Source organism: Crocodylus siamensis, chromosome 4 (assembly GCF_052110815.1).
Source record: "Crocodylus siamensis isolate JL-2025a chromosome 4, ASM5211081v1, whole genome shotgun sequence".
NCBI lineage: Eukaryota > Metazoa > Chordata > Crocodylia > Crocodylidae > Crocodylus > Crocodylus siamensis.
The window spans coordinates 3,252,390-3,373,724 of record NC_143398.1 but is presented as its reverse complement, the minus strand read 5'-3'; the positions used below and the strand labels follow the sequence as shown (position 1 = coordinate 3,373,724).

At 57.0% G+C, this 121,335-nt stretch overlaps 2 protein-coding genes and 2 non-coding genes across 4 annotated transcripts; 2 read left to right on the top strand and 2 right to left on the bottom strand.

Annotated features, from left to right (window-relative positions):
• Positions 1-313: 313 nt before the first annotated feature.
• SMO (smoothened, frizzled class receptor) lies at positions 314-26,641 on the bottom strand. The gene is made up of 12 exons (XM_090041474.1): positions 26,093-26,641; positions 12,278-12,483; positions 10,863-11,072; positions 10,228-10,400; positions 9,370-9,589; positions 8,525-8,648; positions 7,944-8,036; positions 7,426-7,534; positions 6,247-6,432; positions 5,706-5,854; positions 4,123-4,257; positions 314-3,192 (listed from the first exon to the last, which is right to left on the bottom strand). Exons 1-12 carry the CDS (start codon positions 26,325-26,327, stop codon positions 2,624-2,626), a joined length of 2,409 nt encoding a protein of 802 aa, XP_089897600.1. The 5' UTR covers positions 26,328-26,641; the 3' UTR covers positions 314-2,623.
• Positions 16,287-16,358, top strand: TRNAP-CGG (transfer RNA proline (anticodon CGG)). Its single transcript has one exon. It is a non-coding gene; the product is annotated as a tRNA-Pro (tRNA).
• Positions 26,642-39,728: 13,087 nt separating the features above from the next.
• On the bottom strand, positions 39,729-77,590 carry TSPAN33 (tetraspanin 33). The gene is made up of 8 exons (XM_090041472.1): positions 77,455-77,590; positions 50,255-50,312; positions 49,432-49,559; positions 47,243-47,317; positions 46,102-46,197; positions 44,971-45,099; positions 43,485-43,646; positions 39,729-42,891 (listed from the first exon to the last, which is right to left on the bottom strand). Exons 1-8 carry the CDS (start codon positions 77,563-77,565, stop codon positions 42,790-42,792), a joined length of 861 nt encoding a protein of 286 aa, XP_089897598.1. The 5' UTR covers positions 77,566-77,590; the 3' UTR covers positions 39,729-42,789.
• Positions 54,109-54,180, top strand: TRNAP-CGG (transfer RNA proline (anticodon CGG)). Its single transcript has one exon. It is a non-coding gene; the product is annotated as a tRNA-Pro (tRNA).
• Positions 77,591-121,335: the final 43,745 nt, after the last annotated feature.

The following is a 121,335-nucleotide window of genomic DNA, read 5'->3' as shown; positions in this document are numbered from 1 at the left end:
ACAAAGATCATGTCTATGGCTGCTGGGGTTAGCAAAGATGCACGTTGCACCATTTAAACCATCAGACTGAAAACAAGAGGCACTTCACAGAGTGGGGTTTGAATTGCACCTCTGAGCTTTGAACCCGCTTGGTCTCCTGTAAGACGAACGCTACAAAGCTTTCCTCCCGGAGCAGGTTCCGGCCTCTCTCTCATTTTAAAGGAGGGCAGCTCATGACACTGAAATACTGGTAAAACGATTCCCCCCTGCCCTTGCGCGCAGCAAATCGGACTCAGCAGGACCCCACTGAAGCCAGGAGCGGTGCGCAGTTCGATACAAGACTAGACATTTATAAGCATAAAGAACACAGATACAAATCGGGTTAGCAAGGATGCCGACCCTGCTCCACGAAGGCTCGGGTGACCGAACGCTGAGGGGAGCTTCGGAAGCACCTTCCACCCGAGGGCCCGTTACTGCACAAGGGACCGCTTGGGGGAGGACTGCCTCTTCTCCCCCAAAACATCTGATACTGGCCATGGTCAGAGAGGTGATGCTGAGCGAGAGGGGCCGGTGCTGGTACCGGTCCAGTTCAGCACGCCTCTGTGTCCTGGTGCAATTCCAGCTCCAGGCAGCAGCATGTTTCCCTGCGTGTGATATTATTTGGAAGCACACGTTGGCATTTGTACATGCACAGAGGCTATGCTGAGACCCCCGGGGCCAAGTGAATGACAGACACCCGGAGGGGGTGGTCTCCATGCCCCCGAGCTGCAGAACCAGCTCCAACCATCCCAGGACCCTGGGAGCACTCAGATCTGGATAGAAAGGGGCTTGGTTGGGCCGTCCCTGGAGACAAGATCCCGCTCCCTGACACTAGCAGACTGAAGCTCTGGGGCCCCCTTCACCCTTTTGCAGCAGGAACAGAGCCTGCCTGTGGGGTTAAGGGCACTGCCAGCCCGCGCTGGAGCCGGGGGGTGCGTGGCTTCAACCCCTTGGGACTGTCGGGTTCTGGGGAAAAAGCTGGAGCTGGTTCTCTGAGCCACCGAGTCGAGGGGACGCTCCCAGGAGATCAACCCAAGATGCAGCTCCTCCCACTGAGAGGCCCCAGCGAGGCCCCGCCCCTGCCCAAAGTCCAAGCCCCTCCTACCAACTCCAGACGGACCAGCGGGGGCGGGGCTCTTCTGCGACAGACGTCACATTTACCCCACCACTCCCGAGTCAACGGCGACTGCAAGAAGCCGGGTGAGCTTCTCCGGCCAGAGTTCAGAAACGGAGAGCCGGTTTTGCCCGCGGGGTCTACGCCTCCGGGGGGTTCGTCTCCACGTGGGAGGAGCCAGTGCAGCCGACACTGGCTCTACAGGTAGCACGGCTGCTTTCAGCTGCCACTGCCATCCAGTCCACAGCCACCTCTCTCCTGCTTGGCATGCTGGGATACAGGAGGAACAGATCCAAAAAATGCTTCCGCCGTGGGTGTGGGTGATGAGACCGACGACAACAGCCCAGTGCATCCTGTCTATACAGGTCTGCCCAGTCCTGGGTGTCAATCCAGAGCCACCCCTGTGGCATGGAGGTCAAGCTGGCCTGTCCTCACCCAGGAGCCCCAGGTGCAACGTCTCCCAGCTAGAGGCCTGGCCTGGGCTGCATGGCCTGTATACACCCAGCAGCGCAACGGGAGCACGTCTCCCCGCTCCGTCGCATGGAGCCTGTGGGCATTCAGCTCCCTGCCCAGCCAGGAAGGGTATCTCCAGAGGAAAAGGCAGCGCATGCTGGGTCCTGGCCATGAGTCCTCCTGCAGGCCTTTCCCTGCATATCCTAGCTATGCACCTCTGTGGCCATGTAGAGCATCCCTTTCGGGGGCTGGTGGGAGGGATCCAGACCAGTCTCCCCAGTATAAACTCCCTCCCTCCCCACGATAGCTGCCATAGGAGAGAGCTGCCTGCCCCTTCCTTCATCTTGGGGGCCATGTGATGGCCCCATACCCACCACTGCACCGGGGTGGCTGCAATGGAGCGGGCCGCATGGATATGGAGATGCTCCTTTCTGGGCAGTCCCCTCTCGCCCCCATGCCCTGGTCCTGGCTGGGTGCGACACCCACCTCAGTCTCCTGTGTGACGCTGGGTAGAGTGCCTTGCACGCACCTTGGAGCTGCTCAGCAAGGGCCCCTGGCCCCATGTGTCCATGTGCCCCTCACCCAGAGTCCTCAGACTGCAAAGCCACGGCTGACACCTGTCCAAGCTGGGGCTGCCCCAGGAGTGTCCCCAAATCCTCCCCACATCATGGCGAGCCTGACGCAGCTCCACTCAAGGAGCACAGTGCTGCCCAGGTGGCTACGGCCCCCCACAGTGCCCCATCCCTTCTGCCAGCTGACCAAGGTCACTCAGAGCAACAAATAACACTTCTCCAGGGGCATCCAGCTCGGCCCAAGCACGGGGATCAGTGCCCAGAGCTGCAAACTCCCTGCAGCGGGGGCCAGGCCTGAGCCTCGTGGCTGGGTAGTGTCCAGAGGTGGCTGCACAGCAGCAGAGGGTTGGGCCCACTTGGGGTCAGAGGAAGCAGCCCCAGCCGGCTCTGCCCCCTTCCAGGACATCCTCCTTACGCCCTCACTCCTAGTGCTCCAGCCCACCCCAGGCTCCTGTGTTAGGAGAGTCTAAAAGTCTGAATCAGCGTCCAGCAGCTCTGCATCCACGAGGTTCGTCCGGGAGTGGCCGGGGGCAAAGGTGGCCCGCCAGCCCTGAGTCCGTGGCCCATAGGGGTCCAGCTTGGAGGCAGAGGATGGCAGGGGACCAAGGCAGGACTGAGGGGCAACACAGCCCCTCATGCTGCTGTGCCCCAGGCTCAGCTCCTCCTGGGGCCTGCTCTCAGGGCAGAAGGGGTTGCTGATGAGGTGCAACATGCCCGGGCACCGGTGGTCCCGGGGGAAGAAGCTGGGTCTCAGTGCGGGGTAGGAGCCGGGGAGCAGCGTCTCCTCGACGAGCCGGGAGTCACGGGGGCCAGCAACCAGGCAGGTCTGGCGCGGGAGCTGGGGCAGGCGCGGGACGGAGCTGGAGGCTGGCGGGGCGCAGCAGCCCCCGTCGCAGGGCAGGGGTGCAGGCCCCAGCGGGCAGACATCTTTCTTCTTCTTCTTCCTCCGCTTCTTCCTGCGGTTGCTCCGCTGCTCCAGCTCAGGCGAGATCTCGGCCTCCACCACCCACAGGTTGGGCCTGTCCTCGGGTGGCACTGAGGGCGCAAGAGGAGGGGGGAGCACGTGAGCACGCAGGGGAAGCCTCCGGGCCAAGCCAAGCGCAGTACATACGCACTATGTTCAGTCCCACGAATGCACGTAGCTATGAGCGCCCCCTGCCTGGACATGGCCTGGGGAGAGTCATTTCTCCTCTCTGGGCCTCTATTTGCCCATCTTTAAAATGGGAGCTAAAGGGCACTGGATGCCGGGGTAAGACATGACTGTAGAACAGCCCAGAACAGGCATCGTGCCCTGGCTATTAAAATGCAGCTGCTTCTGGGGTGGAGTGTGGCTGCTACTCCACGGGGGTTGAGCTGGCCAGCTACTGGGGCAGTGCAGGTGGCAGGATACGAGTGCCCCCTGCCCAGACACGGGGAAGATGCTGGGGGGAGGGGCTGGGGGAACATCACCCCGCTGCTTGGGTGTCTGCCTCGTTAACAGCTTGGGAGCATGGAGAGCTTTTTCAGTTCCGGGATCTTGGCCAAATCCCAGGTCCCCCAAGGACACCCATTTTAAAGAAGGGAAAATGGAGGTGCAGAGAGGAGAAATGATGCTCCCCAGGCCATGACCACATGAGGGTCAGAGCCAGGGACATGACCATGGTCTCAAGTCCCCTGCCATTCCCCACGACAAGGGGAGCTGGCCTCATGGCCACAGCCTCAGCCTGGATGGAGTCAGTTCCCAGCTCTGCCACAAACTCTGTTCATGGCCTTGGGCAACTCCCTTCACCTCAATTTCCAGCTGCCCTATGGGGTGAACAAGACTTCCCTGGTTTCCCAGAGGGCACAGGTCAGGGGGCTGGCACCCAGCGTGGGTTCACGCAGGGCCTAGCACGTGGCTTTGGTGGGGAATCTCTGGTGCTTGCATCCGACATGCTGCTACCCTGGCACCTCTGCCCACCCCATCGCGCGCTCGCAAGGACTTGCCAGGGGTGGCCATGGGTGTGATGGAGATGTCCTGCGGCAAGATGGCACCTCGTCGGGCCACCATCTTGGTGACGTGCTGAGCCCAGGCGGAGGAGACATCGGCTGACGGCTCGTTGAGGTCGAACGCCAGACCGGCTGCAACAAAAACCGGGTGGAGGTGGGGAGGAATCTCTTTTAATGTCCACTCAGGGCCCATCATCTTCCCCAGGCTACCCCACCCCGACCCGGGGTTCTTCCCGCACTGCCGTGCACACCGCAGGGGGACCTGGGGCCCGAGAGCCGGGCAGGGAGTACTACTTAAACACCCTGCCCTCCCCAAGTGCCACTCCAAACCCCCTTCCCCTGCCAGATCTGCTGTCCTGCTTTCTGCCCCCAGCCTTATGCTCTCTGCCTAACTTTCTGCTCTGCTTTCTGCTCTCTGTCCAATCTACTGCTCTGCTCCCTGCCCACTCTGCTGATTGGCCTTCTGCTCCCTGCTGCGCCACTGCCTGCTCTGCTTTCTGCTCCTTGCTCAACCTGCTGCTCTGCTTTCTACTCCCCACGTGTTCCTGGCCTGATCTGCAGCTCTGCTAGCTGCTCCCTGCCCAACCAGTCATTGAGCTGCCTGTTCCCTCCCCGATCTGCCATGCATCATGTACACAGGCTGCCCGCGCCACTTGTGCCCCCCGTGCTTTGGAGGGCAAGGCACTCGGATGGCCTGGCACAGGGGCCATGCAAGCCCCAGGACAGAGGGAGAAATGCACTCCGAGGTCCCTCCTTGGCGCAGACACACAGCACGTCTGATCCGAGAGCTCAGTCTCCTCCAGAGGGAGGGTGGAGCAGACGCGGGAAGCACAGCACTTGGGCAGGCCTGAGATGGGCATCTGCTCCATCCTCCAGTAGCCCCCAGTGCAAAGCAGCTCCCCTGCCACCTAGTGGCCAAGCCCTGTCAGAGCGCCTAATGTGGACCGCTGCTGTGCGTGGGGGACCCAGCCCTCGCAGCAGCGTGAGCCGGGGTAACCTCCCGCAGAGGAACCGTGCCATGCCCGTGCCCTGGGGGCAGAGCAGAGTGAGGCCAAGTGGGGCTGGGCCTGAGCTTTAAACCCAGTCCCCTGCAATGCAGCGGCACCAGGCCGTTGCCAGCTGCCCTGAGTTGATGGGTCTTTGCAGGAGCATGGACATTCAGCCCCTAACTAAGCACCCAGGGACTTGCTGGGGATGGCCAGGGGCGCGATGGAGGTGTCCTGCGGCAAGGCAGGCCACCACCTTGGTGATGTGCTGAGCCTGGGCAACTAGGCGCTTTGCTCTGGCTTCCCTCGCTCCCCCCAGACTCCATGCTAAGTGCCCAGCAAAGTCCCTCCACCCACCCAGAGCCCCCTACCAGCTCCCTGCAGCCCGAGGTCGGTCTCAGGCTACCCCCAGCTGCAGCTGCAGCAGCAGAGCTGGTGGGGGGGCAATGTGGTAATACCCCCGTTGTGCCCATCACTGGACATCAAGGGAAGCGCCTCACTTCCACCTGACTTGCAACAACCCCAGGAGCTGGGGAGCATCTCCTGGAAGTGGGGGAGCCCCTGAAGCCCTGCCCTGCCCAGCTGGGGACACACCCACGGGCCCGTCGTGCGAGACAGTGTGCATGCTGAAGGACAGCTCCTGCTCGGGGTTGTTCAGCAGCTCCTTGCGCTTGGAGAAGGCCTTGGCGATCATTTTGCTCTTCTTGATGCGCTTGGGCTCATCGTCACTCTGCCCAGTCAGCCTGCGGGCGGGAGGAGGACACACGTGGTAGACCAGGGCAGTAGCACAGTGAGGCCAGATCCTGGCCTGCCCTTGGTATGAGCTAGCTTGCTCATGACTGCCCAGCTGCGGCCACAGCCACAGGGTTCAGAGGCAAGGACAGGGCATTTTGGCCTCCCCGTCATTCCCCTGTTGACTTGCTCCAGCCCCTGGGCTCTGGGCTGCTACCTCCTCCAGCTGGCCATGGGGGTAGCTGGATGGCCTCCGCAATTACCCACACCTGAGAGCCCCTCCCAGCTCTCTGCAGCTCAAGAGCAGTGGGAAATTCGCCCCCAGCCAACTTTGCAAACATATTTCAGCCTCGAGCCAGCAGGAACAGGTCCAAGGGGGAAGGACCAGAGCAGCCGGGCCTACCTGCACCAGGTGCGTCTCCATATCAAGAGCGTGGCCTTGGTCCACACCCAGGTGCTCATGGAGATGCCGGTGCCGAACATGGCGAAGAGGTTGATTTTCTCCACCAGCAGGCTGGGCCGGTTCTTGATCTCGCATTCGGGGATTGGCTTGTTGGTCTGGGTGGCGATCGTCACGTTGGCCTCACACCTGCATGAGAAACACGAGCACTGTGTTGCACAGACAATGTGCCGGGTGCCTGGGGCCGGAGACTCCCTGGAGACGGGGAGCATGCCTGCACCTCGAGGGCAACTCCTCTCCTTGCTCAGGGGAACAGGGGAGCAGCTGCTTCCAGGACTCAGGCTCAGGAATACAGGAACTGCATGTCTCACCCTGGCTCCCACCCCTGCCCAGATGCCACAGTGATGGGCAAGGTTGTGGGGGAGCAGGGCCGGAGACCAGGGTGGACTCACTGGAGGGTTCAAGGAGAGGGTGGACAGCTACTGGCCAGGGATGCTCTAGGCGTAGCCATGCCCGTGCTCTGCTATGGGCATTTCCCAGGCTTCTGGGCTTTGCTGGTTGCTGTATGGGGCTCAGAGGGAAATTTTTCCCTTCCTGTTGCTACGCGTGTCAGGGTGTTTTTAAACTTTTCCCAGAGGCACTGGTGCTGGCTGCAGCCCAGGCTGGGGATGGCGACTGGGCTGTGCCAGTGCTCCTGCAGGGACGTAAACCTGGAGGTTGCTGGCTAAAGGGTCTTGCCCTTCTACTCAGATATCGTATTTGGGGTCAGGAAGGAATTTTACCCCATGGTCAGCTTGGTACAGACTGGGGGGGTGGTCTTTGCCTTTCTCTGTAGTGTGAGCATGGCCCTCTTCCTGGGACCTCCTGGGCCTATATTAACAACCTTTAAAGAAGCAGGATGCTGGCTGCTGCGGTCCCCCTGCTTGGCCTGTGGCAGGTTCAGGCGTGAGCTCTTGTGCAGTGTCAGGGGTGACTGTTGTGTTGCTCAGAGGCTGGAAAATGGGTTTGTCTGGGCTGGTTTGGAGAGGCCTGATCCTGCCCCAGGCAGGGGTTGGACCAGATGTGACCTCTGGAGCTCCCTCCCAGGTGACTTCTCCCTGACTGGCCCTGCACTGCAGCCTTCCCGGAGCAGCGGCCCTGGGATCTCCATGTGGTGGGTGGGCCCGGGCGCTTTCAACTTACAGCACGTACTCCCGGAAGCTGCGCTCCCACTCGGCCTGGTTGAAGAAGTCGTAGAAGTGGCAGCCGAAGGTGATGAAGACGAAGCCAAAGGCCAGGAAACCGAAGATGCCTGTGGCGGGAGGGCAGGCAGGTCACATAAGCTGAGACCAGGTAGTGAGGGGGTGTGGGGAGAAAACAAGGGCACATGTTTCTCCCCGGGATATCTCATTCGAGCATTGCACTGGTTGTTGCTGCACCTTCCACCACTTGGGTGACCTGTGCCCAGGGATCGCTGGCTGCGGCTGAGTGCAGCCACCTCTGGGGTGGAGCAGGGCAGCCCTGGCACCATGAAAAAGATACCACCTCCCACCTGCACTGGGGCGAAGCCCCAAGCTAACACCCCCTTGCTGGGGTCTTTTGAAGCTCAGGGCTCAGCCAGGCTGGGCTCCCCAGGCATCTCCTACCCCAGCCTGTGCCCGCTCTGCTGGGGGCTCTGGAAGACCCCCGCCCAGGGCAGCCCCCCTCGGTCCGCCGCTCACCCAGCCGCAGCATGGTCTCGTTGATCTTGCTGGCTGCCTTCTCGCTCAGCAGCCCGGGGTGGTTGCTTTTGATGGAGAACAGGGTCATGACACCTGGAGTGAGAGATGGGGTCGAGGTCAGGCTGGGCAGGGGTGCGGGGCCAGCAGAGGCTCAAGCCCCGGGGCTGCGGAGTGGGGAAGGGCGAGCAGGTCTCACCCACTCGCACACAGCAGCCTGCCTCCAGCACCCAGGCTTGGCCAATCAGAGTAGAGAACCTGCTGTGCCTGAACCGGCCCTTAATGGCTGAGCCCCGGGGCGATGCTCTGGGACACCTCTGCTACCCTAAGGCGATGGGGACAGGCCCCCCTACTGGCCCTCCCTTGGGATGCGCCCACACCAGACCTGGCACCGCTCTGGGTGGTCCTGGCTGCTGCCCTTCGTCTCTCTCTAGTGGCTCATTCATATACTAGGATAACAACCTCCTACAGCTGCCCGCTCAGGGATCTCTTCCTGGAGCTCAGGCCATAAGAGCCCCCTGCTTTGGCATTGTAGGGACCATGTTCAACTCCCCTTGCCCCCCTCCACGTTGCCACGCACCCACCTCTGATGAGGAAATAGCCCCCCACGATCAGCACCAGGCCGATGGGGGCCAGCACGAAGCCGGCCCGGTAGCGATAGTTCTTGTATCCCACAAAGCAGATGCCACTGACAGAGTCGCCGTCCACCTGGTAGGGAGCAGAGTCATTGGGCTCAGTCCTTCCCCCGCCCCAGGGGAGTCGGTGGCGGGGGGAGAGAAGAAGCTCCCCCAAGACTCCTTCCCCCTGAGCTGGAGGTCTCCAGAGCACAGGCCGGGCTGTCAGTACATGGGGGCCTTGTGCAGGGCCGAGGGGCAAAGGATCCACCCTATGAGATGCCAGAGTTTGGTAGATGCCCCTGGCACTGGGAGGGGGTGGGACGGGCCCTGGGGTGTCTCCCTGGAGATGCACTGGTGCAGGAAAGGCATGAAATGGGGGTGGAGGGGCACGAGGAGCTGGAGAACACTAAGCCCACCTATGAGAGGGTGGCAACCAAGTCAGTGCATAGCGGAGAAGCGAGACCAGACACCGCTAGTTTTGTAGCAAACCTGCCATGATTTCCAGAGTCACCCCTGGTCCTCCTTACACAGTGGGCACATGGCCATCTGCCGTCGTGGCAGGAGGGGCTTTCAAAAGGAGGTAGCTGCAGCGACAGGCAGGTTTGCACACAGCTCGTCCTCCCACTTGGTCTCCTTTGTTTACCAGGAATGGCACAGATTGCAAAACTAGAGCATGTAGGCATCCAGCAGCTGAAGAGGCTGCAGAGCACCCTGCCAAGAACTGCTAGAGGCACTGAGGAAGCCTGGGAAAGGTCCCTGCTACCCAGGCAGGGCAGAGAGGTCAGCAGGGGGATGGGTCAGCTGTCCCGTACCTGTGCCACAGCTAGGATGGCGACAGTGAGGACGAAGGGGATGGACCAGGTGACCAGGTGGAAGTAGGAGGTCTTGCCCACCAGTGGCTGGTAGGTGGTGCCCAGGGCCTTGAAGGAGGTGTGCCAGGCATAGGTCAGCATGACGAACCAGATCACGCCCGACATCAGGGAGTAGTAGACGATGACAAAGATGATCACGCAGGACAGCGTCTCGTTAGAGCTGGAGGGGAGGGGGAGATGTCAATGAGCCCTATAAGGAAAGGACTGGGGGGGGGTCCATCTCCATGCCCCACTCCACTGAGATTGGTTCCTTGCAGATATACCATCTTTTCTTGTATATGACGCACCCCCAAATATAATACACATCTTGCTTTTGAAAGGCAGAAGGAAGGAAAGAAAGAAAGATCTTTCCTTGCAGGAAGTAAATGAGTAGCTGCAGAGTGGGAGCTGAGCCTGTTCATCGTTTTGCTCCCTGGGGATGGCTGCAGATTTTATGCCCCATTTCACCAGGTAAGTGGTAGAATCTGCTCTTACCATATTTCTCACATATAATACACACACCAATTTCCGCAGCTGTTTTTTGGGGGAAAGGGGAACGTTGTATTCAATAACGTATGGTATCGAGCCCAGCATATGGCAGCAGCCAGAGTATCCCCTGCTGGACTGAGGTGACAGAGCAACCTAAAACACCCCAGAGCCATGCTCTGGTCTCACTGGGGGCTGTGCCCAGATCTCCAGTACCGCCGGTCTCCCCCTGCCTTGACACTGCCTGGAACATGCCCATGGGATGGGTGTGCACAGCACCCCCCAAGGGCAACACCATGGAGAACGAAGGAGGATCGGGGCAGGGGTACTTACGTGGGCTCACCCAGCCTCATGGTCCCATCGGCCCGGCACACAATCTCACCGCGGGCCCCGTCCATGAACTGGGCCAGCCAGCCGATGCTGCCCACGAAGAAGCAGGCGTTGACGTAGAAGAGGATGACAGCTGGATAGCGGTTTGAGTTCTTCCAGTCGGCGACAAATGTGGCCTGGCGGGGAGCAGGGGATGGGGAGGCAAAAGCAGGAGAGAGGGGTCAGCAGAAGGGCTGGGGCAATAAAGCGTATTCCTCACATACAACATGCCCCAGAATATAATCCACACTTTTCAAAAGACAGAACGGAGGAACAAGATCTTCCCTTGTAGAAAGTAACTGAGTAGCAGCAGTGAGGGAGCAGAGCCTGCTTCTGCTCCCTGAAATGGCAGAAATATACATCCTGCACATAATGTGCACAAAAATGTCCAGCAGCTGGTTTTTGGGTAGGACGTGCATGTTGTAGGTGATAAAATATGACACTTGTCCTGTGCTCGGGAGTAGAGGCAGCACCAGCTCTAACCAGCCACCAGGGCATGCTCTAAGCCAATGCATCACCCCATCTAGTCCCCTCCCAAGACCAACCCTGGGCATCCTCTCTCAGCCCTGCAGTAACCCTACGCCAGCCCTGGCACTCACCAGGGTGAAGAAGGTGCAGAAGATAGTGACAGAGCTGAAGGCGGCGATGTAGACGTGCATCTCGTGGTGCTCCCTCTCAGTGAAGAGCGGGTTCTGGCACTGGATGCCGCAGCCCTCCACATCCTCGTACCAGCTCTTGGGGTTGTCCGTCCGCACCAGTGGCACCTCACACTGCCCCGAGCTGTTGAACTTGATGTTCTGCACTTCATTCTGGGGGGCAGATGAAGACAGAGGTGGGGGCAAAGGGTTAGCAAGGCTGGAGACGACCGGGGAGGGACTGGACCATCTTCAAAAGACATAAAGGATGGTTGTACAGAAGACAGCGATGGTCTGCTTTGTGGCCACAGAGGACAGGACAAGGAGCCATGGGCTCAACTTGTAACGAGGGAGATTGAGATTGGATATCAGGGAGATCTTTGTCCCTCTGAGGGCAGCTCAGTGCTGGAGCACGTTCTCCAGGGGACTCTGGACTCCCCATCACTTTTAAAAGCAGGTGAGATACACCCAGGGGCAGATGTAGGATTTTGGAAAGCGGGGTGCAGATGGTGTGGCACTTCATCACATGTAACATGGCACCTATTTTTCTCCAGTTAAAGAGAAACTAGAAGCTTTACTAATATGCAAGGGGAGCAGCTCTATATTATTTAGTTTAGGGTCAAAGCAAAACCAAATATAACTATTGGAACATGCACTCATTTGCAAGACTATATATAAAGTTTTAAAAAAAACAACACATACAGTGAAAAACAGTCAGAAGATATTGCGTGGCGTTAGTCCTGTAGTCATCATAGTTAAATGAACATCTCTTGTTCAGTTTCATAAAACAAAATCTAGCCTTCTTGGGCATCTTGACCGTACCTCCAATGCTTCACTGTCAGTCATTTTTACCCATGAGTTCACATGACCACGCCTGAGTTAAGGTTTTTAATTAGGGCTAGAAACAGCCTGCAGGACTGTGAAACAGAAGAGAGACATTACTAGGAAGGGTTAACAGACAGAAGCATTACAGAAGAAAAGATAGTTTGATTAGTGAAACATCAAGACAGTTAAAAAGCAGAGAGGGTTGTTAACACCTATAGAGTGGCAAGAGATTAGCAGGAATTAGGGAGATGCCAGTGAACTGAGGTTAATGGCTCCTTCCCCGCTGCCTGAATAGAAATGCTTCTACCCCTCCGGGGAAGCTGGTTTTAAAGCCTGGGGGAGCAGAAATCAAAGGGGGATGCGACTGCACTCCACCCCTGGACATGCCTTTCTCTAGGATGGTTCAGATGGGAGCAAGGAGCTGGATTAGACAAGGAGCTGGATTAGACGTGGCTCTGCTGCCCCCATGGCCCGGTGGACGCATCAGGGCAGGGTGGGACGGTCAGCACTGGGCAGGTGTGTTTGCATGTGCCCAGGGGTCGGCATCTCCTTACCGGGCAGCCTTCTGGGAACCGGTCCAGACCGCACTTGAGGAAGTCGGGCCAGCCCCGCTCCCGCTCCACGATGGTGCAGGGCCCGCGGGTGGCCTGGCACAGGGTCTGGCTGGGCAGCTCCACCTTGCCATCCTCACACTTGGGCATGTAGACAGCGCAGAGCAGGGGCTGGATCACGTCCCAGCAGCGCGGGGCGTTCCTTAGACCTGCCCGGGGGGAGGAAACATGTGTCGGCTGGGGTAGTACAGCACAGTGCCCCCGGTGACTGCACCAGGTAACCACCCTGTCCCTGCCCCCCAGGTAGAAAGAAGCAGTTTGGGGACCAGTTTTAACGGATGGCACCAGGAAGTGAGCCAGCGTGGGGGCTGCTGTCAGTCAGCAGCCATCAGGATACAAGTGGGGGGCACAGGCATGATGGGGTTAATGCATCCCAAGTTCCCAGACACCACAGCTGTTTCCCCCCCTCACAAATATGCCTCCTCATCCGTGTTCCCAAGAGCCTCCTCTCTGATTACCTTATTTATCTGCCTACCACACTCCCCTTTCCCCCACAAATTAGTGAGTGAAAACTGGAGGTAGGGAGGGGTCTCTTAAACAAGGAGATTCATTTTGAACGGCTTGGATAACTTTCTGCCTTCCCCAGACAAGCTTCAGGTCTCCTTTCGGGGCGCATGTATGCAAATAAATATGGTACTTTTTTGTGCAGCTGTAGCACGTAGGGACTGCAACCAATGGTAGCGCTCCGGGGTGCCAGGGCTGCATCATCAGAGCAAAGCAGGATGAGAAGGGGGTCCATTAGCAATTGCCAGCTCCCCAACAGAAGCCAAAGCAGATGCCCAGCTGAGCCCGCAGGATTTGAACCCAGCACAGCCAAGAAAGCAGGTGGAGGAAAGTCCAGACTACCACGAGGCAGGTGGTCAGCCCCAGCCCACCCACGAGCACCGAGGCAGGGAGTTCGATGACCAGGAAGAAGCTATGGGAACCCCGAGCCTCTGGCACAAGGACTATAAAACCACTCCTAATTCCTCCTGGATTTGTCCCAGCGACAACCTGTGCGAGCTTCTGGACCTCTGCCTTGCCCGTTTGGTCCCAGCCTTGCTACTGTCCATGTTCGGACCTCCTGGCTCTGATCCCCCATCCGCCCTGAGCACGACACCGCCCCGACCCTTGGCTTGATGACTGGGACTGCAACAGATACCTGGTGTGACACTGCCTGCCTATGGTAGCTTGCTAGGTGACTGCCCACAGCCCGGTTACAATGGAAAACGAGGGTGGGAAGGGATCTCCGGAGGTCACATCTAGTCCATCCCCCTGCTCCAAGCAGGACCAGCCCCAGCTACATCATCCCGGCCAAGGCTTTGTCAAGCCAGGTCTTCAAAACCTCCAAGGATGGAGAGTCCACCACTTCTCTGGGTAAGCCATCTCTGTGGTTTACTACCCTCCTCGTGAGAACCTCGAGGCTAAAACCAGACAATACAGCTCTGGGGGGGTTGCAACAGGCCACTATGACCAGCTGGAAAACAAGGAGGTAGATTCTGGGAGAAACATCAAAGGCTCTCCCTGCCCCCCGCTTCATTGCTGATTTTCAATGAAAAGTTTAAAGTTGATATAAATTTTTTAATTTGAAAAGAATCACGGTGTTTTGTGCGGGAAGCTCACCCTCTCTCACCTGCACTGACTTAAAAACGAACCTCGTTTAACCTTCCCTATGAAAACAGCTAAGAGAGGAAACAGGGCTTTTCCCCACCCCTGAAAAAAGCCACTCTTACAAATATTTGGTTTGCAAACCTCGCCATGGAAAAAAACCACCTGGAAATTTGCACCCGGTTTAGGTCCAAAAAAGCTCTTTTTTGTTGAAAACCAGGTCGAGAGGAGTAAGTCTTAACGGGCCGGAGCAGCCGCTAGAGGTCACTGCTGCATCAGACTCCCACGGTCCTGAGCAGGCCCCAAGGTGAGGCCAGGTGAGGCTAGGGCCGGGGGCGCTGGGCTCAGCCCAGCACCCGATCCCCGCAGGATCGTGCAACCTGCCCTGTGCAATGCTAGGAGCACCGCCCGGCTGCAGGGAAGGATCACGGTCCTGGCAGCGGCGTGGGGGGTATGCTGGAGGGCGTTGGGGGAGGGATGGGAAGTTGCTCAGGGCACTGAACCAGCTCAGTCATTAATGCTTAAAAGGCTGCTTAAAAAAAAGAAACAAATACAGAGGAAAGGCAGGGAGGTCTCCAGTGGTTTCTCCTGCCCCTTGCTCCAAGGCACCTTCCCTGCCAGGCCCAACACCTTTCCCTTCCAGCTCCTGGCCAAGTGGCAGGGACAGGATCTGCTCCCAGGAGCAGCCCCTGGGCTCAATGGTTTGACATCCCTCCTTGCAATAGGGTGGCATGGAAAGGACTAGGCTGCCTTGAACCTCCTTTTTTCTGGTGCGGGGGACAGACTGAGGCTGTTTCCCTGCTCTTTATTCAAGGCTCAGCTTCCAGCCCAAGACCCAGCGAGTTGCTGGAGCTGGGTGGCACCGAGACAGCTCCCTCTGCATCGGTTCACCTTGCCGCCACGGCTGGGAGCAGGCTGCCTGCTGCCTGCCTGGGCAGACAGCGCTGCCTCTCCCTGCATGTCTCCTGGCATCATCGATGCAATCCCAGGATGCACCAGAGGTTTGAACCAGCCCCAAAGAGGAGGGGACCCTGCAGCTGACTCACCCCGGAGTCGCTCCCGGGACACGTCTAGTCCTGCCACGGCCGCCAGCTCCAACGCAGGAGGGAGCGGCCTGCTCGATGCAGGCTTTCCATGACCCTGGCACCCCGAGAGCAGCCAGCGAGGGGCTGGAGGATACTGGGGCAGTGGGTGAGGGCTGGGGGCCATGGCAGGAACATGGGAAAGGACCTGTGAACACTGCAACTTCCACAAGCGTCCTTCCCCTCTGCCCCTCCTCACCCCCGTCAAGCCACTAATTATCTCCGCCTTCCCCCTACACCCTTGTAGTCCTGAAACCAGGCAGACAGACACTTGTCTAGGCTGAGTTGGATGGGGATGAGCCTGCCCTGAGCCTGGGGCTGGACTAGGCGAGGTCTACCCCAGCCCGGCTTCTCTAGGTTTCTGTCCACGGAGAAGGCATGGAGGGGGCGTTCCTCCCTGCCTGGAAAGGAAGCGTGAGCCTGGACATCAGGACTCAGGAGTCCTTCACCCAGCTCTGCGAGGGGAGCGTGGTATAACAGCTACCGCACAGGCACCAGGAACCTGGGGTCTCACTGCGGCACCTCGCATCAGATGCAAAGCACAGTGCCGGGAAGTCCCCGTTTGCCCCGAACAGGCTCATGCCAACAAAGCCCCCCGATAACTGAGTGATGGGAGCGTACGAGCATAACGTGCCCCATGATGCTGTGTCGGAGACTATCTGTCAGGGGGGTTTTAAGCCTTGCTAAGAGGCTGTGGCCCAGGTTGGGGATGGCAATTGGGCCACTGCTCCTGCTGGGATTCAAACCCGTGAGTCCTGGCTGGAGGGTCTTGCCCCTCCAAGACAAAAACCTCTTCATTTTGCTTCCCACAGACAGGATTCCCGCAGCTCTCACCCTGCCCAGGGCAGCCCAGGGGCATCACTGGTAAGCCAGATCAGGAAACAGCTATGTCTCGGGGCAGGAGCACACACAAGCCACTCGGGGCACTTCCACATGGTGCAATCAGCTTGGAGGGTGGGATCAGAGTCGCACCCTGAGGCAGAGCGGGGCCTGAAAAACCCCAAACCCAGCCCGACCAGAACACAAACAGGAGACTCCACCAATGGCCTGTTCGGGGAAGGAGCTGTCTCCAAAGCCGTTGGCTTGAATGACCCCAAATTCTGCCCCATGAGCCCAACCCGCCGCTACGTGGCACCACAAAGGTCAGGTCTCAGCCTGCAGATTTCAGAACGCCGAGAACAGCCAGCTTTTAGATGCTATACCCATGTGCATACCATATGCTGCCCCCCTCCCCCCAAATAATACATACACCTGCTTGGGGAGGAGCACAAGTACAGAGAGGGGGCTCGTTGGTCTAGGGGTATGATTCTCGCTTCGGGTGCGAGAGGTCCTGGGTTCAAATCCCAGACGAGCCCTATTGGACACCAGTGCGTGTTGACCTTAGCAAGGCTTTTGATACACGAAGCACAAGCTGGATGAAAAAACTGGAAGGTAGACAGAAACCACCGGGCTCATCCATGGCTCGATGTCTAGTTGGTGGGCAGTCATAAGGCCAGTTTTGTTCAATGTCTTCATCAGTGACCTGAAAGATGGGCATGCAGATGACACCAAGCTGAGAGGAGGAGCAGATATCCTGGAGGGTCGGGCTAGGATTCAGAGTGACCTGGACAAACTGAAGGATTGGGCCAAAAGAAATCTCACGAGGTTCAACAAGGACAAGTGCAATGTCTGCTCCTAGGAGGGAGCAATCCCATGCACCAGTGCAGGCTGGGGCGACGGGCTGGGCAGCAGCTCTGCAGAACAGGACCTGGAGGTGACAGGGGACAAGAAGCTGAACAGGAGCCAGCAGTGTGCCCTTGGTCCCAAGAAGGCCAACGGCATCCTGGGCTGCACTGGTAGGGGCGCTGCCAGCAGTTCAAGGGCAGCAATGCTTCCCCTCTTCACAGCACTGGGGGGGCCACATCTGGAGTCCTGCATTCACTTTTTGGCCCCCCACTGCAGAAAGGATGTGGAGAAATTGGAGACAGTCTAGTGGAGGGCAACGAAAATGGTTCAGGGGCTGGAGGACAGGACTGGTGAGGAGAGGCTGAGGGAACTGAGCTGACTGAGTCTGCAGAAAAGAAGACTGAGGGGGATTTAATAGCAGCCTTCAGCTCCCCGCAAGGTGGGTGCAAAGAGGATGGAGCTGGACTGATCTCAGTGTGGGCAGATGCCAGAACAAGGAGCAATGGGCTCAAGCTGCAGCAAGGGAAGTTGAGGTTGGATATCAGGAAGGATTTTCTCACTAGGAGGGTGGTGAAGCACTGGAACAGGCTCCCCAGGGAGGTGGTGGAGTCTCCATCTCTGGAGGTTTTGAAGACCTGGGTAGACAAAGCCTTGGCTGGGATGACGTAGCTGGAGCTGGTCCTGCTTGGAGCAGGGGGTTGGACTAGATGTGACCTCCTGAGCTCCCTCCCAGCTCTCATTTTCTATGACTGTGAAGGGATAGGGAGGCAATTCATATATTACATCGGACAGGGATCAGGGCAGCCTCTATCCCGACCTCTGTGCATCACCAGCTGCTCCAAGTCACCCAGCCACCCAACACTTTAGCTAGACAAAAGCACTCCAGCCCTAGGAGCCTGTGGGTTACAGAGCACTGGAGAAACCAGGGGCCACCAACATCCACAGCTCCAACGTGTCTGAGGAGCTGGAGGTGTAGCAGCACAGCTGGCCTGATGAGCCCAGCGGGTGAGCATTATCTGGTCTGACCAGAAAGGCAAGTCCTTCCTGACCCCACCGGTGAGCGAGACCCACCAGGCAGGCAGCTCCAGGTACAGTCTGGCCCGTCCAGCTGTGTCGGGCACTTTTGGAGCAGCTGGCACCCTGCAGCCAGCCAGGGCAAGGGTCCCTTGGTAAGGGCAGCATTCCTACCTGACCCTCCAGGTGTCAGCTGAAGTGTGCGACTGAATTTTGCAAGCCACCAAGCAATAGCAAGCTCCTCAACCCCCGGCTTGGCCGATCCAATGGCCACGTGCTCTCCCAGTTAGGAACTGGTGCCATCTTCCCAAGCTGAACTTGTCCGACTGCAGCTTCCAGCCGCTGGGCCTTGCTATGTCTTTGTCAGCAAGACAGACGAGCCCGAGCTCTCCCTCCCACCTGGATTAGCTGCCTGCGGCGCCCGAGTCCACGATAAGGTGGACTCCAGTCTCCAGTAGGTCCGCACTCCTCTCCCAGTCACAGCCCAGTCCCGGGTATGGTGCTCTAGCACAGGCCTCGTAGCAGAGCTGTGACCAGAGGCAAGACCCCTTCCATACTTCTCTAACAGCCCCTTTTTCATACACCCAAGAATCACAGCTTTCTGCTCAGCACCTCCTGACAGCTTCTGCAGGATGCTCACCCACAAGAGCCACTGAGGCCCTCTGCGAGTCTCTGCTTCTCACACCGAGCTCTCACCTTGTACGTATACCCTGCGCTGCTGGGTCCGGACACGCATCCTTGAGCCTGGCAGCACCTGAATATGCTGTTCTGGGTTATAACCTTTAACCCCGAGGTTCAGATCACTCTCAATGGTGATGCATCTCCCTCCCGAAAACATTCTCGGAGTCACCCACCAGCTTTTCCGGCAAAGCTTTTGGGGCATCATCGAGATCACTGATACTATTTAAACAGCTGGCAGCTGGTGAACCTGGCTGGAAACTGTCCCATACGTTGCGACCTCCTGGCTAGCTGCTCCGTGGGGATGTCTGTCAACGAGCCACGTTTCAAGCCGTCTAATCAGTGCCCTGCTTGTTCCAGAAACCAAAGGATCACGTGGTGCTAAGTCGAGCGCCTGGGAGGAATCCAGGCCCAGGTTATCAGCACAGTCCATCGGCCAGACCCGCGCTGTTTGACAAGACCTACCTTCCACACGACCAAGCTGATTAGCTCTCGTTATATTTTTAGGCTCTAATTCTTTGTTTACGGAGTCTCAAATGCTCCGTTCCATGATTTTATCTGGGATCAGCATCAGGTGAACTGGGCCACAGTTACCTGGGACTTTGCTTCCCCCTTTTCAAATGCCTGGAATGACGCTGGCAATCTTCCAAACTCTGGCATTTTCCCACTTTCCCCAAAACACAGGATTTGTTGAACATTTAGGGGTTTAGAGAGGTCCACAGATCGTTCTCTTGAGAGTCTTGGGTACAAATTATCCAAGCCAGCTGATTTTGGTTTAGCAAATAATGCTATACGTTCTCCAGTGCTACAGGCAGCAACATTTCAATTCTATCCACCGTGTTATATGGGATGGCTACATCCAGACACAGAACAGTAATACCTGGTGATCGTTTCAGAGAATCACAGACAATGAGGGCTGGAAGGGAGCTGAGGAGGTCACATCTAGTCCAATCCCCTGCTTCAAGCAAGACCAGCCCCAGCTACATCATCCCAGCCGAGGCTTTGTCTACTTGGGTTTTAAAACTCTCCAAGGAGGGAGAGTCCACCACCTCTCTGGGTAACCAGTTCCAGTGCTTTTATCCTACTTGTGAGACAGTTTTTCCTAATATTAAAATTCAAGTTCCCGTGCTGCAACTTGAGCCCATTGCTCCTTGTCCTGTCATCTGCCCCCACTGAGACCAGCCCAGGTCCATCCTCTTTGCAGCCCCCCTGCAGGGAGGTGCAGGCTGCTATCAAATCCCCCTCGGTCTTCTCTTCTGCAGACTCAACCAGCCCAGTTCCCTCAGCCTCCCTCACCAGTCCTGTCCCCCAGGCTCCACAACCATTTTCATTGCCCTCCACTGGACTCTCTCCAATGTGTCCACATCCTTTCTGTAGGATACTGGACTCCAGATGTGGCCTCACCAGTGCCCAGTAGAGGGGGAGAATCACTACCAATGCAGCCCAGGATGCCATTACCCTTCTTGGCACCAAGGGCACACTCCGTATCACCATTCAAAGCTTTGCCACCTACACCTAGCAATGCACGCAAAACAAATATTTTTTTGTTGTTGTTTTTAACATATTTAATTTTTTTTAATAATCTTTAACTGTATTAGCTACTGGTATTTCACTGATCCATTTAGCTTCCCTTACCAGTTGCCTACGTTTTAAACTTGCAACATATTAATTCCCATGTATTTCCATTTTTCCTATCCATTCCTCTATTTACTTTATTACCACTCCCACCTCTCTGCACAGTCAGGATGCCCAGTATAACTTTGTCGTGTCCGCAGACCTGAGACCTTTTGGTCATACACGTTCATCAGCATTTCCCACTGGATATGTAGTGCCCCCAGTCATGCTAGTGAGTGCTGAAAGCTGAGGGAAACTGCCCCTTTTGAAGTGCCAAGTACATGCCTTACCCCTTGGTGCCATTTTCTGATTACACAAGGTAAATGCAACCTTGTGCTCACTCATTTTTAGGGCAGTGATTTTCTGTCCCTCGTCTAGGAGCTGCTGCATGTTGAGTGCAGAGCGCCGTGTTAAAAAACCCACATATTATTCTTCAACTTTCTGAAGACCATTTTGTGACTGTGAGCCAATAAATGCCGCCCCCCACCTCCCCTTGCTGAAGTCTCCAGTGCTTACACACTTGTTCTTCCTATATGCTACAGAAAGTTGAAGCTGCGGTTCCCCCTGTTCCCTAGTGAGATCTGGTGACCTATAACAGATGCCACCTGACTTCAGCCCTACTAGGACTTTACTCCCAAAGCACCTGAGGTCCCGAGACCGACCGGTTTATTATACTGAAACAGGCAGCAGTGTCTTGGACATAAAGCAAAACCATCCTGTCCACATGGATCAAGACACAGCCCCTGATTTCACCATTTCAGTATTGAGTCTCACCTTCCCGAGTCTCCGTAATTCCTAACAGACACGGACTTGGCAAGACAGACTGAGCTTTGGAGACCAGAAAGCTAGAGACTGGTTATGCAGAGATGAGCCAGATGTAGCTGTGCTGGGAGCATGGAGCAGCTGGGCACCAGATAAGATCCAGACGGAAAGGATTGGAGGAAAGCGCAGATCAGGCTTAGCCACAATCATCTCAACTCAACTGCAGGACGCCCGGGAAGACGCCAGAGAGAGAAGAGGTGCCTATGGATGGAGAACCGAGGGGCCAGGCCCAGAATGAGACCTAATTTGGGGCCTATTTCCAAATTCTGCTGTTCTACCAGGGATGGTTTGAGGTCAGGAAACCGTGCCCAGCAGCAAGAGCCCAAAGACACTCAGTCTGAGTAGCCGGCCAAAGGGAAGGTCGCAAGATGACTCAACCACAGCCCAAAGGAAACGGCGATTCCCGAGGGCAGCTGGCTCTTTCATCCACCGGACAGAGGCAGTACGTCTTCCAGTGGCTGGAAACTGAAGCGAGATTGAGTCAGACTCAAAAGGAAAAGGTGCGATCATGTAACGGTAAATGAGCATGCGGGTGTGGAGCAGGTTTCAGGGCCAGAAGGTGCTGAGAGTTAGAAATTAGGACCCCAGCTTTTCCAGCTCTGCTCTGGGACTCAGTTTCCCCACTTGCCCAAGGGGAAGAGGCTTCCCCTGGTCACCAGGTGCCCACCACATGCTCTGAGATCTGCTGTTGGAAGTCAGGAAGAAAGGCGAACGTGCCAGAGCGACGTACAGATGCTCCTGCCCCGGGATCAATGCTCCTTTCACGAGGGAGAGGACGCGCTTCCTCCGGACCCCCCAAGCAGCAGCCGTACTCGGGCTGCGTCTCCGGAGAGGAGCCCTGGTACCACTTCCAAAGGGGCAGCTCTGGCTTTGAGACCCCGGCCCTGGCTTCCCTGGGGACCCGTAGCACGCCCGGATCTGGGGCAGCTCTGGGAAGGATGGGGGGGTTATTCCTTGAAAGAGGTGGGATCACAGCGCCGGCAAATCTGCTCCGAAACAGCTCATCTTCATGGTGCCCTCCAGGTCCCTCTGTGCTCACATGGGCTTTATCCATCCTCCCTGGTACCATAGCTTTTTTTCCCCCTGTCCATGCTGGGACCGTCTCGCCCTGCCCAGCTCTCTCAGCCTCTTTCTCCTCAAACTCAGGCGCTTGCACTTACAAGAAAACAGTGACAAAACTCTTGTATTCACCGGGGGACAAAACCCTCCAATTCTGTGAAACGTTATGTCGCGGGGAACTGAGCCGGGGGATGTCTTCAGGCGCCGCGGCCAGATGTATGCTGCCCTCTGCCCCTGGGGTGAACAGGGCACCCAGATGTCCTCCATGCAGCCTGCCCACACCGACTCCCCCGCCGGCACTGCAGGCTATGGTGCAGCTGGCCCGTTACAAGCCCCCACCCCGGACAGGTGGACGCCTGCGTGCGGGTGCCTAGGTGCTAGAGCAGAGAGGGCTTTTACATGCCCTGCACTGGCTTTCAGGGTCTAGCACCTCCCCAGGGCCCCCGTACCAAAGCAGGGGCTGGAGCTGTGTCCCCACCACCAGCTCCAGACGGAGAGGGAAGCTAGGAACAAGGTCCGCCTGGAAAGGGCCCATCTCCCCCCTGCACTGACAGGCCCCAGGCTGCGCCATGCATCGTTAGCATAGCAGGCAGCCCCGGTGCACTGAGCCAGGCCTCCCCCGACCCACTGCAATGGCATGGAAACACAGAGCCCCCCCGCCACATCTCTGCTTCCCAACAGGGATCCCTCCAGCTACAGGGGCTTGGGCAGGCACCTTCCCCTGCCACTCTTTCCCACATGCTGGGAAAGACCCCAGGAGGCAGTGCCGTGTCCTGACCAGGCAGCTGCAAATGCTGCGTTGGCTACTGATCAAGTGTCAGCACGTGCCGCGGCCCGCTCTGCTGCAACGGACTGACGATTCAATGGGGGCCACGGCCTCCAGAGCCCAACAGATCTTCTGGGACGGCCCGTCATCGCTGGAGCAGTTTGGTCCCAGGAGTCTGCATTTGCTCAGGGTTGCTCTAACTCTGCTCGCGCCAAAACCAACAGGAGATTCTCTAGTCTCTTCGACAGGAGATGACTTAAGCCATCGCCAGTGGCTCAGGAAAAGCCCCGCTGACAGTGGTCCAGAGCAGGACCAGGTATGTACACCCCTGCACCTGCCTCCCCTCCCCTTCCTGGAGCAATCAGTAGCAAGAAGCACCTTCTACGGAGGCGAGTTCTCCCTGCAAACCCCAGGAGAGGCCCAGCGAGCCCGCTGGCTTTGTGCTGAAGTCAAACCTACACGTAGGGGCAAAAGACAAGTTAGACATGGCTCCGAGCAGGACCCAGGATGGGTTAGGCAGCGTGGTTAACTTGTGGAATTCACCGCCACAGGAAGGGATGGGGCAGATAGCGCCGCCAGGGTCAGCAGGGGACTGGCAATATTCGTGGAGCATAGATCGATTTGTGGCTATTGAACAGGAGGGTTGGAAATGTTTCCTCTGGCATCTGTAACCCAATAAATGGTGCATGCCAGGGATGGTATTCAACAGGGGACAGATTATAGCATCATAGACAGTGAGGGTGGAAGGGACCTCAGGGGGTCACATCCAGTCCAACCCCCTGCTCCAAGCAGGATCAGCCCCAACTACATCATCCCAGCCAGGGCTTTGTCTACCCTGGTCTTCAAAACCTCCAGGGATGAAGATGCCACCACCTCTCTGGGAGACCTGTTCCAGTGCTTCACCACCCTCCTGGTGAGAATGGATATTAGGAAAACCTATCTCAACTTCCCGTGCTGCAGCTTGAGCCCATTGCTCCTTGTCCTGTCGTCTGCCCCCACTGAGACCAGTCCAGTGCCATCCTCTTTGCAGCCCCCCTGCAGGGAGCTGAAGGCTGCTCTTCAATCCCCCTTGGTCTTCTCTTCTGCAGATTAAATCAGCCCAGTTCCCTCAGCCGCTCCTCACCAGTCCTGTCACCACCCTAGACAGCTACCAGGTTCGTTGCTCTCCCCATATAGCATCCACGCTTGCCACTGTCAGAGGCCGGGCTACATGGCCCATTGGCCCGACCCGGTTTGGCACTGCTTGTGCTCTCAGCAGGTGTCAGCTCCACTCACCCAAGCATCACCAGCACCAGGCAAGGTGACAGCGAGGGGCTGTGCAGCCCGGCTGCCAGCCTCCAGTGGTGACTGTAGCAGATGCTTTAGAGCCGGGGTGTCGCACTCATCCCATCCCGTCGGTTGGATCAGTAACGCGGGACCGGATGGGATGCACAGGGCTCATGGGCCAGAGGACACAGCTCTGCAGGCCACCCCCAGCTCATGGGCTGCTTCTTTGACACCTGGAGTCTATGCCCAGAGCACATCTAGAGTGATTCGTCCCCGGTCAGACCCCCCCATGCACCGGCGGTGGGTAGCAAGTCAGAGGACATAGCCCCCCGTGGCCCGGTCCTCTGTGAACTGGTCTCTCATCCCTTGTTGAAGCCAGTTCTCCCTGCCCCTACAGCCTCCTGTGACGGCTGCACAAGGCTAATGGTGGAAAACCCTTCCCATCTACAGCTGGGATTTGAAGCAAATCACAGGGGCTGCTGGGCCCCCTCCACTGGCCTCCTGTATGGGGAATCACAGAGAGGCGGGGCTGGAAGGGAGCTCCAGGGGTCACAAACCCAGGATTTAACCTCTTAGCAAAACTACTGTCACCCCTGACATAAAACACAGGACACCTGAACCTGCCCCAGGTAAAGCAGGGGAGCCACAACAGCAAACATCTATCCGGCTTCTAGAAGAGGTTAATATATGCTTGAGAAATCCCAGGTAGAGGCCGTGCCCGCCGCTATAGAGGAAGGCAAACCCCCTGCAGTCTGTACCAATTTGATCCAGCGGTAAGATTCCCACCTGACCCCAAATATGATGCCAATCTGACCCTGAGCACAGGGGCAAGACCCTCTAGCCGGCACCCTTTTGGGGCTGGTGCCAGCAGGAGCACTGGCACAGCCCAGTCCCCATCCCCAGCCTGGGCTGCAGCCAACATGCAATGACTGAGGAAGGCTTAAAAACCCCCTGACACACGGAGCAGAAAGTTGGGGAGGGGGCAACAAGCAAAGCTCAGAAGCCTGGGAAGTACCCACCGCCGAGCACAGGCAGCGCTGCACCTAGACCACGCTCTCCTCGAACCCCTCCACAGCTTCCCTGGGCCTCTATTCCCCGCCTCCCTGCTCAAACAGCAAAGAAATTTTTCCTAGTTTAGATCCCATCTAAACGCCCGCTGCTGTAACTCCAAGCCACTGGTCTGCATCCTTCTCTCTGCATCAAGAGAGAAAAAGGTGCCCCCCCTCTTTATGGCAGCCCGTGCCCGCGGCGCAGCCGTGCTGCACGTCGCACGAGCCCGAGCCACCCGGCGCAGCGGGCTCCGAGTCCCTGTGCTCCTGGCTCTGCTTCTCAGCGCGCTGGGATACAGGCTGCAACTCAGGCGTGCCCACAACCGCCCAGGCGGCCGTCCCGATTCTCCAGCTCGGTCCGTGAGCGAGCACTCCCCCAAGGTGAAGGCACAGAAAGCAATACAGCGAGGCCACCTCGAGCCGCGACCAGTGCCCCATATCGCCCGAGGACGCTGCGCCGAAGAGGCTGCCAGGCACGTCCCGGATACCAGCAGGCTGGCCTGCCCGGGAGGGGTCTTTTCCCCATCGCGGCTGGGGGAGTTCAGATGCCACGGCCCGTTCAGGGCAAGGAGGCCTGGCAGTGCCAAAGTGGGGTTGTCCTGCTGCCAGATCGAGACCATCCTTTTTTTGTTTTTGGTAACAACCGGTGTGGAGCAGGCCCAGCACCGGAGGAACGGGACCGTCACCCACTGCCGGTCCCTGCAGCCCCTCACTCAACACCCCGGGCGGTGACCAGCCGGCAGCACGTTGGGGCGCAGCCCCAAGCCCCGAACTCGCTGCCTCTTCCCTCCTCGGCTCCCAGAGGCGGCGGGGGAGTGGGGCTGCCGCAGGCCGGCTGCCCCCGGGGACGTGGATTTCCCGGGGAAAAGCCAAGGCCTCTGCCGCGGAGACGAGCATCCCCCGGCTCGGCCCTGGCGGCAGCCGGGCAGCCCAGCGTGGGACTGGGCCCGGCCTGAGCAGACAAAGAGCAACTTTCTGCCTCGCGTTTGGCTGCGAGCGCCTGGGGGGGGAAGCGGCCTCCGTCCACCCCGCCCGGAACGGCACTCCTCCCCCGGGGCCCCTGCCGCAGCCCCGCCGGGCCCGCGCTGCCAAGGGGGCGCCGAACCCGGCTTCCTCGGCCCCCGGCCTGGCGGCGGGCCCGAGCCCCGGCCCTTACCCGACCAGAGCAGCAGCTTGCCGTGCGCCTCCTCCTGCGAGCCCGAGTCTCCGGCCAGCAGCGTGGAGGTGGCGGCGTAGGGCAGCGCGGAGCCCAGGCAGGCGTTGTAGTGCAGGCGCTCGCAGGGGGCCGCCCGCTTGCAGCGCTCGGGCGCCGGGCTGGCGTCGGGCTGCGCCCCGCGGGCCAGCGCCAGGGCCAGCGCCAGGCACAGCAGCGCCCACCGCGCGCGGGCCATGGCGCCCCGAGCCCCCGCCCCGCGCCGCCGCCGCCCGGCCGAGTGCGGCGGGAGCCCCGGCCCGGCCCGGCCCGGCCCCGCGCTCTTTGTTGCGCTCGCGGCGCCTCAGGAATGCGGGCTGGAGCCGCCCCGCCCCCGCGGGGGGAGCGCGGCCGGGCCGGGCCGGCGCGGCTAACGGCCCACGGCGGGGGCTGGCACCTCCGCGGCCGCAGACTCCCGCTCCGGGGCCTTCCCGCCCTCGAGCGCGGGCTGGAAACCTGCGCCGTGACAGAGCTGCCCTCCCCCGCGGCCCGCCGGGCCCCTCACGGGCCCCGAGGCAGGGAGGCGGAGGCGGAGGCGCGGCGTCGGGCCGCACAAACCGCCGCGGTTGGCCTCTCTTCCAGGGGACACGAGACGACTCCCCCCCAGCAGAGCCCCCGCTCCCGTAACAGGTCGATGACAGAGGCTCAGGAAACCCAAGCAGCGCCGTGCCCTGCTACAGAGGACGAGGGATCCCCCCGGCCCGGCCCGGCCCAGTCCGGCCCCCAGTGGCACGGCCCCAGCAGGAGCCCAGGGGCGGCCTGCTCCTCTCTGGAGAGACAGGGGCACAGGGCTGGTACAAGATCTTCTGCCCACCGCCGCTTTTGCCCAGCTTTCCCCTGCGGGACCGGGACCGGGACCGGCTCCGACAGGGTAGCCGGGACGGACCGGCCCTTGGCGCAGCTTGGGGAGTCGGCGTCGCTGGCAGCCCCTCGCTAGGAGGACGATGGTCTTCCAGTGCCGGGGGGAGCCATCGGCGAGTCTGCAGCCCACGGAGGAGCCCCATCTTCCGCTGCGGACACAGCAAATTGTTCTGGGAGGAAGGCGTGGATCCCGGCGGTGGATCCCGGCCCAGCTTAGCAAAGGACGGGCTGGCTTTCGGTTGTGTCATACACCTGGCTAGCACAGCTTGAGCGTGAAGGGTGTTTTGGCTGTACACACATCAGACTAACAACCTCCCCGGTCCTTTCTCACGGGAATCCACCACTGGCCGATTCCTCCTTGGTCACTGGCTATTTCTACCCAATTTTTAATTCCCACTCTTTCCCTAGCCCGAGTGCACCCCCTCCTCCCGCCCCAGCGCTCAGACTGACGGGGGCACACATTGTATCACTGCCCTAGAAGCAAGCCGATGCACGCACGTAGTGATTAAATACCCAGTGCTCCCCGCCTTCCTAACTCCCCCCCAAGGTAACCGAGGAGCAGCAAATGCCCAAGGAAAGGACAAAAGAGGATTTTCTTTTGTCTGTTCCCAGCTCTTTACAGGCGGAAGCCAGCCCCGTCCCGGTGGGGGCAGGGAGGCCCACACCAAGGCAACCCTTGTTTTCCCCCACCAGTGCAAGGTGCACGTCCTTTCTGCATTTCCCATCCAGCCGCGCAGCTCCAGCTGCAGCCCTCCAAAACCTTGTCCAAGCGCTTCGTGCTGGGGCTCCCCTCCAGCCGCGCACGAGCGGAGGCTGGTTACTCCTGGCTTCTTGGATGCTGCAAAGAGAAAAGCAGAGCTGGGGGTGGCGGGAGCCTGATTATACCGTCCCCAAACCAGATCTAGGTCCCGGCGCCTCCCTACCCCAGCAAGCCGGAAGCGTGCGGCGACAGGGAACGGCTTGTGGACCAGCGTGTCCGTTTGCACGAGAATGGGAGCCGTATCCCGGCCCGTTCCTTGCTGGGGTTCTCCCAGCAACAGTAAGTCTGCTTTTCAGGCAAACATCAGCCCTTGAGGGAAACATTCCCAGGCCGCCTGCTCCTGGCTTGCAAACAACTCCTAGCCTTGCCCAACTCGCCATCAGCCCGCCCAGGAGACATCAAGGGCGACACAGCCTTGCCTTAGCAAGAAGGGTGCGACCTGGCAGCACGTCTCTGCTGCCACTCTATCACCCCCCCAAGACCAACCCGTCAGCATCCACACACAGTTCCTACACACGCCTTTCCCCAAAAAGCGATACGCCGGATCCGATGCATCAAGTGCCCTCACGGCACCTGTGTGGGTGAGATGAAATAGTAACTATGCACGAGGATCATAGAAAACGAGGGTTGGAGGTCCCATCTAGTCCAACCCCTGCTCCAAGCAGGACCAGCCCCAGCTACATCGTGCCAGCCAGGGCTTTGTCTACCTGGGCCTTAAAACCTCCAACGATGGAGACTTCACCGCCTCTTTGGGTAACTTGTTTTACACTACCCTCCTAGTCAGAAAGTTTTCCCTACTATCCAACCTAAACACCCCTGGCTGCAACTTGAGGCCGTGGGGCGCCTGTACACGAGCATGGCGGCTGCTCCAATGTGCTGGAATCCCAGCGGGTCGGAGCAGACTCAATTAATTGAGTCTCAGTTAATTCAGCCTGCAGGAGCGTGGCAAGTCCTGCGCTCCAGCAGCCTCCTGAGTCTCGGGTATCAGTGTCCCCGTGCTAAAAAATGACGGCGGGGGTGCTTGAACTAAAGCTGTCACTCAAGCATCCTCAGCGCCATTTTTAAGCATGGGGACACTGATACACAAGACACGGTGGCACTTTAATTAGAGTGGCTTTTGGAGCTGCTCTAATTTAAGTGCCGCCTCCCATGGAGCACGTGTAAATGTGCCCATTGCTCCTTGTCTCATCTGCCCCCACTGAGATCAGCCCAGCTCCATCTTTGCAGCCCCCCTGCAGGGAGTCGAAGGCGGCTATTCAATCCCCCTCGGTCTTCTCTTCTCCACACTAAATCAGCCCAGTTCCCCCGGCCTCTCCTCGCCAGTCATGTTAATAAGACTCGCACAGAAAAATATAAAGGGCAGAGACATACATACACCATTAGGAGCACACGTCTCACAGGACAACCGCTCCTCCTCCGGCCTCGCTGTCCTCCGACTCCAGGGAGATCTGTGTAACACCTTTCAAAGGCAAACTTGAGAACAAAAATCCATAGACTGGCCAGTCAACAAAAACCAAGGGCTTAATATTGTTGTTAGTTTTGTGGCACATTAAAATTTACCAGCCTCCCAAATTCTTTCCACACTAGAAAGGTGAGAATGACCCACCTGCCTTCTGATGGGCCTTGATCTCTGTCCGCAGCTTCTTTTCTACTGCTAAAGCAATTTGTCTCTCCCCAGGACCAGCAATTGTTCTTTACTGTACCAGGCTTGCACTGCTCAGACCTGATGAAGACTGCGTTGCATTCAAAAGCTTGTCTAAGCCTACCCCAGCTGTGCGGTTCTTCCGGACACACACATGCACGCACACAAATTTACAGGCGTGTGCGCGCGTGTGCGTATGGTATGTACGGCTCACCTGGGACAAGATGTATCCCCGTAGGTTGGTTTCCTTGGGCGTAAGGGGCAGGCGTTTCTTCCACAATCAACCGGCCTCGAGTTTCTTCCATGACTGACAGGAGCCAAAACATGATGTCGAGCCTGTTTATGCTCGCAGGTCAGTCTGCCAGGACTCCACAGCTGGGCTTCTGTGGTCAGCCCTAAAAATAAAATAAAATACAATTCTTAAATCATTTGCAAGCATTTAAATATACACAGACGCAGCTGCTTCCAGGCAGAAAGGGCAGGGGGGGACTTCCCTTCTTAACCTAGAGAGCCCCTGTGGCATCGCTTCAGTCCTGCGTGCAGGATGGAAGGATGCTGGCTTGCTTTGTGCCAGCTGGGAAGCGGGTTTTTCATTTATTTTTAAATAGCAAAAAAAAAGAGCATTCACTATAAGGGGTGTCACACCCTCCCCCCACTCCTGTAAAGCGTAGGGGTGGGAGTTTATGTCTCTCCTCGCTGGCACTAAAATAGCTCTGAATGTGTGTCTTTGGTTAAGCAATACGGCAGTTCTCACTTACAGATCAAGACGTGCCAGGGTCCAAGGTCCTGGCCTAGGACTCTGGGCCTGGTCCAAGTTCAGGGGTCCCCTCGCTGCGTGATGCTGGACAAGCCGCTTTGCTTCTCCCCGTCTCTGTCCCAGCTGGTTGGAGCGGCAGGGCTTTGGGCTGGATTGTAAGTGGTGCTTCAAAGTGCTCTGGGCACTCGGAGACTTAAAGCGAGATCCTATGCCGTCCTGCTCCAATCTCTGAAAAACCAGGCTACTTTTGCAGCATGCCTTCCGCTGGATGGTAAAGACGCAAAATGCAGCAGCTCCAGTTGCCCTCCCTCCTCTCCAGAGCTGGAGCAGGGTGGCGGGACGAGGGGGTTTCACTCAGACACCCGAAAGGCGGTAGGACCTGACCCTTCGGGATTGGGGCAGTCTGTGCCAATCTAGCGCACTTATTAGAGGACGCTCCCTTATTAGAGAGGCTTTCCCTAGAGACACTGCAATCCCTGGGCTGCATCTCCTTGCTGTCCAGCCCCAGCTGTCCTTCAGCCAAGCCTCGGCCTCAGAGCCAGGCCTCACGGAAAGTGCTTTTAGCCACGTGCCTGCTTTAGTCTCTCCCCAAGCACTGCTGCTGGGACCAAGACTCAGACGGGGCTTCCCCAGGGGCGCAAAGCCCTTACCCCAAAACGACCAACAAAGAGCCTGCCAGCTCCCCTGCAACACCCTGCTGCAAAGGCTTGTTGGATATGGTGCACGGCAGGGTGATTTCTTAGCCCCAAAGCAGCCGAGAGACCCCAAGATGCAGACAGGACGGCAGGGCTGGGTGGGAACGGGTCCGGGCTCAGCTTTTTAGAGGTGCTCGATGCCTACCAGAGCATCCAGGCCTCTTTTCTCCTGCTCCAGTACCCGCGGCAGGGAGGTCAAAGCTGCACAGAGCAAAGCAGGGCGCTCGCCCCACCTGTCATCCCAAGGGGGAAAGTGCCACCGCGACGCCAGGAAGCAACACCCAAACCCAGATCTCCGGGCTGAGCCCCAGCCCTGAGCTCAACCAGGGAGGAGGAGACGCAAGCCTGACGTGGACTTTCCCTGCCCCCCCACCCCATGCATTTAGGACTGGGCTCCTCCACTCCCAGGCCCTCTGCCGCTCGCCTAGGGACTGTTTTCATCTGGCTCCAGCTGGCAGAGAGGCTCCTCACTGAGCTCTCCTGCTTCGGGGCCAGGCCTGCTGGATACCCCAAGGCGCCGGAGCTGCCGGTCCCCGCCAGCAGAGCTGAAACATGGCCGGGGAGCTGCACGGAGGGAACAGGGATGGGCGGGGGAGAGGAGAGGAGACACGCTGGAGGACCACACACACACCGCCTGATGCTGCCAGCTCCAGCCCGCAGCAAAGTCTTCCCTGCCTTTCCCAGCAAACCCGGAGCCAGGGGAGGAAAAACCCACCCACATTCACGTCAGAGCCCAGGAAAGGGGGGCAGGGGGATTAAGGAGGACTGAGGCCTCTTCCAAACACCCGGGGGCACGGAGGAGTGATCTCACCTCCAGGCCCCAACGCCTGCTCAATCCTGCTTTCAGAAGAAGGGGTGAAAAGGAGGGAGGGAAAAAAAAAGTTATGACGAAATCGCCCTTCTCGGCCCTCGCCCAAATCCGTGCCGCAGCTCACGTGTCAGACCGATGCCGTGCGCTCGGGGAGGAGAGCCGCTGGCGGCACCCCCGCAGACCGTGCTGCCGACACAGGCCGCAGACGAAGCGGCTGCCGGACAGGAGCCGACGGGCACAGCCTTGTCCCGGGCGTGAAGCCTGGCACCCAGGATGCAAAGCATTGGAGGATCGGGCCTGGCCTCCCGCGGCTCGGCAACCTGGCATCTCACCTGCCTTGAGCCCAAAGGGCACCTAATTGGGATGTCCCCCCTCGCATGCATCTTCCCATCTCCCTTCTCTGCTGGAGCCGACGTCAGGGTGAGGGGTGGGCGCTGTTTGAGCCTCACTGAATTTGAAATAAGAGCCCCAAAATACAGTGATGTCTCCGTGCCCACCCGGCACTGGCCAAACCTGTCACAGGCAGAGAGCAGCCCATCGCTGCTGCAACTTCGGCTTCCCGGGACGGAGGAGGCCGACACATGCAAAGACGGTTCCCTGCAAGGACTGCAGGCCTCGGCCACGGGGCTGCAGCTCGGGCCAGCCTGCTGCTAAGTCCCGTCCCGACGCTGGCAGCTCCAACAAGGGCTGATCCCACGCAAAGTTTCAGTTTGCTCAGGTCACGTCGCGTCTCCACCTGCATCTGAGTTGGCAGGACAGATGCACGTGCTAACAAAACCGGGGTGATGAGCAATTTAACGAGGGGGGTGGCAGCAAGCTATCCAGCTACAGGCACAGCCCCTCTTCCTAGCACGACCATCACGGAGATAGAGGAGGGCTTGCTCAGGCAACATGCAACCAGCTGCATCCATGCAGTTTTGTGGGAACCAAGACAGCAGCCTTGTGCGGTCAGGGAGCCCCACAGAGGTGTTAGAAATGGAATATTGTTAGAAATGGAGTATTGTTAGAAATGCACAGCTTGCATCTTGCACCCGATAAGAAAGAAACACTGCCAAGGACTTTTTTCCTTGCCCAGACTTGCCACAGCTTTTCTTATGCTAAATCGCAGACTCTCCCCCAGCTTCTCCCTAGCCTTTCTCATGCAGATTACAGAAGCTGGAATGCAACTCACTGTGTCCTTGAAAAGGGGGGGGGGGTTTGAACTCTTGGTGACCTATAGTAGTTTCTGAGCATGCTTAATTAGCTGATGCATATTTACCTCTCCGCCCTGCATACTTAAGTAGTTAATTATACTATACATGCGATGTATGTAGTGATGTAACCACATGTATGCTTGTATGAAACAGAAGTGAGCTGTAAGAGTTCCTGTTTCTGCACACGTGACCAGGAGGGAGGAGATAAATACAGCCTGCAAAATTCCTTTGTGGGTTCAGAGTAATCTGAGTTCTTGACTCTGCTCTGACCCTATTTGCAAATACACCTTTTGTGCCATCTAATGAGTGTATGTCTGATTTTTGTGGCCTCCAGAGAAACGAACCGCTTTATACATCAATCTGGCGACGCAGATGGGACGTCTCTGGATCACCTCAGGGCTCAGTGACAAGATCGTCTCTGCCACCATGGGGAGTGTGCACCGAGCTGCCTTTTTGGGCTCGCCCAGGGGGTTTGAGACGTGAGTCGGGGTACCCGAGAGATTAAAGGCTCCTGTGCAAAATTTTTGGTTCCTGAGGATGCCAGACACACATTCCGGCATTCTGATCTAGATCTCTGGGGTATCTGAGTGAGTATATGAATTCCCTTGCCCAATTTGGTCTGGATCCGGGAACAAAAACGTGTTCAATTTACCGGGGGATTTTCGGCCTGGTTTTTGTTGCGAACCGTCTGTAACTAGGATCTTTTGGTATTTGGTGTGCGTTGGGCACACTTTTGTGGGCATTAATATGGGTGCGGGTTGCTCCTGTGTAGAAAACTCGGATACGCCTTTAAGTTATATATTACAAAACTTCAGTAAATTTGCAAAGCAGGCAGATTATGGAGTGAAGATGAAAAAGGGTGATTTAATTAAGTTTTGTCAACTCGAGTGGCCAACATTTGGGGTCCACTGGACCCCGAAAGGATCCTTTGTAGTAAAAGAAATGATAGTTATCCGTGAAATAGTTATGCAGAACGGATATTGGAATCAATTTCCTTATATCGATTGTTGGTTGTGGGTGGTTCAAAATCAGCCACCTTGGATTAAGAAATGCTTAGTAAAGTCTCATGTGATGGTTGTTAAAGGAAAGACTCGAGGAGGACCGCCTGTACTCCCTGAGTCTAATGAGGGGGGGAATTCTGAATTGGCTGAGTATCGGACCCGCTCTCCGGTCACCCTGTCAGGTAGCGAGGATGAATCAGATACCTCCTCGGGATCCAGTCCCTCTGCACCACTGCTCCTTCCCTCAGGGAAACCACCACCGGGGTATCAAAGCATACCTAATGATTCAGAGCGTGAGCCTCAGCCAAGTGACCCATCTGAATCAGGGAATAAGGGCTATTATTTGCGCAAGACTGTAGAATCACAGCCGGTGCTGAATTGCCCGATGCAAGAGGTTATCGGAGAGGGGGGCAATGCAACTTTTTTCTACACCCCATTTAGTACTTCAGATTTATTTAACTGGAAGAATCAGAGCCCCTCTTTTCGTGAAGACCCTGAAAAGATGAGGGACCTGTTTCGATCTATTGGGCAAATCCATCGACCCACTTGGGCTGATGTCCAGATAATGCTCCAAACCCTCCTGACCCCGGAGGAGAGAAGATTAGTGTTGGGGACGGCAGAGTGCATTGCAGCAGCCAGGGTAGAAGCGGAGGGAGCTGCTGGTCGTACCCTGCGTGATACCTGCCCTGTTGAGGAACCGAGATGGGATAATCATACTGCAGAAGTAAGAGAGCTGAGTGCACGGTATCTGGGGATTATAGTGGAAGCAATGGTGAAGGCAGTGCCTCGGGTTACTAATCTGTCTAAATTGTATGAAGTTAAAGGAGAAGAGAGAGGGGGAACCGAGAGGTCACCTCATGCGGGCAGAGGAAAAGGGTGAGGACTCAGAATGAAGGGGACGGGGATCTAAGACCACTACCCTTCAGGTTGGAGCCCGAGAAGATCCCATGGTAACCATTAGGGTTGGTGGCAAAAACTTTGAAGCCTTGGTGGATACTGGGGCTACATTTTCAATGATTCCAGAAAACGCCCCCTGTGCAGGAACTAGTGAACAGCATGTACTTGTGGAAGGGATTGAGGGAACACAATCCCGACTCCCTGTTTGTAAACCACTCCTCACCAAAGTGGGGGACCATTTGCTTGAGCACTCCTTTGTATATTCTCCAAGTTGCCCGGTTGCACTCCTTGGGCGGGACCTACTTACAAAATTGCAAGCTGAGATATTTTTCAGAGACAACCAGATGGTGGTCCAGCTACCTGTCAAGCAGAGCTCGAACTATCAGATGGCTCTCCTGGAGGACCGACGCCCTGCAGTAAGTTCGGAAGATCACATGACTGGAGTAGACCCTTCGGTATGGGCTGGTGGAACCCCTGCATGAGCTAAGTCGGTCTTCCCGGTAAGGATCATACTCAAGGATGGGGAGGGGCCCGTTCGGGTAAAGCAGTACCCACTCAGCCGAGCGGCCAGAGCTGGACTCAAGCCGTTAATAGAGAAATACAAGAGGTGCGGATGGCTAGGGAAGGGTCCTCACCCTATAACACCCCCATTCTTGGAGTGCCGAAGGCAGATGGGGTCTCATACAGACTGGTCCAAGACCTGTGAGCAGTAAATAAGAAGGTCCTTTCAGACCATCCTGTAGTCCCGAACCCTCACACGATTTTGACACAAGTACCGGGGGAAGCTGAAATATTTTCAGTGCTAGATTTGAAAGATGCTTTCTTCTCCATTCCCCTTCACCGAGAGAGTCAAAAATTGTTTGCTTTTGAATGAGAGGACCCAGATACTTTCCATAAAACCCAACTCATGTGGACAGTTCTTCCACAAGGATTCATAGCAGCCCCCCATATTTTTGGACTTGCCCTTCAGAAGGACTTGGAGGAGTGGAAGGGATCACACCCCGCAGTGACTCTCTTCCAGTATGTGGATGACCTGCTAGTTGCAAGCCCAAACTTGCAACTCTGCGAGAAAGCCACCAGGCCACTGCTAAACACTCTAGGGGGAAAAGGATATAAAGTCTCTAGAGAGAAAGCCCAAATATGTCAGCCTCAAGTTACATTTTTGGGATATAAGCTCTCAAAAGGAGTCAGAGCCCTGAGTGCAGATCACATACAGGCAATCCAAGGTCTATCCCCACCTAAGTCACCCAAGGAGCTGCGGGCATTCCTAGGGCTAACTGGGTTCTGTCGACTATGGATACCAGATTATGGTGGGAAGGCTAGACCACTGTATGACTCCCTGACTAAGGAGAGTCTCACTGATTGGAAATGGAATAAAGAAATGCAGCATGCCTTTGATCTACTTAAGGCAGCATTAACCCAGCCCCCTGCCCTGGCCATCCCAAACAGTAAAAAGCCATATCGACTGTATGTTCATGAGAATCGAGGGGTTGCATCAGGGGTGCTGACGCAGCCATCAGGCCCGACCTGGAGACCCGTGGGATATTACTCAAAGGTTCTAGATCCAGTTGCACTCGGGTGGCCAGCCTGTCTTCGGGCTGTGGCAGCCACAGCAGTGGTTGTTGAAGAAGCCCAGAAGATAGTCATGGGTGCGGACATGGAAATACTCACCCCACGTGGAGTTCCCCAGATGCTAGGGACTGAGGGAGGAAAGTTTCTCAACCGCTCCAGACAATCACGGTATGAGATATTTTTGCTCTCTAATCCAGGACTTACTTTCAAACATACTACAGCCTTAAACCCTGCAACCTTGCTGCCGGAGCCAGGGCAACCGACGCATGACTGCCTTGAGGTCCTGAATCAAACCATGCAGGTGCGGCCTGATCTTGCTGAGGACCCAATTGAAGACCCAGATGCTGAATACTTCGTAGACGGCTCCAGCTCTGTCATCGATGGAAAAAGACAAACAGGATGTGCAGTGGTAACCTTGGATAAGGTAGTATGGAGGGAGTCATTGCCGAGCTCATGGTCGGCACAGGCCGCGGAACTCACTGCGCTCACCCGAGCATTACAGCTGGGGACAGACCAGCGGGTTAATGTATACACTGACTCTCGCTATGCTTTTTCTACAGTCCGTGCGCACGGACTATTGTGGTAAGAAAGGGGTTTCATTACGGCTTCTGGGAATAAAATTGCTAACGGCCCTCAGATTATCAAGCTACTAGAGGCACTCCACCAGCCTAAAGAGGTAGCAGTCATTCATATGCGGGCCCATGGGAAGGCTGCTGAGGAAAAGCATAAGCTTGGAAACACAAAGGCTGATGCGGCAGCAAAGGAAGCCGCATTTATTGGTGGAGAAGCGGAGGAAGTATCCAGGCAGGACTTGTCCCATGCCATATGGCCAGATATCCAGGATTTAGTTCCACAGTATTCCCCTGAAGAAGATAAATTTGCACAGAAAGCTTGTGCAGAAAAGAACTCCCAGGGGTGGTGGATAGTACTGGGAGGAAAGGTCATGATACCCAGAGCATTGCTTCGGGAGGTGCTGCAACAGCTCCATGCAAGAACCCATATGGGAGGCTTGGCCATGGGTGATCTAGTGATCCGCCAAGCAGTAGCCCCAGGGCTATATGTAGAAGCTCAGTGTATTGCTACCAAGTGCATCACATGCCAGAAAGTGAACCTTCGAAGGAAACCCCCTGTGCCAATGGGAGGTAGACCCTGGGCAGCATACCCTGGACAAGCATGGCAGATTGATTTTGCTGAGCTCCCACGGTCTGGACATCATGGGTTTTTACTTGTCATGGTAGACCAGCTCTCTGGTTGGGTCGAGGCATGGCCTACCAGGACTGCCACTGCAGCTACAGTAGTGAAGTATTTGTTGCAGGAGATCATTCCCCGGTATTCTCTGCCTGAATCCATCGAGTCGGATCAAGGACAACACTTTGTGGGAAAGGTAGTTCAAGAAGTCGCACAAGCTCTCAAGATCACTTGGAAACTACACACACCATGGAGACCACAGAGTTCAGGACAAGTGGAACGCATGAATAGGACATTAAAGACTCTGCTCACCAAAATCTGTATTGAAACACGCCTTAAGTGGCCTCAAGCATTGCCGCTAGCTCTTACTTGCATTCAAAACACTCCCCGATGGGGCATTAAATTAACCCCATATGAAATGATGTTTGGCAAGCCCCCTCGAGTCTTACCCCCTGGGATGCGAGAAAATGTAACTTTTGAATTAGGTAATAGCGAGCTTCATATGTACGTTATTGCTTTGCAGTCTGTCTTGTCTTCTCTTCACAGGTATGCAGCCTCCTTTCAGCACCTGCCTTTAGACGTACCGGTACGTGACTTCTCCCCGGGAGACTAGGTCTTGGTGCAGCGGTGGAAAAAGGAACCTTTGACTGAGAGGTGGAGTGGCCCTTTCCAGGTACTTCTAACAACCCACACCGCTGTAAAGATTGCTGGCCATGACCGTTGGATACACCATACCCATGTGAAACGACATCCACGAGCGTCAGAGGACACCAACTCCCAGGATGAACTCACTCCAGAAGCTGAGTCGTCCTCGGAACAAGAAGCCAGCAAGTGGAGCTGTGAACCTACGGGTGATCTCCAAGTGCGCCTGAGACGGCTTAATCAAAGTTCAGAAAATTAGACAAGAAAGTAAAAAGAAAAAGTTTAGGCTGTATTTGATCTCAAGAAAGGGAGAATATGGTGGGAGTCTTAATATGCCTTGTTGTTATCTATGTAGTAAGAGAAGCAGGATTGAGCAGCCCTAGCCGCCAGCTTATATCCCCGCTTCCCCCAGTTGCTCCCCCAGGGACAAATTTGTATGTTGACATGATGGAAAGAATTGCAGGTACCTTCAATCTCACCAACTGCTGGGCCTGTGGGGGACTCCGAGAGGCCGGAGAACAGTGGCCTTGGAGGGCTTTTCCTTTGGCCCCAAAATGGTTGGTAAGTGATAAGGCAGATGTTAAGAGTACTGGTCAAGAATGGGATGAGAACCGCAGCTGGGATCTTTCCCAAGTGGCATTAGGAGAGTACTCTCACTAGATTGATAACCACCACAGTTGAAGGGATGCAAATTGCAGCAGTCCCCCTCAAAGCGCAGACTGTAGCAAAAGTCATGGTACTCAGAAAAATTCCTCGTAATTATCTTGATCTGCCTAAATGAAAATGGGGAGCAGAAAGCATCTTGAGGGGGGAATGTTGTTAGGCATGGAGTATTGTTAGAAATGCACAGCTTGCATCTTGCACCCGATAAGAAAGAAACACTGCCAAGGACTTTTTTCCTTGCCCAGACTTGCCACAGCTTTTCTTATGCTAAATCGCAGACTCTCCCCCAGCTTCTCCCTAGCCTTTCTCATGCAGATTACAGAAGCTGGAATGCAACTCACTGTGTCCTTGAAAAGGGGGTGGGTTTGAACTCTTGGTGACCTATAGTAGTTTCTGAGCATGCTTAATTAGCTGATGCATATTTACCTCTCCGCCCTGCATACTTAAATAGTTAATTATACTATACATGCGATGTATGTAATGATGTAACCACATGTATGCTTGTATGAAACGGAAGTGAGCTGTAAGAGTTCCTGTTTCTGCACACGTGCCCAGGAGGGAGGAGATAAATACAGCCTGCAAAATTCCTTGGTGGGTTCAGAGTAATCTGAGTCCTTGACTCTGCTCTGACCCTATTTGCAAATACACCTTTTGTGCCATCTAATGAGTGTGTGTCTGTGATTTTTGTGGCCTCCAGAGAAACGAACCGCTTTATGCATCAGAGGCTTCCCTTCCCGAAACAGAGCTGGGACTCGAGGAGACTCTCCATTAGCAATGGGGGGCTGAGGACACACAGCTGAAGCGTGTTGATCCTCTCCAAGAGGAGCAGCGACGCCTCTTCCCGTCGGTCCGTCTTCCACGTGCCCACGCACTCCGGATTATCCCAGGAACAGAGATGCAAGAACAGGCCATTCCAGCTCAAGCCCAAATTTGCTTTTATTCTCCATTGAAGCCAAAAGGGAAACACGAATTAATGCCACAAAGAGAGACCCCACGTGTTATGTACAGACACCCACAAAGGAGGTTAGTCTCTGCCTGCTCCTTCCTCTGGCATAAGGAAGGAATTTAAAAAAAAAACCAAAAAGAAAAAGAAATATACACCCAGGTGGGAAGGCGGCAGTGATGGGCTCCTCTTTGCTGGAGGGAGCTCCTTCTCCTTGGGGGCACAGAGTGCCCATGGGGCAGGGGCGGCCGGACTCGCCAGCACGGCCTATGGGATCTCATGGCTCACCCACAGATCTACAAGGAGAGGAGCAATGCTTATAACTTCCCTTTGACCCTCTGAAGCAGGGTTTTTTCCCCAAGACAAGCCATTTTTTCTTGATAAAACCCATCCCAAGGGGGGTGGGAAGCAGCCCAAGCTGTAGCGCCTTCCTGTTTGCAGGTCACCCCTGGTACGACCCCACTGCAGGGTCCCCCCCAAAGTGCAACCAGCCCCTTCAGTTTGGAGTCAAGGGTGACGAGGACCCAACTTGTGGTCTTCTTGGTCAAACCTCCCCAGGACTCTCCATGGCCGGCCCGGTCATTTCAGATTGGGCTGTAGCCTCTTTCAGAGAGTCAGAGCCTGGACCGGAGGCTCCAGAGGGTGAAGACCCCAGCCTGGCCGGAGAGAAGCCATTGCACTGGGCAGCCTCTCCAGGATCCGATGCCCTGTGGCTTTGCAGGAGGTAGATGGATCACCCAGCAGGGTGGACATGGAAAACCTTATGGAGAGAGGGACCCTGGCGCATTTTATTCCTATTCCCCTGTCACATCCTGCCCAGTAAAGCGAAACCCATGGAAGATGCGACAGGGCTGACCCCTTCCACCTTCTCTTTGGAAGCGGGGTGGGGGCATCTCCAACAGCAGGGGTCAAGGCACATGCACATGGATAAATTATGGCCTAGCAAGTGCTGCCATTTACACCCTGGGGTACAGAGAGGTACAGGTAACCAGTACCAACTCCAAGGCAAGACTTTGACTCAAGCTTCAGGCCCAAGGGCTACTGCAAATGGATCCATCTGGGAACACAGAGGGGGCCATGGAGAACAGTATTGGACGGTTTAAATGGCGTGGAAGGAGACCCAATCTTTGTTCAGCAAACAAAGGCTCAGCATTTTTATGTGGCTCCTCTCACCTTGCTGAAGGCACATGGACTGGGGGAGTCCTCCACAGCTGAGCACCTGGGACCCCGAACTCCACATGCCAAAGGCATCAAAATATCAAGGGAGGGACATTTTTGCTTCAAACCTCCCAAGCTGGAGCACTGCTCCAAGGTTGAGGCCCCATGTGTCAAGAAGGATGTGGAGTTTGGAAAGAGCAACAAAAATGATTAGGAGCCTGGGAGGCAGGACAGATGAGGGAAGAACTAGGGTGATCTAGTCTGGAGAAGAGCAGCCCAAGGAGGGATTTGATCATGGCCTTCAAATCCCTGAAGGTTGATGACAGAGAGGATGGGGACGGGAATTTCTCTATGGCTGCAGAGGACAGGGCTAGAAGCAATGGTCTCAAGCTGCTACAGGGCAAATTTAGGTTGGAGATAGGGAACTTTTTGACTTGGAGGGTGGTCAAACACTGGAACAGGTGCCTAGAGAAGTGGTGAAGCCTCCATTCTTGGAAAATGTCAAGAGCAGGTTGGACAAACACTGGCTGGGGATGGTTTAGCCAGAGCTGATCCTGCCCTGGGCAGGGGCCAGACTGGGTGTGACCTCTGGAGGTCCCTTCTACAATGTAATGTAGCAGCTGCCCCCCCAGGCAGCCCCCAGCACCAGAAATCATCAGCTCCTCCTGACACCAGGGCTTCTCTGGGGAGCAGACAGAGACCCCCGGATGCTGGGCCCAGCTCCGAGACCCCCACAGACCCTCCAGGGCAACGTGCTCCACGGGGATGCCTGTTGCAGCAGGAAATGCAGCGAGCTGGCACCTTCCTCAATGCATGGGGACAAGTGCCAGCCTCCACCATCCCTGGGCCAACAGGCGCGGGGCCCATTCCTGCTCGCCCCCCCGGCCTGCCCAGTCTGACCCAGCACTTTATAAGCCCCCATCCTTCCTCAGTGCACAGTGTCAGAGTGGTGCGGGCATCCTGCTATGCCCCACGAAGGCACGACTTCAATTCCTGCTCCAGGCTTGTGGCATAGGCCCATGCCCTCCAGTAGCCCAGCTGTGAGCAGTGCCTCATCATTCAAGCTGTGGAGTCCAAGGTGGCCAGACTGAATGGTGGCTCCATCACTTCCTTGCAGGCTACAGAAACTGCTGGGCTTTCCACCAACCTGGCTGGGCTGGGAGGACCTAGGACTTGACATGCTCGAGATACTCCACTGGGGCTGGAGCAGGGGATTGGACTAGACGACCTCCTGAGGTCCCCTCCAACCCCCATTTTCTATGATCCTCTGTCCCTCCCTTGCTTAGCTTTGGTTCAGACACCTCCCTGGCTTGGATCCATTTAAACAGCATCAGCAAAGCTCTCTGCAGAGGCCCAGGGGTGGGAGTGTTAATCCCACTCTGGTTCTAGGCAGCTTTCCAAACGTGTAGGTTTATATAGTGAGCAGGCCTGGGGCCCGGAGGAGGGCAAAGTCCCCTACCCAGAACCCCACAGGGGGACAGGAGCGTACCCCAACATGGCTCCATCCCCCTTCTCTACCCACTGAGACCACCCAGCTAGAAGCAGGCTCCTCTGACGTGTGGCTCCCTCGGGAAAGATGCTGCTAGCACAAGTCCGGATGCGATCTGGGATGGGGCTTGGGAAACCTTTGCTTGGAAAAAAAAAAAAACCTCCTGGCAGGATCAGGGTCCAAATCACACGGGCAAGGAGGTGACAGGATTCCTGAGACGTAGCAGCCTCTTTCTCCTGGCCAGGGGACCCTTTGCTTCCCCGCATCCCCCCACGGCCCTGCAGGGCAGCGCGAGTGGCTGGGAGGGAAAGGCAGGGCTCCTCTTCATCCAGGACCGCACAGCCAGCCCCCTCCATAGGAAAGAGGGGCTCCCTCTGGGCTGGGGGAGCTCAGTACCAAGGGTCCGCTCGGTGCTGCTGGTTGTAGAGCTGCAGCTTGACCTGGTCCTTGATCTGGTTGATGAGGATCTGGGACAGCAGGATTCCCACGAGCTGCACGGAGAGGAGAGAGCGCTGTGAACCCACCGCAAATCCTGAGCAGCGCAGCAGCCCCCGCTTACCCGGGGACCAGAGCCGGCCGCGGGGCCGTGATGGGACACGGCTGGCTTCACACGCTGGCTGCCCAACCAGGGGACTCCCCTGTGCTGAGGCTGGGCCAGGCAGAAAGCTCGTGGCCCGCGCTGGAGCTGGCGAAGGCCGTGCCCTGCCCAATAACCCAGATCTGCACACAGCCCCAGTCCACAACCCCCGGCTGCCTCCCCTCTCCCCCATGCACCCCAAGGGCCATTGCTCCATCTGGAGCCCCCAACCCAGTTCAATGGGCTCCTCCTGCCAGAGCCAGGGCTGGGGGTCCAATCCTGGGTGCTCTGGGCACATACAGGGGCATCCGCAGGCTGTGAGCTCCACATCCTCCAGCCCCAGGCTCCAAATTGAAGGGGGGTCAGTTTGGTTTTCGTCCAGGGGACCTCCTAGCTCAAGGACTGGCCCCTCGGCATGTGTCCCTTTTGCTCTGAGGTGCAGGTGGGGACCTTGGGACCCCCAACCCGGTGAGCAGGGGGGTGGGGAGACGGGGTCGGACGCAGTACCTGTGGAATAGCCAGGCCCAGGGCGATGCCTCCCAGCAGGAAGAGGTTACTGTGGATCCAGTTGACCAACTTGTCGATGCAGCCGTTGGTGTAGATGAACTTGCTGGCCTCCAGGTAGTTCATGGCCTGCATGCCCTGGCCACACATGGTGTTGATGACAGCCTGGGTGCGGGTGAGACCCAGGAGCAGTTAGAGGGAGACTTGGGAGAGACCCGAGTCCCCCACACCGCCATGGAGTCACGGGTCCCCTGCACAGAGCTGTTCGTAGGCAGACGCTCCTGCTGCCTCTTCCAGATGGAAAGGAAGGGCCACGGAGTCACGGCTTCCTCAGGGAGCAGATTCCCTGTTAGCAGCAGATTTGCTCCACCGTCTCAGTCCCCCCGGCCTCCCCATCACCGGCGCAGGCTCCGGGATGGGGACAGCGGTAGCTGCCATGCACCAGGTGGGTTACAGGGGACACCTGATCTACACAGCAGCCACCTTCGGGGTGGGAGCTAAGACCACGCTGCTTCCTAGGAGCTGCTTCTCTAAGGCTCCCGGAGACGGCAGGGCTGGTGCCTTCCAGATCCTGGCCTGCTTGTTATGGCAGGACGTTCCCCAAGGACTCCCTGGGTCTTATCACGCAGGACCACTGACCCAGTACCCCCCTCTCTGGGGCCACACCAGTGCTTTCCAACCTCACTGGACTCAAGAGCCCCCCTTGGAAAAGCCTGGCTCGTGGCTTTCACTTGTTTCTTGACTACAGAAAATAGCAGAGCAATTCTTCTGTTGCAAAGAGCCCAGAAAGGTGGCAAGGGGCGGGGGGGGTCAGCGTGTGTCAAAACCTATTGGAAACCTCAGGGTTTATCTAGTGACTTGTATCTGCGCACATCACAAGTGCTAACACTGCGTGGCACCCCACGGCACCCTTGAAAGGGTCTCAAGGGACCCCAGTGGAGAATCACCGGGCCCCAGGGAAGCAGCACCCCTGGACTGCCCCCCTCTCAGCCCCGTACCCTCCCCCAGCCACCTCCCCTGCAGCCCCCACGGCTGACCCCACTCAGGACGGGGGCTCTGCAGCCAGCCGGTCCTGGAAAAGCAGCCGGGCTCCAAGCGCCCCCTGGCGGCCGCGCCCTGCCGCAACTCACTGCAGAGGCTTCAGGGCCAAGCCTGCGGCGGGGGAAGCTTCAAAGGGTAAAGACCACCTCCCCCCACCCCGCTTTAGACCAGCGAGACAAAACCCAAAGGGCCAGACGTTTAGTGCCCTGATGGCTGCAGTTACGTGCATGTCTGGGAATCGAACCGTGGTCCGACTGAGATCAAATAAAGCTGCCCACAGTGCGGGGCATTGCGTACAGAGCTTCCCTGCCGTGCCCCAGGTTTAGGGGGAAGGGAGCCATCTCCCCCTCCCGCAGCCACTAGGGCTACAAGCTTCCTTGGCTCTCAGCACAGGGCAGAGGTGGATGCAGGCATGCTAGGACCCCCGGGATGGCGGGGCTGCGCTTACCTCGTCAGCAGTGCGCAGGCAGCAGGAGTAAGGCACAGAGCAGCGCTCCCTGCTCGGGTTGTCGGCAGTGCAGTTGAAGTACATGTTTTGGGACCAGTCCTTGTAGGAGATCCCCCCGCAGCAACTGAACTGCAATGGGACGGCACAAAGTGGGCAGCAGGTGAGAGGGCAGCAGGGACATCTCAGCGGGCTTCGGCCTCTGAAAGAGCCCGGGTTTACTGGAAGGGGTGACTGTCTACACTAGAGACTCTGCCGCCATAGCTCTGTCAGCAGAGCCCTCGCCCAGCGGCAGGATGCTCTGTAGCGGTGCCAGCTCCCCAGACGAGCATCGTTAGCTTGGCAGCAGCTCTGCCAGCCTTGCTGCCTGCTCCAGGGGCTCTGCTAAGAGCTCTCAGCCGGCGGGTGGGGATCTGAGCTGCACTCCTAACTCTGCTTTGCTGGCAGACCTTTGCAGTCTACATCTAAGACTTAGCTTTGAATAGGTCCTATACAAACACAACAAAACCCACCGGTAGAAACCACCCAGGCACAAAGACCTACAGGTCGGCAGTGCAATGAACAGACGAAAAACGTCCCATACAATTCATAGAAGTTAGTAGTCTCCTTGATCGAAAAAAAGTTTCCCTTATCCTCAAAGCTCCTGTCATTTAAATTCCAGTCTGTTTGCAGTGCAGATGGGATCAAGGGTAGCAGTGAAGGACAAGGACAACGAGTATGGAGAGGCTGCATTTCCCTAGAGACAGTCACGCTGCCTCCAGCCCCCAGCTTTGAACCTCCACCGCCAACAGCCAGCCTGGGAGAAGCAAGAGAAGCCGGGGTGAATATGGGCTCAGGAGAGGGGTGGGAGTTGATCCAGGCTCCAGATGCAGCGTTAGCACAGGGGCAGGAGCACACAGGGGCTGCAGGAGTGCAAAGCAGCGTGCCAGCACGCGTGTGGGAGCAGTTAAGGAGGTGCCTGGACTTGGCTCTACTGGACTACAACAGGCAGGCTGTGGGGGCCACCAGAAAAGGAGAAAGAGGAGAGACAGAAAACCATCTTCTCCAGTGCCTCTGCAGCAGTAGGGTCTCCAGCCACCCCCACTGGACACGTCCAGGACCTGCTCGTGCCCTGGCTCTCACAGCCAGACTCACCTCCTTCTGTCCGAAGTCGATGAGGTTCTGCAGGTCCAGGTCATCCCGGTAATGCACGATGGCGTTGTTGATGATCTCGCTCACCTTCCCGCGGGCCTGCGGGGCCAACAAGGACATGCTAGCGGGGCCCTTCCTGACCTGGTACTCACGTGGTGCATCCAAGCTCTTTGCACTCCCTGGTTGGTTAACCCCCCGCCCCAGGGAAACTAAGGCCTGTGGTCACACAGGGGTAGACCCCTGTTTCCTGAATCCCACTCACTGAACTGTCCTGTACAGCCCCCAACCCTGCTCCCAATACTCAGGGAGGCATCCCAGAAGCTGGCAGACCCACCCTCAGGCAGGCATGGGCTGGACAGCTGGGCAGTCCTACTCTCCAGTCCCCGTGCTCTACATGGGTCTGGGGGACTCTGGTCATCCAGTCCCAATGCAGGGAAAACTTTGGCCCAAAGCAGTGTGGTCATCCAGAAACCGCGAGAGACAGAAAAGCTCTGTCTGTCCATGCTGGTTCAGGAGACTAGACTCTGCACAGTGGTCTTCTGCTCGGTGCCGCTAATCATCTGTCCCCAAGCAGAACAGCTTCTGTCATAAAACTCAGGCTCCAAGAAGAAAGAGGGCTATTGACTCAGCCAGGCGAGCTCCCAAGCACTCTGCTTTCCCCTGCCCCCAGCCAGTGCACTGGCTAAGATGCTCTGTGCCCCTGTAGTCTTGCTAAGGCTTCAGCACAACTTCGGCTCAACAAAGCCACAGCTTGTAGGAGGGCTCCTGTCTTCTTAGTCTGGCAGGATCTCTGCTTCTCAATCTCCCACCACCCCTCCTTCCTGCAAGACAGCACCCGGCTTCACTGGACTGCCAGAAACACAGTGAGCCGGGAGTTTTCAAGCCCTCGCAGGTCACACCTGGAAGATGGCAAGTGACAACGATGTCAAGTGTCGTCTTCCAGGAAAACGAGGAGGTTTGAAAAGAGGTTCAACAGTCAGAGGACAAGTAATACGTATGCATGCCAAGGCTGTGAAATAGGGTACTTGTGTGGCGACTGGCAATTGGGTTTCTTATGCGATGGTTAAAATCTAACTGTTTTCTATAGGTATCAGCGCAGCCCCCAAAAGACAGTACGTACTCCAGCCCCCAAATCTGTAAATACCTTATCAGAGAAGACGAAGCCCAGCACTCCAGCTGCCAGCTGCAGGAGGAAGACGACGGTCAGGCACACGGAGAACTGTGGGTGTGGGAAAGAGGAATCCCCATCAGCAGATTGCCACAGAAGAGGAAGCAATGCAGTGTTTGTTAACATGGTTAGGCTGGCACTGCAGGGGTGCGAGGAGCATGATGGAGAGGGCCTCTGGGCAGTCACACCACACTCCCCCAATGCTTCGTACTCTACAGATCCTTATCCCCCAGTCGTGTCACCCTGCATGGAAATGCGGCCACCCCTGGGGTGGAACAGGGCGAAGGACTGGGACGTAGTCATGTTTTGGAGCTGCAGGCGAGTATAGAGGCAGCAAGGGTGTCACAGGTGCTCAGGTAATGTGCCACTCTCAGGAAAAGTACATCAGCACCTTTGCTCACTGCAAGTGCTCTGAGCCTACATCTTAGTTGGGAAAGGGAGCCTGGAACAGCACAGCATCCCATGCCCTGCCCTGGGCAGCATCTCCGGCCTCAGGCAGGAGCACCTCATCTCCCGAGGAGCTGCCCCAACAGGTTGATGAGCCTCACCTGCACCCGTGCTCTCACACACATGCGGGTGACGGCCCTGTGAGGCTGGCAAAAAGCTTTCCTGTTGCAAAAGGAACCGCTACAAATACACCGATCTGTCCACGAGCCCTCAGGCTTCATCTGCAAGGAATGAAGAACTCCCCTTCTCGCCCTCGCCAGTGCCCTTGGAGGTGCTTTCCTTGGGGAAAGAGGTGCCACAAACAGGGCACAGGGGCACGGCACCGGTACAACGGCATCTCTCTCCCAGCGCCGGCCGCTAGAGGGAGGCGCACTCCTTCATCCCAGACCGGGCCGCGCCAAACCCCGATGGTGTGCCAGCAACAGTGATACCCACTGGCGTAGAAGGATGTAGACAGCAGTGAGACCCCAGCCCCTGCATCCCAGGGGGAAGTCACTTGCTGCAGGGGGAAAAGCTCGACTGGCTCTCAGTGGGCTCTGCGAGAGGGAGACCCCCTGAGCTGTCCTCACCCCTCTCCTGGCTGTAGCCACCGTCCATGGGGAGGAGGTCTCACATCCAAGGTGCAGACTGTGCAGAGACCCTTGCCTACGCCTGGTCCCCGGGGGCACCGAGCAGTCCTGCCATTGCTAGACCTCCCCGCCCAGCCCAGTGCCCGCCCCACGCCTGCGGCCCTCACTGTGGCGGGCCAGTAGGGGGCGCTCCTGCATTGAGCCGCCCACCTCCCTGCGCCCGCCCACCTGCCAGGCTCGGAGTGCCTCCCGGGGGCGCCTCGCGTCCGGCCGACCCCCTTCCCAGAGCACACTCACTAGCCTGGGGGTAACGTCGCCCCCACCACCCCGAGAAGGGACTGTCTCGGCCCTGTGTCCTCAGGGAAACACAGGCCTAAAGTCCGACAGGTACTCGGACCCAGTCCAGGGGCAAAAAGTAAAGTCTCCTTTAATCCGCAGACCTAAGGGATCTCTTAGGCATAATTTAGACCCACCCCTCAATAAGTCTCCCACACTGGTCACAAAGGAGGACTTTATTGGTTACAGGGGTAGGGTGAAAATAGGGCACAAGATTGAGCAATATCCTAGAAATCCTAAAGAGCAAACAGTGTGGCTGAGGTAGCCTTTTGATCACGCATCTGAGTTCCTGCCAGCTAGACAGCTACCCAGATCTGGAGCAGCTTACTCACAAGCATCTTCCAAAGGCCGGTGGAGTTTCCCCTCTGGAGTCAGGGGGTTCCTTGCTCATGAGTTTTGGGGGAGAGAGCCAGTTTCAGACGGTAAAGCTTCTCTGTGTTCCCCGCATGGCTGCTGCCTCACCTCATGGCTGAAGAGACCGCCTCCTGCCCATCCTAACTTATATAGCCCCTGTGACCTCATTCACCTGGTCCAGTGCAGGCCAGCTCCAGTTGGCTGTCAGCCAACCAATTCGAAATACATCACCAGTTGCCGGGCAGATCCCAGCCCACCAGGTAGGAACCCCCCACCCAGGTAGGTGATGCCAGTCCCGTGGGCAGAGGGAGCAGGTCCCCCTCCCTCAGGACTGCAGCCAGCTCAGGTTCCCTAAAGAGACAGGCTGAAGTGTGACTCCTCCGTGCTGGCCCCTCTAATCACATTGTCGCAGGGCAGAGATTTTGGGGAGAAACCAAGGTGGCTTTCTGCCACTCTCACCGTCTGCAGCAGGCAGATGTTCTCTCGCAGGGAGCCGATGCAGCCGCAGAAGGTGATGAGGAACATCAGGACGCCGACCACGATGAGCAGGATGGCGGGGTCCACGGCGAGGCAGGCCATGGCGGCCTCTAGCACAGAGGAAGAGACATCGCGTGAGCACGTGGACCCTTCGGACCCTTTATACCAGGCCCCTTCCCAGCCACCAGAGCCAGAAGCAGCCTCCCCTCCCCTCCCCACCAGCTACGGGTCCAGAGAGGTGATCCCCACAACTTTATACTAATGGCATCCCCTCCCCCCCACTCCAGCAGAAGGGAGCAGGACGCCTGCCTGTGTCCACACAGCCAGCCAGAAGCGGGTGCTACTGGGCTCCCCCAAGCTTGCTGGCCCAAGGAAGGGGGATTAGTTGGGACCGGGCACCGGGAATCCACACAGCTCCCAAGCAGCAGGTCCCTGGGTGTTTTTCTTTTTTTTTTTTTAAACATTTTATTAGAAAACAGACAGATTTAAAAATGCCCAAGTCACCCGGCCCTGTTTTTCATGGCGGTGATTAAGGTGGCCCCCGCCAGAGCCCCTTTGCCCTGGACATGAACAGCAACTCCTCCACGTATAGTGGCAGCACACAAAATGGGCCACGCTCCCCACCACTGCGGCTTGTGTCCCCATTGCTTCCCTCCAGTCCCAGAGGGAGAGACAAGGACCGCTCTCCCCCTACAGACCTCGACTCTGGGGCAGGGAAATCTCTCCCCTCCCAGCAGGACAGAGTCCCTGCCTCAGCTTTTAAGGGCAGCTGCGGCGGGGAGGAGAAACGGTGCCGTTGCCTCACCTGCGTGCTTCATCAGTCTGGCGTAGACTCCCACTGCCACCATCACCATCGAGATCATCTGCAAAGGCACGAGAGAGTCAGGACAAGCAGCTGCTCGGCTCTTCCATGCAGCCTCCCCGTCACCGCTGCACGTGCCAAGGGACTGGGCACAGCTCGGGGCCGGCAGTCGGGCAGGAAACCTCTGCTTTGCTGGGCCCTCGGTTCGACTCCCACACAGCCCAGTCTGCCCTGAAAGTGGCTCCACTTTGAAGGGTGTGCAGGCAACAGGGGCAGGGCACAGAAGCAGGAGCCCCAGCTCTGGACGTGCAAGGCAGTCACCCTGTCCTGCATCAGTCTCATCCTCAGTTTCCCCTCCTGCTGCAGGGTCCTGACCCAGCTTTGGGGAGCAAACCCAAGCTTCATAAATGGGGCTCAGCCCCTCAGGGATGCACTGCCCCCAACACCTCACTATGCCTGGAGAGAAAACAAGGACCACATAAGTCATGAAAACTGCAGTGGTGCTTGGAGGAGAGCGGGAGCTGTATGTGGGGCCCATCTATTGAGAAGAGGTTACACAGGGATCCCTTCCCATGACACGGTTGTCGAGGCAAATCTGAGAGCACCTGCTGGAAATAAAACCGGCTCAATGCAACAGCAGCATTTTGGGCAGCCTTGCCCTTAGGGAGCTCTGATCCACCTGGTGCTGCTAATAACCACCCCGGAGCAGCAGACCCCACCTCTCCCCCCGGCAGGGCCAGCCAGGCTCCGCGGGCCCCCTCCCACAGCCGGCTGCCAAGGGAGGCTCCGACCCCAGGCCAGCCCCTCCCGGCCAAGAAGATCCGTGCGGGCAATAATCACCCAGCTCTCTCTGAAACCCCCTGCTTCTTGGAGGCTTCTGGTGCTCAGATCCCAGTTTCTTCACTGTGGTGTCATGAAGGCGGGCACAGGCCTGCTGCCTGTGCCTCCTTGCAGCTGGCGCCAGGCGCGCACACTAGTCAGGGCACAAGTCAGCCGTGCAATCCAAGTCCAAGTCCCCCGTACTCTTGGGAAAGCTGGTCTTCCCCTCCGCACGGCCTGGAGTCCATCCTCACAACCCTTCAGGATGAAGGGGACTCTGCTTCGTTTCCAGTCTCCTTCCGACATGCACTCCCATGGTCTCCCACCCTCTACATAACCCTCACCCCCCACTTCGGCGCCTAAAGTCTACCAGCCCCTGCACCTTTCGGGGTCACCAGAGCAGTCCTGGCTTTGGGAGCTGGAAGGGAGTGCAGAGAGGACTGGAGAAGGTGTCCAGCTAGGTGCACTCAGCGCTTCGGCTCCCAGCAATGCCGTTCATGCAGTGGCTAATGTACATCACTCGGGGCCAGGTCACAAAGACCTGCCAGGCAGGGACGCAGCATTTTAAAGTTAATTTAGTGCTACTGAAAGGTGCCCCTGAAGGTCTCTTTTAGCACGCAGACAGCATCGGAGCATGCAGGATGGGCCACGAAGGCCATGGATGATGCTGACCAGAAGTAAGAGTTGTCCAAGCCTCCACCCCAGCCAAGCCCAACAGCACGGCGCATCCCAGATCCACTGGTGGGACCCTGTCAATGCTGGGCAATGCCACAGACCTTGCAACAGCTGCTCACAAAGGCAGGCCCTAGTGCAAACATGTCCCGGCGACCGGACGGATGAGCAGCGCAGGGTTACCTGCACGGCCACGGGAATCAGGCTGATCCCAGGTCTCTTTCCTGCAAACTCTCCTCCCCGCAGCGCTGGCTGCAAGCTTTCCTGCCAGCAATGCAGACGTGTCAGGAGGAAAGACGTTTCAGAGTCGCACAAGGCTCTCTTTACTAAAAGCCCACCCAGATTGGGACCCTTGGAGAAGGACACCGTGTTTTGCTCAGTGTTTTTTTGTTGGAAAAACAACACTTGGCTTGCCTGTGCTCCGCATGCCCGATTTTGCTTATTCGGTTATCATTGTTGCTTGTTGTTATTTTACCCGATTGATTTCTTCATATTAATTATACCTGAAGTAGCTCAGCTCCTCTCTCCGCACTCTTCGCCACGACGTGTACACGGAAGTAGAGTCAAAACAGGTAGGAAAGGCTCATGGATGACCCACATCTTTCCCTGAATTTCGTGTTGTGGAAAGCGTCCGCGTTTTCTGCTCTGCTTCAGAAGTGCAATGGCAGGAAATTCGGTCCCCGTCCATCCTGCCCAGTCCTAATGCCCCCGACAAGGGAGCAGAGAGTCTCATGCCCCGAGCCGCACGGACTTCTTTTCAACTCTACTAACCTGGGGAGGGTTTGAAATTGTAACTCCCCCAAGAAAAAGTTTCCTTTCCCTATTCTTCATAGAGCAAAACATGTAGGAAGAGCTGGAGTTTTCCCTTCTCTGACATTACTCCGGTCACCGTTGTCACCACGTCTCATAAACTTCGAGGGCTACAGGCATCTCAAGGGCCAGCAGGAAGACCATAAATCACCACGACAGCTGCCTATCCAGACCTCCGTGGCTACCTCCGAAAGGAGATTGCATTGCTTCCCCCTGCAGCTTGTTTCCTGCGGATACTCAAGCAGTTTGGCTTAAGTTTTAACCAAATTTGCCTTCTTGCAGTTGAAACCCACAGCTTCTCATCCTACCTCGACGGACAGGGAGACCCATCAGCCAGGCACCGAGAGGATGCTCATGCTGCTTCCTCCCCAAAACAGCCCACCCTCATCCACCCTCGCCTCCCGCAGTGTCTTCTCCCAAGGCTACAGACCTGCCAACCAGCCTCTTCCACGCTGTCCTGGGGCCTTTGCACCTAAAGCTTAGAGTTGGTGGCATTTCTTTCTATAGCCCCCACCGCCCCCCTCCAGAGGCCAGCCAAGCATAGCAGGAGTGTGGTTGCATAGGAGCTCCCCAGGGTGGCACGCTTGGGGGTGAACTGGCAACCATGCATAGCAAGGGGGATGTCTCTAAATTATACCCATGAAGCAAAAATCAGGGATGGGAAGGAGACCCCCCTCTGCTACCAAAGCACTCCGCCCTGGTACCCCCTGCTCATCGCCAGCTGTAATCCCCTCCGTGCCATGGGGCCTCGCTCGCTCGACTGACAGACAAGCCGTGACCGAAGGGACCGAAGGGATGCAGAGAACAGCTCAAGACTGGGGCAGCATCAGGTCTGCCCTTCATCCCCCCGGGAGAAAGGGCATCAGCAGAAGTGACAGCGACAGCGACAAGGACAGTGAACGAACCCCCGATCGGGGCCTGGACTAAGGGACCGCGTGTGGGTTAGGGGGGGTGCCCAGGGGAGTGAGCACGTCTATTGTAATGGGAATAAAGGCTTCTTAATGCAGTTTAAGAGGTGTGATGGAAAGTTTATGATAGAGGATGTGTGTATATATATATAACTCTCTCTATAGAAATATATTTTATTAAAAAAAAAATAACCCTGGGTGAAAGGGCATGAGGGGCGGGAGATGCTTTTCACCCTTCCAGCTCCAGATGCTGAGGAAAGCATAGAGGGTGTAGCAGGGCACTGGGATGTGGCTGCTCCTTTCCAGGTGCCAAAGGGGGACTCACCTGAACGGAAGAGGGCTCAGGTTTGAGTTTTATAAGCCCAGTGCCTGCACAGGCCGGAGAGCGAGATCAGGGGGTCCAGAAGCCCAGAGAAATGGGCCAAGTGTGTGAACTGAGCATCACAGTGGTAACATGATCTCCCAAGCTTCTCCCAGGGGTATTTTTTTAAATAAAATACACACACACACACACACACACATATACACATACATATACACACACACACATATATATGTACACACACACACACACACACACACACACCCTCTCCCTCCCTTTATCATAAAGTGCTGGCAGGCAGGAGCAGCTGACTCTGCCACACAACTGGCTCGTTGGTCTAGGGGTATGATTCTCGCTTCGGGTGTGAGAGATCCCGGGTTCAAATCCCGGACGAGCCCAAGTTTTCAACTGGCTTATGGGACTCGCTCAGAGAGTGGTAGTGGATGGGCTGGTTTACTACCTGGAGAAACATGGGCAGCAGAGACCCCCAGGGCTCTGTCCTAGGACTAGTACTGTTCAGTATTTTCACCAGTGACTTGGAGAAGGGAGTAGAAGGCACCCTGTCTGAGCCTGCAGATGACACCAAACTATGAGGGGGAAGTACACAAGCTAGCCGGCAGGGAGTGAAGCCAGGCTGGAGAAATGGGCTGAACAGAATAGGATGCTGCAGTTGAACAAGGGTGAGTGCCATGTGTTGCACCTGGGGAGGAAGAATTGTCAACACTTCTCGAGCCCGGGAGGGACTGCTCTAAGTAGCACAACTAAGGAGAGGGATCTTGGAGTCATAGTCGACTCCAAAATGAACACGAGTCACCGGTGTGACGAGGTAATAAGTAAAGCTAACCATGTTCTTTCTTGCATAAGTTGGTGAATCACAAACAGGTCCAGGGAGGTGATACACTGGTCAGGCTGCAGCTGAAGTGCTGCGTCCAGTTCTGGGCACTGCCCTTCAGGACGGATGTGGATGGCCTGGAGTGGGTTCAGAGGAGGGCCACTCATCTGGTTCAAGGCCTACAGAAAAACCCCTATGTGGACTGATTGAGGGACCCGAATCTCTTCAGCCTCTGCAAGAGGAGGCTAAGAGGAGATCTGGTGGCTGTCTATGCACTCATGGGGGGGGCGGGCAGCAGGAAATAGGGGATACGATGTTTACCAAGGCACCCACTGGGGTCACTAGAAGCAATGGCCACACACTGCAAGAGAGCAAATTTAGACTGGACACCAGGAAAAAAATTCTTAACAGTGAAGGTTGCCAAAATACAGAATAAGTTTCCAAGGGAGGTGGTACCGTCCCCTTCCTCGGAGGTGTTTAAGAGGAGATTGGACAAACATCTGGATGAGGTCATCTGATCCCAGCACTCATTCCTGCCCACGGCAGGGAGGGTCAGACTCCATGATCTAATAGGTCTCTTCCAACCCTAAAATCCATGACATCTATGAACCATCTAAGAGGCTTGAGGTGTGGTGTAGGGGAGGAAGGGAGCCCTGCAATCTAACCTTAAGGCTACAGGGGCCCTACGGGGCATAGTCAGTCAGTCTTGCCCCAGCAGCTATGGAGCGAAGAGCTCCTGGGAGCAGAGCAGCAGGACTCCTGAGCTGGCAGTGGCTCTGAATAACAAACTCTGCAATGCATGGAACAAGGGAAGGTACCAGGGGCAGAGAAGGGCTTGGTTATATGGGCAGGTGGCCCTGTTTTATGTTAAGCCTAGGGGAGGCTTGAGCACCTGCCAGAGGGCAGGTGTGCAGAGATTTCATAGACATTAGGGCTGGAAGGGACCTTGGAAGATCAGTAAGCCCAGCCCCCGCCCAAAGGGCAAGAAGTCATTAAGCATTAGCATTATTAAGTAGTCCTAGTAGTTTAGCCTGGAGTCCTGCAAGGGCAGGCAAGGCTTACCTCGAGAGCCAGCAGCCCAGCAGGGGCTGAGAGCGGGGCCCAGCTGGGGATGCAGAAACCTGGGGATCCACAAACCCCAGGTCAGGAAAGGCTGGAAGTGTGAGCAGAGGGTCCAGGGACAAGCAGGGCTGAGAGAAAGCGAGACCCAAGAAGGTCCAAAGGCAGGGCAAGTACCTGATTGTGGGACCTGGAGGCTCAGGAGCTAGGGACTGGTGGATAGTTGGACCAGAGGATCCAGGGACAGGGCAAGGGCCAGACGAGGGTCCGTGACGCTGAGGAGGTCTGTGCGTGAGACTGGAAGCCCAGAGAAAGGGACCAAGTGTGTGAACTGAACATCCTAGTAATAACACCTGTGAGGCTTGGGGCATGGTGTAGGGGAGACAGGGAGCCGTGCAATCAGTGCTTAAGGCTACAGGTGTCCTACGGGGCGTAGACAGGCCGAGAGGGACCCATCAGTCCTGAGATACTCAGTGGCGAATTGTTAGAATTAAGGCCTGTGGGCAGCCTCCCTAAATCAACCTTTAATAAGAAGGACAAGGTGCAGCGAGCGAGTGAGCAATCCAGGGGGAGCGGCATTAGGGTCTGAGCCCGGCAGGAACCGCAAGGTCACCAGGGAGTGTCACGGCCGCCCTTTGGCCACGAGACCGTCACAGAGGGCACCTGCTACACATCAGTCACCTTGGGGAAGGAAGACAACATGAGAGCATTGTGAAAATGGGGAGTCCCCTCGCCACCCTGCTGTCCACGGGCTGAGTCAACAGGGTGGCCGCAAGGCAGATACTGAGCTAACTGAACACTGGGTACGGGCCGTAGAGACGGGGGCCACCCCGAGGTGACCGACAGCAAGCCGTGTGCCGTGAGGAGGGTGGGACAGTGCCGTAGCACGCAGACTCCCTCACATCCAGCTGGGAAGTTGCGGCTCGCAGGACAGACAGCCCCAGTAACTACGAGTGATGCTGTCCATGTCCCGAGGGGCCCAATCTCTCAGGTTTGGGGAGATGGCCTCCTTGTCCCCTCCCAGGCGCACTGTCCCAGCAGCATCGTAGGACCTGGTCCCAACAGCTCAGTGCTCAACACAGCCATGCGAAAGCCTGGGTTCAACTCGCGGCACCGTCATGGGCTTGGACGCAGCGCCACGCACCAGCCAAGAGCTGACCTGTCCTGTGGCTTCTTCAACTCAGAGCCAGCACCTGCTTTTTGCTGCCGTAACTGCAGCAACGCAGGGCAGCCTTTTTAAAAGCAGAACTTATTAGCAAAAAGAAGCCGATGGTAGTGTCTGGAGGCTACCACAGCCGAGCCCACCCCAACTCCAGCCCACCGGCTCCCTCCTCCATGGATTTGCATGAGTCCTTTCTCTTGGTTCAGGGGCTTCGGGGTCTCCCAAGGGTGCTCTGCCTTCCCGCTGAGGAATTTCCACTCTCTGCTCCTTGCCGGGAAGCTGAGACCTTGCTGCTCCCAGCCCCAGTCAAGCCACTGTCCTTCAGGGGTTTCCAGCTGAATAGGCAGCTATTGCCTCTTGGAGAAGGCTGCACTCAGACGTGCAGTGCTCAATGGTGCATTCACACCCAGCAAGACAGGCTAATAGGGCCAAAACCTACATGCCAATTCCCCTGGACCCGGGGCAGAAGTTAACCCTTCCCACTCAGCGAGTAGCAGCACAATTACTCATAAAAATATCACAAAGCTTCTCCTAGAAACCTGCTTCAGGCCCTATCTGGGGAATGGGGGCAAGATGTGAACTGCAGCCCCCCCCATGCCTCCTACACAGAGACCTTCCCTTTCCTAGCAGACATAAGTGATTCACGGTGAGGACTGGTCCTCTGCCTTGCTCAGCCCAATCTGCTGCCAAACACCTCCAACCCCTAAAAAGAGACTCTTTCCAACATCCCCTCCACCTCTGACGAAGCAAGGCATCAAAACTCAATGCTGGATGCACCAGCACCATCCTCTTTACAAGCACCCCCAGGACTCGCACAGCATCGCCAGCACTTACTGGGCTGTATTCCTCCAGGGAGGCAGAGTTAGCAAGAGCCCCTCCAAGAGAGCCCTAAGCACAGGGAGAGATGCAAGACAGGAGCAGGTCACAGCCCTACAAACGTGCAGAGGGGCTCAGGGTCCCACGGGCACTGCCAAGTTTATTCCCTGGATCACACGCCCCTGTTCGTGTTTAGCCAGATGAGCCGCTCCCTATATCGCTCTGCTCGGCAGCCTGATGCAAGGAGGGAATGAGCCAGCCTTGGCACCCAGAGGCACCTGGCCTTGGTTTATAGGCTCGCTGAACCGGCTTGTGTGGAAACAACTGCACCTTCTAGCACCGGAGCTCGGAGGGGCTGATCAAGGGAGAGCTCAGTAACCCAAAGCAGGGCTCAGCTTGGAGGTCTTAGGAGGGTAATGGGTGGAGCGTTTCATGCCACCTTGGCGCTTCAAGCTGGGCTCTGCTCCTTATGCAACAGGGAAACAGTCCTGAACTTTTACAGAGCAAAATTAAAGTCTTTTTCGATCTCTTTTGTGGTTTTGGTCCCACCTGCATGCTCAGCTCTGCAAAGCACAGAAGAGAGATGAGGGTGCTCCTTGGAGAAGTTTGCAATCTGAATTCAAGATGCCCCAGAGATGTACGTTGTATAATGCTCATAGCCTGCTCACAACCGTGTTACCCGGGGGGGGGGGGGGCGGTGATGGGAGTTATGAGAGCTGCTGTGGCTGAAGCTGCCCCACTCTGGACTCATGCCAGAAGCTGGCCTCAGTCGACCCAAGGGGTCAATGGGTACATGGTCATTCTGGCTGGGAACTCAAAGGCAGACCAATGCAATACAGCCACATGATTCCCTTAGCGAAGATGTCTTTATCACACTAATCCTATGGGGCCTGTCTTCCTTGACAACATGTTCATGGAGGTGGTTTGTCCACGCAACGGAGATCAATTTTGAGCCGGGATCTGAACAAGAAGAAGGTGGATCCGGAGGGCATTTAAAGAAAGGATCTAGTCCACTTGTCAGCAGTTGCAGGTGGCCTTTTGCAGAGAAGTCGAAACACCTCAAGGAACCTCTTTAAAGCAAATCAAACTACAGAAGTCCTTGGTGCTGCACTCAGCTGGTGAAAACACCCGGGAGACACGCGAGTCCCCAAATCACTGCAAGGTCTTGGATGCGGGAGGGAGCACCGGATCAGAAGAGCCGCCGGGAGCCTGGGCACTCACTTGAGACATGGGAGAGCTGGGTTGAAAGTCTCCGCTTTGAATGAAAAAGGAGCAAGACAGTCTCCTGCCCCCCAGGCCAGAGCCCTGAGCAGTCCCCTGGCTACGGAGGACGGTGGCAGAGACATGCAAGGTTGCAACCGCTCTTGGTTTTGTTCCTATACTGAGTGAAAACAACACCGACCATCTTCCAAGGCTTCGATGACTCAGTTTGGCAGCCAGTCCCAGCCACGGGGTTTATGCCCCACTGCGCATTGCAGGGCCCGTACATGGGGGAATCCAGCCTCTCTCACACCCTCGCCCCCTGTTCAGCCAGGCACCCGGCTGCACCCCAAACCTACCGCACACTAGGCCTGTGTGCAGGTTAGCCATGGCTAGCCGGGTGCACACTGAGATGGCCCAGCAGCCCAGCGGTCTCCTTTGACAGTGGCTGATCCACATGGAGAGGCCGAAGAGCCCGCTACAGCCTCAGCCTCCAAGCCCGGCTTTACAGCTGTGCCTTGACAGCGGGCAATTCCAGGTTTGACACCAGCTCCCAACCATCATTCACAGGGTCGTGTCCTAGCACAGGGGTGGGCAACTACTGGGGCTGGAGGGCCACTTGAGGAGTTTTAGTGAGCTGCTGCAGGTTGGGGGGAGAGCAGTTTCATAGACATTACATAGATTTCATAGACATCAGGGCTGGAAGGGATCGAGTCCAGCCCCCCGCCCCAGGGGCAGGAAGTCAGCCGGGGTCACAGGATCCCAGCAAGATAAAATTTCCAAATGGCTCTTAAAGGAGTCCAGAGCAGGTGCCTGCACCACTTCTGGGGGAGTCTGTTCCAGGCCTTGGAGGCGTGGACAATAAAGATGTTTTTCCTTATGTGCAGCCTAAAATGGTCTTGAAGCAGTTTGTGACTGTTGGACCTTGTCATCCCTTGGGGTGCCTTGGTGAACAGGCGTTCCCCCAGATCCTGATGCACACCCCTCATGTACTTACAGGCAGCCACCAGGTCCCCCGAGCCTGCGCTCCCCCAGGCTGAAGAGTTGTGTAGCGCTCAGCCTGTCATCGTAAGATCTGTTTTCCTGACCTCTGATCATGCGCGTGGCTCTCCTCTGGACTCTCTCCAGCTTCTCCACATCCTTCCTGAATTGTGGAGCCCAGAACTGGACGCAGTACTCCAGCTGCGGCCTCACCAAGGCTGAGTACAAGGGGAGAATGACGTCCCGGGATTTGCTCGAGAAGCATCTATGGATGCAAGCCAGCGTTTTGGTCACTTTACTAGCCGCAGCATCGCATTGCAGGCTCATGTTCATCTTGCAGTCAGTGATGACCCCCAAGTCTCTTTCTTCCGTAGCGCTATCCAACGTAGCACTGCCGAGCCTATAAGGGTGCTGCAGGTTTTTCCTCCCAAGGTGGAGAACCTTGCATTTTTCGGTGTTAAACACCATGAGGTTCTCGTCTGCCCATTTGCTGAGCTTGTCCAGGTCAGCCTGGATCACCTGCCTGTCTTCTGGCGTGGATGCTTTGCCCCAAAGTTTGGTGTCATCGGCGAACTTGGCCAGTCCGCTCCTGACTCCAATGTCCACATCGTTAATGAAGATGTTGAACAGGATGGGTCCCAGGACAGAGCCTTGAGGGACCCCACTGGTCACCGGGCACCATGATGAGTGACTGCCATCAATCACAACCCTCTGGGTCCGACCATGGAGCCAATTCCCCAGCCAGCAGACTGTGACGTAGCTGAGGCCGCAGGTGGCCAATTTTTCCCTGAGACGGTCATGGGATACCCGATCAAAAGCTTTTTTAAAATCAAGATATATGACATCCCTCTCGTCGCCCTTGTCCAGGTGATAGGCCAAGCAAGCCCTACCTGCAGCAAACCCGTGCTAGCTGTCCCTCAGGATGTTGCCTTCAGCCAGTTTGTCAAGAACGGTCTCTTCAGCAATTTTTCGATCGTGCCCAGCCCTGGGCCCTCCTGCTCTGCACCCACTGCTGTGGGCGCTGGATGCAGCGGGCAAGTGGAGTCTCCCTGGAGAGCAGCCCAGGTCTGGCAGCAGCAGCCAGGCAGCGTGAGCCACCGCCGTGGGGAGCTGAGCCCGAGTGCTGCACCATCCCCACCCCGCTGAGTGCCCGGGGGCAGCAGGTCTGGCCACATGTGCCATGGCCCGAGCTATCTCCTGTGCCGGGCCAAGCGAGGCCAAGGGCCCTGCTGCGGGCTGGATAAAATCCCTTGGCGAGTGGGATGTGCCCACGGGCTGTATTTTGCCCCCCTGCTCTAACAGTGGTGCAGGTGGACCGCTACGATGGCAACCAAAGCACTGACCTCCCTAGCACGGGCCCGGCCTGGGAAGCATGTCAACGTGGTCCCGGAAGATGGACAAGTCGGAGGAGGGATGAAGTTAGTTCCAGGGCGGACAGCGGGGCCTCGTTTACAAGCGACTGCGTCGGAGGCGGGAAGAGCAGCGGGGCTCTCCGGAGGCAGCAGGAGAAGGGAAATCATCCGCTGAAGGGAGCTACTTGGGAACCCACCGAGAGGCGAGATCCACCCCCGCCGTCCTGTTTCGTGGCTGCCCTGCACACAGACGGACAGCGATCCCCTCACCTCGACAGGCCTGCAGGCATTTCCCACACGAGACAGGCTGTGGGCGCCGATCTGCACCTGCCTCTTCACCCTCCAGCTCCCCAGGCTCCCCCATTTGCAAACATCGGCTCACGCGCACCAGCGGCCACAAGCGCGTTGCAGCCTTCTCGCCCAGCCCTGCACCGGGCAGGCTTGCAGTACGCAGACAGTGCCCGAGGCATGCTGCTGCGCCTGCGCCGAGCCGGGGCAATCACAAGAGAGGTCCCAGAGGCCCCTGGGCAGCGGATCGCTGCTGACTCACGGTTTCATAGTTTGTAGGGTCGGAAGGGACCTGAGCAGATCATCGAGTCCGACCCCCTGCCATGGCAGGAAAGACCCCGGCAAACTATTCATCCAGCCTCCTCCTAAAGCCCCCGGGGTAGGAGCCTGCACCACTTCCCTTGGAAGTTGGTTCCAGGCCCTAGCCGCCCGGACCGGGAAGTCGCGCCTCCTGATATCTAGCCTAAGCCTACCCTCTGCCAGCTTGTGACCGCTATTCCTGGTCACTCCTGGTGGTGCTCGGGGGAACAGCGACTCCCCCAATGCCTGCTGGTCCCCCCTGACTAGTTTGTAACAGGCCACAAGATCCCCTCACCCTTCTCTTGTGGAGGCTGAACAGGTTCAGGTCCCGCGGTCTCTCCTCGTACAGCCTGCCCTGCTGTCCCTGACCATGCGAGTGGCCTCCTCTGGACCCTCTCCATGCTGTCCACATCCTTCTTGAAGTGTGGCGCCCAGAACTGGACGCAGTCCTCCAGCTGCGGCCTGACCAGTGCCGCATAGAGGGGGAGGATCGCCTCCCTGGCCCTGCTCGGATGCATCTGTGGATGCACGACAAGGTGCGGTCGGCCTTCCTGACCGCGTCCCCACACTGCCGGCCCATGGTCATCTTGGAGTCAATGATGACCCCCAGATCCCTTTCCACCTCCGTGCTGACAAGAAGGGAGTTCCCCAGCCTGTAGGTATGGTGCCAGTTGTTCCTCCCCAGGTGCAGCACCTTGCACTTGTCTGTGTTGAAACCCATCCTGTTCTTGTCCGCCCACCCTTGTAACCTGTCTGGGTCTGATTGCAGCCTATTCCTGCCCTCTAGTGTGCCCACGTCCCCCCACATCTTAGTGTCATCTGTGAATTTGAACAGGTGCTTTTTACCCCCTCGTCCAAGTCACCGATGAAGATGTTGAGCCGTGTGGGCCCGAGGACCGAGCCCTGGGGGCCCCCACTGCCCACGTCCCTCCGGGTCTAACATGCCCCCTCCACCACCGCTCTCTGGGTGCGGCCCTCCCGCCAGTTGGCGACACATCTGACTGTGGGGGTGTCCACACCACAGCCCCCAGTTTCTTAATGAGGACGGGGTGAGAGACGGTGTCGAAGGCCTCCGGAAGTCCAGGAAGACGATGTCCCCTGCTCCCCCCGCGTCCCAGGATTTGGGGACCTGGTCATAGAGGCCACCAGGTTGGTCTGACAGGACCTGCCTCTGATGAACCCGTGCTGGTTGCCCCTGAGCATGATCTCCCCCTGGCCCCTTGGGGACATGCGCCAGGATAATTTTCTGAAACAGCTTCCCCAGGATTGAGGTAAGACTGACTGGCCTATGGTTCCCCGGGTCCTCCTTCCTCCCCTTTTTGAAGACGGGAACCATGTTGGCCTCTTCCCGGCCTCCAGCCCCACCCCAGAGCCCCCGAGTGCTCGTACAGCCGTGCCCGGGGCCCCGCAAGGACCGCAGCCGATTCCCCCAGCGCTCGGGGGTGGAGATCGGCCGGGCCGGCTGATTTCAATACTTCCTGTCCCTCAGGACGCTCCCTGACTCGATCCGCCCTGACCCTGGGCCTGGCTGCACCTCCCCCGGGGCCTGAGGGGGCCGGTGTGGGCTGATCTGGTCCCTGCCCAGGAAAATGGAGGCAAAGAAGTTGTTAAAAAAGTTAGCTTTGCCGTCTGGTGTGACGACCAGATTTCCTAACGTGTCCTGCAGGGCCCCACGTTACCCGGGACCTTCTTTTTGCCCCCTCTGTATTTAAAAAAGGACTCCTGTTGTCCTTAATCCGGGAAGCGCGTCCCAGGCCCACCCCTGCCTTGGCCTCCCTGACGGCCTCTACATCCCCGAGCAACTGCAGTATAGTTGTCCCTGGTGATGGCCCCTCTTTTCCACTGGAGACGTTCCCAGATGCTTTTGGTGAGCCGTGGGGGCTTGTGCGCCCTCCTGCTCCCTTTGATCCCCATTGGGATTACCTCCCTGTGGGCTTGGAGGATCGTCTCCTTAAGAAGCGACCGCTCTCCTTGGACACCCGGCTCCCCCCACCCCGGGACCTCAGCGCCTCCCCAACTAGTCTCCTTAGCTTGGTGAAGTCTACCCTCCTGAAGTCCAGGGCCGCTGCCTTGCTGCAGGCCTTGGCCAGCTTGCGCTGGATGGTGAATCCCAGCAGGCGATGACCGCTGTGGCCCAGGGGGTCGAGCCCCCGCAGCCCCCGCACCAGGTCGTCGCCTGTGGCCGCACCAGGTCCAACAAGGTGTCTCCCCGGTGGGGCCGTGCCCCTCCTGGGTTCGATGGAGGTCCTGCATTCGGGCTAGGGACCGACGTGAGCGGTCAGACCTGGCTGACTGTTCCTCCCAGCAGATGTCTGGGAAGTTCAGGTCCCCCATGACGACCACGTCCTTTGACTTCGCTACCTCCGTGAGCTGACCCAAGAATTCCCGGTCGAGCTCTTCCCCGTGGTTGGGGGTCTGTAGTTGACCCCCACCGTTAAGTCTCTTTCCCCTCGACTGCCCTGTAATCTAACCCAGAGCACTTCCGTGTGCCCCTCCTTTGACTCCTTATTAATTGATGATGGGTATTCCTCCTTAATGTAGAGAGACTCAGCGAGAGGGGATTAACAGCACACAGTGCCAGATTCACTACCAGCCCACAGTGCTAGTCCACACTAGGGCGAGCAGGGATAATCACAGAAAATGAGGGTTGACAGGACCTCAGCAGGCCACATCTAGTCCAACCCCCTACTTCAAGCAGGACCAGCCCCAGCTACATCATCCCAGTGAAAGCTTTGTCTTCAAAACCTCCAAGCATGGAGATCCCACCACCTCTCCCGGTTGCCTGTTCCAGTGCCTCACCAGCCTCCTAGTGACAAGGTTTTTCCTAATGTCCAACCCAAACCTCCCTTGCTGCAACTTGAGCCCGTTGCTCCTTGTCCCCCACCGAGACCAGCCCCGCTCCATCCTCTGTGCAGCCCCCCTGCAGGGAGGTGATGGCTGCTATTCAATCCCCCTCGGTCTTCTCTTCTGCAGACTCAGCCATCCCAGTTCCCGCAGCCCCCCTCACCAGTCCTGTCCCCCAGTCCTTGAACCATTTTCATGACTCTCTGCTGGACTCTCTCTAATGTGCCCGCATCCTTTCTGCCGCGGACAAAGGGAGTCATAAGGGAATTCCAGCTCCGCTGCAAGACAGCAAAGCTACGGCTGGGATAGGAGGCAGCATTTATACATATACAGACCGCCAAGCAGGCCCGTGCAGCCCAGCCGCCCTGTTCCTGCACAGCTCTGGATGGCTGCACCCAGGCCTCACTTTCATGCACAATATATGGTAAAAAAAAAAAAAATGGCCAATCATGCACTGAAGTACCAACACCAACCAGGCAAAGGGCTTCTGCCGGCCCCTACCGCCTGGGTTGCAGTGCCAGCTGTGCTCGGCTTCCCCTCCCCTCCCCTCCCCTCCACCTGCCCCCTCAGCTGAGAAGATGCCACCCTCATCCAAAGCCACATACGGGACTCAAACGTGGCTGCAGAAAGACCGAGGAAGGCGAATGGCACCTCTGGCTACAGACAAGTTAGCAGCTACCCGACACACGCTAACAGGCTCTGGTCCTGGGCCAGGCTGGTGCCAGCTGCCCCCGGTAGGGCAGGTCATGCAAGCATGGAGCAAGGCCAAGCTGGACGAGGGAAATGACTGGATTTCACAGCAGCTGCTGAAAGGCCTTTCATAGTCACCCCCCTCCTACTTGCCCCATCCCCCTGGACGATCTACAGGGGTGCTGGGCATCCAGGGGCCTAATCCCCTGCAGCAAGCTGCTCCTAAACCACCCCTGCCTGATGCTCTCCAGGGATGCATCTCCAGGGATGAAGGCGGCTCAGTGTCCCCAGGCAGACTACTCTGCTTCCTCCCGGCTCCAAGGGGACGAAGTTTTTCCAAGAGATCTCACCTAAGTCAACCTGGCTGCAATTTCAAGCTGCACCATCGCATGCCGCCCTATGCAGGACAGACCGGTCTCTCCCTTTTCTTCAGGGTACCAATCCAAACACATCCTGGGGAGACCAGAAGACATAGGTCCCCAATTCCTTTGGGAGGTGACTGCAATATCACTATATCTCCTACAAGGCACAGAACCCCCAGGCTGCAAACCCTCTCCTGCTCCCACCCACGTAGAGAAAACATCTGCTTTCAAGCAGAACGACCCAAATTATGAGCTGTCTGAAGTCAGCAGAAGGCAGGATAGAGATGCACCTTACAGACTAACCAAAAAACAAACAAATCAGAAATACATAAGCTTTCATGAGCAAAAACCCTACTTTCCCAGGCAGCCTGAGAGCACAGAGGAGAATTTATAACACAAGAGAGTCCAGGAGAAAAAAAAAAATACAGATACAAGGAAACTAGGCTGGCAGGGAGAACTGAAACAGGCACGTCAGGGCTTCTCAGGAGGAAGCCAGAGAGATTTCGGCAGTATAACAGCCCTCAGAAGAGGACAAGATGCATGAGGGGGAAGGCAGGGGGTCGGGAGAGAGCGATTTAGTCACAGCCTTGACAGAGCAGGAAGAAGAGGAACATTTTGATATGTATGCGAGTGCCTGGGAAATGCAGAGTCCCCGGCTTTTATTTTAAAACGAAACCAATTAAAACAAAAATTGAAGAGTTTCAACGTCTTCCCTTCTGGCAGCCAGAATCCACAACCCCACGCAGCATCCTGGGGAAGTCTGATTTGCTTCGCTATGTGCATTTTAGGCTCTGCTTCGAGCCAGGCTAGGCTAGTCAAGGTCTGCAAGAACAGCCAACCTGGACTCACCAAGAGCAAGTCGTGCCTGGCCAACCTGATCTCCTTCTACGATACAGTGACAGGCTCCACGGATGGGGTCGGGGTAGCAGACGGGAGGCACGCTGTTTTGTCACCGGCTCCCGTGGCATTCTCATTAACAAGCTAAGGAAACACAGTCGTTTTAGTAGGACCTGTAAGGTCCTGTAAGGTGGATACATGACTGGTTGAACCATCACACTCAACAAACAGTCCTCAATGCTCACATCTAGCTTTGGGGAGGTAAAGAGTGTGGTTTTCCAGGGGCCTGGGTATTGTTCTACATCTTCGTTAATGATTCGGATGATGGGATGCAGTGTGTGCGTCACAAATCTGCAGGTGGCACCAAGCTGGGTGGAGTTTCAGATGGTCTGGCGGGTAGGAAATGACAAGGATGGACTAGAGGAATGGTCCAAAAATCAGATGAAATTCAACAAAGACAACTGCCAAATCCTGCATTTGGGATAGAATAATCACATGCGTAAATACAAACGAGGAAATGACTGGCTTTGCTTCAGTGCTGCAGAGAAGGACCTGGGGACCCAGCATATCCCTAGGTTGTATTAACAGGAGAGTGGCTTGCAAATCCAAGGAAGAGATTCCTCCGATCTACTCAGCACTGGCGAGGCCTCACCTGGAGTCCAACGCCGTTTTGGGTCCCTCACCAGAGGGATGTGGACAGACGGAAAGAGTCCAGCAGAAAGCTACAAAAATTACTGGGCACCGTGACTTATGGGGACAGGGTGGGCCAGGACAGGGAGCTACAGCCTCAAGCTGCGACGGGGGAAATTTAGGTTGGTGACTGGAAGGACTTTGACTCCAAGGGTGGCCAGGTGCTGGAGCAGGCACCTAGAGGAGGGGTGGGATTGCCATGCTTGGCAATTTTCAAGGGCAGGTTGCACAGACCCTTGGCCAGGATGATCCTGCCTTGACAGGAGGCTCGTTGAAGACGAGGTCCCTTCCAGCTCTACCAGCCTATGATCTATGGGCAGCAGCAAATTAGTCCCTTGCTGCTGGGCACAAGTTCAGATGCTCATGTGCAGTTTGCCTTCCCCACTTCTAATTTTTTTCCACAAAAGCATATCTACTCTGTGACGGCCAGAACCAGAGAGATTAATAAGCAATAAATGTTTATTTATTGATGGAAGTCCTGACTGGAGGCTTCTTGGAGGCACTTGGTATTTTGCCTAAACAGGTAATATTAGTAAATATATAGCTTGTAAGTTTGTAAACCGCAAATGTAACTTGTCTGCCATAAGTTTAACCAAAATGATAAATAACTGTTCACGGAACCGCCTGGGCCCCATAGGCAAAGCTGTACCTGCAAGATTAGGAGACCTAATGGTTTTTTGCTCAGGGTTCAGTCTCGATGATAAAACTGGATCCAACTGCCTGGCACACCCAGCGCATCCCAGGAAAGCACGTCCCAAGAAAGCATATTCAAACGAACCTAAAAGGGGTGGGGGCGTAGGCGGGGCAACATCAATTTCAAACCTAAAGGTGCTGCATTGTAATTTGCTGACTGGAGAAACCTGAGTCTGGGTAGTAACCTTTTATGATAATTTTAACACCTTCCAGTCCCATAGGGTAACAGCTATAGGGTAACATTGTGAGTGGCTCTAAAGCCAACATATTAGCATAAAACTAGGTATAAAAAGCGCGTGCATCAGGTAACCAGCAGGAAAGAGGGACTTGGGCCCCAGTGAGAGTGAGGATCGGATCCTGATCAAGGGACCTTCCCCAGTAATCCCTCCGACAGCATGGATCGGGGACGCCTGACTTTGCTGGAATCACTTGCTGCGCACCTGGCCTTGACGGACTATTGATAATTACCAAACCATGTCTGTCTGTCTGTTGTTTTGAACAGCCCAGTGGCCAACACCCTCGCAGTGCTCAGTTGGCCTGCGATAGAATTGATCCATCTATCTGTTGTTATTATCTGGTATTGTTATTTACTATTAGCTCTTTAATACTGCATTATCTGCTTATTGCGCTCATCTTTCTGTTAACTGTTGCGTGCGTGTGTAAGCTATAATAAATTTGCCTTCACTCCCAAATTTGCCTCCTTGATCCGAAACTGAATCAAACAGCCCAGTTGGCCCGTGATAAAACTGATATACTCACAGCGCCCAGCTGGCCTGTGACACTACTCCTAGGAGAAGTCTGCCCCTATGGAGAATCAGCCCATGGTCTGGAGGCCACTGAAACTCCACCGCTCTGCGGGGACTTAAGGAGGGAATAGGTGCTGATCTGCAGCTTGGAGGAGTGAAAGTCAGCTCATTTGTCTGGGGGTGGTGGCAAGGAAAGCAACTTTATACCTTTAAATCTTCTAGGAGAAATGCTCCCATCAGCTACTCTCTGGTCAAAGCCAGCTCTGTTTTCTAAACCATTTCTTTAGGGGGTTGAGAACTATTTAAAGCCGACAGACAGGGTGGGCCATTGGAGACCTGCTCCTCTCCATCTGTGACAAAATCCATCTCATAAATATTGTTGGATCCAGCCCAAACTGACTCTCTCTCCCCCTGGGTCAGGGGAGCGATGGCATCGTCCACTGTTCTGGGACTTGAAACTTAAACACGCCACTTTCTTACAGCATCACGGAGAAGCTTGAGGGATGAAGAAGTCGGAGGTCAAGATGCTGGAGAGGCCCGACGATTTTGGACAAACCGCTTTAGATGCCAGTGGCATTCAGCTTTGCAAAGAGCGGGTCCCAGGCACTTCCAGAGTCGGGTCCCTTTAAGGCCCTCCCAAGGACCAGAGGAGCTTCAAAAGCATTTGGCCAAATGGTGACCACAGCCAGCTGCAATTTCACCCCCTTCCCTCACCGAGGGTCTTCGTGGGAGTGTCAAGGAAACAGAGAAGCCAAAACCCCCTCAATCCCAACGCCCCTCCAGCTGGACATCTACTCAATACTGGACATAGCACCCTGCTTGCTTTTGCAAGTCTGTCTACATCAGGGGTGTCAAACAGGGCCTGCGGGGCAGATCCAGCCTACGGAGCCACGCCATCCAACCGCAGGCCTCCTACAGGGACAGAAACCAGGGTTCGGGGCCTTGTTGAAGACGCGGGTCAGCGCCAGGGAGCAAACAACGGTTGTGGTGACGCCAACGTTTCCCAGCACACCACTGGAGGTGCTTCTGGAGCTAGCCAGAAAGGAGCCCCCTTCTCCCCCAAATCCAAACCCAGCTGGGGGCCAAACCAGTGCAACGCCCCGATCTAGAGGATAACACCTTCACGGCAGGGATGGCACTTTTCTAGCTCTTCACATAGTGTCCAGCACTTAGTGAAGCCAACACAACGCAAAAGTATAACCCAGGAGCTGGAAATACAGCAGACAGTGACCAGGCATTAGAAAGCAATAAAGCATTTGGGAGGGGAGAGATGCGTTACACAAAACAAAGCCACGGATGGGGGACAGAGCGACGTCCACACTGGCCTGCAGCCTCCGGATCGGGGATTTCATTCCCAGCCTCCCCCCATCCTGGTGCACATATACAAGCATCCGAAGCCTGCCGAGGTGGGAAGATTGGAGGGGCTGTCCAGGCAGGCCTCCATGTGCATCTGGGCTAGTCTCTCCAAGCTCCTAACAACCCGCCGCAGGAGCTCAGCTTCTTACGGAGAGCACAGCCCCTTTGCGGAAGGGGCGCAGTGTCAGCGTGGCAGGGTCAAGAGCAGCTGGGCGCTTGGCACAGAGCTACAGGCAGCCCCCAGCACACGGAAAGACCCGGGCGGGCTCTGCGCTGCAGCCACTTCCCTCTCCCGCATCTCTAAATACATCCCCCCTGCTGCTTCCTGCCAAGGGCTTTGGGCACCGCTTCTCCGAGGCACGTGATTGCCCCCCCTCGCCATGCTGAACAGGAGCCCTGCGTGGGCCCGTGCTCCAGGCAGCCAGGATCAGGCCCGGGCTGCGCAGCGCGGTTTTGCAGAGCTCACTTTCCCGGGAGCGGATCTCATTACCCGGCTGGCAGAGAAGCAGCTGCACCTGCAGGGCTCCTAGGGAGAGTCCTCCCGGGGCCCCGGGGGAGGGCAATGCCTCTGCGCTGAGCTCATTACCAAGTTCAGCTGGGAGCCCTGCTTATCAGCTATAAAGGGCCGTAATCAGCGCCCGGAGACTGGGGCACACCCCCGTCCTCCAGGGACCATAATTCGATTAGCCGCACAAGCAAGCTGGATTCCCCGGCTCGGCGCCCTGCTGAGAACAGAGAAACCATCACACGCCGCAGCCCTCCCGCACCCGCCTCGTGTAGCCCCTCTTGCCTCTCCCAGTAAACGAATACCCCATCCACTGGCACGACCTCTGAACCCGCCCGGGGTTTAACCCCTTAATTCCCGTCTGTGGTGTCCGACGTGGGAGCCAGACCCTCTCCCCTGCTCGGCCCGTCTGGCGGGGAGGTAATAATAATCAAGCCTTCGACTCCACAGATCAGACCCGCTGCAATGGAAGGTGCCCAACAGGTAACGAGAGAATGCATCCAGCAGTAATTACTGTGCACACGGGCAGCTCAGCATGACCCGGCGCACGGAGCTTGGCCCGGCACCAAGAGCCAGACAGGTCTTGGCTTGGATGTGCCAACGGCATTTCTCATGGGAGGTACGAGTTAGGTAGGAACTTTTTCTCCTCCATACTCTCCTTTGCAGTATCTTCCACACGGGGAAAAAAGCGCACGCACGTGCTCGCACACTCCGAATTTTGCCGGGGTTCCCGAGCCAGTTTCCCGGGAGAAGCCAGGAGCCGGCAGGGCAAACTCCAGAGACGCAGAAGGGAGGCGAGAAGGTCGAGCAGACTCACCATAGCAAATGGGACACTCCAGGCTGCTGCATGCCCCAAACCTTTCTGTAGCTTTGCTGGGGGCAGACGGAGAACTTGAGCATCATAGCTGGGGCTCACATGCACCACTGAATCGCTGGTTGGAGGATACTTCCAGAAGTCGTCTAGTCTTACCCGGAACTGCAGAACTAGGGTGGGCTGAACTCAGGGCTGCTCGCACCCTAAGTGCGACTCCTGCCCCCGGCTGCAAATTTGCTGAGGGTGCACTGCACCCCAACATCAGCGACCGGGAGGATGCGATGGGGTACGCCCTCAGGAAGTCTGCAGATGACACCGAGCTGGAGGCAGTAGTTGATAGGCTGGAGGGTCGGGCTAGGATTCAGCGACCAAAACAAATTGGAAGACTGGAGCAAAAGAAATGTCGTGAGGTTCAACAAGGACAAGTGCAATGTCTGCTCCTAGGAGGGAGCGATCCCCTGCACCGGTGCAGGCTGGGGCAGCAGCTCTGCAGAAAAGGACCGGGGGGGGACAGGGGACAAAAAGCCAAACAGGAGCCAGCAGTGTGCCAAGAAGACTAGCAGCATCGGGGGCTGCACTGGTAGAAGCGTTGCCAGCAGATCGAGGGCAGCGATTCTCCCCCTTTATACTGCACTGGGGAGGCCACATCTGGAGTCCCGCGTCCAGTTTTGGCCCCCACTGCAGAAAGGATGTGGACAAACTGGAAAGAGTCCAGTGGAGGGCAACACAAATGGTTTGGGGGCTGCAGGATGTGACCTACAAGGAAAGACTGAGGGAACTGGACTGATTTAGTCTGGAAAAGAGGAGACTGAGGAAGGATTTAATAGCAGCCTTCAAGGGTGGATCCAAAGAGGATGGAGCTGGACTGTCCTCCGTGGGCACAGATGGCAGAACAAGGGGAAATGGGCTCGAGTGGCAGTAAGAGAAGTTGAGGTTAGATATGAGGAAAAAACTCACGAGGAGGGTAGTAAAGCACTGGAGCGGAGCAGCTGTGGGATCTCCATCCTTGGAGGTTTTTAAGATGCAACTAGACCAGTTGGGATGACGTAGCTGGGGCTGGTCCTGCTTTGAGCAGGGGGGCGGACCAGATGCGACCTCCCGAGGTCCCTTCAACCCTCGTTGTCTGCGATTCTGTGACCGGTAGGAACCAATTTTTGGCAGGCGCACTAAGCCCCACGCCCTCCCCGAGCGCCGCTCCAATCCCCCTTCCCCAACCTGATCTGCTGCTTTGCCGTCTGCTTCCTGCCCTTCTGCCACGTGCTGCCTGTCCCTCCCCGATCTGGTGTGTGCCACACGCAGACGCTGCACGCGCCACTCAGGCCATGCACGCTGCAATTTGGCCAGCTCATCTCTAAGCCAACAAGCTAGTGAAGGAGGAAGGCCTGCCGGCTGATGGGTGGGAAAGGAGCAGGTTTGGAGGGGAGAGCCTCTCAGCCCAGGCACGTTTCATGGAGGACTCGTTCCCTCTTGAAGGAGAAGCAGCACGGGCTCCTTGCTACCCCTGCACTGCTGGATGGCCACCAGCCGTCCCAAAGAGGGGCTGGACTGAAATGAGCAGGGCTATCTAGGCAGAGCCTGCGCCAAACCCGGGCTCAGCCAGGAATGCCAGTGACAGCAAGGTCAGGCCATGGAGAAGCATTGGGGACAGGGACCAAAGGGGTCCAACGTGGTCTGAGAAATAAGCACAGCGAAGGCACCTGCCAGAGGCAGGATCCTGCCCCCTCCCCCTGGCTGTACCAGCAGCGCATGCTTAAGGTGAGGGCCCACGGCAGGCAGCGCACGTGCCCCTCTCCACGTACCCAGCTCCGAGACAACACCTGCATCCCGCAGAGGCCGGCCTTAGCAGAAGAGCACCATGTCCTGGGCAAGGGCTGGTTACTTGCCCCCTCTCCCCTATTCTGCGGGCATGGAAAGCAAGGCAGTGAGCCGGGAAATGATTTAGGGGGTTTCGCCCATGCTTAAAAGTTCTGCTAGATGGCAGCATGGAAAAAGCCATGGCACAAACTGGCAGAGATTGGAAAGATTATCAAAGAGGCCATCCTTAACTGACTAGCTGACGGCAACATCCTAAGGGACAGCCAGCACGGGTTTGTTGCGGGTAGGTCTTGTTTGACCAATCTCATTTCCTTCTACGACCAGGTGACCTATCACCTGGACAAGGGAGAAGAGATTGATGTCATATATCTTGCCTTCAAAAAAGCTTTTGATCTGGTATCCCATGATCACCTCTTGGCCAAACTGCCCAGTTGTGGCCTTGGCTCCACCACAATCCGCTGGCTGGGAAACTGGCTCTGTGGTCGGACCCAGAGGGTTGTGATTGATGGCAGTCACTCATCGTGGTGCCCTGTGACCAGCGGGGTCCCTCAAGGCTCTGTCCTGGGACCCATCCTGTTCAACATCTTCATTAACGATGTGGACATTGGAGTCAGGAGTGGACTGGCCAAGTTCGCCGATGACACCAAACTTTGGGGCAAAGCATCCATGCCAGAAGACAGGCGGGTGATCCAGGCTGACCTGGACAAGCTCAGCAAATGGGCGGACGAGAACCTGATGGTGTTTAACACCGAAAAATGCAAGGTCCTCCACCTTGGGAGGAAAAACCTGCAGCACCCTTACAGGCTCGGCAGTGCTACGTTGGATAGCACTACAGAAGAAAGAGACTTGGGGGTCATCATTGACCACAAGATGAACATGAGCCTGCAATGCGATGCTGCGGCTGGTAAAGCGACCAAAACGCTGGCGTGCATCCATAGATGCTTCTCGAGCAAATCCCGGGACGTCATTCTCCCCTTGTACTCGGCCTTGGTGAGGCCGCAGCTGGAGTACTGCGTCCAGTTTTGGGCTCCACAATTCAAAAAGGATGTGGAGAAGCTTGAGGGAGTCCAGAGGAGAGCCACGCGCATGATCAGAGGTCAGGAAAACAGATCTTACGAGGACAGGCTGAGAGCCATGGGACTCTTTAGCCTGGAAAAGCGCAGGCTCAGGGGTGATCTGATGGCCACCTGTAAGTTTATCGGGGTGACCACCAGGATCTGGGGGAACGTCTGTTCACCAGAGCGCCCCAAGGGACGACGAGGTCGAACGGTCATAAACACCTGCAAGACCGTTTCAGGGTGGACATAAGGAAGAATTTCTTATTAACAAGGTCTGGAAGAGCCTGCCATCGGAGGTGGTTCAAGCACCTCCATTAAGCATCCAATGTGCTCTTGAAGATGTTCATCTTGCTGGGATCCTGTGACCCCAGCTGACTTCCTGTCCCTGGGCTGGGGGCCGGACTCGATGATCCTCCGGGGTCCCTTCCAGCCCGAATGTCTATGACATCTAGGAGAGCTGTGCTGGCCACAGCCACGTCTAGATGCCTAGCCCATTGCAGCTTGGTGCGTTTGGGGGTCACTGGTACAAGCTTAGCTAGCCTCTTCACTGCAGTCAGTGAAAGAGGATTGCCCTGGGGCAGAGGAGGGGCAGGATCAAAGCAGCCGAGCCCCACGATAGCCTCCTCCACCTCCTGCCTCACAAGCCCCCCAAGCTCCAACTGCTAGATCATGACCTAAAGGGCCCAGGAACGGGGTGCTGGGAGGTCCCAAGCAGAGGGGAGCAGTCCAAGCGGGGCAGCAGGGAATGCCAGGCGGGGAAGCACCCCAATTCATTTGGGTGGCGTGGACCCCTTCCACCAGGGTCGGTCACAGAAGGGACCAGTACGACCAGACCGGACCACAGCTCTGCAGGGGGCTCGAGGGGCTCCCGGGACGCTCTGGGCGAGGAGCCCCCGCGCGCCAGGCAGACGACGGGGCAGCGGTTCCCATCCCCGCGTTCATTCCTGTTCTGCACGAGCTCACTTTCACTTTCACAATGAGAGAAGCCACGTTCAGTCGCACGCACACCAGCCAGTGCCACCGCCGCGTTTCGGGCTGCTTCTTCTCGGCATTTCACTGGGATGAACAACCCCCGCGAGGTCCTTTTGGAGGAGTAGGGACAGCAGCTAAATGCAGGGGGCAGGGGAAAACCAGTTTACTCCAGCTCCCCCAGTTACCAGCAGTTGATTTGGCGGAGGGGGGAGAAGGGGGCCTCAGCCCGATTTCCAGTGAGCAGAGGCCCACCCCGGAGCCGCCGTCTCAGCATCTCCCCCACGTCGGGGGGCCCCAACGGATGCATACGGGCAGCCTCTCGCCTGTGTCCGCACGTGCTGCGAGAGCTGCCCGCCGAGACGGGCACCCCTCCGCTCCTCCAGAGCGTTGCTGCTTCCAGCCACAACTTAATCACGGCTGCTCTTTTCCCCTCGGCAAGCTGAGACGCCGCGCGCCGTGCTAAGAATAACTAAGAGAAGCCCCCCCGTGCCCGGGCAGAGAGAGGAGAGAGTCACAAGTCGCCGGGAGTTTGGAGGGACGGGGATGGGGAGGGGGCAGCACAGACACAGGGGGACCGTGCGGCAGTCAGGCCACGTAGGAAGGCCTGCCTGCCCGCTGCCCCTGGATGCCTCCTGGGACATCGTGGCGCAGGGCACCTAGCGAAAGCACCGCACGGCGAAGCAGCACCGACGCCAGCGAGCTCCCCTACGGAGAGCCTAAAACAGCGATTCTCAACTGGGGACCGTGCCCTGAGATCCTTCCCGGGGTGCCCCGCAATGCTAGCGCCGTTAGGCGGGCAAACGTGACTCACGGGATAGACCCAGAGGCTTCCAGTAGGAGTCCAGAGCGTCAAAAGCACCCTGAGCCCTTCGAGTCAGGAGAATTGCTCCATTGTCGCTCTGTAGTCGGGAATCATGTGGAAACTAAGTTTTCCGAGGGGTAACTTGAGGCTAGCCGGGGTGTTTGAGCCTACAAAGGCCGAGCCGCCTAGAGGGGCAGGCCGAAGCATCAGGTCCCCGGGCACGACGGACTGCCCGCCCAGCCCCAGGACGGTGCCTCGGTCCATCGCCACTTGCTTCTGCCTCCACAGACCACGGCCTCGCTCCCAGCAGTCGCCCTCGCGTTAAACAGGCGCCTGGGATGGACCCAGTTCGGTTAAAAGGAAGGAGCGGGCTCGAGCGCCACGCCGGTTTGGACGACCACATCTTCCTTCCACAGTAACGGGTCTCCGTCGCTCCTGCCAGCCTCAAAAACAAGAGGAAGCTGCCTGCGCGCAAAGGACACGGGGACACTCGGTGCAGGCAGAGCGGCCTTGTCATTGCAACAAGGGATGAAATCAGGGGAGAAAACCTGCAATTTTTCCCTGTAATCTAAGCTGCCCTGGGTAAACACACACAGCAGGATCTCCAACACGGAGGGCGACTCCTAAATGGCTGTCCCTGAACAGGAACAGGTCCGGGGTGGGAAGGAGAGGGTTTTCCTTCTTTTACTTTAACTCTAAAGACATCCACAGCGCAGGCAAGCGAAACAGGTCATTGCTGCCCGCCCGTTCCCACCCGCAGTCTGGAGGGACGCGGCACGGCTCGGATGCCCCGGGAAAGAGAGGCGCCGAGGCTCATTCACCCACAACGGACACCCTCTGCCCTCGACACCGACACTTCCTTCACACAAGTCCTTCCAGCTGCTAAACGCAACAGCCATTTCCTTCCTTTCTTTGTGCGTCTCTTTTCACTGGAAGTCTGAACCCGCACGAAGACGCAGCAAACCCTTCGGGCGCAGCGCGGTTTGCTGTCCCCGAGCCCCGGCTGCCTCGCGCCCGGCCAGGCTGGCGCGCTCGCTGCGCTCCCGCAGAAGGAAACGGCGGATTGACTAGGGACCGGCCCGAGGGCGCTTGTACACGACACGAGATTTCCCGTTTACGCCGACGCAACTACATTTGTGTGCGCACCGTCGGGATTTCCCGCCGCTCTCCCAGTCCTTTCAGCGCGCTAGACCACCACCGCTGGGACGCGCTTTACGCGGACCGGGACGGCGAAGACGAGGGCTGGGAGAGACGGCGGGCGGCGCGTCTAGTCCAGCCCCCACTACACCACCCCAGCCACTGCCGGGTCGCCCACCCCCCGGAGGCTGGAGGGCGCCGTCGGGAGACCCCGCGCCCGCGCCACCGCCCGCACGCCTCTTCGCCCTCACGAGCCCTGGCGACCCCGGCCCCGGCACGGGCTGGACCCAGGCACCCGCGGTGGGGCAGCCCCCGGGAAGAGCCCCGCCGCCGCGGCAGGTGCCCGAGGGGCGCGGCTCACCCAGAAGAGCATGTTGAAGAAGAAGAGCAGGTACTTGACCACGGGGCTGACGAAGGAGAAGTCCTCGCCGTGCGGGCCGGCCCGCCGGGCCCCCCGCCGCCGCCGCCCCATGGCAGCGCGCGCCGCTCCCGGCCCCGGCCCGGCCCGGCCCGGCCCGGCGGGGCGCAGCAGCCAGGCCCCGCCCCCGCGCCCGCGCGCCCGCTCCCCATTGGCCGCCGCGCCGTTCCGCTCCCGACGCTCACCTGTCGGCTCGGGAGAGGCCGGCTCTTAAAGACACCGCGCCTCTTTCCCGACCCGGCACGGCGGCGGCTCCCGCAGTGCTGCGGCGGCGTGAGGGGTGCAGCTCGGGCCCGGGGGCTGCGGCGGAGCATCGTCCCGGCCCGTGCGCCTCTGCGGGTGCGGCCGGCCGGGGCGCCGGGGGAGTGCCAGGAGGTCGCATCCAGCGCCCCGGCTCCGGCAGCGCGGGCCGCAGCCCCGCCAGCCCGGCCCAGCCCAGGCCTCGTAAGGCTGCGGCTTAAACACCCCCAAGGATGGAGACCCCCCCTCTCTGGGCGGCCTCTCCGGGGCTTTGCTGCCCTCCTGGGGGAAAATCCTTCCTCATCTCCGACCTCGCCCGCCCGTGCTGCAGCCGGTGCCCCTTGCTCCGCGCCCTGTCGTCGGCCCCCCGAGGCCAGCCCCGCGCCATCCCCTTGCAGCCCCCGGCAGGGAGGTGAGGGCGGCTGGGCAGCCCCCGGTCCCCTCCTGTGCGGGCTCAGCCGGCCCGGGTCCCGCCGCTCCTCGCCGGGGCTGCCCCAGCCCCACAACCACCTCGTCGCCCTCAGCCGGACCCTCCCCCGCGAGTCCACGTCCTCCCAGCCGGGCACAGGCGGGCTGCCCCAGCCGGACCCTCCCCCGCGAGTCCACGTCCTCCCAGCCGGGCACAGGCGGGCTGCCCCAGCCGGACCCTCCCCCGCGAGTCCACGTCCTCCCAGCCGGGCACAGGCGGGCTGCCCCAGCCGGACCCTCCCCCGCGAGTCCACGTCCTCCCAGCCGGGCACAGGCGGGCTGCCCCAGCCGGACCCTCTCCCGCGAGTCCACGTCCTCCCAGCCGGGCACAGGCGGGCTGCCCCAGCCGGACCCTCCCCCGCGAGTCCACGTCCTCCCAGCCGGACCCTCCCCCGCGAGTCCACGTCCTCCCAGCCGGGCACAGGCGGGCTGCCCCAGCCGGACCCTCCCCCGCGAGTCCACGTCCTCCCAGCCGGGCACAGGCGGGCTGCCCCAGCCGGACCCTCCCCCGCGAGTCCACGTCCTCCCAGCCGGGCACAGGCGGGCTGCCCCAGCCGGACCCTCTCCCGCGAGTCCACGTCCTCCCAGCCGGGCACAGGCGGGCTGCCCCAGCCGGACCCTCCCCCGCGAGTCCACGTCCTCCCAGCCGGGCACAGGCGGGTTGCCCCAGCCGGACCCTCTCCCGCGAGTCCACGTCCTCCCAGCCGGGCACAGGCGGGCTGCCCCAGCCGGACCCTCCCCCGCGAGTCCACGTCCTCCCAGCCGGGCACAGGCAGGCTGCCCCAGCCGGACCCTCCCCCGCGAGTCCACGTCCTCCCAGCCGGGCACAGGCGGGCTGCCCCAGCCGGACCCTCCCCCGCGAGTCCACGTCCTCCCAGCCGGGCACAGGCGGGCTGCCCCAGCCGGACCCTCCCCCGCGAGTCCACGTCCTCCCAGCCGGGCACAGGTGGGCTGCCCCAGCCGGACCCTCCCCCGCGAGTCCACGTCCTCCCAGCCGGGCACAGGCGGGCTGCCCCAGCCGGACCCTCCCCCGCGAGTCCACGTCCTCCCAGCCGGGCACAGGCGGGCTGCCCCAGCCGGACCCTCCCCCGCGAGTCCACGTCCTCCCAGCCGGGCACAGGCGGGCTGCCCCAGCCGGACCCTCCCCCGCGAGTCCACGTCCTCCCAGCCGGGCACAGGCGGGCTGCCCCAGCCGGACCCTCCCCCGCGAGTCCACGTCCTCCCAGCCGGGCACAGGCGGGCTGCCCCAGCCGGACCCTCTCCCGCGAGTCCACGTCCTCCCAGCCGGGCACAGGCGGGCTGCCCCAGCCGGACCCTCCCCCGCGAGTCCACGTCCTCCCAGCCGGACCCTCCCCCCGCGAGTCCACGTCCTCCCAGCCGGGCACAGGCGGGCTGCCCCAGCCGGACCCTCCCCCGCGAGTCCACGTCCTCCCAGCCGGGCACAGGCGGGCTGCCCCAGCCGGACCCTCCCCCGCGAGTCCACGTCCTCCCAGCCGGGCACAGGCGGGCTGCCCCAGCCGGACCCTCTCCCGCGAGTCCACGTCCTCCCAGCCGGGCACAGGCGGGCTGCCCCAGCCGGACCCTCCCCCGCGAGTCCACGTCCTCCCAGCCGGGCACAGGCGGGCTGCCCCAGCCGGACCCTCCCCCGCGAGTCCACGTCCTCCCAGCTGGGCACAGGCGGGCTGCCCCAGCCGGACCCTCCCCCGCGAGTCCACGTCCTCCCAGCCGGGCACAGGTGGGCTGCCCCAGCCGGACCCTCCCCCGCGAGTCCACGTCCTCCCAGCCGGGCACAGGCGGGCTGCCCCAGCCGGACCCTCCCCCGCGAGTCCACGTCCTCCCAGCCGGGCACAGGCGGGCTGCCCCAGCCGGACCCTCTCCCGCGAGTCCACGTCCTCCCAGCCGGGCACAGGCGGGCTGCCCCAGCCGGACCCTCCCCCGCGAGTCCACGTCCTCCCAGCCGGGCACAGGCGGGCTCCCCCAGCCGAGTCCACGTCCTCCCAGCCGGGTCACAGGCGGGCTGCCCCAGCCGGACCCTCCCCCGCGAGTCCACGTCCTCCCAGCCGGGCACAGGCGGGCTGCCCCAGCCGGACCCTCCCCCGCGAGTCCACGTCCTCCCAGCCGGGCACAGGCGGGCTGCCCCAGCCGGACCCTCTCCCGCGAGTCCACGTCCTCCCAGCCGGGCACAGGCGGGCTGCCCCAGCCGGACCCTCCCCCGCGAGTCCACGTCCTCCCAGCCGGGCACAGGCAGGTTGCCCCAGCCGGACCCTCTCCCGCGAGTCCACGTCCTCCCAGCCGGGCACAGGCGGGCTGCCCCAGCCGGACCCTCCCCCGCGAGTCCACGTCCTCCCAGCCGGGCACAGGCGGGCTGCCCCAGCCGGACCCTCCCCCGCGACCCTCCCCCGCGAGTCCACGTCCTCCCAGCCGGGCACAGGCGGGCTGCCCCAGCCGGACCCTCCCCCGCGAGTCCACGTCCTCCCAGCCGGGCACAGGCGGGCTGCCCCAGCCGGACCCTCCCCCGCGAGTCCACGTCCTCCCAGCCGGGCACAGGCGGGCTGCCCCAGCCGGACCCTCCCCCGCGAGTCCACGTCCTCCCAGCCGGGCACAGGCGGGCTGCCCCAGCCGGACCCTCCCCCGCGAGTCCACGTCCTCCCAGCCGGGCACAGGCGGGCTGCCCCAGCCGGACCCTCTCCCGCGAGTCCACGTCCTCCCAGCCGGGCACAGGCGGGCTGCCCCAGCCGGACCCTCCCCCGCGAGTCCACGTCCTCCCAGCCGGGCACAGGCAGGCTGCCCCAGCCGGACACTCCCCCGCGAGTCCACGTCCTCCCAGCCGGGCACAGGCGGGCTGCCCCAGCCGGACCCTCCCCCGCGAGTCCACGTCCTCCCAGCCGGGCACAGGCGGGCTGCCCCAGCCGGACCCTCCCCCGCGAGTCCACGTCCTCCCAGCCGGGCACAGGTGGGCTGCCCCAGCCGGACCCTCCCCCGCGAGTCCACGTCCTCCCAGCCGGGCACAGGCGGGCTGCCCCAGCCGGACCCTCCCCCGCGAGTCCACGTCCTCCCAGCCGGGCACAGGCGGGCTGCCCCAGCCGGACCCTCTCCCGCGAGTCCACGTCCTCCCAGCCGGGCACAGGCGGGCTGCCCCAGCCGGACCCTCCCCCGCGAGTCCACGTCCTCCCAGCCGGACCCTCCCCCGCGAGTCCACGTCCTCCCAGCCGGGCACAGGCGGGCTGCCCCAGCCGGACCCTCCCCCGCGAGTCCACGTCCTCCCAGCCGGGCACAGGCGGGCTGCCCCAGCCGGACCCTCCCCCGCGAGTCCACGTCCTCCCAGCCGGGCACAGGCGGGCTGCCCCAGCCGGACCCTCTCCCGCGAGTCCACGTCCTCCCAGCCGGGCACAGGCGGGCTGCCCCAGCCGGACCCTCCCCCGCGAGTCCACGTCCTCCCAGCCGGGCACAGGCAGGTTGCCCCAGCCGGACCCTCTCCCGCGAGTCCACGTCCTCCCAGCCGGACCCTCCCCCGCGAGTCCACGTCCTCCCAGCCGGGCACAGGCGGGCTGCCCCAGCCGGACCCTCCCCCGCGAGTCCACGTCCTCCCAGCCGGGCACAGGTGGGCTGCCCCAGCCGGACCCTCCCCCGCGAGTCCACGTCCTCCCAGCCGGGCACAGGCGGGCTGCCCCAGCCGGACCCTCCCCCGCGAGTCCACGTCCTCCCAGCCGGGCACAGGCGGGCTGCCCCAGCCGGACCCTCCCCCGCGAGTCCACGTCCTCCCAGCCGGGCACAGGCGGGCTGCCCCAGCCGGACCCTCTCCCGCGAGTCCACGTCCTCCCAGCCGGGCACAGGCGGGCTGCCCCAGCCGGACCCTCCCCCGCGAGTCCACGTCCTCCCAGCCGGACCCTCCCCCGCGAGTCCACGTCCTCCCAGCCGGGCACAGGCGGGCTGCCCCAGCCGGACCCTCTCCCGCGAGTCCACGTCCTCCCAGCCGGGCACAGGCGGGCTGCCCCAGCCGGACCCTCCCCCGCGAGTCCACGTCCTCCCAGCCGGGCACAGGCGGGCTGCCCCAGCCGGACCCTCCCCCGCGAGTCCACGTCCTCCCAGCCGGGCACAGGCGGGCTGCCCCAGCCGGACCCTCCCCCGCGAGTCCACGTCCTCCCAGCCGGGCACAGGCGGGCTGCCCCAGCCGGACCCTCCCCCGCGAGTCCACGTCCTCCCAGCCGGGCACAGGCGGGCTGCCCGAGCCGGACCCTCTCCCGCGAGTCCACGTCCTCCCAGCCGGGCACAGGCGGGCTGCCCCAGCCGGACCCTCCCCCGCGAGTCCACGTCCTCCCAGCCGGGCACAGGCGGGCTGCCCCAGCCGGACCCTCTCCCGCGAGTCCACGTCCTCCCAGCCGGGCACAGGCGGGCTGCCCCAGCCGGACCCTCCCCCGCGAGTCCACGTCCTCCCAGCCGGGCACAGGCGGGCTGCCCCAGCCGGACCCTCCCCCGCGAGTCCACGTCCTCCCAGCCGGGCACAGGCGGGCTGCCCCAGCCGGACCCTCCCCCGCGAGTCCACGTCCTCCCAGCCGGGCACAGGCGGGCTGCCCCAGCCGGACCCTCCCCCGCGAGTCCACGTCCTCCCAGCCGGGCACAGGCGGGCTGCCCCAGCCGGACCCTCTCCCGCGAGTCCACGTCCTCCCAGCCGGGCACAGGCGGGCTGCCCCAGCCGGACCCTCCCCCGCGAGTCCACGTCCTCCCAGCCGGGCACAGGCGGGCTGCCCCAGCCGGACCCTCCCCCGCGAGTCCACGTCCTCCCAGCCGGGCACAGGCGGGCTGCCCCAGCCGGACCCTCTCCCGCGAGTCCACGTCCTCCCAGCCGGGCACAGGCGGGCTGCCCCAGCCGGACCCTCCCCCGCGAGTCCATGTCCTCCCAGCCGGGCACAGGCGGGCTGCCCCAGCCGGACCCTCCCCCGCGAGTCCACGTCCTCCCAGCCGGGCACAGGCGGGCTGCCCCAGCCGGACCCTCTCCCGCGAGTCCACGTCCTCCCAGCCGGGCACAGGCGGGCTGCCCCAGCCGGACCCTCTCCCGCGAGTCCACGTCCTCCCAGCCGGGCACAGGCGGGCTGCCCCAGCCGGACCCTCCCCCGCGAGTCCACGTCCTCCCAGCCGGGCACAGGCGGGCTGCCCCAGCCGGACCCTCCCCCGCGAGTCCACGTCCTCCCAGCCGGGCACAGGCGGGCTGCCCCAGCCGGACCCTCCCCCGCGAGTCCACGTCCTCCCAGCCGGGCACAGGCGGGCTGCCCCAGCCGGACCCTCTCCCGCGAGTCCACGTCCTCCCAGCCGGGCACAGGCGGGCTGCCCCAGCCGGACCCTCCCCCGCGAGTCCATGTCCTCCCAGCCGGGCACAGGCGGGCTGCCCCAGCCGGACCCTCCCCCGCGAGTCCACGTCCTCCCAGCCGGGCACAGGCGGGCTGCCCCGCGAGGCGGCGGGATCTCCAAGCTTAGAGGCTTCGAAGGCCTGAGTAGGCACAGCCTTGCCTGGGCTATGACAGCCGGCGACGGCCCTGCTCGCAGCAGGGAGCTGCATCGCAGGAGGTCCCGGACTCCACAGCTGCATGGGGCCAGAGCTGGACACCGGGCTCCAGATGTGGCCTCCCCAGTGCTGAACAGAGGGAAGAATCGCGGCCCTGGACCTGCTGGCACCGCTCCGGCCACTGCAGCCCAGGAGGCCAGTAGCCTTTTTGGCACCCAGGGCACGCTGCCGGCTCCTGTCCAGCTCCTTGTCCCCTGTCACCTCCAGGGCTGCTGCCCAGCCCGTCGGCCTTCAGTTCAGATGATCGATTGCTATGGGACGGTTTGGATGGGGATGGTCCTCCCTCAAGGAGGGGGTTGGACTAGATGGCCTATGGAGGTCCCTTCTGGCCCTTCTTCTCTCTGATTCTATTAAAACGACACCTTTGGGGTTGTTGTGACAGCTTTCATGCTTTAAAGACCACAAGGGCTGGAAATACATTTCCAGGAAATCCGCAATCGGCATGCAATCACAGGGCTCCAGGAGCCGAAGCTTTAACAACAGCCCTGGATGTAGCAAGGCTTGCAATAAATGATGTAGGAAAAAAGGACAGGAAACAGTGGCTTCGACATTGTGTTGTGCCAGCTATCGGAGGAGTTCCTGCTTCGGGACAATGTATTCTCTGTTCTTCTGCAGGAGGGGATTAACTATTCCGTCATCTAATTAACCTTGTCAAAAGCGACGATGCAGCCCAAACTAGGACTGGCTACAAAACAAGAAGGCCGTTCCAGTAACAAGTGGAGGGTTTCGAACCCGTTTTGCTTCTTGATGGGAGCCAAATGGAGACCCTTCAACATGAATGTGAAAGAAACTGGGTGAAAATGAGATGGGGACCCAGGCCCAGCCTTGCCGTGCTAGATTTGGTTGCTCTCTCTTCCAGTCCTGTGTTCTGGGGGGTTTTGTCTCAAATATCTGCGTACCTCCCCATCCGATGAGGCTGCTTCTAGTTGCAGTCTGCTCCTTTTGGTGCACTTCCCATGCCTGTCTTCACCCTCCTGTGAAGGGTCAGGAGAGATTCTCCTTTTCCACCCATGCTAACGCAGTACAAGAACCCATTCGATGCCTGTTAGCAACCGTGAACATCCTCGTGATCACGGTGCGTGGAGGTTGACACCCATAAAGTCTGCGGTAACCCCAGATTATGACAATCCCTCTGGGCCCTTTCTACATCCTGCTTAGGGAAGGACAGACGGACCCACCCAGCACAAATCAGTCGTTCCAGTAACACGGGAGTAAAACCAGTGCAGAATCAGGCGCTGGCTCATCACTTTCCCTGGACCAGGCACCGCTCAGCTTTCCAAAGCTGGGGAAGGGGTTGCCACCACAGGGAGTACCGTGCTTTGGAAACCCAGCAAAGACTCAGAAAGGGCCGTGACATCCTTTTCAGGGTGCTGCTAGCAGTTTGGGATGCCTGCGTCTCGGCTCCTGAGTGCAGGAAGTAGCCGAAGGATTCGTGCTGCAAAACTACTGTAAACAAGGGCGTGATCTTCGTCTGCCTTCAAGGGCAGCGGCCGCAAACGTGGGGCAGAGGGATCCAGGAAGTCAAGGTTCGCTCAAATATTTCAACTGCAAATAAACGCTGCAGGGCTGGCAGCTAGGTGAGTTAATCAGTGTTGATGCTTGAGCCACTGAGATAAAGTCTAAGGGTTTCTAAAGCGTTCCAGGCCATTTCCCAGGGAACCTATAAAACACAGCGAATGCCGTGCTGGCTGCGCCTCCCTGCTCTCGCTCTTTATTCTGGAAATAGTGCGACAGCCCTGATCCAACTGTGTGGCAATGGCCTGGCCCTGATCCATCCCCACGGCGCTATCCCCGGCCAAGGCAGCGATTCCCAACGGGGGCTTGCAGTGCATCGGGGTGCCGTGAGAGCCTTTTAAGGATGCTGCCAGGTGCAAAAGCTTGTACACAATTTACCAGATAAACCCAGATATTTCCAACAGAAATCCCAGAAATCGAGCCCATTCTGCCCTGCTATGGGCTGCCTCAGTTCTTTCCAACCAAAGAATTGCTCTGTTATTATTTCAAGGTCAAAAACTAGGTGAAAGCTCAGAGCTGGCATTTTCCAGGGGGAGGGGAGACTTGTGTCTATGGGGTAACCTTGAGTCTAAAGGAGTTGAGAAGCACGGGCCCAGGGCTTAACAGTGGTCACTGTGTTGTCCAGCCTGGTCACCTGAACTCTCACTGCAGCCGTAAGGACAGACATCAGATCTTCGTCCTCTAACTATTCACCTGGCCCTGGAGCTAAGGAGAATCTTTTCCCCTTGTTAACAGTATGGGGCCTATGAGACACCATTGAACGGTCTGTTTGTAGCCATCAGGGAGCAGCGGTGGGCCGCACGCCCGTCAGGTCATTCAAGTGGGATCCTTGTTTCTCTTGTTAGAGTGCCGTTGCCACACGCAGCGTACCCGGTTTGCAGCTAGATAACACTGGGGGGTTGACTACTGGAGACAAGGGGGGGGATTTGCATATAGGATAATAAAGGGGAGGGGGAAAGTGGGCTGATGTAGTAAAATGGAAAGGGTCGCATCATTTTCTGACATTTGGGGTTGGTACCTCAGCTCTCTGAGGTTTAGCTGAGACCCCAGGCAGCAGGAAGCGGCCTGGCTCCGCAGGCGGCAGCGTAACGGTGTCTTTCAGCTCCCACCAGCCGTGTGGGGAGAGCTGGCGCGTCGTCCAAGCAGCTCGGTGCCGAGAGCCAGCACACCGTGCTCTCTTCTCTCCCAGCGGCTCTGCATTTGTCCTTTCCTCTTCTGTCGCTCTCCCCAATTAATCTAATGCACAGCACTTAGGCTGCTCACCCATCTCTCTAGGCTATGGCTATATTTTCTCGACTGCCTCACCCTGGCCGGATGCCACGTTCACACATTACAGGTGTAAGGACAGGAGCGGACAAACAAGTCAAACCCCGAACCGGCGATAAGGTCAGCCAGTTCAGTACAGAATTATCCCTGGAGGAGTAAAGACCCACTCCTGAAAGTTACCCTGGATTTGGTGTCATTTGTCTGCATCCATCCAAGGGTAGCTATTTGCTGAAGGCAAATCTGCTCCCCTGCTGACTATGGGTGAGATGGGGTAGTAGCTACCTCGTGCGTAGAGCCACCCAGGATAGCTGCCCGTCTGTCCGTGACCAGCCTTGGCGGCATGCCCACTGGCATGCAAAGCAGCACGCATGCACCATGCCGCCGGCTCTGAAATCTCCATTCGCCATCGCTGGTGGGAGCATTTTGTATTCATATAGATAACCCCGCAAGGCAATGCGAAGCCAGGTTCCCCTGCCCTGGAGCAGCTGATCTGCCGTGGCAATTGCTGTTGCTATCGCCGTCGGCTACAGCAAGGACACTGGCATTCGCCCGGCCGGGGAAGGCCCGAATCCTGAACCCAGGTCTCGGCGAGCCAGAAGCTTTCAGCCGTCTGCACCCCCTGGGCTCTGCCCGAGCAGCTCTGGGTGCCGTGGGACACTCGGCCCCGGCGACGAGCGACGTCTCTCCCACGCCGTGTGTAATGAATGTGGGGCTCGTCATCTCAAATGACTGTGAAGCCTGAAATATGGAAGATCTGCAGCCATTAATCATGGATTTATGGCCCCAAATGTAACGGGAAAGATCAAAGCAGGAGTGATCATTTTGTCCGAGACAGGAGCCGTTGGCCATGCTTGGAGGCTGCCTTTTGCTGATTCATTTCTGTTCAGCCTCACCCCTCGTCTTCCCCTCGCCGCTCCCTCCGCGCCTGGCAAATCAGCCTAATGAATTCATCCCCATCTCTGGCCCTGCTCGAGCAGGGAGCGGGCTGAATGCAAGGGAGGGATCCTGCGCTCTTAAGTGCTTCAAAAGTTAATGAAAGAAAACCAGTTATGGCAGGATTTAATTTCACTCCAGATAATGGGAATGACTCAGCCCTGGCCTCACATGGTGCAGCGCTATAAAGCGATGCGGTAGCAAACCCAGGCGGTCGGGAGACGTTGCATACAGGGTGTGCGGAGCAGCCCGGGGCGCCCCTTGGCGCGGTTCAAGGTTTCATTCTTCCCACCGCCGTTTCCTTCTCCGGTGACACTTTCCAAGTCAGGACCCCCGCTCGTTGTTTGCTATGGACAGCATCGCCGTGTGAACTCCTTGAAAAAATCTGCATCGCGGCGAGCCCCTGGTCTGAAGCCAAAAGCTGTGAGAGCAGCTTAAAACTCATAAGGTTTCAGGGGGTGGGGAGAAAGGCAGAGCTCTTTTTAAAAGCCTTCGGTGCTAGAGACATCAAGGATGCAGTTTCCTGGCTTTCGTCTGCAGCCAGTGGGGCTTAATGTTTTCAAAAGAGAGGCGAGCTGCTGGCGTAAGAACACAACTTTTTCAGGGCTTTCCCAAATGTTTCGCCCCGCTCCAACACACGTGAGCAACATCACAGAGCTCGTGGTAGGACTGGCATCTCCGTGTCTGCCTCGTCTTTCATTGCCAGCTTGGGCGCCGCGTCCCAGTAGGTGGTTCGGCGTCTTTTCCCAGGCCAGCTCTGCTTCCTGTTGCCCGGGGCTGACATAAAGCCGAGCTGTTCGGGTTCCCGTGGCAGTAGGGCGCTCTGCACATACTAATGCACCCTTCATTAAAAGGAATTGAAACCCCGTGGCTCTTCCTTTGCAGCTCTGTGCAAACACGCTGGGTGACGTTGGCATTTTGGGCAGCCTTCCCTTCACCGTTCTTTTATTAAATTTGAAAAAAAAAGGCTAAGCAGGAACCCAAACCAGGCTGAGGTTCGCTCAGCCAGTCAGCCCTGAAACAGCAAAAAAACCCTTGAAAAAAAATTGTTCCTTCTACGCGGTTTCTCGACCAAATGTGCAGGCCAGGGACTTTTAGCAAAGAATTTACACTGGTGCTGCTGGTCTGGTAGAAACATCCCTGGGAATTTTGCACTAAATTTCCCCAGCTTTACTATGACTGCCCTTAGCCAAGTCACATCTTATACCCTGATCCTGCGTGAAGCAGAGGACATCTGAAGTCAAGCTAATGCAGCTGTCATCATTGCTCACATACCACATGTGCCCAAAAAGTCACGTGTGCCTGGTTTTATGGAAGGCAGGATGTAGACACAAAAAGATGCTTCTCAAGCCATGGCCTAGAGCCGGCTTTTTCATGGACAGCCCACGTTGCAAAACAGCCACCAGCTTCTCCCTCCGCCTCGGCTTCTTTCAAACGAGAGTGGCTGTGAGAGGATTAACACTGGTCTCTGCCCTCCTGCTTGCTGGTGGAGAGACCAAGCGGCAGCCATTTTTCAATGCAGTGTCTCCATGCTTCTATTCTGGTGGAGAAAACCAGATTCCCCTCTTAGGACACGCACCTCAGTTTTGGAGGGCTGATTTTTAGGGAAAAGGTGCATGGGGGATACTAGTGAACAGGGTATCTGAACACTCTTCCCTCCCACCTTTGCTCTGGCTTTGGGGAGCTGCCTGCTTTCTCGTGCTCCCACCAGCTTGCCATACAAGGCAGGGAAAAAATCATGGAAATCAGAGAAAAATTGGGCTGGAAGGGATCTCCTGAGTTCACGTCTAGTCTAAGCCCTGCCTGAGGCAGAATCACTTCTGTCCAAACCATCCCCTACCAACCTAACCTCGTAATAAAACTACCGTCAACCCTGACATGACACAAGACATCACACCCGAACCTGCCACGGGGGAAGCAGTGTCTGGGCAACTGGCCAGGGCAGGTTGATTTTAAAGCTTGGACTCGATGACCCTGGAGAAGCCTCCGTGTTACTGGCCTCACACGTTCCCGATGGGGTCAAGGACACGGGGCCAGACGCTGCCCTCCGTTACATCGGGGAACTTGGGGAAATGCCCCCGTCTAGCTTGGCACCCTCTGTTTCTATGCCCAGGGAACAGCTGCTGCCCTGTGTGCATCCAAGCCGAGGGCTCCTGACTACAAACGCAGCAGGCCTCGCGACGTGCTGGGACTAGAGGGAGGTGCTGGGAGGCCTGTGGCCGGCCAGCACGGCCGGGTGCCCGGCGGGGAGCGCCGCATTTGCTAGGCCGCTCTCACTGGGGGCACAAGGTGCCAGCCAGACAGCTGGGGAGCAGCGTGCGAACACGTGCTACTCCGTGCAAACTACCCGACAGCTACAAAGTGCTTCATATGCCAGCTGTGATCAGCCAACCCCCCAGCCCAGGAAGCAGCTTTCCCATTAATTTGCGCATGGGGAAACCGAGGCACGAGCCCTTCCCCAGCCCTTCAGACAGGGCTCATGCTCCTGGTATGACAGTGGGGGGGGACGCTGTCCTTCAAATGCCATCTTGGGGGTGGGAGCTGGGAGGCCTGCTTGCGGCATGGCTGTGGGGCTGCTTTGTGCCCCTCCGACCCTCCACTGCGACCCCCTGTTGTTCCTTCCATGGTGCTTGCCCCTGCAAGGTCCTCAGGGCAGGGCCCCTTCACTCACCCCTAGCACATCTGGGCCTGCACTAATTAAGGTGCAAGGAGTCTCAGGCCCCTGCCTTTCACAGCAGCTGAGGATCTGTCACTGCTGCCATGATCTAGTAGCACTGAAGGAGCTGACTGGAGCCAGATGTGGGCAGAGGTGATGGCAGGAGGTGGTCCCGTGCACAGCTGCCTGCTTGCTTTACCTCCCGAGAGCCGTGTCCCTGGGTCAGGCTCGCACTCCCTGCACCAACACCTTGACCTAACATGAGCCCTTCAAAGCCTGATTTCTTTTCGTCCAAGGGAGACTTGTTTTAAATGCTCTCATTCAGGCTGTCGCCCTCGATACGGAGCAGCAGTGCAGCATCCCGGGTCTTTTGGGACTGCCAGGCCAGGCCAAGCAAACAGACGGGCAGTAGCAACCAGCTCTCTCCCCATCATGCCTTTGTCAGGGGGGTCTGCATGTCGCAACAGCCCTCTCCGCCTCTCCTCCGTTCGCAGGAGGCGTTTGCAGAATTTGGGCCTGAATTTGGGCAAAAAGCACAGGGCAGTGATGGGGTCACGCATCTGGCTGTGACTCCCTCAAGCTCCTGCTACGCCCCAGCTCTGCATGCCCCCTCCCCATCATCTCCTCCTCCCTGCTGCTCTCTGGTTTCACCTGCCCCCCAGCATGCAGAACCACGGGGCACCAGAAAGCCGCATTGCTGGGGACGCCAGCTGAAAGTGCTGTGGCCACCATGGAGGAAGAGCACTGTTAGAAATATTATTAAAAATGTATAATGAATAGAGTGTTGTTAGAACTGCACAGTTTGTATCTCGTACCTGATAAGCAGAAACACCACCAAGGACATCTCGCTAATTTACTATCTTTTTCCTATAATAAATTACACATACCTTCAAACTCCCTCTTCTTTCTCATGTAGATTACAGAGGCTGTGATTTAATTGGCTGTGTCCTTGAGAAGAGAGTGGGGTTTGAACTTTTGGTAACCTGGAGAGCTTTCTAAGCATGCGTAATTAGCTAATGCATATATGCCTATCCGCCCCGCATACTTAAGTAGTTAATTATAATGCACATGCGACGGATGACGTGACGTCATTTCATGTATGTTTGTATGAACCGGAAATGAGTTGTAAGAGTCCCTGCTTCTGCACACGTGCCCAGGAGGGAAGGGATAAAAGCCAGCTAAGAGTTTTCCTCGGGGGCAGAGTGGTCTTTTGTCTTCACTCTGACCCTATTTGCAAATATATCCTTTGTGTTGCTAACAATGTGTGCCTGAGGAATTATTATTCGTGAGCCTCCAAAGAAACGAACTGCTATTTTCATATCAGCACCACCCTCGCAAAGAGAAAGCCGCCACCTGCCCCATCTGCCGCCCGCTGTGGGGCTCTTTCCCCCCCACGACAGCCACAAGGGAAGGGCATCGCTGTCTCCATCCCGCTCCCAGGACGCCTACCCCTAACCCAGGAAGCCCATGCCAGAGGCGGTGAGGGACTTCACCATCTTGCATCCAGGCTTGGGGTCTACAGCATGGCTGTGGGAGCTCATGGAGGCCATGCAGGCTACAAGTGACCTGCAGGGAGCCCTGTCCTGGGCATGATCCTGATAGGGTTGGTCTCACCTAGGTCCTGGCAGCAGGTGAAGCCACCAGACCCCAGGTGGGCTGGGCTGCTGAGAGGGCAGGGGATTGCGGGTGTAAAACACCGGCGCCAACCAGCAAACCAGGGGCCCGGAGGTAGGTGTTGTGGGGGTGCTGCTCCATGATCACATACATCCACGGCGCTTGCATGGGAGCGGGACCCAAGGCCTCTTCAGGCCCCTTGCAAATCTAGGTTGCAATGAGACTGACGCTAGGGGCTGCACGCAGGTCCCTTGCATTCATGCCTGTTCATATATCCACAGCCATGGGTACCCCACCGCGTGCAGCTCCTGTGGGATGGGCCTGTTGCCTCCTTTCCCTGACTGCCTCGGGGAAGAGGGGCCAGGCTGTGTCTGAACCCATCGGGGGCCCATTTCATCCAACGGCTCGACACGGCGCCCAGCCTCAGTCGCACACAACTGCTGGACTGCTACCGATGGGGGTCGTCAGCTTTGCCGGCCTGAAGTCAAGCGAAAGGCGGGGTAGATCTGCACCGTCTAGACTAACCAAAGGGCCGCATTAAACCGGTTTTTCTGGTTTTAGCCTTAAATCCCAGGATAAAAAGTTTTGTCCGGCAGGGAGAAATGAAAGGTCTGTTTCTAGCACAGGGCTTAGCCTAGCAGGGCAGGCCTGGCACCGACACACGCATCCCTGACGCTGGGCAGCAGCAACACAGCCGTCCGCGGCGACAAGCCTCCCATTCAAGGATAATCTCTGGTGTTTGTGCAGCAATCTTCCCATTGAACCTGGAGGATTTTCCGGAGGCGTCACTGGCGGTACCTCTCCGAGCTCCCGGGATGAGGATAAGGCACCCGCAGTCACGTCCGTAGAGGGGAACGGGGAGGACGGCTGCATCGTAGACCTGGGTTTTGGTGTCTTTCTGGAGATCACGCTGAATAGAGACATGCCAAAGCACTTTTCCAAAGGGGGTGCTCTCACACTGGATCCTGTCACACATGCACGCGTGCACACGTGCAGCGTCTGGGGCATCAGATAAACAGGTCACTTAATCCAGTCCCGGTCACTCTGGGCACCCCAGAACGCGGCTTGGGAAGGCGGATTTGGTCTGATGTTATCTTTACTACTGAGAGGATCTACTTACATCTGGTGACGGGATTTCCGGGGAGCAAAGGTTTAACCCCTTCCCTCCCCCCCAACAACCCACCAGGTCAGATTCGGTGCTGTCCACCACTTGCTGGCGTGTGTAGGTCAATGGCTGGGCACCTGCTCCACCTCGTCGAGCCCAGCGCGGTCCCCCGTGGGCTGCCTTGAAGCTGGAGGCGCCTGCTCACTCAGATCGTGGTTTGGGGTAGGATGCGGCCTCTGGGCAGCTCTGCAAGGCAGAGGGAGTGGGGGGCATCGGGGAGTGCACGGGGCAGCAGGCAGGTGCTACATCCTGGGCTCTGCAGGGCAGGGCCAATGTGTATTTGTACAGCACCGTGCACGTGTCAGCTGATCCTGAGGAAAGCCTCTGGGTATTTTGCTCAGAGCCTGCCTGCAAAAACCCCATTCAGTCAGCTTTACAAGTACCTGGACCGGGGTGGCCAAGTGCCGGGGTGGCCTGTGTCCCTTTGCCGCAACCCGTGACGGCTGCTGGAGGGGAAGGGGATTCAATCCTGCCTTGAGCACATGTAGACACCTTACTGCACAGTAACACTGTGTGTGTGATCTGACTCGGGACTAACATTTCATAGATTTCATAGACATCAGGGCTGGAAGGGACCTCGGGAGATCATCGAGTCCAGCCCCCTGCCCAAAGGGCAGGAAGTCAGCTGGGGTCACAGGGTCCCAGCAAGATAAGCATCCAATTTACTCTTGAAGGTGTTCAATGTAGGTGCTTGAACCACCTCCGCTGGCAGACTGGTCCAGACCTTGGGGGCTCGGACAGTAAAGAAATTCTTCCTTATGTCCAGCCTGAAACGGTCTTGCAGGAGTTTGTGACCGTTTGACCTCGTCATCCCTTGGGGCGCTCTGGTGAACAGACGTTCCCCCAGATCCTGGTGGTCACCCCGATAAACTTATAGGTGGCCATCAGATCACCCCTGAGCCTGTGCTTTTCCAGGCTAAAGAGTCCCGTGGCTCTCAGCCTGTCATTGTAAGATCTGTTTTCCTGACCTCTGATCATGCGCGTGGCTCTCCTCTGGACTCCCTCTAGCTTCTCCACATCCTTTTTGAATTGTGGAGCCCAAAACTGGACGCAGTACTCCAGCTGCGGCCTCACCAAGGCCAAGTACAAGGGGAGAATGACGTCCCGGGATTTGCTCGAGAAGCATCTATGGATGCAAGCCAGCGTTTTGGTCGCTTTATTAGCCGCAGCATCGCATTGCAGGCTCATGTTCATCTTGTGGTCAATGATGACCCCCAAGTCTCTTTCTTCTGTAGCGCTATCCAACGTAGCACTGCCGAGCCTGTAAGGGTGCTGCAGGTTTTTCCTCCCAAGGTGGAGAACCTTGCATTTTTCAGTGTTAAACACCATCAGGTTCTCGTCTGCCCATTTGCTGAGTTTGTCCAGGTCAGCCTGGATCACCCGCCTGTCTTCTGGCATGGATGCTTTGCCCCAAAGTTTGGTGTCATCGGCGAACTTGGCCAGTCCACTCCTGACTCCAATGTCCACATCGCTAATGAAGATGTTGAACAGGATGGGTCCCAGGACAGAGCCTTGAGGGACCCCACTGGTCACAGGGCACCACGATGAGTGACTGCCATCGATTACAACCCTCTGGGTCTGACCACGGAGCCAATTTCCCAGCCAGAGGATCATGGTGGAGCCAAGGCCACAACCGGCCAGTTTGGCCAAGAGGTGATCATGGGATACCATCAGATCAAAAGCTTTTTTGAAGTCAAGATACATGACATCAATCTCTTCTCCCTCATCCAGGTGATAGGTCACCTGGTCGTAGAAGGAAATGAGGTTGGTCAAGCAAGACCTACCCACAACAAACCCGTGCTGGCTCTCCCTTAGGATGTTAGCCTGGGCCAGTCCATCAAAGATGGCCTCCTTAATAAACTTTTCTAAGATCTTCCCCAGGATAGAAGTCAGGCTAACGGGCCTGTAGTTAGCCGGATCCACTCTCCTCCCTGTCTTGAAGATCGGCACCACATTGGCCTTCTTCCAGTCTTCGGGCACTACACCAGAGCGCCAGGAGTTTTCAAAGACTTGTGCCAGGGGCTGGGCTATGATGCTTGCCAGCTCCTTGAGTGCCCTGGGGTGCAGATTGTCAGGGCCGGCTGACTTGAAGGTATTGACATTAGTCCCAAGTCAATCCACACACAGCTTTAGTGTACTTTAATGCCTGCACATGTAGATGCTGGCCTATTCCTGCTTACTGCGCAGTAATTTGCTGCGCAGTAAATTTATGGGCGCACTCCTGGACAGAGCCAGGATGTTGTGTCATCAGTCCTGGGGTTGGCACAGTTAACTATACATCTCTTTTTCAAACTGGTGAAAAGAAATCTAGCCTTCTTGAGTGTCTTGACAGTGCCGCCAACACTTCGCCATCAGCCGTTTCTACACCCGAGTCAATATTGCTGAACCAGAGTTACAGTGTTCAGCTAGAGCTAGAAACAGTCTGCAGGGCTGCAAGACAGAAGAGAAGGGCTAACAGCAAGCAGAATTGCTGAAGAAAGGAGAGCTTGAATAGTGGAGCATCAAGACCATTAAAAGGGAGAGAGATTAGCAGGAACCAGGGAGATGACAAGGAGCCACGAAGTCAATTGACTCACCCACTGCTGCCCTGATAAGATGACCAGTTGTAAACTTTGGGTGAAGCAGGAATTAAGGGGGTGAATGGGGGGAGGGACTACACCATTGCACCCCGCTGCATGCACTTACTCCCAGGCTGGCCCTGGGCTCCATGCCCCCCGCCACAGCTGATGGACGCAGCAAATGCCAGACTCACCTTCGCTTCCCACAGCGGCAGGTACCTGCAGGAGGTGACAAAGCAGGTTCCCCTGTCAGCCCTGTAGCACCGATGGACCCAGGTCCGCCCTGCACTCGCTCAGGGGTCTCGGGACCCACCTGCCTGAGGAGCTGCATGGGAGCACGCCCACAAGCAGGGGCCGGGGGGGCAAGTATGAATTGCAGAACAGGGTCCTGGCATAGCAGCAGGGTCCGATCTGCATTTAGGGCCTGATCCTGGGTTTGCGGCTGGGCTTTTTTTATTCCAGAGTTGAGCTCTGGGCTGGAGAAAGAGGCCATGGAGCGGAGCAACCGTGCAAAGTCCCATGCCCCGGCCCTTGTTGAATTCCCCCAGCATGGCTCAAGCTCCCAGCCCCGGAGACAGCCAGCAGCAGCTCTGAGGGCTCTGACCAGCTGCCATGTATGCGAGAGGTCCAGCCAGGGTCCCTGGGAGCAGTGGGACCAAGAGGTGCAGGACACTGGTGCTTTTCCAGGGGGCCCGAACCCTGCATCCAGCTCAGCTCTGCCCAGAGGGAAGCAACTTGCCATCACCACCCACAACCCCCAGTTTCCAACCAGGGACTGGCAGCAGAGGCAGGGGGTCTACCTCCCACTGGTAGCCGACCCCAGCCTCCTGCGGCACAGTCTGTGAACACGGGGCGCAGGGCTTGAAGGCCAGAAAGGACTGTGGCAATCCTCTGCAGCCCGGCTTCCCGCAGGGCATGGGCTGGCCCCGGAGCTGAAGGCCTTTGTCAGCCGCCAGCACAGATGTCCCTATCCCTGGGCACTTACTTTTCCTGAAGCAGCCTAGCAGGCAGATAAGCCAGGAGATGACAAGGCCACTGATGAGGAATCTGTTGATGAAGACTGGCATAGATAGCACTGCTGAGAAAGCACGGAGAAGAGAAACTCATTTATGTACGGCTGTGCATCTCTGCCATCCCCAGCGCTTTAGGGTCCTAGGAAAGCAGGGCTGGACGGGACCCCCAGAGGTCACATCCAGTCCAGCCCCCTGCTCAAGACAGGACCTGCCCCACCTACATCATCCCAGCCCAGGCTTTGTCTACCCGGGTCTTCAACACCTCCAAGGATGGAGACTGCACCACCTCTCTGGGGAGCCTGTTCCAGTGCTTTACTGCTCTCCCAGTGAGTTCATTTGAACATCCAACCTCAATAGCCCTTTTGGCACCTTAAGGCAATTATTTCTCATGGGCTAGGAACAGACCTTGCATTTGTCCCTGAACAAGTGTGCCTGTTTGTCCCACAACAGGAATATCCTGGGATTGGCGTGTACACACGTTGCCCTTTGACTCGGGGTTTAGTGTGCAGTTGGGTGCACTGCTGCCTCTCTGATTCAATGAGGCAAGCCCAGGTAACTGTTCAAATGCACATTGTGATGTCCCAGGATAAACTTTTAGTACTTCTTATTCCATGAAATTTTTTAGGATTCAGCCTGGGACAACGGACATGGACATTTGTCATAGGATAAGATGGTTATCCCAGGACAAATATGGAGTCTGTCTGTAGCTTGAAAGAGACTGAAAACAATTAAGAACAGCAAAGCCTCTAGATAGGGTCAATCCACAGCCCCATCCAGCTCAGCTCTTTATGAAGGGCTTCTCCAAACTGCCTCTCTTCTCTGCCAATGCCCAGCATCAAGAGGCTCCAGAGGTTTAATTTGGAAGTTGCAATCTTAACTGCCATGTTAATGCCCATGGATGGACCCGTTCCCTTTGGATTTGTTTAACTCAGGGCTTCTCAAACTGTGGGTCGTGACCCCCCGGTCGTGAGCAACTTAAAAGGGGGCCGCAAACTTCCCAGGGGGTACATGTAGTGGCACGGGGAGCTGGCGCGTGGTGGTGGCATGGAGTGGTGGATGGCAGCAGTGGCACAGCTCTGCTCCTCCCCTACACTATGCCCCATGCCTCACAGATGTTATCAATGATTGATGTTCACCACTGCTGTTCCTTCCATGCCAATACACTCAGCCCTCTTCCCCAGGCTCCTCAATACACTCAGCTCCTCTATGGGCTCCGGACCCCGCCCTGGGTCCTGGGGAACTTCCTCCAGCCCCTTAGCTCCTCCCCAAACCTCTGGCCTGCTCCAGCTGTCTTCTCTATGGTGGTCCTCCAAAACTGCAATCCTTCTGCTAGGGTGGTCTTTTCTCTGCAGGGTCTGGATCCTACTGCCAGCTTCTCTCAAGACCTGGGCTTGTTTACACCAGCTCTAAGCCCAGTCCTCCTCTGGAGTCAGACGACTCCTTCTATAAGGCCTAGCCATACCTGCAGCCCCCTGGGACAGCTGAATCCCAATTAACCCTGGTCCACACCTGCAGGCAGCTTCACAGGCTGCCTGACCCAAGTGGCAGGCACCCCAAGTGCCCCGCCACACTTGCATCATGTTTTTTGCTCCCTGCTGGACCATCCCCAATTTCTCTACATCTTTTTGAACTTCAGTGCTGAAATCTGAACACAGGACTCCAGCTGAGGCCTCACCCATGTTAAATAGAGTGGAAGAATCACTTCTCATGAACCGCATACAACACGTGTTAATATAGCCCTGTCTGCTATTGGCTTTGTTTTTGATGCTCTGCTGATGTATATTCAGCTTCTGGTCCACTCTAACCCCCAGGTCCTGTTTCTGCAACCTTGAAGCCCAGCCCCAAATCGCATTCATGCACTTGATTGTTCTTCCGAGAGTAGTACTTTGTCCTTGTCCTTACTGAATTTCATCTGATTTATTTCAGGGTCTTGTCAAGGTTTTTTTGAATCTGAATCCTATCTTTCAGTGTATCTGCTTTCTCACTCAACGTGGTGTCATCTGCAAATTTAACAAGTGCACACTCAGTTCCCTCATTCAGTTCATTAATGGGGATATTGAATGGTACCAGGCTCTGGGCAAACTCTCAGGGAGCCCCCTCGAGGTATCTTCCCAGTTTGACACTGGTTACTACTCTCTGAGCACCATTTTCCAACCATCAATGCACCCACCTTCCAGTAGTATTATCTAAACCAGGGGTGTCGAACCTACCCCTTGCCCAGGGCAGGATCCAGTCCATGGGCCATATATTTGACACCCCTGATCTTGACCATATTTCCTTAGCTTGCTTGTGAGAACATTGTGGGACATATTTTCAAAAGCCTTGCTAAAGCTGAAGGACGGCACAGCCCCAGTCTGAGTGTCAGGCACGACACCACCGGGACGGACGGACAGACAGACGGGCAGCACGAGGACAGTGCCGGGGGCATGGCAGAGCAGTCGTGGTGCCTCAGAGCCAATCTTCGCATAGTCTTCTCTTTGCAAGAAGAGAGACGTATCTACTTAGCTCGTTGCAGCACGCGGGCAGCCCCATGTGCCTTTAAGCCAGCAGTAACATCCGGTGGCTCAAAAGAGGCACAAATCTTTATCGAACAATAACGATGGGTGAGCCAGGAAGGGTGTGGGTCTCTCCCTGCAGCGCTGAGCTAGAGCTAAGGGTGACCACGCGGCAGTCACATCTGCCCTCTCACCAGCCAGGAAAACATTCGCTGTGGGTGGAGCAGCTCAGTGTCTACATCAAAGCTCAGGGGCAGCAGCAGAAAAGCTCCCAGGGTCTTCGGTAGCCGTCAGCCCAAGCCCTAACCTTGGAGCGAAGCAGAAAGGAGGCCGATGAGGGAACTGAAAACCAGCGTGTCGTTGCCCACGTGTGACCACATATGGCAGGATGCAGATCACATAGCCACTTCCTTAAAAGTGCAGGAGAAATTAGCCAATTTAAAAAAAAAAAGGCGGGGGGGGCGGGAATTAAATCAAGTTTCAGGTGCTGTCTGCTCCTGAGACCCTGCAGTACACGTGGGTTTTGATTTATTAAAGTGTATTTTTCCACCCACATTTCTGTGATGCCCCAAGGTGATGCCACAAACTCACGGGGGCGAAAGGGTTTTGCATGCAAAGGTTTGCAGGACAGATCCCAGGTCAGCAAAGCATTTAATGAAGTCACTGCAACGGAAGCACCTGCTTGATGGAAGCACGTGCCCGAGCCCCATCAACTCAATTCAGTAGGATTTAAACCAGATCTCTACGTGGTTTGCTAGCAAGCAGGTAGACTGCAAACCCTCCGCCTAGCTGACTTCAGGGGAGGGACAGCGAAACGGTCCACAAAGAGAAGCTGGCAAGCGCAGAGGCCAGCTCAAGTATCTAATTTCCTTTGCGGCCCACAGGAAGCTGGGCTGGTTTTGAATGCTAGGAGGTAGAAAGCCCCAGACGGAGGTGCGATTCTCAAGCTGCCGATAGCCCGTTACAGCCTGAGTGACCCTCGACCAGCGATTCTCAACCAGGGTGCCTTCAGATCCTTTCGAGTGTGCTGCAGGGTGCCAGACACCGTGAGCGCCGCCAGCTCGACAAACACAATTCACAAGATAAACCCAGAGGTTTCAAAGAGGAATCCATGGCTGTGATCTGTCTGGGGTCTTTGCAATAGAGAAACTGCTCTGTATTTGTTGTCTGTCAGCAAAAAAGGGTTGAAAACTGAACAGCTGCCCTTTTCTGCCCTTGTTTGAGACAAGGGGGGCATCTTCTTGTCTAACTGCACGTTTCAGACAGGCTGGAGCTGTCCTCTAAGAGCAAGATGGGCACTGAACACATCAGAAGCATCGTCCCGTGGAGAAGCAGGGCTGGAAAGGACCTCCGCGGGTCGTGCAGGCCAGCCCCCCCCAGAGGCTAGCCCCAGACATCTGCAGATACGATGTATGTGCACACCCAAGTGCCCGGGGAGATGTGCACATACTGTTTGCCTGAACGGATACATGATGCCCGCCTGCCACGCGGTCAGCGGTTTTGATTTGAATGCATGCTTCCTTCCATCCCGCTCTGAGCACACGAGCAGTTACTTATAAGCAACGCTGAATCCTTCCCTGCGGCACCAAGCTCAAGTTTCTTGCCCTTACTGAGAGCTCTGTGCAATAAGGAAGGGACTGTGTTTGGACGGGAGCAACTGGAGCTTTATTCAGCACCCGAGTGCATGGGGCGCATGGCGCTTCCTAGCTTCTCCTCCAAATTGTCCCTTCTACGCAGGTTGCTACACACAGCAAATGCCTGCCCTGGCTCCTGTCCTGTCCTGTCCTGTCCCCTCTATCTCCTTCCACCTGGCTGGTCCAGGTAGCTTTAAGCGCCCGCCTGTCGGTCTCCATTGGCACACAGCCCAGCATCTTGTCCCTACACGTGAGAAACCTTCCCCAAACTGGTCCCTAAAGCTGTTGCCTAAGAGATCCTACCTGTGTTCCTTACTGGAGGTATCCACAGAGTCTGGTTCACCTCTGCCACGAGCTGCTTCACCCAGCAGGTCACTTCTGTCCCATTGTGGCAGTCGGCAGCGTCCACCCAGGCGCGCTGGGTTGCATTGAAGGTCCCTTGGCTTGCTGCTGCTACAGACACGCCGTCACCCAGCACCTGGTAGCCCCCGCAGGTCACGTTCAAGGTGATGTTGAGCGATGCAGGATAAAACTCGGTCACGGCACAAGTCACCAGGACTGAGTGAAGGGCTCTCTTGGCAGACGACGAGAAGAGCCAGACTTTGGGCAAAGCTGTGGAGGAGACAAGGACAGGAAGACTAGAGAGAAACAGACCTGAAGGTCCCAGTTCTGACACGCAGCTCCAAGGTGGACACCGGTCAGCCCATAAAAACATCAGAGATCCACTGGCCCCCATGCGAGATGCTTTGTGCAGGGGGGAAAGTGCAAGGGACAAGGCCCGGGTCTCTCTCCTCTGCTGAAGGAGCTGCAAAACAAGGACCTACCCCCTTGTAGTCAGGTTGTTCAGCCATCAGAGCAGTTGTAAGACCGTAAGTGTCATACTGGGCCAGACAGTCATAGCATCACAGACAATGAGGGCTGGGAGGGAGCTCAGGAGTCACATCTAGTGCAACCCCTGCTCCAAGCAGGACCAGCTCCAGCTACATCATCCCAGCCAGGGCTTTGTCTAGTTGCGTTTTCAAAACCTCCAAGGATGGAGACTCCCCCCTCTCTGGGCAACCTGCTCCAGTGCTTTCCTAGTGGTGAAGTTTTCCCTAATATCCAACCTAAACCTCCTTGCTGCAACTGGAGCCCATTGCTCCTTGTCCTGACGTCTGCCCCCACTGAGACCAGCCCAGCTCCATCTTTGCAACCCCCTGCAGGGAGGTGCAGGCTGCTATGCAATCCCCCTCGGTCTTCTCTTCTGCAGTCTGAATCAGCCCACTTCCCTCCGCCGCTCCTCACAGGTCACGTCCCCAGCCTCCTAAACAATTTGTGGTGCTCTGCACTGGACTCTGTCCAGTTTCCCCACATCCTTTCTGCAGTGGGGGGCCCACAGCTGGACACAGGACTCCAGATGTGGCCTCCCCAGGGTCCATCTAGCCCAGCATCCTGTTCCTGGCAGTAGCAGAAGTGGACGCTGCAGCAGGAGACCACCGAGCATCTCTAGGGCAGTGACTCTGAGGCAGGACGCCTTGACACTGCGGGGTGCCTTGTGATCCTTTTAGGGGTGCCAAAACACGCAGTACTAGCGCCCTTACGTGTGCAAACATGATTTGGACCTGTCGCAGTCTTCACGAGTCCTCGGCAACAGAATCACTCTGTTATTTTTGTGCAGTCAAGAATCAAGTGAAAGAAAATAAATCAAGAGCTGACGTTTTCCAAGGGGGCCTGGGATCTAGCCGGGCTTGCCTGGGGTCCTAAAAGTTTGAGAACCACAGATCTAGTGGGATCCACCCCCTATTCAATCCTCTCCCTGTTATCCACCATTATAGGTCTAGAGATACCACAGGAGACCTCTCCAACCACGTTCAACAGGTTGAAACAGCTATCACCCACGAATGCATCTAATCCATGTTTGAACCTGGCTGTGCGCTCCACCCACCCTACCTCCTGTGGCCCACAAGTGAATTATGCGTTGCAAGATAAAGTCTTTTCTGTTGTTGGGTTTAAACCTGTCACCTGCTCATTTCAGTCAGATGCCCAGAGCGCTAGTATTCTGGGATTTGGGGGAACAACAGCTCCCTGTTCACTTGGTTCACAACTTTCATGATTTTATGGACCTCTAGCTTATCCCCCTCTTAGTCTTCTCCTCTCCAAACTGAAGTTTTTAGTCTCTCCTGGTATGGCAACTGCTCCAGGCCCCTGATCATTTGGGTTGCCCTTCCCTGCACCTTTTCTAATTCTACTACCCACTTCTTGAAAGGTGGGGCTCAGACCTGCACCTAGTATTCAAGACGTGGGTGTACCATGGAAGTGTATAGTGGCATGGTGATGCTCTCCGCTTTGTTTTCAGTCCCTTCGTAATGATGCCCAAGACTTTACTGGCTTTTTTTGGTGGTTGCTGCTGCACACTGAGCCGATGATTTTAGATAACCAGACTCAAGGCCTAGCTTTTGGACTTCAAAAATGCCAGCTCTGAGCTTTGACTGCAGAAAGACAACAGAGCAATTCTGCTGCAAAGAGCCAAGAGAGACCACGACCGCCCCGAACGTGCCTGACACTCTGGTTCCCACTTGTACCCTCTGCATTTATCTTGCAAATCCTGTGTGGGTACTTGCAGGTGCTAACACAGCATTGATGTTGTGCAGCATCCCACAGTACCCTGGAAAGGATCTTGCAGCACGCCAGGCACCCTGGTTGAGAATCACTGCATTATATATATTCATATACATGGGGGCTGCTGTAAAGTACCTTCCTCATTGTGGAGGATCTGCCCTGACCCATTGCTATTTCATAGAAAATGCAGGTTGAAGGGACCGCAGGAGGCCACATCCAGCCCACCCCCCTGCTCCAAGCAGGACCAGCCCCAACCACATCATCCCAGCCAAGTGGTCCTTCACACCAGTGGCCATTACCGTAGACTTCCAGCTCCGTCTCGAGGGGCTTCAGGATCTTAGTCGGAGGAGGGATGTTTCTAATTAAGGTACAACGGTAGGTGCCGCTGTCGTTGGGCTGCAGGTTGTTAATGAGCAGCAGAGAGCTCACGTTCCTCTGGTGCGTCACAGAATACTTTTGCTGCAGGTCCAGAGGTCTTGAAGCGATGGACGTTTTCACTGCAACGAGAGCGGGGGGCCCCGGGTTCCCGCCACCACCCGCGAAATGCCACTCCGAGTAGAAATCGGGGAAGTCGCAGAGTTGGCAGGAGCAGGTCAGCGTCACCGACTCTCCTCTGAGGGCTCGGACCACCGGAGGCTGATGCAAAGGCACCTTTTGGTTGGGCCCAGCTAGGGGAAAGAAGGGAGCCAAGTCACAACACAGGCATCCAGCGGTTCAGGCATACCAATGGAGGCGGTCACACTGGCCATGTCCTCCCTCTGGGCGTGAGCACCAGGACCTTCAAACACATGCCTTTGCTGAAGAAATCCAGTGGCACCATGGGCGGATCTAGGATTTTGAGAAGTGGGTGCACCGCATCATCTGCACCCATCTCATGTAACACCACACCTTTTTCTCCAGGTAAAATGAAGCTAGAAGCTTCACTAATGTGCTAGGGAACTAGGGCTATATTATTCAGTTTGAGATGGAAGTGAAAACAAATATAATTTTATCGGACATGCATCTGTTGGCTATATAGATGCATAGCGAGTGAGGGTGGGAAGGGACCTCAGGAGGGCACATCTACCCCAACCCCTGCTCCAAGCAGGACCTGCCCCAGCGGCACCATCCCGGCCAAAGCCTTGTCTAGCTGAATCTTGAAAACCTCCGAGGATAGCATACATTATGTATCCCTATGCAGGGACACCACCACAAACTAGGCAAAAATAGTAAAAAATGGTTGTTTCTTTAATCTTGCAGTCATTTGAATTAAATGTATGCTTCTTTCAGAGTGACAAAAGAAAAATCCAGCTTTCTTGAGCATCTTAACATTAGCATTGGCTGCACCGAAAGTTTTTTCCATACCCCAGTTAATGTTTTTTGCTAGGGTTAAAAGCCATCTGCAGAGCTGTGAAGTAGGAGTGACACTATCTGGAGCCACCAACAGACAACAGGTTTGCAGAAGAAAGAACTGCTTCTTAAGTAGACCCATTAAAAAAAAAAAGAGGAGGAGAAAGGGTTGTTAAAACCTTTATTAGGCAGATTATAATGAGCCATGAAGTCAAGCGACTGCCCCACTGCTGCTGGCCTGGAAACGCTGCCGTCACTGCCAGGCAGGTGGTTTTAAAGTTTGGGTAGAGCAGGCAAAGGAGGGTGCAAGTGCACCCCTGCGCGCCCCCAGATGCACCCTGGAGGCACTTCTTCTCCCAGCGGTAACCTGGCCGCTTGACACGGCTTTGCTGCAATGCCTCCGGCTGGTTCTCTGCCAGTCTGACAGACGAGCAAGATGCTCTTTGCCACCAAAGCAGCTCTGGAAAGCACCAGTTGGTCCCTATGTTGCTGCCTGGCAGTCACGAACTGAAGTAGCAGAACAGCACAGGGGTGTTGCTTCAAGAAAGCCAAAACAGGCAGCTCTCTGAAGAGAGGAAGTGTGTTTTCCGGCGATGATCTGACAGCCGGCCAAGGCGACGCAGCGTTTGACATGAGCGGCTGATGGCAAGGAGGAATCCCAGCCCAGCTCCAGCAATTCCTCCCTGCCTGGGGAAGCCCCAGTTTCAGTCCTGTGCTCTGCTACAAGCTTTCTGTTGTCCCATCGAGCAAGTTTTTAAAACTTCCTTATGCCTTGGTTCCCCTTTTTAAGCAGTGAGGAGAGGAGCACTTCCCACCTCTCGGCAGCACAGTGACATTAAAGATATCACATAGGAACAAGGGTCTTCTCAGTACAAAGAAGTGCACTGGGATCCTTTTCTTGAGATAACCCCTCTGCATGACTACATGGGCTGAGCACTGATTTCACAGGTAAGGTCCCAGGCACCTCACCAAGCAGAGTTTAGCCCCAAACACCCCCAGGGTACCGGGAAATCGGATGTATATTTATTTTTGGAGGACAATGACTGAAGAGCTGCAGACAAATGCAAGAAACCAAAGCCTTTACTTCCAAGAGCTTAAGATCCAAAATGCAATATATTGCCACCCGCTCCATGCTTTAAACAGCCCAGGTGGGATGCGTTGTGCATCTAGTGCGTGTTGCATTAAATGGGAAGAGCCTCAACTACTTCAAATGCTGTATATCTGCCTATATCTGCTGCTATGGGAGAACTGCATCTGCTTTTACCATAGCCTCAACAATGCGAAGCTACATCCGTTTTTACACACACAGGACGCATTCTTCATAGAAGCCAGTTTGCCACCTGGCATCGCAGCTGTGACGGTGCACACGGACAGCTCTGCTTGCTTTGTGTCTGGTAGCCCGATTGTGACTTCGGTGCAAACACAAGGCAACGAGATTGCACCGGGGGCAGCAGGTTCTCCAGGAAAATGCCACCTCTGCCTGAGGGCAGCTTCTCAAGCCGGGGGAAGACTCGTACACCTGGGACGTGAAGCAGTGACGGCAGGATCGGGTACAGCGAGCCCCTGCTTCTGAAACCTTCTGGACTAACTGATTCACAGAGGTGCAAAAGAGGCATGGGCAGATCTTGGCTTTTGAAAAAAGAGGTTGCAGATAGTATAACATGACACCCATTTTTCTCCAGTTAAAGAGAAACTAGAAGCTTTGCTACTAGGCTAGGAGCCTAGTGCTATTATTCAGTTTAAAAATCAAAGCAAATATAACTCTCGGACTCTGCACTCAATTGCAAGAGAACAATACAAAGTTTTTTTAAAAAACTAAAAATAGTCACTAGCTATTGTATCACTGACGTCATTGGAGTGAAATGCTCATCGCTTGTTCGGATTCATAAAACAAAATCTAGCCTTCTTGGAGCGTCTCGGCAGTGCCTCCAATACGTCACTCTCAGCCATTGCGACACCCGAGTTAACTAGGACCATGCCCAAGTGAAGGGTTTTAGCTTGAGCTACAAACAACCAGTCGGCAGGGCTGTGAAGCAGGAGAGAGACATTCCCAGGAAGACCTAAGACAGCAACATCGCAGAAGAAGGGACTGTTTGAATACCTGAACATCAAGTCTATTAAAAAAGGAGAGAGGGTTGTCAACATGTGTGGAGTGGAGAGAGATTAGCAGGAATCGGGGAGATGGCAGTGAACGTGCTGCCCTACCCCCCAGGTCCTTGCCTGAGCAGCGGGGTCCAAGACGCTGCCCATGGGTCTCCGGGACCTGCAGGCAGCAGGTGCACAAACCCAAGCGGCTGCGTGAGCCAAAGGAATTTGGTGAGCTCAGTGCTCGGCAGCTCTGTGCGCCGGTGCTTTAGCAGATCCCGCCCGGACGCCGCTCTTACCTCCACGCAGCGGCGCCCCCAGTAGGCAGAGAGCCAGCAGCAGCCCCTCCATGGCCCAGCAGCGAGGGTATCTCATCCTCCAGTGCTGCACCGTGCCGTGCGGCCTCCCAGCCGCTGCAAGGCCCGGAGCACGGTGCTGCATTTACATCCTGATTCTGCCTCGCGCACGCAGCCAGGGAGTGACACCGAAGTGCCTGGCTCTCGTCCGGCTCGGGGGAAGAAGGAGTTGGGGGACGAGGGCTGCGCACCTCGGAGGGTCAGCTCGGAGAGACAGGAACAGCTCGGCTCGTGTGGCCCACGCAGCACAGAGGAAATGCAAGAGCGTGGGTGGAAGTGAAGTGAGAGCAGCAGCACAGGATGATGTGGTTGGAGAGGGCTCAGGAGGACTCAGGCAACGGCCTGAAGGAGGACCGGAGAGTACACGATGTGGTTGAGCTTGGGCTGCTCCGAGGGGGCAGCCCAGGTGAGAGTTGTGACCACTCTGGAAACCCCTGGCCTGGTTCCTGCGCTGCAGTTTCTACCCCGTCTTCCAGGTCCTGTGTGAGTGAGGCTGCCAGACCTCAGGGACCTTTGGACTAAGAAGAGGAACCTGCAGACGCCTCTACATCTTCTTAGCCCTGAGATGCTGGGGAGAAGATGGGGCAACCAGCGCCCAAGGGGCTTTTCAAGCTGGGCTCTCGGGGCAGAGATCATGTACCCCCCTGCTTGGAGACCCCTCCCTTGGGACTGTTACCCAGCGGTGGTTGTCAGGGTGTCCAGAGGTCAGTGCACCGGGGAGGGAGTGTGACGGCACAGAGCATGGCTGCAAAGACCCCGCCGCCCGAGTACAGAGTTTCAGCACTTCCTTCCTATTTGTTTTAGACCTCACGTATTCAAAAACAACCCCCCCCAAAAAACCAACAAACAAAAAAATCATAGAAGCGCAGAAAATGAGGGCTGGAAGGGCTTTGGGAGGTCACATCTAGTCTACCCTCTGCTCAGAGCAGGACAAGCCCCAGCTACATCATCCCAGCCAAAGCTTGGTCTACCTGGGTCTTCAAAACCGCCAAGGATGGAGATGCCACCACCTCTCCAGGTAACCCGTTCCAGTGCTTCACCACCCTCCTAGTGAGAAGGTTTTTTCCTAATATCCAACCTCAGCTTCCCTTGCTGCAACATGAGCCCATTGCTCCTTGTCCTGCCATCTGCCCCCACCGAGAACAGACCATCTCCATCCCTTCAAACCCCCCTGCAGGGAGCTGAAGGCGGCTATTCAATCCCCCTCGGTCTTCTCTTCTCCTGATCAAATCAGCCCAGTTCCCTCAGCCTCTCCTCACAAGTCAGGTCTCCCACCCCCTAACCAGTTTCGTTGTTCTCCACTGGACTCTCTCCAACTTGTTCACATCCTTTCCGTAGTGGGGGGCCCACAGCTGGACACAGGACTCCAGATGTGGCCTCCGCAGTGCTGAATAGAGGGGAAGTAGCACTTCCTTTGACCTGCTGACAACACCCCTACCAGTGCAGCCCAGGATGCCGTTGGCCTTCTTGGCACCCAGGGCACGCTGCTGGCTCATATCCATCTTCTTGTCCACTGTCACCCCCAGGTCCTTTTCTGCAGAGCTGCTGCCCAGCCCGTTGGCCCCGGCCTGCACCGGTGCAGGGGATTGCTCCCGCCTAAGTGCAGGACTTTGCACTTGTCCTCAATGAACCTCAGAAGGTTCAACCAAGTAACCAGTGTAATGGAGAGGAATAGAGCCGGTTCCTAAGGCAGTGAGTCTCACCCATTTTAGCTGCCAAGTCCCCTCCGTCCCTTCCTGGAAATTTAGTCTCTCCATGGTTTAGCACCCCCAAGCTGGGATCTAGCAGGTGCCATGGGAGGGCAAAAGGAGCAGGACTTTACCCCACTGTGTCTGATGAACACTAAGCAACCACCTGCAAACTTTGTCAAAGCATCACATCGCTAATGGTAGCGGGGAGAAGAATAGACAGAAAGGAATAATGTGAGCTAAGGCCATGTTTTGAGAAAAGTGGGCAGGGCTGAGTGCTTGTGGTGTGGGTGTGTTTGTGCATAAGGTTTTAGGAAAATACCCAATAGTGGGCACTGAATACATATGTAAGTAGCCTGTCAGTAGCTGGTAGTAGTAAGAGTAATGAATATGCAGGAAACAGAAGGTATAAAACTTGGGAACTATTGGACTAAAGAACAGCTGAACTACTGGAAAAAGCCCCTGAATGTCCCACGGGGCACATCTACATGGCACCATGCTTTAGTACTTCCTTTTGGAGGTACTAAGGAAGTACTAAAACAAAAAGAAGTACTAAAACGCAGTACAGTAGCCACCAGTACTGCACTGTATGTGTGGTGCATGCTTACACTTCCCCATACATTGCCATAACAGTGCACCAGAGGTGGGGAGCACACCATTAGTGCCATAGCTAGTGATCATGTATAGACCCACGCAATCCCTACGTCGCCGTACAGGAACATAGCTGTCACTGATGGGCAACATGCAGATGTGCCCAGCGAGCCCCTGAACTGGGTGATCCACGGGCGGGCGGGCAAGGCCCACATGCAAGGTAACTAATGCATGTCTTTGCATAAAAGCGTGTGCTGCATGCCAAATAAACCTCCATTAGTGGAGGGGAAGCTCCCATCTCTCAAGCATTTGTTCTCTCAACTATCCGCTGGTCCCCAATCCAAGGGTTTGGGGTAACAAAGCAGGGCTGAAACGTGTAGCCCTGTGGCTCCACATCCTCCCACCTGCCCACAATCGAGCATGCAATGGAGCACAGTTGTCTGTGGGAGGTTGGGGTGCCGAGAGGGAGGAGATGCGGTTGCGTACCTCCTGCCACAAGTTCCGGGTGCTGCAGCACCCTTGGAAGGATCTTGCGGCACCCCTGGGTCCAGGGGTGCTGTAGTAGGTTGTGGACTTGCTTAGCTCATATAGTTCTTTAAGCTTCACCCATTTCACTTCTGCATTTCCCTGGGCACGCTTGCCTCTCAGGAACCACCACTTGACCTACATCAAGACGCAGTAACACACGTCTAGTCCATACAGGGCACCCTCTCGGTCTGAGTCTGCCGACTCCTACAGCCCGATGGGTGCAGCCTGCTCCAAGTGCCCTGGCTGAGAATCAGTGCCTTAAGGCAGGGGTGTAAGACTCATCCCACCCCATGGGCCAGGTGAATATTATGGGGCCCACCCATGGGCTGGATCAGACCCATGGCTGGAGCTCCTTCTCCCCTGTTGTCACTCTTGGGTATAGTTTGGAAGTGCCTGGAAACTTATAATGGCCCTTCCTGGTCTCAGGGGCACAGCTGCAGCACAGCTGGACTGGAAGAGCACCGCGCTGAACAGGAGGAGGGACCCCCAACTTGAGCAGGCGGCCGTGATGCCTCCGGTGGCCTCGCACCTCCTGCCGGGCTCAGACCCTAATGCCGTTCCCCCTAGGTAGTTTGCCCATCTCATCTTGCTCTTATTATTAAAGGTCAATTAAGGGAGCCCTAACCCTAATAATTTCCCACTGGGTCTCTCATGAGCCCCCACTGGAGTCAAGCCAGCCCTCAGGCCTGACAGGTCCCTCAGCCTGAATAGGGCCCTGCAGCCTTAAAGGCAAATTGCGTGGCTCCTTTTCCTCCCCTACATCGTGCCCCAAGCCTCATGGATGTTCACTTATTTATACGCTCAACCACCTTGGGCTCACAGACCCCATCTCCCTTGGGGCTCTCGGACCCCTGCTCCCACGCACATCCCCTCGCCCCCTCGTCTGGCTTAGTCCCCTCTGGGCTTGTGGATCTATCTGCTAGCCTGGCTCAGCCCTTCCCTGGGCACATAGACCCTCTGGGGCCCTTTCCCTAGGCTCCTGGACCCCTTCCTGGGCCCCAGGCTCAGTCTGAGGGCTCCTGGGTCACCTACCGGTGCAACTTAAACCAGAAGTATCTCATCCCTCCGGCAGACCCCCCACCCTCCAGGGTTATAACGTAAGCAAAGGCCACTTGCTGTAAAACCCAGGGATGTTTAGCTAACTCCAGGTCCCTGCAGCCAGAAGCCCCTCGCTTCATGATAGCCAGAGAAAGACTACCTGACCCGTGCAGGCTCTGGGCTTATATAGCTCCAGTCCCCATCCCCTGAACTCCCGTAGACGTGTCTCCCTGGAGGTGCAGCTACTGCTATTGGGCACGCTGAAGTCTTCAAACAGGCCTTAGACATAAGAAATAAAACCCAAGAGCAACACCTAGCGTCTACACAGGACATAACTGAGATGTATCAAAAGCCAAAATAAAACGAGGAGCTATAAGCCTTGCCCAAATAGCTGAAGGAGACCTCCAGCCTCCCCCCCAGGGGCAGATTTGTGAACCATAAAACACTCAGATGCTTGATGCACAAAACCCAGCTCTGTGCCTGGCTATAGGACAAGAGCAGCCTGCAGCCAGCAGACAGGAGGATCATCCAAAAAGTCACGGAGAAGAAGTGCTGGCAGGGACCTGGACAGGCCATGCGGTGCAACGCCCCTGCCTGACCCTTTCCAAACCAGCCCGTACAAATCCAGTGTCCGGCCGCTTAATCGAACTACCGCCAACCCTGACACAACACAAGACCTCGCACCCAAACCTGCCGCGGGGAAAGCAGGGGGCCCGTAGCAGTGAATGTCCTGCTGCTGTAAAGGGTTGTTAATATGCCCACAAAAGATCCCAGGTAAAGGGCCACGTCCCCTGCTACAGGGGGAGGCAACCTCCCCCCTAGTCTGTACCAATCTGACTCTGGGGTAAAACTCCTTCCAGCCCCCAGATATGGTGCTGGTCTGGCCACGAGTGGAGGGGCAAGACCCTCTAACCAGGATGTCCCAGGGTTGAGTCCCAGAAGGAGCATTGGCCCAGTCAAAATCCCCAGCCTGGGCTGCAGCCAGCACCCAGTGCCTCCTACTGTCAGCTGCTACCTGCTCCGCGAATGCAACCCCCCCGCAGCCCTGGCACATTTCTCCCCCTACTACTCCCAGGAAGGAGCGTGCACACAGGTACTTCAGCAGCAACTTGCTGCCTGTTTCTTGCCCGGATCCAAAGTCCCTCTCCTCTACTGCTGGGCAGAAGCGGTCAAGCACGAGGCACCCCTGGTGCTAGAGCACCCCGCTGCTTTCCCCTGACTCGGAGCCCAGAGCTCAGTCTGTCACGCGAGCCAGGATGGTTTATGAAAAATACAGTGAGATGTGGAAATAAAGTGCATCTGCCACACGAAACACTGTCATCTACATAATGAAACGTTGCATCCTAATTCTCTAGCTAAGTATAGCTCAGCTAGTAGTAGCTAAGGATAAGGCTCTGGGTTTTCCAGCACTTTAATGGTGACTTTTATGATGCTGTCTTGCTGGCATTGAGGTGAATGTCTCCTGTTTGAACACCAGTTTGCACAGAATGAAGACAACCCGTTTTCTGTGTGCCGAAGGGATCTCGTCTCCGTAAGTCTGGGAGAGACGTATTCTTTGCAAGCTTTTGGGCACAAATGCCCTTCTTCAGGCATAGGGAGACTCTGTGTTCTCCAAGGTAAAAATAAGTTAATTTTCAACATGCAGGCCTGTGAAAATGCACGAAATACATGGTCTATCATTTAACTGGTGCCAAAAGCAGCATGTGCTCAGCAATGGAAATCAACTACGAAGTTGACTAAATGCAGTCAACACTGAGCGTGACTATAAAACACATGGCCCATATTGGGCAAACACTAATGGGGACCTTTTTTTTCCTTATATGTGGCCCTTAAAAAAAAAAGGGGCAGTTGCTCCTGCAAGAGGGAATGAGCACTGGGCCTGGAGGTACAGCAATACCAGACTGGCACTCAGATAGGACAGACCCTCTCTAGTGCCAAAAAAATGCTGATGGGACCTTTTTTCCCCCCCTAAATGTAGTAAAAACACATTTATCACCTACACTTACAAAACTTCACATATTGAGCATCCTTGTTTCACCAAGACTTCATATCACAAAAACATACATATATGAAACCCTGAAACAACATACAACTTCCCACCCAAGACAAACCCTTACAGAAAACTCCTCTTCTTCATGCAGAATCCCATGAAAACCTGTTACCCCAATAACCCTCTGCCCCTCCCGTCAGTCCTCTGCTGGTTTAGTGAAATAAGGGTCCAGCCCTTTTCCCTCCACTTGTTTCCGCCTCTTCGATCTCTTCCTTGTCCCCATGGACGTGGTATTTCAGTTTGTGCGGCCCCAGCTTCAGGAACTCCCTTTCCGTGAAAGCCAACCCCTTAAGCACCCAGAGTTTTCTTGCTTTCCATAAACTCATTTTGACACTTGCTAATGAAGCCCTTAATAATGTTTCCTCCAGTCCCTCTGGTCTGAGTCCATATGGCACCATAAATGACAGGTTTATTTCGGTGATGCTCGGAAAGCAGTGGACCCTTTCCCACACCCCCTTTGCATGTGTACACCCCCAAAACACAAGTCCTACCATTTCTTCTTCCCAGCACCTCACCCCGGGCACCTTGATGAGCTCGTCAAGCCCCATCTGTGTTGCACGTCTCTCACTGGCAAGATATTTCTTACAACCATCCCTGCTGGGTCTGCATATTCGCCTTGTAGCTGTTTAGTCCCCACTACTCCCCACACCGTCCTCACTTGTCCTTCTGTGATGGCACCAGCCTGTCTCCCTTACCACTTTCATCCATTTCTTATGACCCTTCAGGACCCCCAGCCCTGCTTTCCCTCTTTTATGCCTCTGCGCAAAACCTCCCGTCCTGATGCAATGAATTGGTGGTTGCGGCCCACGGACTCTTCAAAGAGGTCTGATACACTTCCCATTCCCTACAAAACTGAAATCAGATGATACACATGAAGGAAGAGGGGTTTCCCCTCTTCCTTCATGACCTCCTCGCATAGCACGACTGCATATTTTGCGTGGACGAACAATCCCAGGTCTGGCAGCCTCCACACCCTCCCGTCTCTCTCGCTTTGTGCAGCTCAGTTCTAGCCGACCCTTCCCTTTTGGCATGCCAGAAAAACACACATATTTCTCCCAAGAGGAGATGGAAAAGGGAGAACAGCAGAAACCAAATAAAAAACCTGGAGCCACCCACCCTGCATGGAAATATGTGCTGGAGTTGCAATAGAGTCTGTCAATCCCAGATTGGCCTCATCAGCTGTCCTTGGGCCCACGGATGAGATGGTCGTGGAAGGCAATCACCCTCGACTGCGAGGGAGTGCAGCAGGAGAAGGAGAAAGAAACTTAACGTGGGACAAGGGACTTGTCTGTCTGTAAGGCCCGAGGCTTGCTGGGAGATAAATCAGGCTTTATTTGGTGGTCTTAAAACAGAACTTGATTTACACAGCCTACATCCCAGCTTCCTCCAAAGCACCACAGACTCGCAGAGCTTGCGCTACCACATCCTGCCCCAGGCTAGATAAGGGGTGGGGGCGTATTTAAAAATTTCAATTGAATTTTAATTTCACAATGAGGCAATTTGCTCCCTCGGGCTGAAAACAGACCGTTGGGGGACAAAGTCTTGTATCCTGCAATCCTACAGAGGGACGAGCCCATTGCCCCAGTTTAAGGCCCTGTGAAATAGCTGAGAGGCAGCTGAATAGATGTGTAGGCAAGATGTGGACTCTCCATCACTTTTCAAGGAGAGGGTGGACAGCCACGGGTGGGGCTGATCTAGGTGTAGCGATGCCTGTGCTCTGCCCTGGGCATTTCCCAGTAGAAATTGCTGCATGGGGCAATTCTGTCCTCCCACCGGCATGTCCGCTACATGCATCAGGGTGTTTTTTAAGCCTTCCTCCAAGGCACTGAGTGTTGGCTACAGCCGAGACTGTGGATTGTGACGGCTGTGCCAATGCTCTTGCTGGGACCAAAGCCAGAGGTCCCTGGCCAAAAGGTCTTGCCTCTCTGCTCAGGGTCAGACTGACGTTACATTTGGGGTCTGGAAGGAATTTTACCCCATAGTCAGATTGGTATGAACTGGGGGCAGAAGGAGGGGTGCTGCCCTTCCTCTGTAATGGGGGCATGGCTCTCTACCTGGGCTTTCTCGAGCATATATCATCTACCTTTTACAGAAGCCGGGTACGCATTGAGCGTTGGCTGCCGTGATGGGCAAATCTAGGATTTTGAGAGAGGCACAGGTGGGGTGGCCTATCACCGCATATAATGCAACAAACACATTTTTCTCTAGGTTAAGATAAACTAAAAACTTTATTAATAGACTGGGGGGCTAACACTGTTGTTCAGTTTAAGACCAAAGCAAAAACAAATATAACTCCTGGCAGGTGCACTAATGTGTTAGATTATATGTAAAGTTTAGAAAAGACACAACAAACCAGGCAAAAATCAGTCAAAAGATAAAGCATCAATAGTCATGTAGTCAGTGCGGTTAAATGTACGTCCCTTATTCAGGTTCATAAAACAAAACCTAGCCTTCTTGAGCATCTTCACGCTGCCTCCAATTCTTTATCACCAGTCATTTCTACACCTGAGCTAATATGACCACACCTGAGTTAAGGTTTTGAATTAAAGCTAAGAGCAGTCTGCAGGGCTGTGAACTAGATGCGGGCTCTTACCAGGAATGGCTGGCCACATTGCAGGAGAAAGGCCAGCTGGAATAGCGGAACGACGAGATCATTAGAAAGGAGAGAAGGCTGTTAACACCAGAGGAGAGGGGAGAGAATAGCAGGAATCAGGGAGATGAGACTAAATCATGAAGTCAAGTGACTCCCTCACCGCTGCCTGAATAGAAATGCCACTGCCCCTCCCAGGCAGTTGGTTTTGAAGTCTAGGTGGATCAGGAATCAAAGCGGAGTGCAGATGAACCACAGCACCCCCCTGGCTGCCACGGCCCCCCTTCTTTCCCTGTGGCAGGTTTGGGGGTGATGTCTTGTGTTGTATCAGGCTCGGTGGTGGTTTTACAAAGAGTTTAGATTGTGGGATGTTATCCATGGTTTGGACAGAGCTGATCCTGCCTCAGGCAGGGGTTGCACTGGATGTGACCTCTGGAGGTCAGTGGATATCTTGGAGTGAAAACAGACAATGGATCTATCCCAGGTCTGAATGGCCTGGGCTTGGACTAGTGTTAAACAGGCCAAGTTAATCATTTACCCTAAGGGAGCTCAGCCCCTGGTGTTGTGTCACCTGGCCTGGGGGGTCTCATGGATGATCTGTGAAGAGCTCTGTAGGATGTGGCCCCATGTGCTAAATCAGGCACAGAGAAGGGCAGGGAGCTTGATCTGCCCCAAGGACCAACCTCGCACCATTCACCTGGCCCACGGGGCCAAAAGGTTGAGACCACTGGTTTTCACATGCAGGGCAACCGGCAGGTCACACAAATTAGTCCCCTTGCCCCAGCCCTTCCCGCTGCCCCAGGAAAAAGTGCTATTGCAGCAAGTTGCAGCAAGGGAAGGTGAGGTTTGATATTAGGAAAATGTTTCTCACTAGGAGGGCGGTAAAGACCTGGGACAGGCTCCTCAGAGAGGTGGTGAAGACTCCATCCTTGGAGGTGTTGAAGATGCATCTAGACAAAGCCCTGGCTGGGATGTTGTAGCTGGGGCTGGTCCTGCTTGGAGCAGGGGCCTGGACTAGATGTGACCTCTTGAGGTCCCTTCAACCCTCATATTCAATGATTTTATGGTTGAGCTGTGGTTCTCAACCTTTTCAGACTCCAGCCCCCTCCCTTGGAAAATCCCAGCTCTTGGCTTTCAGGTTTCCTGCTCCTGAGCTTGCTGTTCAGGCTATGGCGGTGCAGGAGAAGAATGGATCATAGCCCGGTGGCTCTTAACCGGGGTGCTGTGAGAGCTTTTTAAGGGTGTCCTAGGGTTACACCCTTAGAAGGACCATGTGGCCTGTCCAGCAATCCTTTGCTTGTGTAGCAAAGCCTGAAATTTGCTCCTCCAGCTGCCTAAAGTTGGCGTGAGAGAAGGGTCCTTGCTCCGGGACTGAGAGCAGGGGAGGGCAGGGAAATCCAAAGTGCCAGTGGACCATTCCCAACCCATTCAGCACCTCTCCGCACCCTCCCCAGAGCCTGGGCTTATGGAAGGTAGCCTTAAGGCAGAGCAAATAGGTCCTGCTGATGCACCAGCCCCAGGCTGCAGTATCCTTTAAATAAGAATTGAGTTGTCTGTCTAGTCACAGGAACACGTTTCTGTAGCTTGCCAACAAGATTTTTGCAAAAAAAATTCTTTAATTGCAAGCTTTCAGGCACAAGCCCCCTTCATCAGGCATTGGAGAAAAGGTTGTAAAAGTTCTCCTGGGAAGAAATAGAAGTTCATATTTCATAGTCTTTCGCAGAGGAGTCAATAGATAGAAAAACTCCTCTGGGCAGTCAGTTCATAGCTGGTATGAAGCCTCTCAACTGCTGTGAGGATCTGTGAGGATGCAAATGTCCTTGAAACAAAGGCAGGAGCAGGATCTCGGGTTTCAGGTGGTCACAGTTGCTTCCTGCTTGGGAAAATATGAAGATTTCATTTTTAAAAATCGGCTAAAATTCAATGTTTTCCATGTGCCAGGTATCCAGATTGTAGCCATATTGACTATTAACTGACTGACCAGGGGAGTGTTTGTGCCTGAAAGCTTGCAATTAAAGGATTTTTTTTTTGCAAAAAATCTTGTTGGTCTAATAAAAGATACCATCTCTACTGTGAGTCCTGATGGCCTTAGATCTACGGGCACCTGATGCCTGCCAATGATATACTCGGCCCAATAAAAAGACATCACAAAAAAGACTTGCCTCTGTAGTGATGCAGATGGAGGATGGACAGCCTGGCGGCCTCACAGCCCAGATGTCTGGAGCTTGCGATTTCTCTGCCCAGTTATGCTGATGCATCAAGGGATGAAAAGCAAGTCAGAGGGGAAAGGAGTCCAGGGAGAACTGCTTATGAACAAAGCAAAGAGCTAGAGATACTTCAAGGAAACCCAGCCCTGCCCCACTGGGCCCAGGTGCAGCAGCCACCCTCCCCGCAGCCAGGCAGCGAGTCCCACTGAGTGCTGGGCTCCTTGCTCTGCAACCAGGAACAGCCCCGACTCCCAGGGGCCTAGCTAGCTTCCGGTGTCCTGGGCAGAGATGGAGTGTGCGTGCACATGCATGTGGATCTGAGCGTGTGCGTGTGCCGAGGGGGTAAAAGCCTTACGAGACTGTTAGCTCTGTGCTGGATCTCAGAGACCCCAGTTTGTGCTCCACTCGATCCCCTGGGTTAGGCTACGGCAGGCTCCTCTGCATCCTGGGAGCAGCTCCAGAGAAGCTAGTGCGGTTCTTGGCTCCGGACACACTCATCCAGCGGTTCCTCCCGTGCTCCCTTGATGCTGGGGAGGTTCAGGGCACAGAGCCAGCCCGGAGCTCGTCCAGGCAGGGTGCACAGCAGCTTGCTGGGGTTCGCTAGCAGGCAGTACCCACATACTGCAAAACAGGACAAGGTGGCTGTGAACAGAGGTCTCTTTGGAGGCAGTCCTGAGTTTTTAACTCAGATCAGAATGGATGCAGGCCAAGCTCTTACACCTATAGCCCATCCAAGCGGCATGGCTGCCTCTCTGACAGACGCCTCCCTCGAGCCACTGGGCAATTATTGTCTTGTTTCTTTAGTCCTGTTGTCATTAGAGCTGGGGGCTGTGTAAGACAGGCCTGCTTGGTGTGCGTAGAGAATGTGCACAGGGAACCTGCGAGCCCCCCGTGTTATTAGAAGGGGTCACTAATTAAGCACCAAGAGGTGCCAGGGACAGCGAGTGTGAAAAGAGGGATGGGGGTGTGAAAGGTTAATAACAAGGGCTCCAAAGGGGGATATGAAGCAGAACACACTGGCCAGGGCCCGCTGCCCATCCCACAAGTGGATGCTGCCCAGTGAAACTGCCTGGAGACGTGAGCGGATGCGGGAGAGGAAGACGGCTCCAAGTCACCCAGCGTCCCCGCACCTAGAGCCCGCTTCCCGCTCAGGGCCGTGGCCAGCTTAGCCAGGCCAGGAGCCGCCTAGGAGGTCCTGGGACTTGGTGGGGCATGGATGGGGAGTGCATAAATGAAAGCGGTGAGGAGCGGTGCCATCCCGGAGGAGGCAGTGGCGGGCCACAGCAGCCACAAGGAGCTGGCTTTTTTGTGGGGCCTGCCCGAATTCCCGGATTCCATGAAAATCATGAAATCATGATTTGGGTAGGTCCCTGCGCAGAAAGCCTCTCACAGCCTGAGACCCAGAGGAAACCCCGTAAAACCCTATCGGCCAGGGCTGGTGCACCCATAAACACAAACCAACCTCACCCACCTCCGCACCCACCATCCTCCCCCCCCACAGGACGTTTTTCTCAGGCTCCAGCTCGATAAAAGGAGGCAGAAGGCCTCCCAGGGGCTCTGGCAAGATGCAATGAGCCAAACCTGCTCTGACCCAGCTGCAGCAGGTCTCGGAGGCAGAGGTGCTGGCTGCACGTGCTAAGACCTGGAGGCAAGTGAGAGGGGTGGGGAAGGGGTGCTAAGATTTTGAAGGGGGGAGATCTAAGCAGCACAAACTTGCACCATGTCCTCAGCAGTGATCCCAGGCCCTGAGGCTGAGTCCTGCCCAGGCAGGGCTGCATGAGCCCTGGATTGCTGCTATCCCAGGCCTGGACCCCACTGTGGGTTTCCTTGGCTCATGATGGGGCTGAGCAAGGGGGAGGGAGTGGAGATCAGCCCGGCTCCTCCCAAGCCCAGACACCTCCAGTCACTTCCAGCGCTGTGGGTGGATCCGGCTTGGCTCCGGCCCACTTTGTACCCAGCCCAGCTCAGCCCCTTCTCCCCACTGCCTGACCTCTCTCTGCAGCCGTCGGGGCGCCGTGTCTCCTTGCTCCGCTCCGGGGACCCGTGCAGCTCAGCTGGTGGCAGCAGGTTTACATGCGGCAGCACAGTGCAGGGGCTTGATCCGGGGCTGGGGAGCACGGTCCTGGGTGTTCGCCTCCCCTGTGACACCCACCTGGAGTGGGTCCTAGATAGGACCCCAATCACACAGCTCCATGCCCTGGGATCCTTTCAAGGGGGCCCCAGGGTTCGGTGTGGAGGCAGGAGTGATAAGAGAGATCCAGAGGTTTCAGTGAGGAATCCACATCTCAGGAACAGCCTGCTCATCCTGGTCATTCTGGTTTAAGAGAGATTAGGGGTTTGATTTGGAGTTGAACCTCTGCCTCACAGCAAACCTCAGGTCTTGCAGAGTCCCAGAGCTGTGGGGCTGGGAGATAACTGCAGAGGTCACCTCCCATCCAGGCCCTGCCTGGGCAGGATCAGCCCTGTCCAAACCGTCCCAGATAATCCATCATCTAGGGCAGTGGTGCCCAACCTTGTCTGGTGAGCTGGACTGGCGATGTCCAGTGCGTCCATGGGCCAGATCCAGCCAGTGGTGGCATCTGGATGGGCAGGGCAGGCACCATATGAGGGTGCTGGGGTGGGGAGGAGGGGGTTTCTGGCATCAAGCCAACTCCTTCCCTCAACCCCAAGGGTGCAATCATCCCGTCCCGGGGGTGCAACCCCAGGCAAGCAGCCTGTGGAGTGCATGCCAGCTGGCTGGGTCTCAGGGCATGGATGGGGTCTAGGGAGGTTGGGGGGAAAGGTAGGGGGCTGGATCAGGTCCCCAGGAGCTGAGGCTTCCTCCCCAGGGCAGGGGCAGTAGCTCCCCCAAAAGCATCTTCCCTCACTGCTCCCAGCCACCCTGAAAAGCACCCCCCAGCACCCCCCCACCCCAATCCCAATTTATTACAATACAAGACCTTCTTTAATGTATTGCCTCTTTCTTTCTTTTTTTACTTTATCCTTCCATGATTGATTTCATGTCACCACCCAGCACTGCGGAGGTGTTTCCTGATTTAGCTTGAAGCTCAGCCCCAGGGAAACTCACTGCTGCTGGCCTCTGCTGTAAAAATAGCTTGTACTAGTCCAACTCCCCACAGGGGGGTTGCAAAGAGGATGGAGCTGGACTGTTCTCAGTGGGGGCAGATGACAGGACAAGGAGCAATGGGCTCAGGTTGAAGCAAAGGAGGTTCAGGTTGGATATTAGGAAAAACTTTCTCATGAGGAAGGCAATAAAGCAGTGGAACAGATTACCTAGAGAGGTGGTGGAGTCTCCATCCTTGGAGGTTTTTAAGCCCCAGCCTTACAAAGCCTGGGCTGGGATGATATAGGTGGGGCTGGTGCTGCTTTGAGCAGGGGGTTGGATTGGATCAGTGGTTCTCAAGCTTTTTTGTACCAGACCCTTTTGTCAACATAGAGGGTCAGTCCCAACCCAGTGCCCCTCACTCCTGACCCGCTGCCCCCCACCCCCAGGCCCCAAACCCCAATGCGTGGGGAGTAGGGGGCCCTAGACAGGCCCTTGCAGACTGAAATGGTGCCAGCCTGCAAGGGGAAAGCCACAATTTCCCATGGTTTTCTCCTTTAAAGGAGAATCCATTTTTAAAGTTTGTTCATGACCCTTCCAAATG

Bases quoted from the DNA above. Each gene is read 5' to 3' on its own strand.
- SMO (XM_090041474.1), bottom strand. From the start codon at position 26,327: ATGGCCCGCGCGCGGTGGGCGCTGCTGTGCCTGGCGCTGGCCCTGGCG. The intron at 11,073-12,277 runs GTAAGGAGATGC...TCTGCCCCCCAG, and splicing joins GGTTCCCAGAAGGCTGCCCG to AATGAAGTGCAGAACATCAA. The intron at 3,193-4,122 runs GCAAGTCCTTGC...TTGCGCCCTCAG, and splicing joins CACACCCATGGCCACCCCTG to TGCCACCCGAGGACAGGCCC.
- TSPAN33 (XM_090041472.1), bottom strand. From the start codon at position 77,565: ATGGGGCGGCGGCGGCGGGGGGCCCGGCGGGCCGGCCCGCACGGCGAG. The intron at 47,318-49,431 runs GTGAGAGTGGCA...CCACACCCACAG, and splicing joins ACATCTGCCTGCTGCAGACG to TTCTCCGTGTGCCTGACCGT. The intron at 45,100-46,101 runs GTGAGTCTGGCT...GTCCCATTGCAG, and splicing joins TCGACTTCGGACAGAAGGAG to TTCAGTTGCTGCGGGGGGAT.